The sequence below is a fragment of the Physcomitrium patens genome, chromosome 17 (genome assembly GCF_059467195.1).
Source record: "Physcomitrium patens ecotype Gransden chromosome 17, ASM5946719v1, whole genome shotgun sequence".
In the NCBI taxonomy this organism is placed as follows: Eukaryota; Viridiplantae; Streptophyta; class Bryopsida; order Funariales; family Funariaceae; genus Physcomitrium; species Physcomitrium patens.
In genome coordinates this window covers 914,538-1,057,191 of record NC_143426.1, presented here as the reverse complement: position 1 = coordinate 1,057,191, position 142,654 = coordinate 914,538, and the positions used below count along the sequence as shown (strand labels likewise).

Here is a 142,654-nt window from a genome sequence, read left to right as displayed (position 1 = left end):
GATAGGATCTTCATCAAAAATTATATAAGATTCTAAACATACAATTCTTATTATAGCTATACAACTTTATTTTCTGACACATTGTCTTCTTTGACAAATGTGTTCCTCATTTTGTAGTTTAGTTGCTTCTTTGAACAATGTTGGACAGTGTATTTAGGTTCTCAATAATATAAGCATAGTCCTTCTTGATGACGACGAGTCTTTTTTTGTTTGATAAGAAGTTTAAAATGTACCACATCAATTTTTATATCCTCTATTTTTGAATGTATGTGTGGAAGAGATGTTGGTGTTGCCATCAAATTATAATAATGTTGAGGCCCACTTATGTGACTCTCAAATCAAAATCCAAAAAGTTGATTGTTGCATTTCACAGCAAAGTCAATTGCTTGATTCAATGTTTGAAGATCAAGTAAGTTGAGCATTAATTTCTTTACTTCATATCGTAATCCATAGAAAAATTACCTAATAAATGCATCATCATCTTATTTGATATCAATTATAAGTTGTCAAAACTATGAAGCATATGATGTTACAAATCGATTGCCTTATCGTAAAATACAGATCTTGTTGGTTGCAACACAAGTTTGATCTTGTTCTTCATACATAGACCAAAATTCCACCAAAAATGCCTCTTCATTATCCAATATTAGATCTTATCATTCAAAAAAAGATGAAAACCACAATAGTAGTGATCCTGAAAGAAATGTACTAATGAATCTAACTTATGATCTTGGAATTAGATAGCTTTGAGGTTGAAGTTCAATTACAAGTTCTACTTCATTGATAAATCCTTGAAATTTGGATCTTGTTCTATCAAACTTCTTAAGCAGGATAACTCTTTGTTCTCTAACACTTAAAGGATGTTCCACGGTGGATGGAGGGACATGCTTTGGTGCAAATGTTGAAACAACTCTAATCATCTCTATATCCTCACTTTGTGCCATTCTTGTTGATCTTTTTGGTTGTAAGTTAAATTGATGCATTGCAAGTATCAACTTCCTAAATTGCTCTTGCATTTGTCCTATTGCACTTTTCATTTTAAGAAGCTCTCTTATAATAACACTCAAAAAAATATCTAATACTACTCAAGACAAGTAGAAGAAAGGACTTGAAGACAAAGAAAATACTAAGAACAATATTATTTTAGAAGAGTGTAATTTGTAACTTCTAATATTCTTATGATTTATCATGACAAAGAGGTAATGGACTCTTAATCAAGATAAGACAAAACTGTGATATAATAAGTGTACTCTTATCAATTTATCAAGGATATGAACTAAAAGATGATGCATAAATTAATGAAATCACTAAAAAAAGAATAACAAAATAAAAGTAAAGAAGTAAGTATATTAAAAAGAAAATAGAATGGCTTATTGTCAAAAGACAAAAAAACTTGAAATTCTAGAAACTAGACTAGAAGTAAGAAAGAAGTTGACAAGAGTGAAGAGGGCTACACTCTTGCTTCTATGTATACTAATAAACTAGGAGCTATGTGGCAATGTTCTATAAGATCTCTATTATGTGTTGACTTTAGAGGACACATGCCTTGATTTACAAGGTAAGTTTTTCTATGTGTAGGCCACAGAGTTAGCTTGTTCTTTAAGCTATTAATATATATGATACATAGTTAACTTGTTGACCAAGTTTTTAACCTAAAAGTCAACAATAGACAACTATAAAGTCAAAACAACGTCTATAAAGATTTTAAGAAGCTTCCTTAGAAGATATTATAGAATTAACTTACTTTTACCTACTTATACATGTAATTATTAACTTACATGTATATGTCTATGACAATTTGATGGAATAAGATCTAAATTTTTAAGATTTTTATAAGTCAAGCTCTATCTAAGATTATATTTTTTTCAATGCCTTGATGGATTTACTCAAGTTTGATTCATAGACACACTTCTATATTAAAATTCTATATCTTAGTTTGTTCTTTTGATTGAAAATAATTCATGATTCTTTTATGATTTGACTTTATTCCTAAAAGTGTTTACGACCGCATTTGAGAAAGTAATTGAGTAAGAATAATAGAGACTAAGCTCTTATTCTTATGCCAATGATTTCGATTAATCACCATATATGCTATTGAATTTTAAAACCTAGCTTAAGATATGGAGTAGAACAATAAAACCTTATCAATCAATTTTGATATGAATTGAAGGATAATATCAAAGATTTATTATTAATAATATCAAAAGTAGATTCTTTGAATCATTTTATTATTTAAATCATTATATATGTTAATCAATTATTTAAAAGATATTAAGAACAAAGATTTAGTTAAAAAAAAACAAGTCAAGTAATGATGCTAGTGTCAAGGACAAAGACTCGATGAGGAAAAATATACACCAAAAGGCTATCTCAATATAATAAGTCAAAATATAAACAAGTAGGTATATTAAAAGGAAACTGGAATGGCTATTGCCACAAGACAAGAAACTAAAGACTCTTGAACCTGGACTAGAAGCAAGAAAGGAGTTGACAAGAGTGAAGAAGCCTTCACTCTTGTCTGTATATATACTATCTAACTAGGGGCTACGTGGCGACGTTCTATAGGACCTCCAATATGTGTTGACTTTGTAGGACACATGCCTTGACTTACAAGGCAAGTTTTTCTACGTGTGGGCCACATAGTTAGCTTGATCTTCAAGCTAACAACATGTGTGGCACATGGCCAACTTGTTGACCACGTTTCTAATCCAAAAAGTCAATTAAAGACACCTATGAAGTCAAAGCAACGTCTAGGAAGTTTCTAGGAAGCTTCTATATTAAATATTATATAATTAACTTACTTTTATCTACTTTTACTTACTTCTACCTATTTCTATATGTAATTATTAGCTTACATGATTATGGCCATGACATTACCCCCCCTTCTAGAGACGAGTTCCACGAGGAGCGGTCATCATATGTTGAGGAAATCTATGATGCGACAAATTGTATTCGCCACATACTCTGATCTCTGTTCTCTTCGAAGATGATTGATAGGGCCTCTCAACCATCGGTAGTGTCCCATACCAGGGCGGGAAGACCACCCAGTTATTTGATCATTATTGAGGCCTTCATAACTTCCTTCGAATAGAATATTTGGAACACCATCAGGAGTTGTTCCTACCTCTAGCAAAATCACCAAACATCGGGAGTCCCTTCCCAAATCATGATACCAAACGCATTGTATCTCACCATCTGTTCGAGAAAGAACATGTCGTTCTTGAAGATCTTCATCTCGATTGCGTCGTCTTGAAGGTTGTGACAATCGTAATGTCTCGTCCGGCAGGTCAGCAAACGAAGGTTCTTGAGTTGAATCCGCTAGTTGTTGGCTCTCCATCTAATTAGCATCACAAATGTAAAGAAGTTACAAACAAGGATAGGAAATTGAATGTTATCTTGCCTCAATCTTGTCTCTTTTATAAGAGAGATTTTCATCTTGGTTTTAATGGATGTCGTTGATGAAAAACTTTGACTTTAGCTGATGCATTTGCTAGATTCCTGGATGGCTTCCATGTGCGTTCACTAATATCATATCCGCGCCAATAAACAAGATATTCCAGCTTATTTCGGCGCCGCCTTGAGTCTAATATCTCTTCCACCTCAAATTCTTCATTATTATCTACTTCTATAGGAGGCGATGGCATTTGTCTTCTTCCTTGTATATCCACTGTCTTATATGGTTCAAGAAGAGATACGTGGAATATAGGATGGATCTTCATTGACTCCGGTAGATGTAACCGATATGCAACTGGGTTGATCTGTTCAGAAACAGAAAAGGGGCCAAGCCTACGATAGTCCAACTTGTCACAAGGTCGAGTAGTCTTGATATTGCGACGAAGTAGCCATACCTTATCACCCACGTTGATTTGTGGTTGCTCCTTACGATATAGATCTGCGTTTAGTTTTTGTCGTTCTTGAGCTTCCTTCAATTGTATCTTCATTATTGCATGTAACTCTGACAACCGATTTGCCATATCTTCTGCTGCAGGATTATCAACTTTTCAAAAATCAAAAGTATCAAGTCGTGGATGATAGCCATAATTGGCTAAGAAAGGTGTTTGTTGCGTGGAAGAATGTACCGTATTATTATAAGCAAACTCTGCCAATGGCAGAAGGGTTGTCCAATCATCTTGTTGGTAGTTGATAGTACACCTTAAATATTGCTCCAAGACTTGGTTTACGCGCTCTGTTTGTCCATCAGTTTGAGGATGGAAAGCCGAAGATAGCTTTATGTCCACTTTTAAAATCTTGAAAAGGGTCCTCCAAAATCTTGACACAAATTGAGTTCTCCTATCCGATATGATATCTTTAGGTAATCTATGATAGCGATAGATATTATCAATGAAAAGCTTAGCTGTTTCTTCACTTGTGATAGATTTTGTACATGGCACAAAATGTGCCATCTTGGTGAAACGATCTACTATCACAAATATAGAATCATAAGATCTTGAGCTTGGAAGATCTGTGATGAAATCCATAGAAACAGAAGACCATGGTTGTTCTGGTATAGGTAATGGCTGAAGAAGTCCGTAAGGTCGATGACGAGGAATTTTTGATCTTGAACAAATATCACATGATTGTACAAAGTCTTTGACTGACTTCCACATTTGTGGCCACCAAAAATCTCTTGATATGAGTTCCAAAGTCTTATTATATCCAAAGTGCCCTGCTGCTGGAAAGTCATGACGTGCTTGAAGAACACGTAAACGTGCTTCTCCTTCTGGAACATATAGGCGTCCTTCAAAATATAATAGATTATTCTTGAACTCAAACTTAGAAGGATCATGAGACTTGGAAGAATTATTCTCGATATCATAAACAAGAGGGTCTGAGGACATACTGGACTGGATTTGCTTGAGAAAAGTTGAATCAACAGTCAATGTTGATTTCATTGCTCGGAGATGAAATTGCTCCGGTTTCAAGAGGACCGTTCTTTGTTGCTCAAAAGCTGCATCTCCTTCTTTTGGTGCAAAATAAGAACGTCTAGATAGGGCATCGGACAAACCTTGCTGTTTTCTCGGTCGATAAGTGATAATGAACTCGAATCTTGACAAAGACATACTCCAACAAGCTTGACGACGATTCAATACGCGTGCTGACATGAAATACTCGAGGTTCTTGTGATCTGTATACACAGTGACTGGACTAGAAGCGCCTTCTAGATAATGACGCCATTCTTGAAAGGAATCCACGATCGCAAGAAGTTCTTTATCGTGGATCTCATAATTGATCTCGGCTGCTGAGAATTTTCTTGAATGAAAAGCTATCGGATGGAGTTTGTCATCTGTTCCCATTTGTGATAAAACTGCACCCAAGGCAAAATCTGATGCATCTGTTTCCATAAAAAATGCCTTGGAAAAGTCAACACGATATAAGACTGGTGCAGAGACAAACGATGTCTTCAAGGCTTCAAATGCTGCTTCCGCTTCTTGATTCTATTGAAATTTATCTTTACTAGTCAAGCGTGTAAGTGGAGCTGCAACTCGTGAGAAATCTTTGATGAAGATCCGATAGTAATTGGCAAATCTCAAGAAACATTGGACATCTCTTACAGTCTTTGGAATCTTCCAATCCACGATTGTTTGGACTTTCTTAGAATCCATCATGAGACCATCATTTGAAATGATGTATCCTAAAAAGTCAACTTGAGTAGTGTGAAATACACACTTTTCCATCTTGGCGTACAATCCTGCATCTCTAAGTTTTTGTAATACTTGACGAACATGTATTTCATGTTCTTCGACGTTCTTGGAATAGATCAGGATATCGTCTAGATAGCAGACGATAAAATTGTCTAAGAATTCACGAAATATATCATTCATGAGATGTTGAAAAGCAGCTGGTGCATTCGTGAGTCCAAAGGGCATGACATTATATTCGAAATGTCCATACCTGGTTCGAAACGCAGTCTTCCATTCATCTCCTTCTTTGATCCGTACTAGATTATATGCTCCTCTTAGATCTATTTTTGTATAGATCTTAGCTTGATTCAACTGGTCAAGGAGTCCTGATATCAAAGGTAATGGATACCTGTTCTTGATTGTGATCTTGTTGAGTCCTCGATAATCAACACACATTCGTAAAGATCCATCTTTTTTCTTTACGAATAGAATTGGAGCTCCTGCTGGAGATTTTGAATGGCGTATGAAATTCTTCGCTAAATTCTCGTCAATATATGTCTTGAGTTCAGCCATCTCATCTTGCGATAAACTGTAAATTGGTCCAAATGGTGGCTGAGTTCCTTCCTTGAGGTCGATTGAACAATCATATGGGCGATGCTCAGGAAGAATATCTGCATTCTTTTTCTCAAAAACGTCTTGATACTCCTGATATTGACTTGGAATGCCACTTGAAGTCTTTACGTTTTCAGAAATAGGTGCAGCATAAATAGCAAAAGTTGATCCTTCTTTTGCTGCGTGTATAAATGCTTTTGCACCTATCAGTACGGGTTTTACTGTACTAGACTTATAATTTTTTACTTGGTTCGTAGAACTATTAATAACGCTTTTGGAAAAGTCAAGTTTACGTGAATTCCAATCTATTCGAGGGTTATATTTTTCTAGCCAAGATAAACCTAAAATAACTGGATTAGACGGGGATTTAATTATGTTAAAAGCTATATAGCTATCATGACCGTCTATTGTTACTTTTATAGGATGAGTTTCATGAGTGACATCTCCAGAAGACAAGGGACGACCATTTATGACTTCTACATGTACTGGTTTAGGTTTCTGTACAAAGGGTATTTTACGACTTTTAACAAATTGTTCATCTAAAAAACATGCTGAGGCTCCCGAATCTAATAAAGCAGAGGCTTTGTAATTCTTAGGTCCTAAATATAAGTCTATTATAAAACAAGGAGAGGGTTTTGAGGAGAGGATAGGACCTTCATTAGGAATTGTACAAGGTTCCAGCTGCACGGTCCCTATTGTAGCTGGACGAATCCGTTTTCCGACATGTTGTCTTCTTTGACCGTCGTATCCCTCATTTTATAGTTGCGTCGTTTCTTTGGACAATGTTGAGCAGTGTGCTTAGGTTCTCCACAATATAAACATAATCCTTCTTGACGACGACGAATCTTTTCTTGCTCAGTTAGAGGTTTAAAACGTACCGCGTCAATTTGCATGTCTTCTACTTCCGAATGTACGTTTGGCAAAGATGTTGATGTTGCCATTGAGTAATAATGTTGAGGTTCCCGTGAATGATTCTCAGATCGAAATTCAAAAAGTCGATTATCACATTTTACCGCAAAATCGATTGCTTGACTCAAAGTTTGAGGATCAGGTAAGTTGAGCATCAATTTCTTTACTTCGTATTGCAATCCATAAAGAAATTGACTAATGAGTGCAGCATCATCCCACTTGATGTCAATTGCAAGTTGTCGAAATTGTGAAGCATATACTGTTACTGAGCGATTTCCTTGTCGCAGAATTCGGATCTTATTTGTTGCAACACGAGTTGCATCGTGTTCACCATACATAGATCGAAACTCTGCCAAAAAAGCTTCCAAATTGTCCAATATTGGATTTCGTTGTTCAAGAAAAGACGAAAACCACGATAATGCAGAACCAAAAAGTAGAGTGCCAATAAACCTGACTTGTGATCCTGGAGTTGGATAGCTTTGCGGTTGAAGTTCAATTGCCAATTGTACTTGATTGATGAACCCTCGAAACTTTGATCTCGTACCATCAAATTTCTCAGGTAAGGTAATTCTTGGTTCTCTAGTGCTTATAGGGTGTTGTACAATTGGAGAAGGAACGTGATTTGTTGTAGATGTTGAAGTAGCTCCGATCATCTCTATATCTCCACTTTCTGCTATTCTTGTTCTTTCATGTGTTGGTGAATTGAGTTGATGCATCGCAAGCATTAACTCCCTCATTTGCTCTTGCATTTGTGCCATTGCACTCTTCATTTCAACAAGTTCTGCCATAATGACACTAAGAAGAAAAATTTGTTTGATATTGCTCAAGACAAAAGAAAAGAAAGACTTGATAACAAAGAAGATACTAAGAACAATATCAGTTTAGAAGTGGATAATCCGCAAACTTCTAATACGCTTATGTCTTGTCAAGAGAAAGGGGTAATCCACTCTTACTCAAGAAAAAACAAAGCTCTGATATTGTAAGTGTACTCTTGTCAATCTGTCAAGGACAAAGACTCGATGAGGAAAAATATACACCAAAAGGCTATCTCGATATAATAAGTCAAAATATAAACAAGTAGGTATATTAAAAGGAAACTGGAATGGCTATTGCCACAAGACAAGAAACTAAAGACTCTTGAACCTGGACTAGAAGCAAGAAAGGAGTTGACAAGAGTGAAGAAGCCTTCACTCTTGTCTCTATATATACTATCTAACTAGGGGCTACATGGCGACGTGCTATAGGACCTCCAATATGTGTTGACTTTGTAGGACACATGCCTTGACTTACAAGGCAAGTTTTTCTACGTGTGGGCCACATAGTTAGCTTGATCTTCAAGCTAACAACATGTGTGGCACATGGCCAACTTGTTGACCACGTTTCTAATCCAAAAAGTCAATTAAAGACACCTATGAAGTCAAAGCAACGTCTAGGAAGTTTCTAGGAAGCTTCTATATTAAATATTATATAATTAACTTACTTTTATCTACTTTTACTTACTTCTACCTATTTCTATATGTAATTATTAGCTTACATGATTATGGCCGTGACAGCTAGTTCCTCAGTTTTTATAAACTTATTTATCAAGAGGAGAATCAATGCAAAATAAAACATTATATTTTAAACATTTCACTGAATACAAAAAGACTTAACATCATCAAAAGGAATTATGCCTATATTATAGAAAAACTAAGCACACTACTCAATATTATCTAAAGAAACAACACAGTTACAAAATGAGGAGCATAATTGCCAAAGAAGATAATGTATCAAAAAACAAAATTCTCTACATACAATAAAGGTTAAACGACTAAAATCATATAGAACATTTAGTAAAGGTTCTATTTTCTTTAAATCCCTCACCTTATTTTTTAATAGATGTATATTTAGGATCTAAAAATCATAAAACCTTTGCTTTAAAAAGACTCAGATTGTTTTATAAATAAAATCTTTGTCAAAAAATAAGAAATATCATTAGTCAAGAAAATTAAGTCCATATATATAGAAATTATGGATAATTTTTTGTTATTTTTTAGAGATGTTATCAATGAAATTATTTTTTTAGATAAAATAATTAAAGATCATAATAGTATAGCAATATTAAATATAATAAGATCTCCTTGTAATCTAATTATTTTAAAATTATCATGGTTAAAAAAAATACAATCCTTACATAGATTAAATTTCTTATAATATTTATTTTTCTTGTATTTTAATCCAAAATTCCATTAGTCAAGTAAAAATACATAATTATAAAATATTCAAATCTTTATTAGTAGGTGCAAGAATATTTATGCATGCAACAAAAAAAGGGTCATCTTTTGTTATATATGCCATGTTTATTTTTTATTATAAAAAGATATTTAGTAGTATTCCTAATTAATATCAAGATTTTTAAATATTTTTTAAAAAAAATACAAATATTCTTCTAGAGCATTGAACCGATGATTGTTCAATTGATTTGCAAAAATGAACTCAAATACTATTTGGAGCAATCTACAACTTATTGCAAAATGAATTGGTTGTATTAAAAGAGTATATTGACAAACATGAAATTTATTTTTTTCTATGTATATATGTCGAGATGAAAAAGTGAGTATTATATACTATTTAAGTTGATTTCTTAAGATACATCATTTCTAGCAAAGAACTAGTATTAAATCTAAAAAAAAATAGATTTATTTCTAATTTAGATTGAAAGATTTCAAAAAAAGTAAAAAATATGTAATATTTTTTGTGCTTTGCCAATTATAATTGAATCTTCATCAAAAAAAAATTTCAAATTACAACTCTACTTTCATATTTGACTTGTAAAGACAAACTCAAGTGGAGTAAAAAAGCCAAATTACTTTTGCACCAATCTTGTATTACATTAACTTCTCTAAGATTTTTTTTTTTTTTTTTTTTTTTTTTTATGGAAATAGATGTATCAGACTTTGCTTTAAATGTAATAATATCATAAATAGGAATAGATGACAAATTCCATCCAATAATTTTTTATTTTAGGAAATTTTAAATAATAGAAATCAACTATAAAATCCATAATAAAGAACTTCTTGAAATTATAGATTTTTTTACAAATGATATTAATATCTAAAATATGCTTTTAATCTAATCACTATTTATACATATCATAAGAACCTTGATTATTTTATGATAACTTACATGTTAAATTATTCCTAAGCTCATTAAAGCATGTTATTTTCAAGATTTGATTTTAATATCACATATTGATTTAAAAAATAATAAGGTTTGTTGAACATACTTTCTAAACGTACTTATCTTATATCAAAAGAATGGAATGTAAATTTTTATTAATAAAAAATGGTCGTCTTAAAGCTTAAGTAATTTCATCTTTGAGCAATAAAATCAATAATGGCTGTTGATTTAACCTTCATCACACAAATTTAATCAAATATGTCATGTAATCTTCTTGTTTATGATATCAAAAATATTTCTTTTTAAGTTCCATCATACTTTCAAATTTAAGTTTAAAAATAATCTATTCTATTTCAAAAGTTGCCTATATATTCTTTAAAGAGAAGCACATTTATGTGTTCTTCAAATATGTCATGAATTTTTAATGGCAAGACATTTTGGATAAAACAAGACTTTGGAGTTTATATCAAGAGATTTTTGATGGTCCTCAATGTGGAAGGCTATGAAAGACTTTGTATAATCATGTAACATTTTTTTAAGATCAAAAATTCCTTGTCATGAACTCTATAGACTATTCAAACTATTGTCTAAACCAAAACAACTATATTCTTCTATTTCTATGGATTTTATTATCAATCTTTCAAGTTTAAGTTGATTTGACTTTATATTCATGATTGTAGATTGTTTCACCAAAATAGCACATTTTGTACCATATACAAAATCTATTTCAAATAAAAAAAATGGCTAAGATTTTTTTTTGATAATATCTATTGTTATTATGAATTATCAATGGATGTTATAACAGATACATGGATATAATTTATATCAAGATTTAAAAAAAAAAATCTTTAAAATATTGAAGGTGGATGTAAAATTTTATTTGACCTTTTATCCTCAAACTAATATACAAATAAAACAAGTGAATTAAGTTTTGGAGTAGTATTTGAGGTATACCATCAATTATCTTCAAGATAATTAGACAATTTTTTTGTCATTGGCAAAATTTGTATACAATAATTCAGTACATTCTTCTACTCAAAAAATACCTTTCTTGGTCAATTATGGTTATCATCTAAAATTTGATACTTTTTACTTTTTAAAATTTAATATTCTTACTATAGAAGATTTGGCAAATTATTTGTTAAAGCTAAATGCAACAATGATGGCATAGTTAAAAGAAGCTTAAGAATCACAAAAAATCAATATTGAATGTCTATTGCAAAGAACAAGCATAATTTAATGTAGGTGACAAGGTATAGTTACTTTGTTGCAATATTAAGACTACTCATTGTCGTGATGTAATACGACTATATAATGAAACTATAATCAAAATTAAAATTTTAATTAATATCTAATTATTTTGATTCAATGATAATTCAAGGTAACTAAACATGGCTTTTATAAAAGCCCATTAGTTTATTTTCTTATCTTAATAGTTAGTAGATTAAAAGTTGATTAGTATTTTTACCTTCTAGACTATAGAGATTTTTTTATTACCTTAGAAAGACCATAAATTAATAAAATTAAGTCAGAAGAAATAAATAATTAATATGGTTGATACTAGGATTAAGTTGAGGGTAGGGTTGGGCTAAAAAATCCTTAGGATAGGTTAAATTGATACCCGAGGATTGACCATTTATGAGACAAGGTCAAAATCAAACCTCTAGCTACTAAAACAATCGCCTAGGGCAAAATTCAGTTTCATTTGAAGATCAAAGATTAGGATTTCAAAGTTAGATTAGAGCTTATTTTAGAAACATAAGGCTGATTTTGGTAGGATTTTTTTGGACTTAGCAATTGTTGTTGAAAGTTAGGGTTTGTATTAGCAACTTGAAATTTATGCAATAAAATTAGTGGTAGTACTCTTGGCTAATTCAAAAAATTGGTGTCACATCTATAGTTCAAATTTTGATAGTATTTAGTTAATTAGGTGTTCTAAGTATATGTGAAATTTTGTAATAATTCAATAGTGCAATTGAAATATATCTGGGTTTTGATACAAGAATATATCAGAAGTTAGTAGTTGGGGTTGGGTAGGATTTCTATGATATCTGAAGATCTACTAGTTGGATCTAAATAAAATTTGACATAGTATTGGAGGACTTAAAGATCAAGCTACAAATCAATTTTGAATTGAAGTTAATAATTGGAGAAGGAGAATTCATTGCTAGAACTTTTACATCACCTTTCAAGTTGGCGGCCAAGTAACATTAGTGCAATTTTTTGGAGTTTTTTCACAATTTGTAAGTTGGATTAGGATAAAAAATTTTAAGTGTATAAAAGACTTACATTGACAATAGCATGCAAAATTTCACATTAAGTGGACAGTCAGATTAGAAGTTACAGCTTGTCAAAACTCACTCATCAAGATTAGGGCTTACAAGATAAATCTAAATTGCTTAAATATGAAAGTAACAAGGTAATTGGGATTTATATACAATTGAGGCTACTAAAAAGAGTATTTTTTAGTATTTTTGAATTGAAATTCAGATTATATACTTCTCATATAGACAAAACCTATTAAGGTTTCTTAAATACTTGTGAAATACAACCTCACCTTCCACAGCTAGGTGCTCAATGAATTCCCAAATAAGACAATACATAACATGACATTGTTCTTGTGACAAGTTGGACTATTGTAGGCTTGGATCTTTTTGTAATTGTAAACAATCCAATTTTGTTGCTCATTGATTACATCTATTAGAATCTATGAAGATCTATCTCGTATTCTATGTATCTTTTCTTAAGCCATATGAGGTAGTGAATATCTTGGGAAGAAGACAAGTGCCATATCTTTCTATAGAAGTGAATAATAATAAAAAAATTGAGATGAAATAAGTCTTAGATTCAAGAAGACATGAAAATTGATTAAAATATCTTATTCATTAGGATGGATATGATATTAGTGAAAGCACATAGAAACCAACAAAAAAATCTTTCAAATGCAGCAAAGAAGATTAATAGTTCTTATTGATGTCATCTGTCAAAACCAAGATGAAGAATAACAAATCTTTATTATAAAAAAATAAGATATATAGAAGATAGTATTTTTTTCTTTTATCTTTAATTGTAGTTTTTGTATATTTGTGGCACTAAAAAAATAAAAAAATCAACAACCAAAAAATTCCACTCAAAAGCTATTATTTGCTGATTTACCAAATGAAACATAAGGATTGTCACAATCTTGAAGATGATGTAATCGAGATAAAGATCCTCAAAAACAACATGTCCTTTCTCGAATAGATAGTAAGATATAATATGTTTGATATCACAACCTTAGAAGAGACTCCTAATATGTGGTAATTTTATTAGAAGTAAAAATAACTCTTCACAGTATTCTAAATATTTTTTTTTGAAAGAAATTATGAAGGTCTCAATAACAATCAAATAACATGGTGGTCTTTTTGTCGTAACATGAGACACTATCAAAGGTTGAGAGGACCTATCAACCATCTTTAAAGAGAATAAAGATCAAAGTATATATCAAATATAATTTACCTCATTTTGGATTCCTTCAACATATGCTGATTACTCTTTATAAAATTTATCCTTAAAAAAAGAAGTAATGCTACAAATTTATATATTTATTTTAATAATTACTTATATGATTAAGTAGAAGTAAATAAAAATAGATTAATATTATAATATTTTCTAAAGAAACTTCCTAGAAGCTTCATTGATGTTACTTTGATTTTACACATGTTTGTAATTAATTGATAGGTTAAAAACTTGAACAACAAGTTAGCTATGTATCACATATATTGGTAGCTTGTGGAACAAGCTAATTATTTTGTACATATATAAAAATATTACCTTACAAGTTAAAACATGTATTTAGCAAAGTCAACATGTATTGAAGGTCCTATAGAATATTATCACATAGCTCTTAGTTAGATAATATATATGGAGGCAAGAGTGAAGTCTTTTTTTCACTCTTATCAATTCTTTTCTTAGTTAGATAATATATATGGAGGCAAGAGTGAAGTCTTTTTTCACTCTTATCAATTCTTTTCTTGCTTCCAGTCTAGTTTCAAGGATCTCCAGTTTTCTTATCTTTTGGCAATAGTCATTCTAATTTCTCTTGAGTATACATATTTTCTTATTTCTATTTTGTCATCTTTCTTTGAAAAAAGTCTCACTTGTTTATTTGCCTTCATCAAGTTCTTATCTTTATCACTAAATCAATTAAAAGATTGATTTTTAATTGCTTAGCATGTTTAAAAATCACAATGTTATTTTGAAAACTACTGTTATAATGTTTTTTTTACTAAGATGAATATCTTCTATAAAATATATTTTTTATTTTAAAACATCACAGTAGTTACAATATATATTTTTGGGTGTAAAAATTATATTATATGTATAATTTGATATTAATTAAATTATAATAATTATTTATTAAAATTTTAGCTATATCTGAAGTAATTTTTTTTTTAAATTTTAGGTCTGTCATTTAAAATATTCTAATTCTGTTATTATCATTTACATATAGAGAGAGAATAAAATGGTTAAATTGGCCCCTATATTTACTAAATTGACCCATTCGTCATCATTACTTAAGGATTCAACCGTTTTTTCATTGCTTGGGTTAATTTGACAATTCCATTTGCATAAAACTCTGAATTTATTATACATTTTAATCCTAGTAAAAAGAACAATTGAATGAACGAGTTCGTTAGTTCAAACGATGTAAAAAAGCACGGATTTGGGTTTTTGTGGCCCCAAAGTGGCGTCATCAATAATTCTTGGACTTTAGTTGTTCGACGGAGCAAAGGATTCCTGCTTTGGCGGCATCGATGCTTGTGCGCCGCAATCCCGGAACGGATAATCTGGATCTCCCCGCTGGAATCTCCATTTACACAGAAAAGAGCAGGAGAGAGTGGCCATGATAATGTCCATGTCATCGACTTCGAATCATGATTCCTCGCGAGATCGGGGGATGGAGTTTGAGCCCTGTTTTAAAAACTCCACCAACACTGTCGCAGAGATTCGCAGTGCTTGAGCAGTGGCTCTCAGATTCACTGTCACCGTCGTTAAGCTTGGGAAGCGAAGAGGGTCAGAGCTTGCGAAGCGGTCAAAATCAGCGGTACTTGCGTTAATTGTATTCTGTGACACAGAAGTCCGCGGTGATTTTGACCTATTTTTGCTAATATGTTCGAGTAATATAGGGTCAGTTTCAATTTCGTTCAACCAAGGCTAACTTACAGAAATATGAAATGCATGCAATGTACAGTAGCTGCTGCATTGTTTTTACAGCAGCTAGTTGGCTTCAAATCATGTTCTGTGCTTTGTTGTCGAGAATAGTTTAACAATACTTTGGATTGTGATGTCGTAGTTCTGTGTTAAATGACGAGTCGAAATCTGTGTGAGCATGTTTTGAGACTATCATATTGTGATGTATCGTGAAAAGTTCTTTTGGAGTTGTCTGATGCTAGCACATGGTTTCCATCAGTTCCCTTTTTGATCTAGATTGAAGAGTTCTCGCAAGTCTTCTTTTCTGATGGTATGCATTTGGCGTGAGATCCCTTACGCACAAAGATTCGAACTCTTGCTTTCCACGGTCGGGAGGTAGTTGTCGAGATTGCCATTGGAAACGGATCAGAGGTTAAAGAAAGTTCAGGAGAAAATCCGTGAAGTAGTTACGCCACAAGGCTTTTGTAATTCTCCAATGTAGAATGAATTTTCCAATGGATACAATGCGTTTAGTCGTTAGTATATGGGATGCTTAAAACCTGATGGAACAAACGAAAATCAAGACCCCAAGTTGATAAGAAGTGATCTTTTACAGACTGTTCCCAGGATTGAATGCGTGATCATCTAACCTATCGTTAGGATGACATTGTGGGTTATCAACTAAATTATCAATTCAAATTTTCTGGCGGACTTCAATCGCCTTGGGAAACAAAGCCATGAATCTCCACCGTCATCTTCTCTAAGATGACAGGAGGATCGGCAACACGAGCAGGCTGAGGAATACTTTCAAGCTTAGGCTGGCCCTGCGGAGACGAGAGAAACTTTACTAGTTATGGTATAGATTTCAAAACAAAATCCGAGCCGACACAGTTCTCCATCCAAGTGTTAAATAACAATGCAAACTTCCCTTTATAAGGAGGAACCGAGGAATATACACAAGGACGGTGAAATTACCCTGTTTCTGCTGCTGGACCTGCTGAACTCGGGTACAAACGTGCACTCTTTCATCTCAATTCTCTGCCTCTCCTTCCGCATATCTTCTACCTTCTGTTTCCTCTTCTGGACATCTTGGAGTACGAACTTGTACCATTGATCACTTGTACTCAAGTGTAAGTGGGCACCAACATCCCAGTTAAGATCCGTATAATATAATCATGAATTGTAAAACAGATCTCAAGTCTATTTAAAAAAACATCGATTGTACCAGCTGTCAACCACTCTTTGCTCTAAGAAGGCCATTCAACTTTATTGTCATACACCACCGTCTTTATCAATAAAGAAATGTTAATATTCCTGCTTCTTTAGAGCCACAGGCATGAAGCGATTCATTTCCTTAACTTTCTACCACACTTGAAGATACGTAGCTACGGAAAAGGGATAGCTTTACAGTACCCGAAGTTACACAAAAATGACATGTCGGAGGAGAAACTTACGAGTACTTTCGTCTCCTGGCTGCAAGATCACTGGATACACCGTCAACCTTGTGCTGGAGGTTTAAATTACTCCTGTCTGCATGAGGAATGTGCCTAAGATTACCACGTACGGTAAAGCCTGGGTGATTCTTCTCCTGCAGACATGTTTGCGGAGGAATGGAAAAATCAAGAGGAGGCTGATGGTCTCACCATAGGCAGGGTTTCCATTACTGCTGAAAAATCACCAAGCATCCTTGTTCAAGCAAACAAGCAAACACCATGCATTGTATGCCTACTTACGTACCTCAACTTCTTGCATGAGTGCGACAAAAGAGTCGTATGATAGAAGCTCATTTCCTTTGCCCATTTTGATGAGGGTTTCAATATCTTCAGCTGCGCTCCAGCTTACTGTCTTCGCATCAACCTTACTTAGCTGAAGATATCCATCCTGATAGAAAAGACAAAAATACCAGTTACTTCTTGGGTTTTTCAGTGGAGAACATCTGCTCCAGAAACAGTCCATTCAGTTGAGATGTTTTCAGGAAATGCAGCACAGCAGCTTCGGCCTCGTAATTTACAACCAAAGCTCCTCCAAATTGGATCACAACATGTGCAACCGTTCAGCATGCCTGTAAAAAATGACACTAAGAATGACATCCCTGTCTGCATGAAAATGAGTGTCTTTACAGGCATAGGAAGAATTGAATGAGTTTTCCTCTCTCGGATTGTAGAGAAAACAGAGTTTCGGCTACAAGTTGGACAATGCAGCTCTCACATTGTCAGCATCAAGAGTATTAAAGATTTTTTTGAAAGCGCGCTGCTTCAGACGTGCTAAATACTTGTAGGATTTTGGATTAACAAAGTTGCACTTGGCTTTCTCTCTCGCTAACTTTTCTTCCTCCTTCAGCAATGCTTCTTTCTTCCCCGCTTGTGTTGCTTGCATCTCATACAGTAACACTCCTACTGGCAAATGCATAGGATTCCTCTGCAATTTATAAGAAAAATCCGAAAGTTCAAAACTCCCCTTAAATATAATAGACAGAGGGTTTGAAATATGTATGAAAAGCAGAGCATTGGCTAAAAGTTTCGGGCGTCAATATTCAATTTTGAGCAAGAACATCCAACTACTGTTTGTGACATATTAAGGAAATTAACCATGTAAAGACGAGAAAGTGCTAACGTCAGTATGCGGCTCTCGTCCGGTCATTGGCGTGAACAGCTTTCGACCGGTACTTTTATCTACTAATACAGAACAATTGCCGACATCCTTCTTCGATGCCTTCTTGTAGAGCATTTCCTTAGGAATCTGTGACAACCGATCAAACACTATCGGTCGACTTTTATCATCTGCATCGTTAGATCTTCTATTGATAACTGGTTGGAAGGTCAATCTGCAATTTACACATTATTTTTCTCGTAAAACTTGCTCTTGTGTAAAGTGATTCGATTTCAGATAGCGAATTACTAACAACTGCTCTGCAAAGTGCCGAGCCTAGAACAAGCGTATGGAACAGTCAGAGTTCTAAACAAGTAGAAACATCAGTGTATCTGACGCTTAGAATGATTATGCTGTGAGTGTTGTCATTTGCTATTAGAACACATCCAAAAATTCGAAGCTAAAGGACATTACATGAACACTCCAAGAGGACAACAGCATGAAGGAAGAGGTAAAAAAACGTTCCACTAACCCTTCAGGGTACCAATCCGAGTATTGGTTCTGACGTTGACGACGGCTTTCAAAATCAAAAAAGAGTTGGTCAAACCGTGAAACCGACTCATCCGTTTGTTCAAGGGCCTGTTGATGATGATTGATGTGTGGCATGAACGTGCATTCTGCCATTTTGGCTTCCATCACCTGTCAACAGCCCAACATCAATGACATTCAAATATTTCCAAACTAGAGAACCTGCTGCAAAATTTTAGAACTAGTCATCTAAAAAAAGAGAAGAAAAACATCCACTAAACCCTTAACCCTAAACCTCAGCAGCAGATTTTGATTGTTGTAGTTCGATCACATGAGGAGCTTATGGAATAGCTTGCTAACTGTTTCAGAGAGCAGATTCACCTCAAACCGAAGCTGCTCATGATCAAATTTCTCAGCAGCAAGCTTATCCCAGATATTTCCATCCCGCTGCAAATTCTTTGCTCGCTCGCTTTATATGCACGACTTCAAAATTAACAACTTAAGTTTTCCATGGAAAAAAATGCGCCACGGTAAATGCAATGAAATATTTCACTCTCCTGTGCTAATTGCTACAACATGTACCCAGGAAGACTCCTGACCGACGCTAGTTGTCCGTCACCACAGCAGACAATCAATTACACAACCAATACTTAAATATGACGGATTATAAGTACCATCATCTTCAAACAACCTAAGTCTAATCAAACGTAATCGGCTTTAAAGAACGACTTCCTCGCCGAACTCGTTGAAAACTGATGCAAACGTGCTTGTTTAGACATCAAACACACTTATTCACCGAAGGTAACTCAACCAACTTACCAGGATCAGCATTAGCATTCATTGAGGGTGAGAATACCTTATATGAGGCTTTCCACTGCAGCTTATCATCTCCCTGATTCTCTCTTGTCTTTTCTTCCGTTCGATTTCTTTCATGTATTTCTCCTTCATGAACATCCCTTCCGTGTACAATAGTTCACCATAATTTTCATATCTGCTAGCAATTTCCGATCGCCTTCTGTAGGTTTTCCAAGATTTCTATGTAACATACAAATCAGTACTTCACCAGTGTAAGGTACAATGAAAGCGGAATCGACGTTTTGCAAGTGAAAATATTGAGGAATGTACCGGCAAGTGCAAGTTGGAAGGCAATCATCAATCATCAATCATCACACAGAGAAACATGAGAAGCGACGAATCTGTTCTGAGTTTTGTATAAAACCTTGGGACTTTTAACCTTTGAACTGTTGACATTTTCTGCAAATAACTTCACGTGCTGTCTGCACATATCCAGATGTCGCTCCTTACGTGTAAAGGAGTCACTGTGCAGCCGTAAGCAAGCAGCCATCTGTTTGTCAGCCCCACAAAAATTCAAGAGATAAATAGATCATCTTATATTTCTCCTACATCATCTGTATGTGGAAGTTCTGTTAAGACAAGAATCAGAAAATCTATGATACATATTGTCTTCTTTTCATTTTCTTCTTTTCTGTAGGTATAAGCATTGAATACACACACTTCACAAGGACAAATTAGCCAGACTAAAAGGTAAGTAAAACGAGTAGACTTAACCTCAGTATCAGATAAACGACGCTTCCTGCGTTTCTTATCACGTTCGGGTCTGACAAATTTGTGGCTGCGTGAAAGAATTGCACATTGCCGCTGCTGCTCAGCAAAATTATTCCTCTTCTTCCGCACAGTCCTTGGTGGCAACACAGGCACCCTCCTACAAGGCCTGTTGATATTTTGAGATTCCGCGAATGGGGTTGCAGAACTTGAGTAGTGGTACTGGCGTTCACTTTCTCCTGCCGCATTCTTTTCAAAAGACGAGTCTCTATTCTCAAAATAGTCCTCTTTGTCCGCGTGGTTCAATCTGGCTTCATAAGCATGACGCTCTTCTTCAGAGCAGAAGAGGATATTCTCGTCTTTCTTGCTGCTCATGCCAAGTGAAAGAGATGTGAATGTTGTGACCAAACGCATCTCTCAGACCTAATCCTGGCAGAAACTTGTAACCTCACTATTCACATATTTCAATCCTCTTGTGGGAACAAAGAGCATTTTTGTTATCAAGTTATATTGGATGGGCTGTCAAGGCGAACAGACTTTCAGGCTTCAGTTGCAACGAAGAGATATCAGACAAACCTGATATCTATAATATTGTTGAGTATATGCTCCGTGAGAGGCGCAACGCAATCCCTGGGAAGGGAGTGGACATTGCAGAATTGTGTTGCCACTCCCTCTGCTGAATCGCCTTCCTTCATCTGAATGTGTTTACAGCTTCCATCCTCAATCTCCACAGTGATGAAGAGCAAGATTTTTCGGTTGCCATCATTTTCTGGGCACGTGCTGTGCGCCATGTTAGCTTCACTAAACAATAGCAACGTCGCTATTTCATCCACTGAGGGTTGTAACGAACACATATTGATTAACCTAGTCCTGACTGACAAGCCTCTTTCGTGATAGAAATGGTTCATAACTAAATCAAGTAGAAAAGCTAAGTTGTCCACAAATGACTCGGAATCGTCCTTAACTAGGACTTGTGAAAGACGAACAACAAAACCCTAATTGATCTACAAATTGTTCGTATATAAGTGGAATTTGAAGCTTACCTTTGTCACACAAAAGCTGGTTTGCAGGTTCCTCAGACGTTGATTTCTGCATCACCACGATACACAAAACTATGTGACACGACAAGGATACTAATTGCCTCCACACATTTACCTAGAAACAATCGAGTATCACCATAGAAGTTGTAAGGAAAGAGAAGAGAGGAAACCAGACATTTTGGCACCGCACCTGGTTTGTCAAATCTGAAAAGCTGCAGCCGGTCCTAGAAGTTCTGGGGTCGTCCCAACAGAAAGAAAAGCAACCGTTAGACGTTTTCGACATAGTTCCGGCTCTGAACATGCCAAAAAAACATTGTCCTAGTCATGGATATGGGTTCAAAACAGGGTACACAGTAGTACAACATGCAGTCCACTTTGAATGCCGTTCCCCTACTCAGCCATAAGACATGCACAGCCCAACTACTGTGAGAAATCAGTCTTGTTGAATACTCATTAGCCCCATTTATTCATCTGCAACGCAGTTCGGGATTATATCAATCACGCTAAAGCAATTCAATTTGAGTTCACATACCCACCTCGGCATTTTTGTTTTGCTTCACTTTTCCTTCTCGCTTCTGTCCTTTCCACAGCGAGCCCTATACTGTGCATACAAGGCGAAAAGTCTTCACGTATCGTTAACTGTGCTCCAAACCTTCAACATCTCTTGAGTCGCTCTGATCAGATCCACAACTCTTAATCAGTTCCTATCTTTTAATTCCTCAAGAAATAAATAGGATTCAAATTTCCCTCCCTTGTACATCCTTCGCATACCGACGGCTCTCTTAGACCTCTGAGATGCTGCCTCCTTCCATCTTCCAGCTTGGTTCCTGATTTCTTTGATAGAGACGTGATGCCGGCAAACTTTCTCCTCAATTAAAATGCACAGTGCTTGTGTGCACCGTGTTGAATCTCTTCAGTTCCGCAGCACCAACTGAAAGCAGTGTGCTCCAATTCTTGAGCACAGATCTTTTCCGAAGCTGCGCCATCAGAAGCCCGAGCAGCTACACACCACCAAACAAATCATGAGAATTCTTGGGAAAAGGGAAATGTCGTAAACTTTCTCACGCAAGAACGCACAAAGATACGAAATTCTCGGACATCCCGAGTTGTCAACATCAGTTCGCCATCAACAGGGGGTTGAGCTGGCTTACGTCGCGTAACAATGAAATCACTCAAAGGCAAAGAGCTCGCGAGCTCAACCTCATCACTCCACTGCGGAATGCAATTACCATCCACGACAATGACAGTCTCAAAACACAACGTTCGATGGAGCTTCTCTGATGAGGTGCGAAACCTGTAATGTGGGTTCCGTAGGAAAATGCAATTCACGGAAAACTCAGAGCTGGAGGTAAGGTGTCGCACACAGTATGTTCACCGAAACAGCTTTTCCACGATCTGGCTTCAATCTGAAAGAGACTTTTCCTGCGCTGGATGGTTTTACTGCAATGCAAGAAAAAAAACACGAGAACTTCAACTCTCCAGATTTAAAATAGAAGCAAGAAGGACTTGACGAAGAGGTGCAACTGTTAATAAAATTAAAAACAACACATGTGCTCCCAACTCTTGAGCAACCAGCTTGCCTTTCAACTCTGATTTTGAAAGGCAAAAAACTCGGACAAACACTCTAGATTTCAAGCGTGTCAACCTTACTCTCGTTATTGCGGCGGAACCACCGAGGCAAGCTTCCAGTCTCTGTATGTGTGTGTGTGTCTCTCTCTGTCGGCGTTATCCATTGCAGTAAATTTGTTGCTTCACACAAACTACAGTGATTGATGACAAGATGAACACACACACACAAATGTATGTATATGTATATGTATATATATATATATATCAAACAAGGATGAGTTTACCCATAAAGTTATAACGGAATGCTCGGAGAAGAAGCTCGCCAGAAGGATGAGGTCAGATAGCATGTGAAAGAAAAAGAAGAAAAAAATCGTGTTTTGATAAGCAATAGCTTTCAAAACAAAAGTTGAGGTGTCAAGTTTTTATGACTTGTAAAAGGATCTTATAACATGTAATAAATCTCATGTAGTGGTTGAGAAGTAGTTACAAGCTACTTTTATACTTGAATGTAAATGTAAGATGATTTGGAAAATATATATATATATATATATAGATAATTGAATGTGGAGCATATGTTAGAGAACCATATGTAGATGTTAATACATCTATAATACAAGACAATTTGGGTATAACACAAAGATAAAAAGAAATCTTCTGATTGCCATGAATAAGGGAACTTGTGAATAACTTGGGAACGATAGAACTCGGGAACATTGGAGATTGAATGAACAAGGAAATGGTTGGATGTGCTAGAGATTGCAGTACCTAATTTCACTAGTTTTTACTAGTATAAATAAATAAATAAATTCAATTTAAGAAATACTTATGTAAAAATAAGAAATACTGAATAAAGAATATAAAATAATCAAAAGCATGCAGAAACTACTTGCAAAGCTAATCACTAGTTATTGTACAAAAGGAATATTCCAAACTTATTTCTTTCACACAAGATAGTAACAATTTTAATAATTTTATCATTTTTTTTTTATAATTTTGAAATGTTGCTTAACATAACATATACAGTAATAGAAGCTTTTGTTTAAATGCAAAACAAAATTCAAAAATTTATTGATATGCAATGTGCTCAAAGAACATTTGAAATAAGAAAAGTCAATAAACGACCACACACTTGGTGTGCATTTTGTCTGCGTTTCCTGAATTTTTGAAGAGAACTATTTGCAACAATTTGTCCACTGTTTTTTCCAACCTTTCAAAACGTGCTAAAAATATTAGATTTTATTAACTTACCTTGTCTGCATGAAAATCAAAACTTTAACATTCTCTCTCTTCATCATCCCAATTTTAATGCTTGGTTAATTTTTCTATTCATCAAGGGGACCAGTCAAACATGTGCGTCGCGTCACCCAGGGCCTCTCCCACCCCCAACAAAAGCGCCAGTTTTGGCCCCGCGCAGTCGGAGCAACGTTGGAGCTGGGTACCCTGCAAAACCAACAGAACTGCCGGTTTTGGGGCATGGGAGGGTTGGATCGCAGTTGGGTACTCAGTAGTTCTTAGTTTTTTGAAAAAAAAATTGTTGTGTTAATTTGAGGTTGATGACAGTGTTGTGGGTTTTGCTTGAAGGGCTGAGGAAGTGGGTGAGTGAGTGAGGGAACGAGTCTCTGCCTCAACACGAGCGCGGGAACGAGGGCGTAACGCGAGGGCTTTGCTCGCACTAGGGTTAACAAGAGCGACTCTCTTTGTGTGTGCGTGTGTGAGTGAGAGAGAGAGCGAGAGCGAGAGAGAGATGTTGTTGTTCGTCGTTGTCGTCGTGCCATTGTCGTAGTTGCCGTTGTTGCGATCAATTGCGCTTCATCTCCAATGCCCACAAACAGATTCCCATTATCGACTCGGGCTTGCTTCGTTGTCGTCGTGGATAGATTCCGCAGGATTCGTTCCTGTTCTATTGCCTGCTGTTGCGAAGCTCAAGCCCTCGTCTACACCGGCGTTGCGACTGCATTGCTGTTGGAGTCTCGGCTGCAACCTGGGCACTAACTGGTAAGATTGCGATGCGGCCATCTCTGTACTTCTCTTGGAGTCAAGTTCTTGAATCGCATGGTGGCGATTCGTTTTAATACTTTAAAAAAAATTTGAAGTAGTTTTTTTTTTGCTTTAATTCTACATGGGGTGTGATTTCGGTGGTATGTGTAGATTTCGAGTGGGTTTTTTTTAGGTGTGGGTCGATGGGCTTTAGGAGTAGTGTTCAAACGATCGATGCAATGTGCTGTATGAAGGGCGTGCAAGCTTTGTTTTAATTTTCATCTTTGTGGAACATGTCAGATCGTGTGCTCATACATTTTGGCCATAGAACATCAATATTTGGATTTTATCAATGCTTATTTTTATTTTTATTCTGTTTCTTTTTTGGTTATGGTTTGGTGTTTTATCACGAGATTATTCCTGGAGGTACTGATAAAGCTGCCATACACTGTTCCACTACCCTCATGTAGGTTTCATGACATGTCTACACCAAGAAATTGTACCGTTGTGGCGGTTGGTTCTTGCGTTAGGACATGGATTTGATTGTTCGCTTGAGGGTGCTGTTGTCTTTACGGGATTTGACTTACACTCGTGCAAGTTCAAGTTTCTTTTTAGCATACATGCGGCTTTGGTCGTGACCTAGCAATCTTTCTTGGAGTATGAGGGTCTTAGGTCCTGGGTCGAGCAGAGCATCCGCAGCAGTTGCCTTACACAACGAGTGATTTAATATTTGTTTGGGTTTTCAGACTTATTGGAAGCATTTTAGTGGTCTGTTATTAAAGCTTAGGACTTTATCTGATGTTGACCTACAAACTGTGGAGTATTGGGTACGATTTGGTGTAAGAGCGAGTCTTCACTGTTAGCAGAGTGACTTATTTCGGGAGAAACGCAACTGTCGACGGACGTTTCCATTCACTTGGTTGCTTTCTTTGGGAAAGCCTTTGTTCTGTAGAATTATGTTGATTAGAGTTAGGAAGAAAGTGGTTGATGGTTTGCCTTTTTTGTCATATATATTTGCACCCTACTCATTCGACATGCGGTGTGTTTCTTTTGTGCATTTGTGGTGGCATCCTCTTTACTTGCATTAACTATTCTCAAGGCGGTTTCTGCACATAACTTCTTGAGGGCCTTAGTCGGCTAATTCCTTGTCTAGAACCTCCTCCTTATTACACAAAGCACTGTGTTTACATCTCATCTCTCGCGCATGGCCCTCACAGTGTTTCCTGCTAATTTCTCACACTCCACCTTGCGGTGGCCTTTCCAATGTCATCTATGGCCTTCTCTGCCTTTCCTCTCTGCCTCAATTTCTCCGCTTCAGTTTCTCTTCCTCAGCTGCACTTCAAGCTCCTATCTAGGTGATTATCTGCGGTTCTTGGAAGACTTTGGAGGTGAGCATGTCAGGCGCAAGTGGATCGTCAGAAGACCTACACGACGAAGAGCAGGTCGACATAGATGGGGCGGTAGATCTTGACGAAGAGGTCGACGATGCTAGTGCTGAGCATGAGGATGAAGAAGAGGTCGAAGAAGAGAAAGCTCAGGGGCTAGATTTGGACATAGACGTGGAAGCTCAAGAAGGAGACGATAGCCAGGAAGACCAAGATATTGATGTTCTTAATGGAGATCATGATCATGGGATTACAGAGGCCGATCTTGCTGCCGCGGAAGAGACTGACGCCCATGTTGGAGCTGACGTTGCGATAGTGGAAGACAAGGAAGAAAAAGACGCTGAGAAGAGCGGTGACCTTCTTAAGCGGCCTCCTCATGGCTCTGAAATATTCGTGGGGGGCATTACTCGGGATACAACTGAGGAAGATTTACGAACACTCTGCTCTAGTTGTGGTGACGTATACGAGGTAGAAAGCCTCAAAATTATTTCAACTTGAAACGCTCTTTTGAATGCTGCTCTCTGTTTTTCTCCGAAGGATATGACTTCGATGTGAAAGCCCTTCTAATGTCTTCTCATTAACTACCGTTTTCGGAGCAACTGTTTGTGTTGTTAGTAGAACTTTAAAATTGCTGATTTCTCTCAAACATGTTTTTTTTCAAGAAATGTCTTCGTAGTTAACTGGGGGCAGTGTTTTCTGTGTGAATCGACATTTGATTGGAATTTGTATTGCTGGCCAGGTTCGTCTTCTGAAGGACAAAGATACTGGTCAGAACAAGGGCTATGCTTTTGTCACATTTCTGAATGAGGAGTGTGCGGAAAAAGCTATTGAGACATTGAATGATTCAGAAGTCAAGGTAACATCACGTTTCAATTCTCTGTCTTAAAAGCTAGTATATCGAAGTGTACCATATTTTTGGTTCTTTTGAACTCTCCCTGGCCCCTGTGACTTAGTGCATTATGAGGAATGGTCTGCTAAAACTTGTCAAGACTTCCGACACTTGGATGTTGCTGTTCTGCAGGGACGAAAACTTAGATTCTCTCAATCGCAATCAAAGCACAGACTCTTTGTTGGGAATATTCCCAAGACGTGGGAAAAGGAGGAACTTGAAAGTGTACTGAGTGAGCAAGGACCAGGCATACAAAGTGTTGAACTTCTCAAGGTAGAGCCTTGTGTGGCGTTACGTAGGAGTTTTCGGTGTCTGTTGTACAGATGCCGTGACCTTCGTGCCTTACTTGAATGCCTCCTGTAATAGCAACATGTGGTGGAGAAAGTCGTACATCATTATTACGTGACCCTTGTATCTTTGATCATTTTTTTCTCAAAACCGTACTGAGCCAAATCACACGGCCTGCAGGATCCAAAGACTCCGGGAAGAAATCGTGGATTTGGTTTCGTAGAGTATTACAATCATGCTTGTGCTGAACATGCCAGACGTGAGATGTCTAAATCAAGTTTTCGACTAGGAACTAATGCTCCTACCATAAGCTGGGCTGATCCACGGAGTGGGCCTGATGTCTCTGCAATGTCCCAGGTGCTTTGAGTCTCAGCTTAAAGCCGTCGACTGTCATTTTGTTATCTTTTTTCGATCATCGATTAGCTAGGGTTACAAGACCTCTCATTTCATTACCCTTTTCTTTATTGATTTATCATTATCATTATCATTATTATTATTATCAATATTTTATTATGTTCTGTATTGCATTAATGTGGGCAGATCCTTGTTGAATATATGTTTTTAAGGCCCACTGAGGATTTTTGTGTTTTGAAGTAAAGGTAGTGGGGTTATTTTTGTGTTTCTAGCTTGCAAACACTAAAGTTTTTAAGTTGCTTAATTTTCAGGTCAAAGTTGTGTATGTGCGTAATTTGCCAGATAGTGTGACTGAGGAGCAGCTGCAGAAGTTGTTCGAACGCCATGGTGAAATCGTGAAGGTGGTCTTACCTGCAACTAAACCTGGGCAAGCAAAGCGTGATTTTGGATTTGTTCACTTCTCTGATCGAGCACAGGCTCTCAAGGCTATCGAGAAAACGGAAGTCTATGAATTGGAAGGTAAGTTATGCTCTTCGCTTTGTCGCTTTTCATTTGCTTGACGGATGCGTGTATGTGATAATGTGGATTGCTTTGGTCAGACCGTTTCTTGACTCTTTCATGGGCACTGCATTCTGTTCTTACCAGGTCGCATACTCGAGACATCTCTTGCAAAGCCTCCAGCGGAGAAAAGGGCTGCTGGTGGGGAGCCTGCCTATCCCCCACAGCGAGCTGGACTTCTGCCTCAGCATCAAAATAGAAGTGGCTACGGCTATGGTGGCGATGTATATAATAGTGTTGGTGGTGCCTACGGTCAACCCAGAGGTTATAATCAGGCATGTGCTTGCCTGACATCTAACGCATGCTTGGCATCTTTTAGTTCGTTTCTGTCTTTTTCCTTGATATCTTTTGGAACTCTTTCGAGATTTGATACTGTATTTCTCCCTCGTGTTGCTTAAATTGGGGTAGTAAATGTGCTCTGAAGCTGTTTCCTTGGATATCTCATGCAGCCGATAATTTATGGGCGTGGTCTAGCACCCGCAGGCATGACCATGGTACCGATGATGCTACCAGATGGTCGTGTTGGTTATGTCTTGTAAGTATCTTCTCACTTACTTGTTTGTCATGAGTAAATGAATGGGGTATAACAAGCCGGTTTCTTCAATGCGGTGACAAATTATGTTGGTTCAAACATGGATTGATATAGGCAACAACCAAGTGGAGGACAAGGAGGACCTGCTCCGTATCGTGGTGGTAGGGGCAGTCATGGGTTACTGCCATTTAGACACGGTGGAGGCAGTGGTGGCAGTGCTGCATCTGGAGCTGGAGGAGGCCGTCGTTACCGTCCATATTGAGATATGGTCATGTTTTTGAGATATAGATGTGACTTTATGATGAGGATTTCCTTTTACGTCAATTTGATAACTGGTACTTTGAAGTATGCTGGATTATCACCTTTGGCTCTCGTTGTTTGGGCTAACTCTCAAGGTGCCGCTTATGCAGAGGAGCTTTTGTGTGGCAGGATGCCCTGTTAGTCGTGTCAAGTGCCATTTCTTCTTTTGATTGTATGTAAAATGTGGCATTACGATTTAGTCTTAGTTCCGTGAATGCACCTGCTTACTACATAACTTTTACTCATCACCTAAACCTGAAATTATCATATAAATTGCAACTTAGCTCGTATTAGTCATGTGGGGTCCAACTATAATTGGCTTAATACTCGTTTTAGGTTGAGCATTTCTCATATTTCTTGAAGTGTGTGAGATGAGAGGTTGTGTGGTAGCGAGAGGCCAGTACTGCCAAGATTCCTACCCAGTTAATAGCAATGTAAGTTAGCAATCTGTAGAATTATCTTTATTTTCAACATAAAGTCAATGTTCATTCATATGGTTTAATAAATAATGTTTCTCTAGTATTTGTACTCCAATTACAAAGCATATAAATTTCAGAAGCAATCTAAAATAGTTATCCATATTCTTTTTAGTAGAAGCATTTGGATTTGAATAAGAATAAATAGTTTGTGGATAATTTTTGCCTCTTGATATTATTTGAGGTGATAAATTTTTCTATCATATATAAATAAGAGAATTTAATGAATATTAATAATTATAAGATAAAATTTATTTTTTCTTAAAGTTAAAAACTGATGTACAAATTGTCATGGACATACATATTTATTTTAATATTTATTTATATAATTAAGTAGAAATATTTAAATGTAGATTTATTTCAAAATATTTTTTACAAAACTTTTTTTAGAAGTTTCATAAATATTGCTTTGATTTTACATGTATTTGTAGTTGATTAAATAGGTTAGAAACTTGGTCAATAAGTTAATTGTGTATTAGTAATTTACGGAATAAGCTAACTATGTGGTGTACATATAAAAAACTTGCTTAGCAAATTAAGATACATGTCTTACCAAGTCAATATGTTTTGGAGGTCCTATAGGATATTGTCACGTAGTTTTTAGGTAAGAGTATATATGGATATAAGTGAGAAACCTTCTACACTCTTGCCAATGCCTTTCTAATCCTTAGCCTTGTTTCAAGACTTTTTAGTCTTTTTGTTTTTGGCAATAACCATTCTAGTTTAATACAATACCATTTTTAAGTGACTTTTAAGTTCTTTTGAGTGACATAAGAATATATTGAGTTTTTTTTTTTTTTTTTTTTTTTTTTTTTTTTTGAGATTTGTATCCTTGACAATTTGATAAGAGTGCTAACTATTTTTGTCTTATTTTAAAAGTGAGTGGATTACCTCCCTTCTTTTGTTGTATTTAAAAAGTTGCAAACTATCCACCTTTAAACAAATAATCTTGTTTTCTTATATTGATGTTTTTCTTAAAGAGAATAGATTATCCCTCTTTGTAGAAATTTTTATTTGATATTAGAAGTTGTGAATTACCTTCTTCTAATTTAACTTTTTGAATTTGTTTGAGATGTCTACAAAAGAAAAGATTATGGATGATATTCTTACCAGAAGTAAAAATAGATCTGCAAGCAGTTATTATAGATCTTTATGAGCTTGTTAATATTCTAAGAGTAGAAGTCTTACGTATTTTGAATGTTGAAAATACGTCATAGACATATTATTTTTATACTTATGGAAGAAGTTCAGAGTATCCATCAAGAAGTTGTGTAGTTAAAAGAAGCAAGTAGATCAACGTCACAACTAAATCCAAGAAGTTTTGCTTTTACAAGTAAGATAGAGATAACGATTGATATGCTTGAGAAATTTGATGAAACAAGATCAAAATTTTGAAGATTTTTGCAACGAATAAAGTATCTAAGGTTGTATCCCTTTTAATACTGTAATAGAATTACTTAAGTTGGATTTTTAAGCATACTTCTATAGGGAAGTGTTCTCTCTTAGTTTGCATCTTTAATGGAAAAGGATTTGTGACTCTTTTATGATTTGAATTTATTTCTAAAAGTATTTACTATGACATTTGGAATAAATGATCAAGAAAGAGTAGCACAGACCAAACTCTTATCTTTATAGCAAAGATCATGGTCAACCACCTATCATGGATATATACATATAAGCCAATAATTACTTATATAAATAGGTAGAAGTAAATAGAAGTATGTAAAAATAAGTTAATTCTATAATATCTTCTATAAAAGCTTCCTAGAAGCTTTATAGACCCTGCTTTGATTTTATATGTGTATATAATTGATTTCTTGGGTTAGAAAAGTGATCAAAAAGTTAGCTATGTGCCACACATGTTGTTAGCTTGAAGATCAAGCTAACTATATAGCCCACATGTAGAAAAACTTGCCTTATAAGTTAAGGCATGTGTCCTACAAAGTCAACACATATTGGAGATCCTATAGAACAATGCCACGTAGCTCCTAGTTAAATAGTATATATATATATATATATAGAGAAGAGTGAAGCTCTCTTCACTCTTATTAATTCCTTTTTTACTTCTAGTCTAGTTTCAAGAGTCTCAAGTTTCCTTGTCTTTTGACAACAAGTCATTTCAATTTTTTTTTAATATATGTACTTCCTTATTCCTATTTTATTACTCTTTCTTTGACATAGATTTCATTGATTTATGCATCATCTTTTAATTCATGTCCTTGACGGATTGACAAGAATACACTTACAATATCAAAGCTTTGTCTTGTTTTGGTTAAGAGTGGATTACCCCTTTCTCATGATAAGACATAAGCATATTACAAGTTGTGGATTACCCTCTTCTAAACTAATATTGTTCTTAGTATTTTTTCTATTCTCAAGACCTTTCTTCTACTTACCTTGAGTGGTATTGGATATTTTTTTGAGTATTATTATGGCTAAGCTTGTTAAAATGAAGAATGCAATGGCACAAATGTAAGAGCAATTGAGGGAGTTCATGCTTTCGATGCATCAACTTAACTTACCACCACAAGGATCAACAAGAATGGCAGGAAGTGAGGATATAGAGATGATTAGAGCTGTTTCAATATCTGTACCAAATCATGTCCGTCCACCTATGGTGGAACATCCTTCAAGTGTTAGAGAACCAAGAGTTGCTTTGCTCGAGAAGTTTGATGGTAGAAGATCCAAATTTTGAAAATTTATCAATGAAGTACAACTTGTGATTGAACTTCAATCTCAAAGCTATCTAATTCTAAGATCACAAGTTAGATTTATTGATACACTTCTTTTAGATTCAGCACTATCGTGGTTTTCATCTTTTCTTGAATGATGAGATCCAATATTGGATAATCTGGAGATATTTTTGATGGAATTTTGGTCCACATATGGAGAACATGATGCAACTCGTATTGCAACCAACATGATTCTTATTTTGCAACAAGGCAATCAATTTGTAACATTATATGCTTCACAGTTTTGAGAACTTGTAATTGATATCAAATAGGTTGATGCTGCATTTATTAGCCAATTTTTCTATGGGTTACAATATGAAGTAAAGAAATTGATGCTCAACTTATTTGATCCTCAAACATTGAGTCAAGCAATTGACTTTGCTATGAAATACAACAATGGATTTTTTAAATTTCAATCTAAGAGTCACACATATGGACCTCAATATTACTACAATTTGATGGCAACACCAACATCTCTTCAATACATACATTCAAAAGTAGAGGATATGCAAATTGATGTGATATGTTTTAAACCTCTTACAGAGCAAGAGAAGACTCATTGCCATTAAGAAGGATTGTGCTCATATTATGGAGAATCTAAACACACTGCTCAACATTGTCCAAAGAAGCAACGAAATCACTAAATGAGGAGCACACATGTCAAAGAAGACAATGTGTCGAAAAACAAATTTGTGTAATTACAATAGGGACAGAGCGGCTGGAATCTTGTACAATTTTTAATAAAGTTCCTATTCTTTCCTTAAAATCTTTTCTATGTTTTATAATAGATGTGCGTTTAGAACCTAATAATTATAAAGCCTCCACCTTGATAGATTCAGGAGCCTCAGCTTCTTGCTTAGACATAGAATTTGTTAAAAGTTATAAACTATCATTAGTACAAAAAACCAAACGTGTTCATGTAGAAGTCATAGATGGTTGTCTGTTGTTTTTTGGAGATGTTACTCATGAAACACTTTCCATAGATGTAGCAATAAATGGTCATGGTAGTTACATAATCTTTAATATAATTAGATCTTCTTCTAATTTAATCATTTTAGATTTATCATGATTAAAAAAATATAATCCTTGCATAGATTGGATTTCTCGTATCCCTGATTTCTCTAAAAGCATAATTAAGAGTGAAATTAATCGAGTAGAAAATCATAAGTTTAGCACAATAAAAACATGTATTTGTAGGTACAAGAGCTTTTTTGTATGCTGCAAAAGAAGAATCACCTTGTGTAAATGACAAAAGATGAAAGGTGTAAATGATGATGCTGCAAAAGATGAATCACCTTCCATCTTTGATATTGGAAGATTTCCAAAACGATAAGAGATGTCCAATACTTTTTAGACTTTGCCAACTATTATCAAATCTTCATCAAAGACTTCTCTTGATTTGTAGCTCCACTTACACGTTTGACTTGCAAAAACAAACTTGAGAGGAGCAAAGAAGTTGAAGTATTTTTTGAAACTTTGAAGTTAACTATTATTTTTGCACCAATCTTATATTGCATCAACTTTTCTAAGGCATTTTTAATGGAAACAGACACATCAAACTTTGCTTTGGGTGTCGTATTATCATAAATGGGAATAGATGATAAACTTGACCTAGTAGCTTTTCATTCTAGAAAATTTTGAACAGCTGAGATTAACTATGAAATTAATGATAAAGAATTTCTTACAATCATGGATTTATTTTAAGAATAGCATCATCATCTAGAAGGTACTTTTAATCATGTCACCATATATACAGATCACAAGAATCTTGAGTACTTCATGTCAACATGTGTTTTAAATGGCACTAAGCTTATTGGAACATGTCTTTATAAAGATTTGATTTTAAGATCACATATCGATGCAAAAAACAACAAGATTTATTAGACGTCCTTTCTAGTTGTTTTTATCTTGTCTCAAAAGAAGGAGATGCATCTTTTGATCAATAAAGAATAATTTTCTTGAAACTAAAGCATTTTCATCTTCGAGTAATGAAATCAACATTGATTGTTGTTTTGACTCTTGTGAAAAAAATCCAATCAAGTATGTCTTCTGATCCTCTTCTTCACATATCAAGAATCCTTCTTGTAAGTCCCAAGTTATTTCTAAGTTTGAATTCAAAAATAGCCTACACTGTTTTGAAGGTCAATTATATGTTCCAAAAAGAGAAGCATGATTATATGTTCTTCAAGCACGTCACGACTTTCTAGCAACAAGATATTTTGGATACAACAAGACTTTGGCACTTATATCTAGAGATTTTTGTTGGCTATAAATGTGGAAGGGTGTGAAAGACTTTGTTTAATCATACGACGTTTGTTCAAGATAAAAAACTCCTCGTCATCAACCTTATGGACTTTTCAACCATTACCTATTTCAGAACAACCATGGTCTTTTGTTTCTATAGATTTTATCATAGATCTTCCAATCTCACGTTCTTAAGATTCTATATTTGTGATAATAGATTATTTTACTAAGATGGCATATTTTGTACCATATACAAAATCTATCACAGGTTAAAAACTCTTTCTTGACAACATCTATCACTATCATGGATTACATAAGGATATTCTATTAGATAGGAGAACTCAATTTGTATCAAGATTTTGGTGAATTTTTTTTAAGATTCTAAGAATAGATATAAAACTATCTTTAGTATTCTATCTTCAAACTGATGGATAAACAAAGCATGTTAATCAAGTTTTGGAATAGTATTTAAGATATACCTTCAACTACCAACAAGATGATTGGACAATTGTTTTGCAATTGGCAAAGTTTGCTTATAATAATACAATACATTCTTCTACAAAAAAAACATCTTTCTTTGTAAATTATGGTTATCATCTATGACTTAATACTTTTGATTTTTCAAAAGCTCATAATTTTGCGACGGAAGATTTGGCAAATCATTTGTCAAAGCTACAAACAACAATGAAGGCACAATTAAAAGAAGCTCAAGAATAATAAAAGATCAATGCAAATGTCTATCAAAAGGAATAACCACTATTCCACATAGGTGATAAGTTATGATTACTTTGTTGTAATATCAAGACTACTTGTCTTTGTGACAAGTTGGACTATCATAGGCTTGAACCATTTTTTATTTCTACACAAATCAATCCAATTGTATATTGTTTACACCTACCGGAGTCAATAAAAATCCATCTAATATTCTATGTATCTCTTCTTAAACCATACAAGACAGTGGATATACCAAAAAGAAGACAAGCTCCACCTCTTCCTATAGAAGTGGACAATAATGAATAGTTTGAAGTAGAAGAAGTCCTAGATTCAAGGCAATGCTGAAATAAATTGGAATATCTTGTTCTTTGGTGTGGATATGATACTAGTGCATGTATATGGGAGCCAGTTAAAAATCTTTTAAATGCAGCAACGGCGATGGAGGCTTTTCATCGATAATATTCATCAAAATCAATATAAAAACCTTTCTTATAAAAGAAATAAGATCTTGGCAAGATAACATTCTACTTTCAATACTCTTTTGTAGCTTCTTTGTAGTTGTGATACTATGGAGATGAAAAACTAAGATCCACCAGATTTGACTGAAGAGCCTTCTTTTGCTGACTTGTTGGATGAGACATTACAATTGTCACAATCTTCAAGACGACATAATCGAGATGAAGATCCTCAAAAATAATATATTTTTCCTCGAATAGATGGTTAGAAACAACGCATTTGATATCACAACCTTGGAAGTGACTCTCAATGTTTGGTAATTTTATTGGAAGTAGGAACAACTCCTGACGGTGTTTCAAATATTTTATTTCACGAAAGTTATGAAGGCCTCAACAATGATCAAATAACAAGGTGGTCTTTCTGCCTTGATATGGAACATTATTAATAGTTGAGAGGTCCTATCAACCATCTTCGAAGAGAAGAAAGATCTGAGTATGTGGCGACTATAATTTGTTGCATCATAGATTTCATCAACATATGATAATTGCTCCTTCTTGAACTCGTCTCTAGAAGGGAGGGTAATATCATGGACATATACATGTAAGCTAGTATTTACTTGTATAAATAAGTAGAAGTAAATAGAAGTAGATAAAAGTAAGTTAATTCTATAATATCTTCTATGGAAGCTTTCTAGAAGCTTAATGGACACTGCTTTGACTTTATATGTATCTATAATTGATTTTTTGGGTTAGAAAACTAGTCAACAAGTTGGCCATGTGCCACACATGTTAACTTGAAGACCAAACTAACTATGTGGCTGTTAGGAACATAGTCCTTAGAACCTTCTAGAAGCAAGTCTCTGGAACCTTCTAGAAGCTTCCTAATTGATAGAAGTTGCTTGAGAAGCTTCTTAGTTGGTGGAAGTTGCTTGAGAAGCTTCTTAGTTGGTAGAAGTTGCTTGAGAAGCTTCTTAGTTGGTAGAAGTTGCTTGAGAAGCTTCTTAGTTGGTGGAAGTTGCTTGAGAAGCTTTTTAGTTGGTGGAAGTTGCTTGAGAAGCTTCCTAGTTGGTAGAAGTTGCTTGAAAAGCTTCCTAAATAGGAGTATATATTAAAATCGAGGCTGAAGAGTTCTTCAGTCTCGACAACACATCTCTTGGAGCTCTAGCTCACTTCTCTGGTGTTGTTCTTGTATTCATCTGATTAATCTACTTCTTGCTAATTCTTCTTGAACTTCTTGTTAGATCTTGAGTCTATATTTTTGTGTCCGTGATAGTTTGTAGAGATTGAACTCACCTCAGATATTAGAGCTAGTTTCTTCCTCGTTAGAGTGTAGATTACCCCTTTGTTTGAAGGTGTACTAGTGTTTTAGAAGTTGCCGATTATCCTCCTCTAAACTGATACTTCTTTTGTTAGAATATTGAAGTCTTATTCTTCTTGGAGAGAGTGGATTATCCCTTTTCTTGAAGCTCTTAAGGCGTTTTAGAGGTTGCGGAGTACCCTCTTCTAAACCAATATTGTCTTCTTGTAGAGTCATTTCTATCCTTCTCTTAGAATGGCTGGAAGCCAAGACATTAGTATGTCAGAAAGTTCGGAGTCTAAATTGGATGCTATCATGAATGCTCTTGCTACGTTATCGCAAAGAACTGCAGAAATTGAAGGAGTTGGGGCAAGGCTTCATAATGATGGAGCATCTAGGATGGCACAATCTAGGTTGCACCAGCCTCAAATTTCTACACTTGGAGAAACAACTTTGCCTCAGGTTCGACAAGCACCATTAGTTCTACAACATAAGAAGCCCCGAGTTAGCCTTCCGGATAAGTTCGATGGCACGCATTCCAAATTTCGAGGATTTGTCAATCAAATCAGGTTGATAACAATTTTACAGTCCGAATGCTATCCAACAGAGGAATCACGTGTTGGGCTTCTTGGAACCTTATTTACAAGGCAAGCTCTATCATAGTTTGCTCATTTGTTTGAGAAACGATCATCCATACTAAACAACTTTGAAACCTTTTTGGAGGCATTTGCAGAAACATTTGGTGAACACGACAAGGTTCGATGGGCTACAACAAAGATCCGATCACTACAACAAGGGATGCGCTCTACATCAGTCTATGCATTGGATTTCAGGCAACTAGCATGCGACATCAATTGGGATGAAGAAGCATTGATGACTCAATTCTATTGGAATTTAAGGGATGATGTGAAGGATTTGTTGCTAACTCTTTTTGATCCGCGAACGCTCAACGAAGCTATTAGCCAAGTTGTGAAGTGTGATAACCGCCTATTCCAACGTCGCCAAGACTAACGCTCAAGACAACATATGGTTCGTCACGCCTCAACTATGTTAGCAAGCAGTGTAAATTCACATTCAGAGGTAGAAGACATGCAAATTGATGCGGTACGTGTCAAATTCCTTACTCTAGAAGAAAAAAAGCGGCGTATAGAGGAAGGTCTATGCTTATATTGTGGTGAAGAAGGCGACAAAGTTGGAAACTGCCCCAAGAAGCAAAATCGATGCATTGTCAGGACCAGGGGCACGTTTGTTCAGGAAAACGAGGATGCCCAGTCACAATAGGAACCGTGCGACTGGACAGTGAAATATCGCAACAACAATCAGGTTCCTTTCTTTTTGCTCAACTTGCCCTTTGTTTTACAATCCCTTTATTTATTGGCCTCAAAAATTGAGAACCTTAGCATTATTAGATTCAAGAGCATCTGCTTGTTTCTTAGATGAAGAATTTGTGAAGCGTCATAAGATCCCTTTAGTACAAAAATCCAAACCTATTCACGTTGAGGTCATAGATAGACAACCTTTATTATCTGGTAGTATCACCCATGAATCAAAACCTATAGAAGTGACGTTTAAGGGCCATAGTAGCCATATTATTTTTAATATTATTAGAACTCCATCAAATCCTATTATTCTTGGTCTTTTTTGGTTGGAAAAGCATAATCCATCCATAGATTGGAGGTTGCGGAAGATGACCTTTATCACAAAATCATCCAAGCGCAAGCCTAGTAGAAAACCCCAAATAGAGAAATTCTTATTCATTGAAGCAAGAGCGTTTGTAAGATCATCCAAGGAAGACACACCATTTGTCATTTATACGGCTCCAACTACTGGAGAGAAGATCTCGACAGCAAGTATACCGGAGCAATATAAGGATTTTAAAGACGTGTTTCAAAAGAAGAATGCCAACATGCTATCGGAACACCGACCATATGATTGTGCCATAGACTTGCAGGAAGGAGTATAACCGCCTTTTGGCCCAATCTACAATCTATCGCAAATGGAGTTGGTGGAGTTACAAAAGTACATCGATGAGAATCTAGCCAAGAACTTCATCCGTCATTCAAAATCATCAGTTGGAGCATCCATCTTATTTGTGAAGAAGAAAGATGGCTCATTGCGGATGTGTGTGGACTATCGAGGCCTCAACAAGATAACAAAGAAGAATCGTTACTCGTTATCCTTGATTTTTGGTTTCTTAGAATAACTTGGACGTGCAAGGATCTTTACAAAAATTGATCTAAGAGGAGCTTACAACCTCGTACGAATCAAGGAAGGAGATGAGTGGAAGACAGCGTTCCGTACAAGGTATGGCCATTTTGAATATAATGTCATGCCCTTTTGTCTTACCAATGCTCCAGTAGTCTTCCAACATATGATGAATGATATTTTTCGGGAGCACCTTGACGATTTTGTTGTCATCTACTTGGATGATATTCTGATATTCTCCAAAAATGAGGAAGAGCATAAAAAGCATGTTCGTTTGGTCTTGGAGAAACTACGCAAGCGAGGACTATATGCCAAGTTAGAGAAATGTTTATTTCACCAAATGGAGATGGAGTTTTTGGGGTTCGTTGCGACTACGGAAGGCTTGAAGATGGACCCCAAGAAGGTGGAAGCAATCGTGTCCTAGGAGGTTCCAAAGATGGTTAGAGACGTACAATGCTTTCTTGGCTTTGCCAACTTCTATCAGATCTTCATCAAGAATTACTCTCAAGTTGCTGCTCCTCTCACTCGATTGACATGTAAGGATAAGCTGAAATGAGGACCTCTAGCGGAGAAGGCGTTTCAAGACCTGAAGACGACATTTACTATGACTCCGATCTTCGTACATCCAGACTTTACAAAGGCCTTTTATTTAGAAACTGATGCTTCGGATTTTGCTTTGGGAGCTATACTTTCACAAATGGGAGAAGACAAGAAGCTCCATCCGGTTCCATTCTATTCTCGAAAGTTCTTTGCTGCTGAAATCAATTATGAGATCCACGATAAAGAACTTCTTGCTATAATAGATTCTTTTGAAGAATGGCATCACTTTCTTGAAGGAGCTGCACACCCAGTGACCATATACACTGATCACAAGAATTTGGAATATTTCATGTCGGCTCGAGTTCTAAATCGACGTCAAGCTCGGTGGAGTATGTTACTATCTAGATTCGATTTTGTTATCACTTATCGACCTGGAAAGCAGCAAGGACTATCTGATGCCTTATCGAGGAGATCATATCTTTTACCAAAGGCTGGAGAAGCAGCATTTGATCAACAATGTACGACGTTGTTGAAGCCAGAGCAATTTCGGCTTTGCGCTACTATTGTGCCAATTAATGTTGACTTCCTGAACCAGATATGTGCCGTAACCATTGAAGATCCAGTAGCCATTGATATCAAGTAGCTTACCAATGACGACAAGTTCAAGGTGGAAGGAAATCTTTTATACTTTGAGGAGTGGTTGTATATTCAAAAAGGACTAACACAACTCCGAGTTCTTCAATCTTGCCACGATTTTCTAGCTGCGGGACATTTTGAATTCAACAAGACCTTGGAGCTTATTTCTCGAGATTTTTGGTGGCTCCAAATGTGGAAGGATGTGAAAGATTTTGTCCTCTGCTGCGATATTTGTTCAAGATCTAAGAATCCTCGACATTGCTCTTATGGACTTCTACAACCATTGCCGATTCCACGTCAACCATGGTCTTCAGTTTGCATGGACTTCATCACGGACCTACCATCATTGAACTCATTTGACAGCATCTTTGTCATGGTAGATCGGCTTACAAAGATGGCACACTTTGTTCCTTGCAAGAAGACATTGTCTAGTGAAGTCACAGTAAGGCTCTTTCTCGATAATGTGTATCGATATCATGGACTACTAGATGATATCGTATCAGATCGAGGAACTTAGTTCGTATCAAAGTTTTGGACATCTCTTTTTGAAATACTAAAGGTGGATATCAAGCTTTCTTCGGCTTTCCATCCTCAAACTGACGGCCAAATGGAACAGGTGAACCAAGTCTTGGAACAATACTTACGATGCAGCATCAACTATCAGCAAGACGATTGGACCACATATCTGTCGCTAGCCGAGTTTGTATATAACAAAACCCTCCATGCGTCGACTCAATACACACCATTCTTTGCTAACTATGGGTATCATCCGAAGCTTGATTTATTGAGTCCGTCAACAAATAACAATCCAACAGCTGAAGGACTTACGAAGCAACTATCAGAGCTTCAAACTACGTTGAAGCTTCAATTACAATCCGTTCAAGAATCCTACAAGGCGTCTGCAAATAGATTTCGGAATCAAGCACCTACTTTCAAAATTGGAGATAAAGCATGGCTTCTTCGACGGAATATCAAGACCAAGCGACTATGTGATAAGTTGGACTATCAAAGATTGGGACCATTTATCATCCAAAAGCAAATCAATTCAGTGGCGTACCGTCTAGAATTATTGGCTTCTATGAAGGTACATCCAGTCTTTCATGTTTCTCTGTTGGAGCCTTATCGAGAGTCATCCTTTCCAGGAAGAGTGCAATGTTTGCCACCTAGTATTGAGATCGAGAACCATGAGGAATACGAGGTCGAAAAGGTGTTGGATTCACGGTAAAGATGGAACAAGTTGGAGTATCTTGTTCATTGATGCGGCTACGACATTAATGAGCGAACGTGAGAACCAGCTGAAAATCTTACCAATGTGCGACAAAAGATACAGGAGTTTCATCAACAACATCCTCATAAACCTAAGCCGGTTTGACGATAGCTTCTTTCTGAAGCTTGCTCACTCAAGAATATAAGAAAGGGAGAGAGCACCACCAAAACTCGTAGTTGATAAAGTAGAATTTTTTCAATAGCCTTCTGATATGGATAGCCAAGAGATAGATACTATGCCAGTCAAATTATCTCAACCGATTAGCTCACGAAGGCGATCGCGAGATGAAGAACCGCATATACTACGACAACGACAGAGGATATCGAGTAACCGATCACTAGTGATTGTATTTGAGTTCGAGCCTGCTTACTATGGTCAGCCTGAAGGTGTGTTTGCAGGATAATTTCACAATGAGGACACGGAAGTTCATGCTTGGTCAAAAGTCGAAGGCGTGGGCCACTACCGTTGGCTTCAAGGGCCGATGAACTACTTGCCTCGTGAACAACAGTTGGAGTTCATAGTAGACGTTATGCAATAGATCTTCATTTTCTTGTGTTGGTACTGATTAACAATAATATTGCTTCTCAGAGACCTCGAAACTAAAGGAGGAGATGACATAGTCCTTAGAACCTTCTAGAAGCAAGTCTCTGGAACCTTCTAGAAGCTTCCTACTTAGTGGAAGTTACTTGAGAAGCTTCCTAGTTAGTAGAAGTTGCTTGAGAAGCTTCGTACTTGGTAGAAGTTGCTTGAGAAGCTTCTTAGTTGGTGGAAGTTGCTTGAGAAGCTTCTTAGTTGGTAGAAGTCGCTTGAGAAGCTTCTTAGTTGGTGGAAGTTGCTTGAGAAGCTTTCTAATTGGTGGAAGTCGCTTGAGAAGCTTCCTAGATGATAGAAGTTGCTTGAGAAGCTTCCTAAATAGGAGTATATATTGGAATTGAGGTTGAAGAGCTCTTCACTCTCGACAATACATCTCTTGGAGCTCTAGCTCACCTCTCTGGTGTTGTTCTTGTATTCATCTGATTAATCTAGTTCTTGCTAGTTCTTCTTGAACTTCTTGTTAGATCTCGAGCCTGTATTTCTATGTCCGTGACAGTGGCCCGCATATAAAAAAAATTGCCTTGTAAGCAAAAGCATGTGTCTTACAAAGTCAATACATATTGAAGGTCCTATAGAATAATGCCATATAAGTCCTAGTTAAATAGTATATTTATAGAGAGAAGAGTGAAGCCCTCTTCACTCTTGTCAATTCCTTTTTTGCTTCTATTCTAGTTTCAAGAGTCTCAAGTTTCCTTGTCTTTTGACAATTAGCCATTCCAATTTCTTTTTAATATATGTACTTCTTTATTTCTATTTTGTTACTCTTTTTTTGAGATAGATTTCATTGGTTTATGCATCTTCTTTTATTTCATGTCCTTAACACCACCATATATGCTATTGAATTCTAAAATCTTACTTTTGACGTGATTGAAATGACAAAGCCTTTATTAATCAATTTCAATATGAGTTGGAGGATAATGTCAAAGATTTGTTATTAATAATGTCAAAGACAAAATCTTTGGAATAATTTATTCTTTAAGCTATTGCATGCAAAAATTGATTATTTGAAAGACATCAAAAATAAAGACTTGGTTGGAGAAGAACAAATCAAATAATGATGGCAATTCCCAAGTTTTTAGATACTTATTCATTAATGCCATAACGAATGCAAATTGATATGGTGTATTTCAAATCCCTCACAAAGCAAGAAAAGACTAAACGACATTAAAATGGCTTATGCTTATATTGTGGAGAAATTAAAGATATTGATCAATATTATCTTAATAAATAATGCAACTTAAAAATAAGAAGTGTGGTTGCAAAAGAAGATGATGTATCAAAAAATAAGTTTTTTTAGCTATAACAATATTATGATATAATATGACTATATAATAAAATTATAATCAAAATTGAATTTCTAATTAATATCTAATTATCTTAGTTCAATTATAATTTGAAGTATCTAAACATGGCTTTAATAAAAGCCTCTTAGGTTATTTTCTTATCTTAATAGTTAGTAGGTTGAAGGTTAGTCAGTAATTTTACCTTCTAGGTTGTAGAGACTCTTCTACTACCTTAAAAAGGCCATAAATTGATAAAATCAGGTTAAAAGAGGTAATTAATTAGTATAGTTGGTACTAGGATTAAATTGAGAGTAGGATTGGACTAAAAATCCTTAGGATAGGATAGATTGATACTTGGGGGTCGACCATTTGTGAGACATGGTCGAAATCAAACCTCTGACCACTAAAACAATGGCCTAGGGCAAAATAGGATTTTATTTGAAGATCGGAGGTTAGGATTTGAGAGTTAGCTTGAAGTTCTTTTAAAGACATAAAGGTGGTTTTTGGAAGATTTTTGATGACTTAGCAATCATTATTTAAAGTTAGGGTTTATATTGGTGATTTGGATTTTATATAATATAATTAAGACTAGCAATTTTGGCTAGTTCGTGCAATTGGTGTAGTATCTACAATGCAAAATTTGATATTATTTGGATTATTGGATGTGCTAAGTGTATATAAAATTTTGTGATAATCTAATGGCATGGTTTAGAGATATCTAGTTTTTAGTACAAGAGGGTTTTAGAAGTTGGCAATTTGAGGTTGAGTAGGATTTCTATGATATCTAGATATCTACTAATTGGATCAAGCTAAAATTTGGCATGGTATTGAAGGACTTAAAGATCAAGCTACATGTTAATTTTGAGTCAAAGTTAATGGTTGGAGAAGGAGAAATCACTACTGGGATTTTTGCTTCACTTTTCAAGTTGGCGATTGAGTGACATCAATACAATTTTTGGAGATTTCCTCACAATCTATAAGTTGGATTGGGCTGAAAATTCTCAAGCATACAGAAGACTTATATTGATAATTACATGCAAATTTTGCATCAAGTGGACGATCAGATTAGATGTTACAGCTTGTTAAAGCTCACTGATTAGAATAGGGGCTTATAAGAAAAATCTAAATTACTTAAATATGAAAGTAACAAGGTAATTGGGATTTATGAATGATTAAGACTACTAAGAAGAGTTTTTTTTAGGACTTTTGGATTGAAATTCAAATTATATTCTTTTCATATGGATGAAACCTATTAGGATTTCTTAGATACTTGTAAAACACAATCTCACCTTCCACAGCTAGATACCCGGTGCATTCCTAAATATGACAACACGTAATACAACAATGAGGATCGTGTGATTAAAATCTTATATAATTTTTGGTAAAGGTCATATTCTTTCCTTAGATCTCTTATCTTATTTTACAATAAAAGTTTATTTAGGACTCAAAAAATCACAAAGTCTTAGCTTTATTAGATTCAAGAACCTCAACTTATTTTGGAGACAAAGATTTTATAAAAAAACAAGAGATATCATTAATTAAGAAAATTAAATCCAAACATATAGAAGTCATAGATGGAAGTTCATTATCTTTTGGAAATGTTACATATAAGACTATTATTTTAGATGTAGTAATTAAAGGTCATAATAGGATAGTAATATTTAATGTAATAAGATCTTCATCCAATCCAATTGTTTTAAGATTATCTTGATTAAAATAGTATAATCCTTAGATAGATTAGATTTCTTATAACCTTAAGTTTTTAGGTAGTTTAATCCAAAATCCCATTTGTCAAGTAGAAATACATAAGTTTAATATATCCAAAGCCTTACTAATAAGTACAAGAGCTTTCATGTATTTCGTAAAAAAAAGATCATCTTTTGCTATATATGCCATGCCTATTTTTAGTAGTCAAAAGTCATCAAGTAATATTCCTAGTCAATATCAAGATTTCTAAGATATTTTTGAAAAGAAGAATGCACATATTCTTTTAGAGCATTATTCTTATGATTGTTCCATCAATCTTCAAGAAAGAGCTCAATGACCATTTGGACCAATCTATAGCCTATTACAAAATAAATTGGCTATAATCAAGAAATATATTAATAAAAATTTGGCTAAGAATTTCATACTCCATTCTAAATCTCCAACTGGGACTCATATCTTATTTATAAAGAAAAAAGATAGATCTTTGCAAACATGTGTAGATTATTGAAAACTCAACAAGATCATCATCAAGAATAGGTATTCTCTATCTTTGATTTCAAGGCTTCTTGATAAATTCAATCAAGCAAAGATCTATATGAAAATAGATCTAAGAAGAGCATATAATCTAGTATACATTGAAGAAAGAAATAAATAGAAAATAGCTTTTCAAACTAGATATGGATATTTTGAATATAATGTCATATCTTATAGATTCGTGAATACACTAGCTACTTTTTAATATCTAATAAATGATGTCTTTCATAAATTTCTTGATGATTTTGTCAAATATTATTTGGATAATATATTAACCTACTCTAAGAACACAGAAGAGTATGAAGTTTATGTTTGTTATGTATTACAAAAATTTAGAGATGTCAAATTATATGCTAAGTTAGAAAAGTGTGTATTCTATACTATTCAAGTTAATTGCTTAGGATACATCATTTTCAATAAAAGACTAATGATGGATCTAAAGAAGGTTGAGTTTAGCATGGATTAGAAGATTTCAAGAATAATAAAAAATATGCAATACTTTTTGGACTTTGTCAATTATTATCAAATCTTCATCAAGAATTTTTCTTAAATTACAACTCTACCTACACGTTTGACTTATAAAGACAAACTTCACTGGAATAAAGAAACCAACACATTATTTGATGCTTTAAAAAAAGATTTTATTCTTACACCAATCTTATATTATGTTGACTTCTTCAAGACATTTTTCAAGGAAAAAATGCATCAATTTTTGCCTAAACTGTGGTATTATCACAAATGGGAATAGATAATAAATTCTATCTAATAGCTTTCCATTCTAAAAAAATTTTAGCAGCTAAGATTAACTATGAGATCCATAATAAAGAATTCTATATAATTGGAGATTCATTTCAAGAATAGCATCATTATCTAAAAGGCACCTCAAATCTAGTTATAGTATATATAAATCATAAGAACCTTGAGTACTTTATATTGGCATATATTTTGAATCATTATCAAGCTTGTTGGAGCATGTATTTATAAAGATTTAATTTCAAGATCACTTATTAATTTGGAAAACAACAAGGTTTGTTGGACATCCTTTTTAGACATTCTTATTTTATACCAAAAGAAAGAGATGCATCTTTTAATCAATAAAGAACAATTTTTTTAAAGCTATAGTGTAACAAGGTATGGATAAGATATTTATATTATTGACATATAGGAATAGATAATCAGAACAACAGAAGTTTTCAAAATTAGAATTATGTTAGTAAACTAGGTAGGATGCATTGTGAAAATTCTAGAAAGAATTTAGAGAATTTATTTAGATGGAACCCAGCATAAAACCTTCTAGAAAGAATTTAAAGCAATTATTTAAGTAGGATCAATCATCTAAGAACATTCTAGAAAGTCTACGGTATTAGAACAAAGTATAAATAAGACTACCTAAGGCCTTTTGGGGCATCTAATCAAGTATGGCTTTAGACTCTCTTTTTTAATACATTTGGATTTTGTATCTTTTTATTTTTTCTGTTGTGTTCTAATTCTAGTTGCTCAGTTTTGTATTTTGTATATCATTTTGTTTAGTTTTGTTCAATTTTATTCTATTCAAATTTGAGCCACTATCTGGGATTGATCTACTATATCTTTCATACTATAATTTCTCTATCAGATTCTACTATTATAATATCTTTTCACCTCCTAGCTAACTTTATAAGAATAGCTTATGGTAGCATCAACATAATATCTAATGAGACCATAATAGATGACCTTAGACTAAATGATGAATATCAACACACTATTAAAAAATATATATATTCTAACACTCACTTTGATACCAATGAAATAGGACCGCTCTATCTCAAGTATCTAAGATCTTTTTAATCCATAGTAATATAAAATCTCATCACAAGATAGGACAAATTTAAACATGAGTAAATAAAAGCCTCGAGGACAAGGGAGTGGACATTTGTTAGGTTCAAATTGAATAAGCTTAGTACATACTATGGGACTTCAAGACAAGAAGATATATATCAATGGCTCTTCAATATGCAATAATACTTCAAACTATCTAAGATAAATACCACTGAAGAAACTATATATGTAGCCACCTATTTAAGAAGTGTGGCAGCTATTTGGTGGTGACATCAAATTCAAAGCTATAAAGTTCAAGATGAATTTTGTTATTGGGAAGAGTTTGAGACTAAGTTTAGAAATCAATTTTGACCCATCAATGCAAAGAAGATAGCACGCGATCAATTGATAAATCTTATACAAACTAGGTATGTGCAAGATTATATCTCTTGATTTAAGTCCCTGTGTTTTCAAATTGATAATATTTTGAAGGCGGAAATAATGGATCGATTCCTATGATGTTTGAAACCTAAGGTCCAATGAAAGGTGGAGCAAAGAAATCCACAAACATTCAAAGATGTAATTTGGATTGCAAAAAGGGTCGATGCTATAGATTTCAAAAATTGTAGTATACAACCTATAATACAAAGTCCTATGCCACTGTCTAATACTATGGTACAATAACTAATGCCAATAGAGATTGATGCTCTAAAAAGATCATTCATACTACTAAGATAATAAATATTGATACAAAAGAGATTGTGTTTCTATTGTCAAAAGTCAGACCATCAGATCGAAGGTTGTACAAAACATCAAAATTCAAGCACCAAAAAAACAAGGTGGATTCACAATCTCCAGATTTATCAAGTTGATAATAAGACAAAGCAAGAAAATAAAGCTTTCTAGTAAAGACACTAAAGGCTAGTATTAGAGATAGCTACTATCTCTCACAGACAAATGACATGGCTTTGGACAACTATAAAAAGAATCGATTGGTACATTTAATGAGACTACTAAGAGGACAAGCATATCGAGTGCTTATAGATTGTGACTCTAAAAAAAATTGCATCTCAACTGAAATTGATGATCAAATTAGAATTAAAACTAATGCAATCAAAAGAAAAAGTATATACCTTGCAAATGATTGAGAGAATATATTGATAGGGATATGTGAAGAAGAAACCTTAAAGTTGATAGATACTTACATCTTAAGAAAAAAGTTCAAGGTGACAAAGCCAAGATATGATATTATCCTTGATATACCATAGTTAGAGATAAAAAATAAGCATGTTGATTGAGTAGGAAGGATAATCTCTATAAAAGATGGTAGATGCAAGGTGACTCTTCACACTTCCATATCAATTGAAGAAAAAAGAGAATTTGCAATCAAAGAATAACTCTTAGAGACGACTTTTATAAAGAAGAAAATATAGCATAATCAACTAATATATATATATATATATAGTGGTTTCAAATCTTTCATTAGTAGTAGAAAAGACAATTGAAGGAATAGAATGCGCAAATCAATCCATATGGGAATATCAAGATATCTTTCCAATCAACCTACCTAGTAGCATGCCCCCTGATTAAGGTGTCATCTTTCAAATAGAACTATTATTTAGAGCCAAATCAGTAAGTTGATCAATTTAATGCCTAGTACCAAAAAAACTTGAAAAGCTAGAGAAGATATTGGTATAACCATTTGTAGTAAATTGGATCTTTGGAGCAGCTATTAGCAGACATCTATTGTAGTAGAAGATGTAGAATGGAAGGAAGCTGTGTATCGAAATGCTTCTTTTGTAATGGTTAGTGATTGGATGAAGATAGGCAATATACAGTATCAAGATTACAATCTTAGTGATGGCTTGCTTTATTTCAAGAAGCATATTTATGTACTCAATAATACTATATTCCGAACATACATACTTCAAGAGGGACAACATCTCTATATCTAGATATCTAGTATAAAAAAAGATTCTAGAACAAATCTCAAGGACATTGTTTTGGACAAGTTTGGATTGTGATGTTTGAGTTTTTGTATACTCTTATGAATTATGTCAATACAATAAAGCATGTAATGTAGCATCGTTTGAACTATTGCAATCAATTTCGGTACTTACAGTATGTTGGGAGCATGTGACTATGGATCTAATTACGTATTTGCCGCAAACGCTTCATAATCATATTGCAATTGCCATCTTTGTGGATTGACTCTCGAAGCAACTTCAATTCACCATGGCACAGTCAAATATTGTTCCTTCAATGCTTATCTTCTTTGATACCATCTTTCGTATCTTCTTTGATATCATCTTTCATCACCATGTATATTCTTTGCTATTGTCTTTTGTCACCATTTATATTCTTTGTTAGTGTCTTTTGTCACTATAGATTATATCATGTCATTGTTTCAGATTGGAATTCATGCTTCACGAGAAGTTTTAAGCAAGTCTTATTTAAGCTACTAGGCATACGACTTGTCATGTTTACAGTCTTCTATTTTCAAACAGATGGACAAAAAGAACATATAAATGGGATCTTGAAAGATATGTTATGAGCATTTGTGGTGATTCATCATGATGATTGGGATGAATACTTCATGCTCTTAGAGTTTACTTACAAAGATAGTATTCAAGTAAGTACCAATCATTTACCATTTTTTCTTAACACCAGTTAGCATCTGATTACTCCGGCAACTCTCCATTGTCTCATCGATACCAATAATTCAACAATAGAGGAATTTATATAATGACTTATAATGGAGAATCAAGAACCAGCACATTCAACTCAAGAGCTTTCACTTGCTGACTTCCCAGATGAGATATTGCAATTGTTACAACCTTCAAGATAATATAATTAAGATGAAAATCTTCAAAAAAAAACATGTCTAGTCTTAAATAGATGGCAAAATTCAACATGTTTGGTATCACAACCTCAGAAGAGACTCTCATTATTTGGTGATTTTATTAGAGGTAGGAATAATTCCTAACGATGTTTCAAATGTTTTATTTAAAATGAAGTTATGTAGGCTTCAACAAAGACCAAATAATAGTAGGATCTTCTGACCCTGGTATGGAACATTATTAATGGTTGAGAGGACTTGTCAACCATTTTCAAAGAAAATAAAGATCAAAGTATGTGGCAAACACAATTTGCCTTATTTTAGATATCTTCAATATATGAAGATTGGTCTTTATAGAACTTGTTACTGAAAAAAGAGGTAATGTCATAGACATTATAATTGGATATAAATAAAATATTTATATAAGAATAGATAGTTAGAATCATGGAAGTTTCTAAAATTTAATTTGGATAATAGACTAAGTAGGATCTACAATGGAACATTCTAAAAAGAATTTAGGACGGTTGTTAAGGTGGGATCTACCATAAAATCTTCTACAAAAAGAGTTTAATGTAGTTATTTAAATAGGTCTACTACCTAAGAACATTTTAAGAAGCCTACGGTGGTAGAATAAGATATAAATATGATTGGTCATGGCCTTTGGAGGCATCTAGTCAAGTATGGCTTTGGACCCTTTTTCTTAGTGAAATTTTGCTTTGCATCTTTTTATTTTGTTTTATTTTGTTCTGTTTTTACTTTCTTAGTTTTGTCTTTTATGCCCTATTTTGTTAAAATTTGTTACGTTTTGTTTAGGTCTAATTTGTCTTGTCTTGTGATGAGTTTTTATGTTACTATGGATTAGAAAGATCTTAGACACTTGAAATAGACCGGTCCTATTTCATTTGTAGATTTTTTTTTTTTTTTTTTTTTTTAAATCTTTGCAGAGTTGGAAAAGAAAGAAAAATCTACATATAATCAAAATCTCCTCAAATTGAACAATAATTTTCAACATCAGTGATAATGGTGTATATGTATATAGACAAATACACATGCATATATCAACTATATTCATGTCTGTCCGTCAATCCTTGTTTGAATCATATTATTTCACCATAATAAATTGATGCTCTTCTCAAATTGCATCCTCTCACAACAGTTTTGAAAGGCACTTCATGTTGCAGCAGGTTTATGTCCTGAACTTAAATGCTTCATCCATTTTCAGTTTTTTTTTTATGATTATATATATATATATATATATATACATAAATACTTTATTAGCATGTTTAATTTGTATTGATGAAATCGAATTGAAACCATTGCACTTGACCTGCTGGGGTTTGAAAATAATTCAAAACAATAACATTAGTAATTTTTCTAAATGTGTTGATTAATATAATAAACATAATAAAATGTAATATTCAGGAATATAAATCAACTAATATCAAATTAATATAAATTTCAGATCCATTCTTCAAAACTTGGGTGTTTCAGAGTAAGTTTTTTACATTTATTTTTACTTCAGAATATCATACCACAAGGTTACTATTTGTTTGAAACAATGCCAACTGCAAAATGTTACATCTAGTGGATTCAAAAGTTTTGAAATATATATATATATATATATATAGATATAAAGAGAGAGAAAGGTATTGCTAATTCCATTTCAAATTTTGTTATTGCCACAACTCCCTATTCATCACGTGCCACCTTTGTTCAATACCTTTCAAACCATTTAATTGAACAGACTTTTTGATTAGACTAATAAAAATTAAAAATATATGTTCATTGTTGTGGCAATGGCGAAAATTGTGGTGGCATTAGCACCTTTATTAACTTATATTGACTGCACCGTTGAAGATTAAGTTTAAAAATCAAAGTACAATAAATTCAGACACTTCAGTTTCATTGTTTGGTTTAATTCATGAAAAACATACATCCCCACTGTATCATATATGATTTACCATACACACATTGGTTTATTAGTTCAGATGCTCGCACAGATTTGTAAAGAAAATCAAAAACAAAACAAAACAAAATTCGTAGGTATGTATGTGTGCAATCGCGTATTACTTTAATACACAATGTTACACAAAGTGTAATCTTGGTTATCTGTTCAATACAATTGTTTTTAGTCCGATTAAATCATCTTTATGCTGTCTTCATTTCTGTAGCAGAGCCACGTTTGCTGCCCTCACCCCCATTGAAAACAGCACAGATGCGCCCACATCACCGGATGCAACAAAAGTTGATCCCTAAAATGGAGGTCGACGTGGTTGGATTTGTGCGCCACATCGTCGAGCAAAATCTAGTCCTAGTCCTTGGGGGCGTTGCTGGTCGAATGTGTCACATATACATAACAATACAGCATCCCTTCAACGTTGTTGCTTTGGTATTAGAACTCTTCTCAGCTGGCAATCCTTCCCAAAGTGACCAGTATCCAATTGGACATAGGGTTGCTGATTACAGGATAAATGGTTCATCTCTCAAAAAGAAGAAAGGAATGTATCCTCCCCTCGAATCCCGTGATTCAGGAGCAATAATTTACAAATATCTAATTACATCAACTTCCCACGGTGCTGATTAGTTCAGACAAGTACTTCGTTAAAATAATGAAACGTACTTTCATGAAGTGAAGAACATGTACAAGAGTACTTCGTTCAGCAACATCCATTTGTTAGTCAATGATGCCAGGAGGACCCCAGGAAAAAAGCACACGTAAAACTCAAAGCTCTTCGTCCTCAAGACTTTACCAGTACTACGAGATCCAGGGCCAAAATGCACCTCAATTTTCCACATTACCATCATCAGCCAAAAAAGAACTAAGCCTCGTGTAACAATCTACAAGAGTAATCTTGTATCAATCACTGAGGAGAGGTATCGACAGTGCCAAATCCACCACCATACGCACACGCACCAGCTCATAGAAGATGATTATTGACCGGACCTGTGAGAAGAGACGCCACAGTGAAATACACTTGTCTCATCGACAAGTAGCCGTGGTTTACGTGGGCGGTTGAAGCTACTTCCGTAGCTACCCACGTATTCTTCGTGTTTTCAGTGAAGACATTAATCAGGAAAACCTCGTTTTGCAACTAGCGCCTCGAATCTCTGACAAGAAACGGACCGAAGCTCCGTGGTAGTTTCTTGCTCTGGTGCTGGGTAGTAGTCTCCTCGCAGCTGCACATCCCGGAGACATCGACATCCAGTAATCATGTTAAGGAAGTGTTCATGAGCGGTTCCATGCACAAACAGCTTCCGAAGCTTTGAGCAAAGTGACAAGAGCCCTGCTCCAGGTAGGGATATTGCTCTCCTGTTGACTTCCTTGTCTGATGGAGGCCAGTAGTCGAGTTCTGTGAGGAGCAACTCGTTTATGCCGACTAGATAGTGTCTTTCCCACGAGCTGAGGTCCGTGAAGCCCTTGGGAGCACTCAAAGAGAACCCGGTAACTTCACTAAGATCTAACTCAACTTTCTCCAGTTTTGGGTATCGGCCGAAAGAATTGATCCCCCAGCCTTGTGTGCTAGGTTTCCGCAAAAGCCGACCATCACCTTCAACTTTGAGTTTCAGTTCATGGAGGGCTGGGCATTCCTCAAGACCCATAGCAGCCAAGGGAGAGATTACCTCTCCCACAGGAATCCAAAGTGAGAGACTTTCAAGAGATTTCCACACTTTTCCTGATGAAGTCTGTATCTTCTTTGCACCAGGCACAGACAACTGTTGAGTTCCGCCTGGACCCATCGATCTAGCTGGAAAACCCTGGGCAGAGTTTAAATTACCACTTCCAAGGCCTGTGCCAGGTCTTTCTTTTAATAAAAAAGACGCGGATGATGATGCCTCACCTCCAAAAATCTGCAAGCTCATTGATGAATAGGCAGTCGCGCGGCGGATATCCATTCCTGAGTCTCCTCCATTCTCTGCTTTGTTTAGCTTGCGACGCTTTGTAACTAGTCTGTGCGGGGTCAGGAAACTATCAGTCTTGGCTCCAATCATTTCGTTCATAGCGTAAGCTTCGAGGGTTGAAGAGAAGCGTTGCGACCAAGCGCTCATCCCTCCCATACAGCCGATATCGATCGGAAGTCCAAAACCTGATTGCTCATGATTCAAAGAGTCCACTGTGCTTTGGGTCCTTGCTGCAGATGCCTCTTGAGCCAAAATGCCTTCATCCCAGACACAGTCTAGATGCAGATTCTTCACTGTTACCTGGATTGGCTCGAGTGCTTTCAATGTCATTGCTGTCGGAAGCAACTTACAACCAGCAATCTCAACATCCTTGAGAGTGTGCGACAAATTCTTCACACACGCATGAAGCCCCTCCTTGGTGATTGACTTGCACTGTCGCAATCCCAGCTTTGAAAGCTTAGGGCATCCAACTGAAATGGCCTTCAATGCGTCATCCGTCAGATCTCCGCAGTTCTTCAACCTCAGCTCCTGAAGCGCATGACACAGCGCAATCCCATCTGGATGGGGTCCACCACAAACACCAAGAAAATTGCTGAGTTTCAAAGAACGAAGCTTCTTGCAACTCGAAGCAAGGATCTCAAAGGGAGCGCCCGAGTCTCGCAAGTTCTGTGATAGGTAAAAAACCAAGTCTTCTAAGTGCGGAAGTGCCTTGAACATTGCCTCTAGACCCTGACGAGAGAGACTTGAATCTTCCGCTGCAAACGCATCTTGGTTGGGATCATCTGAAACTGCACTCCATTCATTATAATCGACAAGGTGAAGCACTTTCAAGAGTGGGCAATTCGTGGCAATGGAAAGCAGGGCCTCATCACCAACAGAGTCTAGTAAGCGGTGGTCGAAATCACATAGGATGTAAAATTCCTCAAGATTAAAGCAGGAGCTGGTGATTGCTCCAACCTCCTGCGCTTTAAATCCATTAGGAGAAAGTTTCAGCAGGTTCAGTACTCGTAAATTCGCAGCAGTGGAAGCTCCTGCCCGTAACGCTGGGGGTATGTCTTCTGTCCAACAGTAGAACTTCGAGAGATCGAGGGACTTCAACCTCTTGCAAGCGCTCAACAGCCCTTCGATTTCGTTACCTAAGTCATCCGCCTCCGAACTCTCCATGGCTCGCGGATGCCACCGCACCAACTTAACAATCTCGAGATCTGGCCAAATCCAGGCAACCATCTGGATGTCCAAGGCATCGCGGACATATACCGTAAGGTTTACCACATTAGGAAACCCAATTCTCAAGCAATTTCCGATCTCCTCGCCGTTCTGAGTGGACTGAAAAAGAGAAGAACCCCACGGAGAGCACTGTGAAAGATCTAAGGTACAAATCTGTTGGAAGCAAGTTGGCAGTTCATGCATGACACAAATGTTGCCACGCAAGGAAAGCTCCGTCCGTGTCTGTCTCTCAATGAAATACCAGTCCCTGCAAGCAAGTGAAATGCAGTTCCGAACCCTTGGATTTGATACATAAGCGATGATGTTAGTGAGTATAACACTTGGCAAGTCGCTGATATGCGTCCCAGCAGGAGCCGCCTCTGGGGAAGATTGCATTGACTGACGATCAGATTCTGAATGCACGAACAGAGATGGCCACTGCACTGCTTCCATGTCTTGCCTCTGCTACACCACCCGAGACAGATGCTCATGACTCGAGACTAGGCATAATGTCGAAGAAGGCCCCTCCAACCAACAAAATGTGTAACCTAAAGAAGCAGTACTCCTCAGGTACAATGAGGACGCAGCAAGATGTCTTTGATTGCTTCAAAAAATATGTATGTGCGTGTATATGTATATATATACAAAACTGGAGGTGACCTCATGAGCCAGAAACTGAAGCAGATACGATGAAAACTCTGCGCTCCCTTTCACTGTAAGCAATCTAATCTAAATCTCAGCTCCCGAACATGAGGAAGAGAAGACGTTCGCACGCTCCGACACAATCCATGTACACATGGCACGTAACATGATAGAAAGACACAACTCCAGCTCAATAAGCGGTCACCACATTACAGACAGCTGTACAAGGGGCAGCAGAAGTATGTGCTTCAGATGTCCAAAAGTTGGTGGTCTCGCATCTCTCAAACAACCATGTCAGACTTGACAAAACCTAATCCCACAAGACTAGCTTGGGGGTCGACGACATCTATATCTAGGTGGGCCACTTGATAAGAGTCAGATGCTTAGATGAATAACTTTAGAACAACGTGTTGGCGAACAAGGCAACGGCCATGATCGTGCAACAGCAATCGGAAACCCGAAGTCCGGGGACTTCGCGTTACACGATGAAGCAACACGCGAGGTTCCCAATTCAAAAAACATTGACCTAATTGGGCCAAGAACTAGTTATTCTAAGACAGACTAGATAATTCGTGAATAAACGAATTAGCGGGAACTTCGTGTGAATATTTGAAAACATTGAGACCCATGTCTCCGAGCAGATCATATAGAGCTAGTCTCGGGAAAAGAAAAAAAAGGAAAAATAAAATAAAAAAATAAAAAACGAAAATGGAAAGTAAAAAAATATTCCTTACAAACAAAATCTCCAGGGCATAAAGAATGTCTCGCAAAACACGCCGCCGTGGAGTCGAAGCAAAATCACACCACTAAAGAAAGGCAAAATCACAACGTTAGAGAAAGCAAAACATTCGCGCGGAAGGCAGAAATGCAACCCACCAAAGATCAGTAGGCTGTAATCACATGCAGCAACTCACAAGGCCACGTTATGAACAGTACCCGAGCAGACTAAAAACCATCAAAAGCTACAAACCGAAGCTCCCCACAGTCGGGGGGGGGGGGGGGGACCACAAACAAACAAACAAACACACACACACACACGGAAAACGGAGCAAACCACCAGCTCACAATCGGAACCACCCGAAGCGTACTGCCCTTCCGAACTCAAGAATCCAAGAGACCCTCAAGAAGCCAAAACCTACGAGCCCCAACAGACTCAGCCCCGCTGCACATCCAACGCAACCAAGGAAAACACGACGATCAAGGGACGATGCAGCGCAGGCGACCTAGGTGCCACCCACCCAACAACAGAAGAAGAAGAAGAAGAAGAAGAAGAAGAGAACCATGCATGCATGCATGAGTGGGCCGGGCCAGAAAGAGGCACAAAATCACACATGCGAAGAAGCAGTGGGTACCCACATCACACAACAGAGGAGAAGGGATGTGAAGGGAGGGGCAGCAGCAGGAGCAGCACGGGTAGGGATGGGGGAGAGGGAGTCGAGCAGAGCAGAGCAGCGAGGGAAGAGAAGATGACGATGATGCAAAGATGGAAGGGAAGCAAGGAATACAATCTCTCTATCTCTCTCTCTCCGGGGTGAGCTGAACGAGGCGAAGGAAGGACGAGAAGGAGAAGGAGAAGGGAATGGGGAAAGGGCATGGGACTCTGTTTGTCTGACACACCTCTCTCTCCCCCACTCCCTTCTCTTCCCTTCCCACTTGCGCACATCCGGCATGGGAATCTATCCAAGTTATTGTAAAATAGGCATCTAAACAGCAGGTTCGGGAGGAGTAAGGAGTGAAGGGTGGGAGTCTTCTTCTCGGTAACCGAAAGCCTCATCCTACCCTTCTCTCTCTCTCACTCACTCACTCACAATGGTATTTCGTCTCTTGCTATTTTGCCATTAACATTGTTATTCACAAGCGCAATTCGTTGTTATTCTTCTTAATGTTGTTTGTATATCATTGTTTGTGAATTTAGTTTAAATGAGGATTCAAATGTATCTGGGAGAACATCTTGAAGAGAATCAATTTGAGTTGCATAGAAACAAATAACTATATTCATGGTAAAATATTATTCTGGAAGATTAATTTATCCAGTATGAAAATGAACGGATCTGTCACACAAAAACCGCATAATAATATTTTATATATTTTATATATTTTACTTATTTTTATATTTATTTATTTATTGTCTTTGTAAAACGTTCATTTTTACTCATGATTTTAGATAGAAAAACAACAAAAGATTTCTTAATGTATAAATAAAAATGTCATATCTAAGTATCGGGTATAATTTTACCGTGGTGTATGATTTTTAATCTTATAAATTTTGTAGTTTTGAGTAAACATTTCTAATGAAGGAAAATACGCTTCAGAAAATACTATATTATTTAGAGTGTAAGTTTTTTGGTCTATAAAAACTCTGTAAATAAAATGGCTAAAACTTGTTTCTGCTAGATACAACATTTCGGAAGATATCACTGCATGAAATTAAAAAAACAACAGTAAAAAAGAGATAAGTAAATAATTACTTTGATTTGCAAGAGAAGAATGAATACGTTTATCATAAACAGCAGAACACAATTGAAAAATATATTACAAAAAAAAAAAAAAAAAAAAAAAAAAAACGATTAAAACTTCATGAAAGAGGAGTTACCTGAATAGTTTAGAAGTTTTACACTGTCACGTTTTCAGTTAGATTTTCGCAATACATAAAATCATGATCTTTGGAAGGGATTGATAAATAATGGCGATAATGTAAAATTATATTCAGGGTTCATCCAAAGTGGAGAGGAGTGAGCACGTGTTAAACTTTGTCCCTTGGTAAATTTCGATGTAATTTTGCAAATAGTGAAGTGGATAGAATTACATTTCTCTTTTTGTATTAAATCATGTAAAAATGTTCAATTGGGGTACAGTAAAAGGAGACAAAATAAAGGAAGGGGCGGGGGTGCGGGGACCAGACAAGTCACTTCAGTACTTGTCACAACCCTTTACAACCATATTTTGATTTTCCAGGGTCTTCAAGACGGAAGCTTAATGTTCCCTCAATCAAGCCTGGTTGCTGCTTGAGTTGTAAGAACCTACAAAAGACTACAATAACCTTTTAATCGATTCACTGCAAGGTTCTCGCTAGAAGATGCGTTGGCACTTCCGTAGTCACCTGCATATGATAACAAGAAAAATTACTTCGCTTCAAAGAGATTATGGTACGAAGCTAAACAGCTGCTTAATCCTCATCGCTGTGGAAAACTACCAAATCAAATTATACATGGACCGATTGGTTAACACAAGACAATATTACGCAGGGTAGGGAAATACTTACAGAAACCCATGAAATGTTACTTGGGATATGATACATGATCAAGCCCGCCCAGCACAATGTTCGACATGCCTTAAATTTGCAGTCTTGTATTAAGTTTATCCACTACACCTCCGTTTTTCTTTGTACAAATGACGGAGTACCTTGAAGGAAAATTCAGTTTCTGATTCGCTTCTTGGCATCTTGTTCGGATGGTCGGAGAGGTTCCTTGGCAAGGTTGCCAGGCTTTCTCCCACCTCTGGAGGGCCGTCCAACGGCTAGAGAACTGATGTCATGAGAATTGAGTACCCCACGAGCAGTTGTTGCAGCTCTTGACTTTGGTACAGGCTTTGTCTCGTCTTTCTGAGTTCCTCTAACCTGTTTCCCTCGAACCTTGTCTTTTTCTGGTTCTCTAATTCTAGCGGTTTCTGAATTAGCCTTTAGTTTCCCTTCCGCTGTTCCCTTCAAAGGTACTGTTGGCCTGTTTGGAGTTGGTTCCTCTTCTTTCACCTCGCTCAACTTTGGCCTACCCAGACCCTTATTGGCTGCAGTTTTCAAAAGAATGCCCTCCAGTAACTCCTCTCGGGGTGCTTTGCCCCTGCTGTTAGAGCCACTTCCTTTCTGTGACTTCTGCCTGTCTTCCAACCCGCCATTAACCTCCTGATCGTTCTCTTGAAATGTCTCTGCATCGTCAGCACGACTTGAACTTCGACCACCTGCAACGTGAACACTTCCGCTCCGTGCTGCTCCACCCTCTGATTGAGAGTTGGTGGGTGTTTCAACCAATCTCAATCGAGAACTTGTTCTTTTCCTACTGCCACTACCAGGCAGACTTGTGAGTGGTGAACTGGAACTAGCAAATTTAGCTGCAGAACCTCCATCATTTGATGGTGCCACAACCTTTGCAGGCGCTACTCGTTTCTTAACCTCCCTTGTCCGAATGGCAGTTGTATCCTGCTTCATTAGAGCTTCTGCTTGAAAGATTCTGTGCATCTCTTTTGTTGCTTCAGCCAAGAGCACTTTTGCGGCTTGAAACTCAATCGATGTCCGAGGGTAAAATACCATCGCATTGTTGAATATCAGTAGTAGGTCACGAAAAAACTCACTACTGACTGAATATGCACCTTCCTTCAACCGTGCACGTACAATTGTCAGATCCAAATGTCTTCGAATCAACGAACTATACCTAGAATCCTGCACATACGTACGACACTGGGACTTGAGAACAGAACACGAAGCCCCTTGTTAAAAACTCCTAACAAGAGCGACAAATACACAAAATGAATATTCTTAGGATCCTTTTCTAAAATGGGGAATTTCTAGCCTCCAAGAATTCATCGTTGAATCCATGGTTGAATCTTCGCCATTGAGAGAGACTTGGCAAGGAAGCGAATTCCATGAATTTAGTGCATAGGTTCAAAACTAAATTTATGAAAGTTTGAAACCATCTGATGAATCGTGCTGCGATATTGGTGCTCTAAAACAAGGAACACTGAACCATATTGTTTGAGTAACTCTCTGACCTCTTGCCTCCCTTTGAAATGTACAGCTGACTTGTGATTGAAGAATTTGCGAAGAACATCAAGAAGGGGCAAAAGCTTTTCAGAAACACGAGGTTCCTTCCGAGAACGTCTGCTGGATGGAGACATTTGATCATCTCCATTTACAGGAGATGCAGCCTCACTTTTCTCCACATCGCTATCCACACATTCCCGAATTCCACGAGTTCGTTCTCTCTTACGACCACCACCTCCGTCCTTGTCTTGGTCTTGAACACTGCCGCTTCCTTCACGACTGGAAGGAACCTTTGTGTCTAAACCGCCTGCAAGGGATTCCACTGGGCTGTTGGGTTCAGCATCTGAATCCACCCCTGAGAGTTCCTCCTTTGTGTATTCCAACCCCATGTCTACAATTATCTTGGGCACTTTGGGAGTGCTTTCAAGAGAGGGGTCGTAAGGGTCTGTAGCATCTTGGCCGATGTTGACAGTAAGCTCTAGATCAGGTTTCGCGATCGCTAAGTTTTCAGGTTCAGAGATTGAAGGCATAGGGCACTTATCCACCTCCATAGAGCTGTCACTGGATTGATGACCTACAACTTCAGCTACATGAGATACAGATTGTGCTTGTTCAAGCATTAGACCCGAAGGGATTTGCAAATCCGTGTTGCCAGTAACATCACGTCTCTCGCTGGATTGCACATGCATTTCCGCACTGGTATTCATAAGAATGTCCTGATCCGCAACTGACGCAACGTCCTTTGAGGCTTCTATATCATCACTTGCTGCAGATTCTAAAGAGGATTGTACCAAGACTCGCTTGAGATGGCTTTCTGAGTTGCTTAGCTGCATGTCATTACCAGTTGCAGTTCCTTCCGTCATCTCAGTATCAATGTCCAGTTTAAGACCAGGGGCCTGACTACCCGCAGGTTTACCTTTGGGAGTCTCCGATAACACAGATGTGCTCGTTGCCACGTCAGAAGTGTGAACCATTTCTATACCCAATAATGTAGATTCAGAAGCATTTTCCTGTCCTATTTCGTGATTTCTCTCCAGCGAGCCCGTTGCGTTCGCAGGTGACTCATGGGCCCCCTCCCCTTCCATCAGCTCACGGCTGCCGATATCACTACTGTGTCGCGCAGAGGTATTGTGCTGCTCTTCCACGCCAGAGGCTTCTAAAACATCGACTACATCTGATCTAATTTGTACAATCGTTGGACACGTCTCTTCAACTCCAGCGCTACGAGGAATACCAGAGGCACTTTTGGGGCTAGAAACTGTCTCATCTGGACCATCCAGGGCAATAACTATTTGTCCTTCGACAATCGGACTTTCTTTACCCTCCTCAGCTACAGACAAGAGTCCAGAATTTTCACGAGTAGATCCCTTTGAGTTCTGTTTCACGAAGATGGTAATTGCACCACCTTTACTACTTTCAGACTTTACAGTAGATACAATTGGAACCACTGAGGAAACATCTAATTTTTCTGACTCCTTCGGCGAAGTAACGCTATACATCAATTTACTGTCAGAAGACTGACCAAGGTCTCTATTCTCAGCACCCAAGGTTTCAGACTTCTTCACTGCGTGCGGAGTGGAACTAACTTCCACGGAATCACACACTTCAGGATAGAGGTGCTTCTGCTGGCAAGGGACAAGCTCAACGAGTGTAGTTGAAGCCCCACCCTTGTTCAGTCCCTCTGGAACCGTAGCAACGATTAAGGTTGAATCGATAGCTTCGTCAACTGACTGTACAGCAGGAGGAGTAACATTATCAGAACGCTCCAGTCGTGCTCTACGCTTAGCATAGGCAAAACTTACTGGCTTGTCGACGCCTATTCCTAGAATTGGGGTGTGATCCTTCTCGGCAATTAGGGTTTGGTCCCCTTCCAGTACATCAGAGTCTTGCTCTTTGTTTAACTGGAAGTCGTGGTCTCCACCTTCAACAGGCATCCCTTGCCGATCTCCAGAATTTTCAATCTTTCCTGAAGGTTCAGCCTGCTGACTGGACAGGTCGGTGAACAAATCCACAGAGTCTCTTCTTACGTGGGTTACCCCTTCGTCACATTCCAAACTATTGTTTTTGTTGGTTTCCGTGCGCAGTACTGAATCGTCATTTGTCACTAAGACTTCATCTAATCGGCTGTGACCAGAATCAGCTTGAAACGTATCAACTCCACCATCCACCACAACTATTTCCACTGGTTTTTCTTGATAGCCTACCTGCTCAACCAGGTTACTTGCGTTGATTACGTCAATATCTTGACCATGTAACTCAACATCCGCTACTTCACAAGTGATCGAGACATCCGTCGACAAGTCCATCGATTGATCTCCACAAGGACGATTAACAAATTCTGGGAGATCACACTCCGTAGAGGTTTTTACCTTGTCTGCTATCACTTCCTGCAAAACATTTGCTGCTGCAGTCCCTGATACAGCAGGGATTTCGCCATGTTCAGTTTCAGATGGAGAATGGACAGCGTCAAACATCCTATCGTCTTCTTCATCAATGCTACCTTGTTCAATGCTATTTAGAGGAGAAGTATTTGTTACACGAGTACTAGCCGCCACATCCACGCATGCCGGAGAGCTATCTGGGAGATCTTGGGTAGCATTTGGTCGTCGCTCATCCTCCCCAGAGAGCTGATGATGCAAACTGGAAGCTGTTTGAGATGTACGTTTCTGTGAAACTCTTTCTGATTCCCGAACGACAGGATTGCTATGTAACTGTTTGCGTTCAACTTCGGAGCTTCCGTCATCCAATGTCTGAAGTCCCGTTTCACAAGTTAAACCTCCATATACATAATTAATGACTTGAGAACTCGGGAGACTTTTTCTAAGCTGCTTGCTTACAGATGTATCGCGTGCCTTTTCAGCCTTTAATCTCTTTATCTTAACCTGAAGTGTCCTGCATGTCAATCATAGTGGGAAAACTTTGATCAACCAAAGTGGGAGAATTTGTAAATATTTACCTGATCACCAACGAAAAGTACACGTTTTTCAACTAGAAATTAACGTGGCCTGCCACACTGACATACCCTTTCCTCACAACTAACTAAACAAACAAATCATTTTCAGCCCTAAACAAAATCACTGCATACATTAAATCGAGAAAAATTGTGCGGAGATGACATACCCGATCGACCCATCATACTGTTCAAGCTCCCGTTTCAAGTGGGCAACTCTCAACTTGCGCAACTCTTCAAACCAATACATGTCGTTTTCAAGGTCTCCTTTCCTGTTGTAAAGAAACGCGTAAGAAATTACTGCCCAAAAAATTTTGCAAACAAATTTGTCGCAACTTAGGATCAAAAATATTAACTTTGGCGACTAGACTGCGCAGACTTCAAGAATAAATTCCGTGAGCAATGCTAATCAGGAGCTGTAGTGGATACAAGTAGTGGGGATAAGACAGCATACCGACTCATGCTGGAACTGCTGGAACATGCATACCGTCCTCTCAGAATCGCATACTTCTGTTTACAAGCCTATCAAACAGCAATTAGAAACACAAATATAACTAAATAAATAAGTAAAAGGAAGGCAAACCATTCCATTGGACAAAAAACATTCGCAGACAGACCACAAATAATCGCAGTAAAATATAGAATGAACAACGTAAACCACGTTATCATCTTAAAAAAAAATGGAGGGAGCCAATGTGAGCAAGATAAACCGAAAGGATGGTCACATGCGGGACGGTAGGCATTCACAGAAGCTCGGTACAGCTGATGTCAACTTGCCATTTTATGTGTTCAGAGCACAAAAATGGGGCACCACTGGGAGGATGACTAAAAGGTGACGGATAAACATTAAACTAGGGTCTAATTAAAAACGAACCAACAGTCACCCCACGCTACACATCATCGTCTCTCAATATTCAAGATCTCTTCTGGGTACCGATCAATGAGCTAAATTAGTAATTCGTCCTACAGTGCACCCTCGAGACGTAATGGAAAAAACTCAAGCAACTTACTGCTTCAGAGAAGTACAGCGGGCTGACATTAAGGGATATAGCACGGGCCTTCAGCTCTTCGGAGATTAAGTTCCAGTTGTTGACACCATGGCGTTTAATAGCACTAACAAGCAGCAATTCTTCACAAGTTCCCCAGCCAGCCCCAGCACCAGTCCCAGAAGTTTCTGGCTGCTCTTGGGGCGTGGCAGCAACATCATGCCCCTCCATTATTAATCTATTGAAGATTCCTACTTCATGTCCTGCATCTGAATCACGCATGAACCATTCCTTTTATCAATATTAAATCCATGTTTGAAACGTAAACGATCGCTTCTTCTCTATGCTTGTACAAATCCAACAACAACTGCATGTCCTGTGAAACCCTGAGCAGTCATCTTAGCTCCAAAAATCAGAAATTTGATCCCAAGTATCACTGAAACATAGGAGAGCATCAGCACACTCCCTCCATGAAGTTTCTGGACGCAGCTAGACTTCACATCGTTCAATCTTCCACAAGGCCTTCATTAATAAATCATCCGAACGTTCTACATTAAACCAAGAGTACTTGCCTAACAAGCGGTTGTGTGGCTCGTTCGTCAACACCTCAGAAACCTAAACCATAATCCAGAACCTAGTACCAGATATCTGGGAAATGGTTGAGGTTTAGGGCTTCAACACACCATTGGATACAAAGTGTCAAGTACAACTGCTGCTCAGAAAGTCTAAGAAGCGCATTTACGGGAAAGAAATGGGGCTCTCACTTCAGTAACTAATGGAATCCTTGTTCCTCTTGAAGGAATTTACTCCAGTACCCCTTTTTGAAGCCGGTGTGAAGTGCGTCCAAGTACGAGGCCTCTACGTGCAGACACAAGCAGTATGTACAAACATGATAATAAATAAATAAATAAATAAACTGTACACACACCTTCTGTTTGCACACAACACCACCACCAAAACCAATCAGGTTACTTGCTATATTTTCCACCTCTCGTATCAGACAAATTGCAGGTAATGTATCTCTAGCATTCCATTGAGTGCAACAGCACTTGATTATACTGTATCGCCGACTGATACAAGCTCCCCCTTAGGGCAAAAAGCTTACTAGAACAACATTCTATACTTGCCAGGTACCTACAAGCATGAAAATTTCCACTGAACAGCTACGTGCAGCATTACCAGCCTTGCACATTTTAGACGGAACCACGCTCGGAATCTCGACCACATCTCCAAGTCGGTCGACGAAACACTGCCTCGGCTTCCATAACCTGAACCTCAGTTTCTGTGATTGCTGGCCAGCAACGAAGACATATATACATATATGTGGGCACACCCGTAGACAGGGGAGACTTGAGTGGATCTAGACGGGTTTGAAAATATCCCAATAATAGCATCCAGGCACTGATTTGCCCCATGAGTTTGAAAACCAAATCTTACTACCGACAGGATCCCACACCCAACCCCCCACCCCCTCCCCTCCCCCGACCCTGTTCTCCTTCTCATATTCCTTATACCCGGGACGATGCCCACACTCACCATACATGACATCAAACCAACGCATCACATGACACCAGTACATTTCGACCTAATCCCGCAACCACGACGAGTGAGGGATTCCAGAACCAGGGTCCCGCCCCAGGCAGAGAGAGAGAGAGAGAGAGAGAGAGAGAGAGATCACATACTTACAAGATGGGATCCGCGTAGGGCTAGAAGAAGCTCTCAGCGTCGGGGCGCAGTGGAGGAGAGGAGTTGGAGGATCGAGCACAGAGCCAAGAGGAAACCCACCAGCAGCACTAGCAGGAGCAGGGATAGGTTGGCAAAGCAAGCAAACAAACAAGCAAGCAACGAAGCAACGAAGGAGAGCCCCCTTCCCCGCACGAGACGACAAGCGCATCCGCGAGGGAGATGGCGCGCGATACCAGGAGGCACGAAGTAAGAGAAAGTGATCCGAGTGAGAGGGGGGGGGGGGTGGGGTTGGAGGAGATCCTGTACAAGCGTGACGAAGGAGGAGCAATCGTCACTGCGTCAGGCAATGCAAGCAAGCAAGAGAGGAAGCAAGCGACAGCACATGGCAATCAATGAATCCGCAGCAGGGAAGGGATGTGATTTGCTTGTTTTTTTGTTTGCTTTGTTTGCTTGCACGCACTCCCACGCTAACTCGCTTGTTTGCTTGCTTAACCCTAAAAATAACCCCCCTCCTCCTCCTGGGCCAGTGACGAAGAAGCTTCTGAGAGGCGTCCCACAAGGGGGGCATACATAAGGAAAGGTTGTGTTTTGAGGAATGTTTGTTTACTACGCACTTGTTGAATGAATGAAGGAAGGAATGGTAGTGTTGTTATTAGGACAATGTAGTGGTTTGTTTACCAAGATGTTTGCTTTTTTGGGTGATGTTTTAAGGTGTTTATTGTGTTTCTGTGGTTGTGGCTTGGATTGGGATCGTTCTTGATTGGTGGTTGAATTTGTTGTCGTTCATGTGTGAATGTGTGTGTGCACATGGTTTGATTTTCAGTGTCTAGTGACCAAGGTTTGATTTTGCTGAGTATGTATGTGCATTTGTTTTGATTTGGTGTTAAGTAGTTAATGCTCGTACTTTTGAGAGTGTATGTACAATTGTGTGAACTAGTACTTGTTTGCACAAGTTTTGCTGGCTAATTTTGTATTTTCTATTTTTATATCTAATGGTAGAATTTTTTTAAAAATGCAACATACATAATACATAATAGAATTAAATATATTTATATATTTTACAATACAACAAAATATTTAATTTAAGTATTAATAATAATAGTAATAATAGTACTTTTTAGTGGTTTTCAATTCCTTGTTTATTTGTATTTTTACAATAACATTTGACTTATTTTTATTTTGAAATTAAAAAAAATTTGATGATTTATGTCATATCATGTAGATATTGAAATTTGTCTTGGAAGTAACTCAAATAAAAGGAGCTATCATAAAAATATTTTGCAACTTATATACTTGTGAAATAAAATATTTTAAATACTTCTCAAGCCATATATTCTAAAAACTAAATTGTGTGATATATTCAATTCTAGTAATACACAAGTCTTTTATCAAAAATCAAAAGGATTTTGAATATATAATCATTTTATAATTGAGATGCTCCATAAGATGTATGTATGTATGTATGTAGCGAGAGAGATCTGGAAATGGATACAAAGTCAAAAAGATGAATTTGGGTTGCTTTAAATAAAATTTCAAATTTAATTTACAACCTGCAAAATTTTAGCATGTAAACATGTTTGAATTACTACTATTAATGCATTTTGTAAAACAAAGTTAAATAGCATACTTCATATGACTTTAATGATTTAAAAAAAAAAAAAAAAAAAAAAAAGCGTGAATTTACTGACATAAGTGTTTACTGTTGTGCTTTAGAATTTTACTTAAATACTTACAATAAGTCATGAATGTCAAGTTTGAAAATTGTACTTTGTTAAGTACTTTACAATTAATTCTAATAATTTTTAAAAATAAGAAAATTATTGTAGATACTTGTGAATTTTATTGTTAGATGGGGAACAGCATATATCAAGGTTAAATTCCAATAATGTAGTATAATGTTAAAACCAAATCAATTTCAGAATTTTTAATTAATGAACAGAATTTGAGTGTTTGAAAAAAAGAATATAATTTATAGCATTAATACTAAAATTCGGTAATACTGGTGGGCATTTGGAAAACAATTAGCCAACTTAAACAAATAGACATCTATATGTTACATGGATTTTTTTATTTTATTTATATTTTATACCCGCATAAAGATAATTATAATCAATCACAAATATTAGTCATTTAAGTTATTGAAAGAGCAAAGTAAACTAACATGCAAGTTGGTTAGATAGGCATTAATGTATTTCAAAATATAATTTTTAAACTATGGACAGGATTTAGCTAATTAATAGATGTGCATATGGTAAAATAAGAATCAATAATATACCTGTATAGATCCAAGAAGAGATAAGTAGCATCTAAATAAAAATGGAAATTACCAAATTAAGTATAAGGATATAACACTATATATATATATATATATATATATTTGTATATAATCAATTAGTTAAAGAAACCATACTTTGAAAGGTTTGCAAGTAATGTAGGCTGTTTTGGTCTATATTACCATCTGAATTATTTTGAATGTGTTCTCGAATCAAAATTAAATTTCAATATTATGTTGACGTGACTATTGAATATAAATACTGTCAGATACAAAAGGATCTATAATGAACCCCCAATTTTTACTATATATATGTATTTTGTTTTCTTTTTTCTTTTTCTTTTTCTGTTTCGTAAAGTAAATATATCATGAAACTCAAAAACTATAGTTCCAATAAATAATTTTGATGGTATCGTCTCTACTTACAAATACATTCGTGAAATTTGCACAACTTTATGGCATTGGATGGAAATGTTTATATCAAATAACCTCTAGAAAAAATCACTGTACATTTTTGTGAATTTTTTTAATAAGCACATGCCAAAACACTGCTTTTGAATACTTTTTTTATTTTTTATTTTTTAACTTCAATATCAGTTGTATATTGAAGTTAAAAAACTAACATTGTAGATTGTACAGAAAGGTGGTTATTGTTTTAAAATTAACGCACAGTAATTATAAGAGAATTTGGTTTTATTGGTTAATTTAAATACCCTCATTGAAAAAGCTAATAAACGTAGTAATATTTTTTTTCGATTTATATATATATATATGTATATATTTGTTCTGTGGAAAGGATTTGAAGTTTTATTTTCTCTGTTTTTTTTGGCATAGTTATACATGTGTATGTATGTATGTATGTATGTATCTATGTAGGTGGTAAGAACAAAGAAATTTGATATAAGCTAAGTCTGTAAGTTTTTAATTACATTGCATTAATAAGTAACACCAACAACATTTGATAATCATATGTAATCAAGCCTTCAAAAAGCATTGTGATGTACAAGATATTATAAATGATAATCACAAGGAGAATACTCTTGAGTAAAGTGTTTTTGAAGAAATACTTTAATAATTTAGATGTGAGTATAAAACTTAAGTAATCTTACACATATTTTTATTTTAAAAATAACTTTGATTGGTTAAATAATGCATTGTTTAATATTGTTGTGAGACAAACTTGTTTATAGCAAATCGATATAATTATAATACTAAAAGCATCATTCAGATGAAATTTGATTCATAAATTGAATCACCAACATTCATACAGAAATTTGAAATTATAAATAACAAAAAAACAGATGCTGTTGAGAGAATAACAAAATAATGTTGAATTGGCTATGATTTTATTCTCTCGGTACATTTTCACTGTTTGTATTTGTTTGTATATACACACAAATTAATTAAACACGTTTTTTTGTTTTTTGTTTTGTATGACCCAATTTGTAATGTTTATCCTCACACATGCTTTTAGAAGAGGTATTGATTCAATGCTCAAGTAGGACCATCTTTGATTTTTTTAAGAAATTAGTGGTTGAAATCACTACAATGAAAACATTAAAGAACTTTATGTACATTTTCTAATCTATGTCGTGTTTATTCAAAAAAGTAAATAAAAATAAAAATAGTTCACAATATTGTATATACATATGTTGCTATGATAATAGCTTGCACAACTGAAAGAGAATGGTTCATCAGCAATAATATGTTGTATAGAATTTACTTCACAGCAAAACACATATTTATTTAAAACATGTTTACAAAATGTATATAAATATAAAGTTTAGCATTTGTAACCAAATAATTCAAATCACTGGTTGACTTGGTTTAAATAATTAGCAGAGTACCATGCTTACCTTATGTTTCATTGCAGGTCTATAAATTTATGGTATAAACAGATGTTTGTTTAGAAAAACATTCCTCACTTCTCTACCTCATTTTTTCATGAATTTTGGAGTGCTTTTGACACTATTGTTGAAATTTTCAATAGAACACTAAAGCATACATATATGCATAGTTTTCCCAATGATTATACTCTACATTACAATAGCACAAGAATTACAGCACCATGAATCTTCCATGCATGAATACAAAGACAAGTCAACTTCCAAATCATACATCAGTCAATTTGTTAGTGTATCATCTCTACTATGAGAGGATAATTTTACAAACTGTATCAAATTCAAGTTTTGCTGTCATTATTCTCATACAACTTAGATAAAACTACATATCCACATACACATATCATAGAAATTTTCACACAAAACTACATACCCACAACCAAAGGCAACAATTTTGCCGATGACAACCAGTTGTGAGGGAACATTGTTTTTTATAGATAGATAGATAGCTAGAGTAATATGACATACAAAGCAAGCACATAGTCTACATTTAGAGGACATGTCCATACATAGACAAATGGAGGATGATGTGGCATTGAAGTAACGAGGATGGTAGGGACCAGATGGCGTTAGGATATGGCAAGGGTGGGCGCCAATAATAGGGAGCCATGTCAGCAGGGGATGGGTAACGGGGACCGGTGGGTTTTATTACCCGATATGGGGGAGGGGGGAGCCCGTGCCGCCGAGCACCACACTCCACCCGCACTTGTCGGCATTGGGCCCACACGGCCCGACACCCGACCCGGCCCGGCCCGGCACTGGTGGACCAAGACCAGTGCAGGGCGTGGGGTGGGGTGCGTGGGGGGCATGAAGCTCTAGAGCTTCTCGTCGCAGGGGATGCAATTTTTTGCTTTTTTCCTTTTTTCCAGTGGTTGGTTGTAGTTGTGCTGCTGGTCGCTCGCCGCGGGGCGTCGTCATTGTTGTTGCTATATCGTGCATTGTACTGACGTTGTTATTGTCGTTGTAGAGTTTGTTTCTTATTTCGCATTTGTGTGTTGTGTTGTGTTGTTTATTTATTATTTTTTTTTAGGTGTGTGTGTTTTTGTGGGTTTTGGTTGGGGGGTCGTATTGCGCGTGAGGTGAGGGGGAGGAGATGGAAACAGGAGGGGGAATGGAAATGTGGATGACGTGGGGGATGTTTTGGGGCGCGATGGGTGCGTTGGGAGCGGGAGCGTATTATGTGTTGGTGTTAGCGGGAGCCGCAGAGAGGAAAGGGAAGCGGGCGGTGGATTTGGGGGGAGGGAGTATTACTCGGGAGCAAGTGAGGAGTAGCTACCAGAAGTATGCATCGTTCTTCGAGAAGCCGAAGCAGATCGAGGCGAAGGACAATGTGCCGAACTTCGTGGACACTTTCTACAATCTGGTGACGGACATCTACGAGTGGGGGTGGGGGCAGAGTTTCCACTTCTCCCCCGCCGTGCCTGGGAAGTCGCACAAGGAGTCGACGCGATTGCATGAGGAGCGGGTGGTAGATCTGCTAGGCGTGAAGCCCGGCCAGAAGGTGTTGGATGTGGGCTGCGGTGTGGGTGGACCCATGCGGGCAATCGCAGCGTACTCGCAGGCGCATGTCACTGGTATCACCATCAACGACTACCAGGTGGCGCGCGCGAGGAGCCACAACAAGAAGGCCGGGCTAGACAATCTGTGCGAGGTCGTGTGCGGGAACTTCCTGTTCATGCCCTTCGAAAACAATAGCTTTGACGGAGCGTATTCCATCGAAGCGACGTGCCACGCACCGGAGCTGAAGGATGTGTACGCCGAGGTTTTCCGGGTGCTGAAGCCTGGGCATCTGTACGTGACGTACGAGTGGGTGACCACCCCGCTGTTCAGGGCAGACAATGCCGAGCATGTGGAGTGCATTCACGGCATTGAGCACGGGGACGCGCTTCCCGGCCTAAGGAGTTACAAGCAGGTGGGCGAGATCGCGAAGGAGGTGGGGTTCAAGGTACTAGAGGACAGGGACCTAGCATTGCCACCGGCAAAGCCTTGGTGGATTCGTCTTAAGATGGGGCGTTTGGCATATTACCGGAACCATCTTGTGATTGCCTTGTTATCGTTCCTGGGAATCGCCCCGAAAGGCGTGGTGGATGTGCACGAGATGCTCTTCAAAACAGCCGATCATTTGACGCGCGGAGGAGAGACGGGAATTTTCAGTCCCATGCACCTGCTGGTGTTGCAGAAGCCGGAGGAAGGTTTGTGAGCGCAGGTCGTGAAGGATTGCTGCGCTCACTCCCGCGGCGATTTTTTTTTTTTTTTTTTTTTTTTTTTTTTTTTCTCTTTCTTTTCTTTTTCCCCTCATTTTCTGGGTCTTGATCTCTCCTTCTTTGTTGCCCCCCGGCCACAGCAAGTGTGAGGAGGGGAGGCTTGCGAGTTGGGCGTGAGTATGATTAGGTGGGCCGCCATCGGTTCCACCAAAGCCGCGTGGGAGCGAGGCAGACTAGGTGTCAAACACATCCAATTGCGAGTCCATTGCTCGAGATTGGTGTAGGTGGGAGGAGACTCTCCTGGATACTTCGGGGTCGGGGGGGATCTTAGGTTCAGATTGATTGATTCGTGCAGTGCAGGGTAGACAAAATGCGAGACGTGCAACATAATTGCTCCAGGCTAGGCTAGGCTGCCGTGGATGTAGAGATGAGCGGCATGCAGCGGGGCTTGGAAGAGTTATTGAGTGCGCGAGAGGCATAGAAAATTGCTCAATATTGACCGATGAATCATTCTTCAGAGGGTGAGTAGGACCCCAGTGTATATCTGGCGCGGCCTTTCAGATGGCATTGGCATTTATTGATTTGTTGTAGTGTGTGGTGATTGCTGGCAGTGTAGAGTAGTCGATTATCCACCGCAGGGGCATTTCCAGCAGTAGTTGCTAGCTAGCAAAGGATGCTAAAATCTCTTTTGAAATTGAAAATACCATGTCATTGTTTAATAGAGCGTGTTGATGGCATGTCGCCAAGCTTTTTTCTCTTTCGTCTATCTTCTGTTTTTCCCCCTTGCATGTGGTGAGTGATAAGCGTACATGTAATTGAGCTGGGTCTTATCGTTTTTGAATTATTTGTACTGATCATGCGAGAGAAAATTATCATAGCTTTAGTACAAGAGTCGGAACAGTGTGTACATGAACGTGAAACACTTGAAACCCAAACCGTGGCTCAAACTCTATAGTGATCCATCAACTGCAATCAGGTTTGCAGATCATGCCTCTCAACTCAGATTTGCAAGCTGTGCATGAACAACGGATGTGTTGATCTTGCTAAACTATAAACCCAGTTTAGCTTTCAACCTGAATTCTTTTTGCTTTGCTTGAAGTTTCTTTAGTCTAGATTGCCGGGAAGAATTGTGCTGGTCAGGGAACTGTTTTATGCTTATTAAGAAATCTGAATTTCTATCACTGTTTCCTTCTGCAGCGTACTGTCCTCTCTCCCTTGCTTCCTACAAGAATGTTCTTTTAGGACTCGTAATACACGTTTCATACTAAAATTACTGTTGTGTTCAATGACGTTAAAAGTAGTTCTATATATTATACTTATTAAATTTTAATCGAAAACAAAATAAATTTTCTTATCGAAGGTAATGGGTAGAATTCAGATCCTTTTGAATCTTAAAAAGAATTCGAGTAGTGATTATGTTACAGTACATAGCAAAATATTAATTGCCCAGGAAATGCTACATTTCTAAAAAGATTTACCTCTTGGTCATCAACAACATTCTAAAATCGATGAAGTAATTGACTTTAAGGGTGTAATTTTTTATTTTTATTTTTATTTTTTTTTTGAAGTTATTAAAGTGACTATTCTATATCCGATTGAAATGTATTTTTACAGAATACTATTTTTTGTATTTAACATATTCCTTATTCACATGATGAACAATTTTGAAGAGCACATACATTTATAATCGACAAACAACTAACAGTGAAAAAAATAGATGATTGACATGTGAGTGTATGTATAATTATGTGTTATAAATAAATTATGTTCATTTCATAGTTGTGACTGTTGGATTAATTTTTTAATATTAATAGTACTAGCAAACATCAAATATACAAGGCAAGAAATGCATGCAAACCAGTCTCAAGAGTGGATGAAAGACCTCAGCACATTGAAAATATGTGTACCACTAAAATAGCAAGGCTAAAACACATGAAGACTCAGAATCTACAAAATGAAGAAATTTACAAAAAACCAGAATTAATAAAATTGTAGATTGTTTCCACCTGCAAGATTGGAAGGAATTCTCTATGAAAACTCCTTGTTTAAGCTTTAAATAAATAACTATTGGAATAATGTTGGGACATTTTGAGATGATTTAAACAATGTTCTAAGTTCTTAGATGATTCCATATGAATTTTAGAAGTTTAAAGACAAGTAAGAGAAACAATTGTGTTGATCCTTTAAAATATATAAGTATACATGCAATAATCCCTTTGTAATTTAATATCCAATAATTCAATAACCTCTATTATATTTTGCTTCTGCCAAGTTCGTTCTATAGCGGTAATTTAACATTTTTATTACCTAATGTTTAATATTATTCTCATAATTCACCAAGTTGTAGAGGTTCATTGTAGCCAACAATCACTGATACATATACAAGAATTAGTGGTGGAAGAGTTCCATGCAAAGGTTACGCTACACTATAATACTATTGTATCTTAATCCAAAATCTCAAGATACACTACACTATAATATAATTGTACTTTAATCCTAAACCCCAAGATATGCTACACTACAATAGAATTGTACCTTAATGTCAAGGACATGAATCTCAAAGAAAATAAAACTTAATACACTCTTGTGTCACTTGAAAAGACTAAGAAATGACTCAAAGATGGTAACATATTGAACTAGAATGGCTATTGCCAAAGACAAGAAGATTAAAAAGGCTTGAAACAAGACTAAGGACTAGAAAAGTATTGACAAGAGTGAAGATGGCTTCATTCTTGCTTCCATATATACTATCTAACTAGGAGCTACATAGCGATGTTCTATAAGTCCTCCAACACATGTTGACTTTACAAGATATATGTCTTAACTTGCAAGACAAGTTTTCTATATATGCACCACAAAGTTAGCTTGTTCCACAAGCTACCAACATGTGTACTACATGGTTAACTTATTGACCAAGTTTCAAACCTATCAATCAATTATAAACACATGTAAAGTCAAAATTGCATCTATGAGGCTTTTTTGGAAGATATTATGAAATTAATCTACTTTTATCTACTTCTACGTAATTATATATGTAATTATTGGAATAAATATATATGTCCATGATACTTAATTCTAAACCCCAAGATATGCTACACAACAATACTATTGTACTTTAATCCAAAATCCTAAGCATTCAATCTAGTAATAGAATAGCCTCTGTTAGGTAATAATATTTGTGTCTACCAAACATATTGAATTACAAAGGGACCATTATATATATATATATATATATATTCATATATTTACATAGAATAATATAAAGCATAATATAAGGGAAGAAAAAATCAAAAAGTTTGTAAAGATTAGAAGTTTATTATGTAAAAGACTTAATATGTGTCTAAATAAAATTTGTGTGGTAATTTGTAAAGTTTGTTTCAAAGCATCATAAAAAAAATCTAATTTTTTAATATGTAATATTAGTATTGGTATTGGTTTTTTAATTGATAATTTTAGTATTATCATTTAAAAAGAAGTATCAAATTTGCCTTTCTATAAAAATTTAGCATTAGTAAATTTTTTTAAAAAAGATGAAATACACAACATTAAAACTATTAGCTATGGAATGAATTGAAATTTAACCATCAAGTTTTGGAGGATTGTTGAAAGCTACAAGGTTCAAAGGAGAAGAATCTGTATTTGTATTGCTAAAATCTTTCAAAAATATTTATGCTGAAATTTAAATTTTAAGTTTCGTGATATTAAAGAATGGAGGAAATGAATAGCAACAGGTAAGGACTTAATTTTTTTTACAAAATCATGTACATTTATGTACATTTTTGTATGGAAATTTACTGATGTCAAAGCATATTAAACATAATAAGTAAATTGAACATTGTTACAAAAATGTTTTGAAAATACTTTGCATGATTTTATTCAATACATACATAATAAAAGTATTGATTATTCACACAATTTACTAGAATTTTCTTATTTGTATATGTACATACATACACAATTTACAAGACTCCAAATATTTTACCTTTTTTTTGTTTTTTTTTTGTTTTAAATGAAGTTCTCTTCATTGTGGGGTGCCTCAAAACTAAATTCTTTTGTAGGTTCTATATTAGTATCAAGAAGCTCTGGATATTCTTCTAAAATCCTCTTCTTAGTTTTGGTGCTCATGGTGTTAACCAATCGAACTTTGATAGGTAGATTATTGGGCACACTTTTATGATCAAGTTTAACATCTTCATGAGTTTGTATGGGTAATTCCATAGTTGTGGTGGGTGGTGTTGTGCTTTCCCAAATAGCATAATTTTCTCCAGATGTTGCTAGCTTCCAAAATCTTTCATTAGGCAACAATAATCCCATGTCCATTCTGTAATACAATACAACACATTTTTGGGTTAAAAAAAAAAATTAGTATAATTTTACATGAAAAATAAACAATGAAGTTTCAATATTCATGTTAATTAGATACATATGATAATACAAGTTACATAATTAATTTTTTTGATATAATTTAAAGACATCACAAAAAAAATTCCTACTATTACAAACTTCAGTATTTATGAATATTTGTGAGTGCATCTATCTATCTATCTATCTATATGTTTAATAAACATACACTTATTTAAGAGAGAGAAATGGGCACTTGCCGAGGGCCAAGCTTTACAAGCACACGATCGGCAATACTGGCCACATATATATCAGCTTCCGCAATTTTAATACTGACTTTACTTTCAGTATTTATATGGTTGCGCAAGCGAACTTGGACAAGCTCTTTGATTTGAAATTTCAAATGTGTATTAAAATAGTGATCATAAAACTATGCATGCATGAAATAAACAATAGAAGTTTTAAAATATAAAAAAAATCACAGCTGATAATTTTAAATTCAGGATTAATATTGCAAGCATAATATGGTAATAGAACTCTTTTGAAATTAATTAACTCAACGAAAAAAAAGGATGCATTTTTTTCTATTGTAAAGAATTGTATGATCTAAATCATGTTATTATAAAAATTTTCATAACAAAAAAAATTAATGCAAATTTTATTATAGAAATTACAACATGTGATTGAATTTTGGGTTACAAATGGCATTGAATCATACATGAATATATACATACATGTATATAAATATATATATATATATATATATATAACCTTAATATTTTATCAACTACACAACTGTTGTATTTGACATCACCAAAATGTGTTTAGTTGAATAACAATAAATTTAGCATTTTTTTCTACCAATAAACTTTACTGCGAAATTAATTTGTCACACGTGATGTAAGGTATGAATAATTCACGTTATTTAAATTTTTTGGCTTAAAAACCAATTAGTTATAAATTTAGCAAGAATTCACTTTGAGTAAATCCATTAGATATTTTAGGATACACAACAAGTTAAAAAATTCACGAAATTTAAACTTTTTTGTGCTAAATTTATTTTCATAATTGCATCATTCTTTAATCTAAATCTGCTATATTTTCAAATCATGCTGTGTTCTATACAAGCCTATACATTATTATTAAGCACCATACGTTTATTCTATGTATAAATCCTTCTGTAAACATAGAACTTGAATTATTAGGACTTAAAACAAATTACCTAATTTTAGTTAAATAATCCTTAAAAAATATTAAATAATGAATGATTTTAAAAAAAAGTGAATGTGTATATATTTATATAATTTACCAACGCATATCTTAATTATAAAAACTTAAGTTAAAAACAAAAAAAACTTCAAATGCATTGTCTTATTAAAAAATGAAAAAAATAATTAATGCTTATAATGCAATAGATCAAGATTAAAATATTTAGTCACAACACACCCTTCAAATCACACTTGCACATTTAAAAAGTACTGTTCAACATATCTGATTATTAAGTTTTTGACAATAAAAATTCTACTCTAGCTTATTCTGTATATTATTTGGAGCTAGAAAACCACAAACAGGCATAATTATGGACATCCACTCAACATTTGAAATGAAATGCTCTGTAGTTTTTCTAACAAATAAATCATCTATCTTTTAATCTAGTTATTTTACAAAATGATCCTATCATATACAAAGTATCCTTGGTGCATGCTTGAGGATATAAATATTTGAATGCGATCTCATATTCATTCATATATATATATATATATATATATAATACTTCACTAATTAATATTAGTTGTAGAAAAGTGGAAGAGTAAAGAAAGAAGTGGATGGTGGGTATGATTACATACAATGCAAGGAATGCCGGGGTGGGTGAGAATGTAGGCATAGCCCATGGCAATCTTATCGTCCGGAAAACTCCAATGTCGTTGTGTGGACCCCGTATCATGGTTGTCAACAAATGTTACTGCTTTTTGCGGCCACCATCCTTTCAACCCACAAAAAGAAATAAAACAACATTAGTTCTAAGAATGGAACTATTAATTCAATGGAAAAATCACTTTTAACTGCATGATTCTGAATTCCAAAACTTATGCTTATAGTTTTACAATAATGGTGATGTTCTTGTGCTACTCTCTATCAAGTGCCATATAGAAATCACTGCTGAGATTATAATTGACAACATCTTTGGTGCAAATTGCAATTTTGTTTTGGTACAGCATTTTAGTGTTTTGGACCCAACAAAAATTATTTTACAAATTTAGTAAAAACATTCTTATAATATACTGAAATTCCAAATTCAAGTTAGAATGAGTGCAGGTTAGCTAGTGAATGTGAGTATATATGTACAAATATATATATATATATATATATACATACCAATAAGGCCTGGCGGTTTTCCAAAGGAGTCTTGTAGACGCCAGAGTTGGCCTTCAACAGCAGTTTGGAGGATGCCTTTGGTGGTGAAATCAAAGGCACACACTCTCCCTCCCGTTCCATCGATCCAATCACATAGTTTTTGCCGGTGTGCATCTAAAATAATAATAATAATAGTATGCAATTGAATAGAATTATACTCACTCAAAAATCTATTAATATTTAACATTAAAAATAAATAAGAAAAGAAAAGAAAAGAATTATATAGCAAAAAGAATGGAAAAGATAGATTTTTTTTGAAAACAAGAACACACATTATGATGTAAGAATATATAATGGTTGAATTGATTGTGATGTTGCACCATAATTTTATGAGAAATTCACAAGAATTAAAATCATGCAAAAATTACCTTGATCTGCAAGAAGTGATGAATCTTTATATGACATGGAGGTCCAAATCTCTCCCACTGCAAATGATGGACATGTACGCTCACAATACCTGCTTTCAAAACCACTTTTTTCATTAACAATGTTTTTACCTCCACAAGTTTTGATGTAAGATTGACTTGTATCTGAGTTTTTGTAATTTTTGTTTTGTTTTGTTTATTTTTTATAAAAAAATATTTCAATGAAAATATCAACAATGTTTAGAGCATTGAATTCATAAAAATGTAAGCATTATAGCTTTCACTAAGCTTAGTAGGGAGAATTGTTTTAAGAAATTATTTTGCTTCAGGATAAGGCAAGAACGAACACAAAGTACAGTAGATAAAATTACAATACTTCTTGCTAGCCAATTATTAATACATTCAAATGATAGCAAGTAAGAAAAATGAAAAATTTAAAATCAGCGCTTTAAAATAAAAATCATGAGTTCAACTTGTATAAGCCTCATAGAAAACGAACTTTGAAGGAGAAAAAAAAAAAAAAAAAAAAAAAAAAAATTGGCATAGCTAGAAGAATTGTAGTTTTATTACTTTAGTTTCTTTTTTTTAGACCTCATATGAATTAGGGTATGCATGAGTTTATTATTATTATTATTATTATTATTTTCTTTCTAAAAATCATGACAATTTGGGAGAAATTGGAAGAAATAAGGAAATTTTAGTTTTTAGTTTTTATTTTATTTATGATTGTTAGAAAATCTGAGAGAGAGAGAATTTGCAATTAGTGTGGATTACGTGGCACTCACAAACCACAATATTGAGGACCATAACCTTTGGCAAAATCAAACCTCCAACCATCGAATCCCACCTCAGCTCTCAACCAATTCATCCAATCAGTGAGTTCATCTTGCACTCGTTTGCTTGTGTGGTCTAAGTCCGGAGCGGCCCCATAACTCTCCCCCGTGTCATGCTTCCCTTTCCCTCCACTATTGTATACATCATTGTCCACCACCTAAATAAGACACATGCCAAAAACATCATACATTATACTCACTCACAAAATAACATATATTTTATAGAATTACTGAACTAAATCAAAGAATATATATATATATATATATACACATATCTAAATAGCGTAAGGATTTATTTTTAGGATATTTACTAATATTATTATTATTATTATTTTGTTTTAACCAATAATCTTCTTGAGCATGTTTATTAATATTAAATGTGTAAATCTTGTTTTTGAAATTCATTTACTTGTTTCATTATTTTACTTACAAACTTGAACGCTTACATGCAGATAAAAATAGGTCTTTCAAACTGAAAGTGTTATTAAAGCAAAGAGCATGTCTACATGAGTTTCCACTGAATCCAAAATCAATAGTCTTAATCCTTATAACAATCCAAAAGATACACCCATGAATCGAAGTAATTAAAACCACAAAAAAATCAGCCACATGGGTAAATGGATCAGTTAGAAGAAGTGACTTTGTTATACCAGAAAGTCGTTTCATTTGCTCTCACGAGGTTTTAATATCACATTGTTCATACCTCCGTCAAAAACTCATCAGACGCATCTTATGCACAGTCTCTCAAACAGTCAACAAATCGAGGACAGCTCACATGGACAACAACAACAACTACTACTAAATCGATTACACACAATTTTACACAAGAAGGAGCAATCACAAGAGTCAATAGCAGAGTCCAGTGTCCAGCATGCAAATTATCTATATATATATATATATATGCACCTGTGCAATTGTGTGTAGTTAGTTGTGGATACATGTGGAGAATGGATATGGAAGTATAGCAGGTGGGGGAGAGAGCGAGCGAGAGAGAGAGAGAGCAGGAGCCCTACAGCCCAAGCGCCCCAAGCGAGACGCTTATCGGGGACGCCGCCGTCGAAGATGTTCCAGTGGCCCTGCTTATCCTGTGTGCCCGCCGTGCGGTGGTTGATCACAATGTCCGCAATCCCACACATCCCGTGCATATGCAGCACGTCCAGCAGGTTGCGCAGCTCGATGCCTTTCCCGTACCTAGACGAATCTAGATTGTACAGCTGACCCGGCAGATACCCTTTCCTCCCCACAGCAAACACCGAAGAATCACGTGCGTCACACACACATCACACACGCACACACCCTTCGACGATAATGAATCATGCACTCAAGCAGGTCAATCGAGCAAGCCAACCAGCAACGCGAGACCGACTGCAGGTTGTCGATAATGCATATACCATGCTTGTCGACGGATTGAGAAGCTGGAGGGAGCCAGACGTCGGTGATGCCCAGCTCGAACAAATCCTCTATCTTAGACTGGAAGTGGATCCACCAGCTTGGGTTGTGATTGTGTGACTCCCAGTCGAACCCCTGCGAAAAAACACCGCGTGTTCCGATCAGACCGCCTCACATTTTTCCGGCGATTTCACCGATATCGGCTTCGTTCCAGATGGAATCAAGCGTATAGCGCGATTGTGATCGAGGGGACGAAATTGGCACACAACCTGAAACAGGATGATGTTGGAATTGTCCACAGGGACTGGACGTGCGGGCCGCATTCGTCCACCGCGGTGATACTCAAACTGCCGCTTATGCAGCTCTTTGTTGTAGAACCGCTCCTGTCCGTCGCTGGTGAACAGCGACGCAACGGCTCCCGACCGAGTTCCGCTCCGGCGGCTGCAGATGATTCTTCCCGGAGACACGGAGCGATTCCAACCTGGACCAGGCATGGTTCTCGCGGGTTGCTTCTTCTGCTGAAGCACCCCGGTCCATCGTTCCGCGCCGTGCTTGCTCCACAGCGATGAGCATTGTGCGCCGATGCAGCAGCTCACGCTGAGGAAGCTCATCTTTCTATCGATTCTGGCAGCGTCACCGATGCGCTTCTTCGCATCGGGATTCCGGCACGCACGCATTCATTGTCAGAAACCTGCAGATTCATCGACCAGCATCTGATTCTTCACGCGCCGCGCCGGATTCTCTTACTTCTCCTCGTGCTTCCTGTGCACAACCTGCAGCAGCTTCATATTTAGGGTTTGTTTTGTTTTGTTTTGTTTGTGGGTTGTTTTGCTTTTTGTACTAATCTGTTGGTAGGATAGGAACTGAAAGGTGCGGAGTTTGGAGCTTTGTTTAGATTATGGGGAATCTTAGGGTTGTTGAGCTTGGTGTGTCAGTGCTTTAACTGAACTTAATGGAAAAAAACATACATGTATCATACATTGAGTTTTGTGGTCTGGCTTTGTGATTGTAACACGTATTGCTTTGAAAATCGTTATGTTTGAAACGTTGAAAACAGGTTCAACAACCTAATTTGAAAGAACGAAAAAGGTGAAGGATGATTTGTATCTACACATAATTTGTTGGTCTTTAGAATTTGCTAACATTGGAGGCCCTTGCTTTGTCTTGGGAATAATATGATAAATCAAGTTAATGGATTATTTTTAATATAAATTACAATCTACACAAATATATAGTATTTATGCCTAGGAATAATAATCAAAATAATGAAAAGAAAAAATAGACACGTGAAAAAATTTACACATTCAACTTGAATTTATAAATTGAAAAAGTGTGAGTTTAAATAAAAAAGAGAAAATAGAGGAAGTATGATATACAAAAACATAAATCTAATGGTTTCAGTTGTTGATATGTTTTTGAATTTTATACACATATATGTGGAATAAAGTTTCATTGGTTTTTGATAAATTTAGTGACTTAAAATTATAAAATTCATTACAAGAAGTCAATGTCTTATTACTAAAATATAGTTTTTTATTTAAGATTTTATAACTATATTTTATTCTTTAAAAAATGACAATGCTTTTAGATGTATTTTAACACTATCTTAATATTAAAACAAAAAAAATCAAAAATAATATAACATCATTTACTATTATAAGTATGATATTAAGTTTATATTATAAAAAATACAAAAGTAAGAATAATATATATATATATATATATATATATATATATATAAAACAAATTTGAACCTAACAATAGATTCTTCACTAGCTACACTCATTGAGGTCCTATACTTGCCTCTCTTTGCATCCACTATTGCTCTCCATTCTTACAAGATCTCTCACCCTCTCACAAGATCTTTCACCTTCTTACCATCACCATTACTTTGTTACAAGATCTAAAGCCATCTTTGCATAGCCATGAAATTATATTAGTTGTACAAAGTGCAAGATTTGGGGTGATTATTATGGATTAGACAATAGGTGTTACTAATCAGAAGTCAGGTGGTGATGATTGACAAATGCTTATGTACTTCAAGAGTATAATGCAATCTTGTCTTTCTCCCATCAACTACAAATTTGGTGGTACAATTTCCTATTTATTTATTTATTTATTTGATAGAAGATTTTAGAGATGCATCAATTCAAGGGCTTTCAAGCTACAACCATTTTTATTATTTTTATTTTTTTTCTTAATTGAAAAGATAATATATTTTTACATGTTTCTATATGAGGTGATGTTGATAGGGTTTCATTTATTCAATCCACATCTTCTTAATCTACTTTGATTGTAGAGTCTATCTATTTGAGTCTTTTACATTATAAGTTCCACTCTTCCAAGTGTTGCTATTTTGTTTTGCTTGGATTTGTCTATATCCAACAATTGCCTAAGCTTAGGAGTTATGACTAATCAAGGCAAATGTAGAATTATTTTAGATTTCTTTTAGAACAAACTACAAAGTGTTATTTGAGATTTTATTCTCCTATGCTAAGAAAGATTTAGATTTTATATGGTATTGGTTGATATATAGAATTATTGCTTGGCCTTACATCCATCCAATTGTTTTGAAGGAAATTAATATTACTATATATGACAAGAAGCATAATAAGATAGATTTATTAAACCGAAATCTTAGGTATGTGTGTTCTATTTATTATTTCAGATTTCGTATTTATTTATTGATTTATTGATTTATTTTTATTTTTTCTTTATTTCTGTTTCTTTTTGCCTGCTTTGTTGATCCATGTGATTGTCATTGCTGCCAATAAGGTTTATCTTCATTGTCTTGTAGCTTCCATTGTTCAAATCGGTTTTTATGTGCAAATATTCTGTTGTTTTGTCGCTTTAGATGAGTTTTCATGTGCAAATTAGTGATCAAATCAATTTCTAAGTAGTTTCTTGCAAAAATCTTCTATTCTAGTCATTATCATTAGAAGCTCTAATCCTCTAAGTGTCATTATTCCACTCCATCCAACAATGCCAAGGCTTTGGATGAGTGACTGATTTTAAAAAAAAAAAAAAAAAAAAAAAAACATGGAATCATTTTGGAGGGCTATAGAATCAATCTGCCTACTGTTATTTAAGATTTTAGAATTGGAGGATGTATAAGGATGTGAAATTGCAAGTAGAAAATGCATTTGTAGCATGTAGTTGGAATATATAATGAATAAGAACACAAATGAGTGCATATGTTATGTATAGTGCAGATATAGGATATAGGCCACTCATTTTGGTACTAAAAATTCACCATTATTTTGGAACCAATATTGGTCTATTGGACCTTACATAATAAATTTATATGGTGTTTAATTAAAAAAACACGTGCATTGTAATCAAAAAACATTACATGATCATATCTATCTTAAATAAGCATATATAACATTTGAGACATTGTTCATAAACCAATGTTTGATTTTAGAAATATTTTTGAGACATATTCTCATATATTCTTTTTTATTATTTATAATCAAAGGGCATAAATTTTATTATATTATAAAGATGGTTTATTTTGTTGTTGTGATTTATATTGAAAAGATCCGTTGTTGTTATTAAATAACTACTTCATTGATAAGATTAATAAATCAAGGAATTTTGGAAGACTATTTGATAATACAATGCCACACATGCATTTAAATCTCTTAATGCAAGAATTAACAATAATATCTTGTAAGGATATAGTCCATTTAGCTTTGGCATACTTAAAGAGCATTGTCATCAAATGGACATTCTTTTACCAGAACAAGGTATAGAGGCAAGTTATATGCAACTTTATATTTACAATATCAATATTTCACATGAAGCAAGGATGGCATGTAACTCCAATTTTTTAACCTAGACAATGTAAGAGATTTAAGACTATTTAAAAAAACATCACATATTTCTTCTGCTTTGTCAATAAGTTCATAAAATATTTTCTAAAGCAAACAAAAGATGAGAGAGAGAGATGATGATATACATGTATATCTTTACTTTAGTATAGATGTCAACAAAAGACATTGTAATCTTCCAACTTTTAATGAGGTTGTTGTTGTTGTTGTTGTTGTTATGTCAAATAATAGAAAAAGACAAAAGGAATAGAAAATATAATTGTCCAATAGAGAAGAGGTATATTGCAAAACATTTATGAAGGATATTTTATATACTTGCCCCTTCACTATATTATTCTTTTTCCATGCAAAGAACATGGATGGCATAATCAAATAAGACATAGCAATATGAATGTCAATAAAGATGGGATACAAATATAAAAAATTTGTGTATTATTCAAATAGAGTTTTATTTGTATTGATTGTTTCTACAATATAAAAAATAGTCAAAGTTATATTACAAATAAGTTATCTTACAAAGTTATCTTATAAAGTTAATATATAAAATCTAAGGAAGAGGATAATTCTTTTAATGACTTATTTTAGATATATATGAAACTTATTTGAGATTTTTCAAGATTCTATGGCCATTATTTCTATTTGTTAATATCCAAATATATTTGGTACAATGATTTCAAATTTTTAGTGGCTAAAAATTCAAAGTGTAATTTTTTTAGATCAAAGACCTAATGATCATTCCAACTTGGTAATAAGAGTATTAAAACTCAAGTGTTATGCATTGATTGAAGATATTTAAAAGCATCACATTTTAAGACATATTCTTGCAATAGTGCATATTATTGAGTTTAAAAAAAAAAGTTTTTTGTACATGCACTTCTTACTATTTTTTGAAGAAAACTATAAATTAAAAAATTTGACCAATGTTGATAGGATTGTTTGTGTGGAATAACAATGTATTAAGAAAAAAGATCCATTGTTATTAGAGATAATTATCACTTGCATGGTTCATAGTCTATGTTGACCTCAAAATATACAAGCTTCATACATAATGGATAGAATATGTCAAAAGAGATATCCAAAAGAATACCAAGAAATAGTATTATCATTAACAACAATGGATAGTAATGCCTATTTTCAATATCATAGATAAAATGATGGAAGTATGATCAATGTTGTCAATCATATTATAAAAAATTAAGATATTTTTTCAAAAATTCTTACTTTTAGCAAAAAATATAATGGATATATGCACATTGAGGTTTGAGATTCAGTTTATATTGTAGAAAATATTCATAAGTATATCTATAAATGATATAGTTGCACAACAATGCAAATTGAAAATGAGAAAGATAAGGTTAAGTAATATATTGATGCATAATATATTCTAGCTCAAAAAGTAGTATGGCATTTGTTTGGGATGAAAATGCATGAAGAAATTCCAAATCTGCTTTGATCGATATTGCATCTTTTTAAAATGTATTAAGTAATTTTTATCCAAATGATGATGCAATTGAAGTTTTAGTCTATAGAAAATGGCAAAAAATAACTTTGAGTGCATTTTTGAAATATATAAATCTATAGAGATTTCCATGCAATATAAGTACCAAAAGATTCTACAATATTTTGTGTAGAACAAGATCTCAAAGAAATAGACAATAAGATAATATGGATTTGTAATTATCAGGTTAAATTTTGATGATCCTATTATAGGAGAAAAATTCTATCTAAGACTTCTTCCAATAAAGGTATATGGGCCATGCTCATTTGAAGATTTATATACTATACATAAAATACTCAAACCAAATTTTAAGATTATATTCTTAGAAATGGAATTATTGCAAGATGACAAAGAATGGAATCAAACTTAGGAGAAATCCTTTGTAACAAAAAAAAAAAAAAAAAAAAAAAAAAAAAAAAAACTACTAAAAGTATTGTTTGCTATTATTCTTGTTCACTGTTCACTTGCATATCCAAAAGAGCTATGGGATAAGTTTAAAGATTTTTTTTTGTGATGATGTAACTTACTATTTGGCTCAAAATTATAGAATTGAGAGGCCAACAAAAAGCCAAATATTAGATTACTAACAATATCTTCTTCATGAAATTCTTTAAGAATTAAGCAAAATAATTATTAATTTTTTATTGATGCTATTGTCAAAAATGAATTGGAATAAAAATGCTACAAATTAAATATTTATAAAGCATATGATATGAGAGTGTGATGAGCTAAAAACAAATAGTAGAAGAATGTATGCTAAAATTGAATAATGAATAATACATCATATATTTTATTATCCTTGCTTCTATGGATAATAATCTAGGAAACTTGAACTTTTTTAAAAAGACAAAAAGAAGTGAAAAAATATTTATTTACAATACAACAGCAATAAAATTTCAAAGTGATGGAAATATTGTTTTGTGTGTTGTTTTTTCTAAAATTGCACTTAATATTGATAATGATTTGTTTTATAATATTGCAAAGAACTCACTCTATACAAATGTGCTAAGAAAGACAATTCTTATTATTTGAAATGAGGTACTAATGCAATATCACTATTGTCTTGAGATAGTTCATAAAACTTTTTAGGACATGAATAGCACTAACAAGTTATTTGGTGGAATTATTATAGTCTTTACTAGAATGTTTTAGCAAATTCTTCATGTTGTTATTAAAGGCTCAAGAAAAGAAATTATTAATGCTTTTTTACAATGATCAAATTTTGGTTTCATATTAAAGTATGTTACTTGACCAAAAATATGTCTTTAGAAGATATATTTGATGAGAATCAATTATTTTCTAAAAAACTCTTGAAAGTATGCATTACATAAGACCATTCCTTATAAAAGTTATTTTCTATGATATAATGTTTATGTTTAATATATCAGGGAATAGTTCCTATTTGTAGATTGGAAATGGATCAACAATTATAGATCTATTAAGAAGTACGGCAATTCTTCTAAAACTTATGAAAGTAGATTCAACATCAAATGATTTGATTTAAGTTACATATTTGAGACTGGATGAGGATGGAATACTTGGAGATGAATTTTTCATTGACAAGTCTATTTTATTTGCACAAAATTTTAATGTTGATGATCTAAACAAATGTGCTATAGAGAGATTTTTTTAGAGTTTCACATATTTATCTTATTGAATATATAACAGTTATAAAAGATGGTGCCAACAATAGTAATTGTTATTCAATTGAATATTTGAATAGCTTATGTTTATCCAGATTGTTTATTTAATTTAGAGCTAAAGGTTGGATATCCTATTATATTGTTGCAAAACATTGCTTTATATCAAGGACTTTGGAATAGATTACAGTTAGTCATTATGTAGCTCATTGATCAAATTATAGATGTAAGACTTTTATCTGAAGACTACAAGAGAGAATTGGCTTTTCTTCAAAAGTTTACATTATATCCATCATCTACAAAGATTTTGTTCAAGTTGTAGTGAAGGCAATTTCTAATAAAGATGGAATTTACATTGACTATTAACAAATCTCAAAGACAATTATTGAAGATCATAGGAATAGATCTTAGAACCCCCATATTTATATATGAATAATTATATGTTGCATTTTTACAATGCACTTCTTTGAATATGATCAAGATCAAGATCCTATATCCTAAAAATAATGAAGATGAAAACACAATAGTACATAAAATTTATTCCAAAGTTCTTTTAATTTAGCTATTTCAATTTTCGTAATAAATAAAAATTACATTTGTCAATTACAATGAAGAAACATAAATGATTCTATTATTATGCATACATTCTTTTCTTTTTTTTTTCTTTTTTTTTTCTTTTTATTTTTGATTAACAATTCTTTAGGAGTAGTCAATTTTTAACTTAGCAACCACAAATTAAAGTTTCAAACCTTTTTTGTGGCCAAAGTCGTAGGTTTCCACTAATATATAATAAAGTAGCTCATAATGAAAAAGTACAACGAAAGATGTTCATAATTAGGACCATTGTGTGGACAATTTAGCAAAAATGCTCATACTATTGTTAAGCACCAAGAGTTAACAGCCATAACCACATCTATCAAAGCTCAATCAGATCAATACAAGTAGACATTGTTGCTCATGTCCCAAAGTCCGCCATTTTTGTAATTGTTTTTATTTATCAAAAGTTTATGGAAAGACATCTGAGGGAGTTGTGGATAGTGGATATGCAATTCAAGCAGAAATGACATTGATATTTTCAAGTAAAAATAACCTAATTTTGAATTTACAAACATTGATATTTAAACATGCAACAAACAAATAATTATACATACATATATAGACATACACACATTAGTAATTAGCCAATCTATTTGAATTAACAATAGATGCTGATGTAAAGTAGTATGAAAGTATTAAAAAGTTATATTATGATAGATTGTTGTTGAAACATGGATAAGTTGAATAGATTTTTCTTTTTGACTTTGTCCTTTTTGTTGGGAAGGACAAGAACAATAAAAAAAATAAACAAAAAGACTGCATTAGTTAATATAAATATAAATATTTACTTGTACATGACTAGCTCACTAAACTAATTATACACTAGAAAATTGGCAAATGTTAAAGAATGTAACAGTGGGGTAATGGTTCAAATTCTAGAGACATGCTCAAGATTTTTAAAAAAAAAGAGAAGAAAAAGCAGCATGATGTTCAGAAACTGATACTACTCATGATGGGCCAATTTAGACAATAGTCAAATAAATATGCACTGTTTTTTTTCAATACATATTTATAAAATCATTAAATTCAGTTTTCCTTGTAATTGATATTTCAGATTTCAAAATTTTTGATGAAATGATAATAATTTTGTTATGATAAAATCTGAGAGATTTGGAACACATCACTGCAGTTCCTCACATCCACTTTAAGAAATGTCATTATTCAAGAAATAGAAGGATTCAGACGACTATGGTTATCTTTAGTACAGATCTGTTATAGAAACATGGACCTGTTATTTACAGTTTGAATAACTGATACATAGCATTGACAGACACATCAACAAATGTCTTCTATGAGGTTCAAAGGAATTTATCCGAATTCCAATGAACAGTCATGTTTTCTACAAATTAGTCAAGCGCATGTCAAATAGTTTACAAATGTAACGATCACCGCAAAGGTAAGTCGCAGATAAACAGCACAAAAATTCGTATGTGCAGCATGCCATGGGGAAGGCTTTTCCCAGTGTGTTCAGCAGTCTTCGGGTCACAGCCAAAGAAAACAATTTAGACTAATTATCAGCGTTTCAGCCACCATTTGGCAACTGCGAAGAGTTGTCCATAGGGTTTTACACTGCATGTTTCGCACAGTCGCTTTGGCCTCGAACTTATCACGAAGATATTGTAATATTGGCATATGTAGTGACTACCACCCGATCGTAAGTACCGTGATGAGATGCTAAAATATCCACAACGTTTTCTAAATTGTGTCAGAAGGTAATGCTGAATGTACTTCCATTCAAACGGGCGTCACATCCTCTCGGCAGAGTGCTCAAGCAATAATCTATGCCAGGAGATTTGAAGGGATAGAGTTCACCTTCATAAGCAGAGGTTCATTCGATGTCACATTCCCCACCTAATTGCAGTGAATTAGTCAGACCAATCTGTTTGAATGACAACCAGTGGGATTTTTGCTACAATTGTTGAACTAGTAATCAGTCAAAACTGTTTCACCCCACAGTGCCGTATGAAAAGGTGACTAGTCCACACAAAGATGCACACCGCAATAATTTTAAGTAAAAGACTATTCAAGTGTTACACTGGAAAATGTTGCACACAATGAGTGGCCGGTTTATGAGCTGAATCCCATTAATTGCGATAGTACAAAACGGATGTGTGAGTCGTTGTAATCCAACAATATACCCCTACTACTGCATCCGAGCTACAATTCTTCGGAAAAGTGTTGTCAGCGAATATTTTCCTTAACATAACTCTTGTTGTCCTCCTAGCAAGAAATACAAAGAAACTCTCAATTAGTCAAAAGGCCACCTCTTCTCTAATTTAATCCCAGCGAGTAATTCCTCCAACAATGTATCGCGAGAGTTCTATTTGAGGTGATATTGGCAGCGGTATCGCCTGAACTACAAACGCGAACACACAATCGAGTCTTACTACCAAACGACCTCACAGGGGTTGCACAGGGGATGCAAAATCGATAAACCGATTGGAGAAAAGGCATTGAGGACAAATCAAAGCAGTCTAATTCGTCAAGGATTAGATGACAAAGCATTGAAAGAAAAAGGGATAAAAGATTGAAATAAAGAAGGCAACATTTTCAGGAAGAGGTCCAATGAGAAAGAAACAACACCATCAGGATGGTCGAATGAATACACATACATGAGGGAGCCGAAAGCTACGACCCACAAAAAACCTGACAAACTCACCATCGGTGGAGCAAGGCATCATACTCTATCGAAACCAAAGACTGCATGTTCACTTCTTCCCGAAGAGGTTGAACCCGCTCTTCTTGGGGGCGGGGGCGGGGGCGGCAGCGCCCTTGTTGGCGCCGACGGCAGGTCTGCCATTGCTCTTGCCGCTGTCCACCTTGTTGAGCACATCGTCCGTCTCGCGCAACGCATCCTTGTCGAGCGCATCACGGAACCAATCCAGAAACCCCTGCTTCTCGCCTTTGTTGACGGCCGAGGCACGCAACGAAATCATGGGGCTAGGTGCAGCGGTGACTGCCAAAGAGGTCACGCCCATCGTCATCGCCATGGCTGCTGCTGGGGGAAGGGAACAGTAGAAGCGATGGGAACAAGTGAGTGGGGAAGGGCGAGGTGGGGGAATGGGATTCCGGGGCAAGGTCGGGCGGGGGACACACTCGGTGAAGGAAGATAAGCGAGGAGAATGGGATGAAGTAGAGAGAGGGAGCAGGAACGCAGCATTCGTGCAACGGGGGGTTGTGCTTTCGGATGAGAGACGTGTGGGGGCCTGGCTCTCACCACACACTCCCCACCCTCGCGCAGCCATGGCCTCATCCTCCGCGGCCCCACCACGGATAAGCCCCCCCCCCACCCCCTTTTTGCGAAACCCCACACACACACCTACAGACACAGACACACGCACTCAGGCTGCGACGTCGCGGCGACCCCGCCACCGCAACGGTCGTCCATTTAGTGAACGATAGTCTATATGTGTGACGATAATCCGTCGCTTGTTTGACGGTCGCCGGCGTTTGAGACGATAGCTGATGCCGGTAACGAGAATGCGTCGCATGGAAAACGATCGCCTGAAGGAGTGACGATAGCGCAAGTAAGTGACGATAACTGACTGTTTGGATGACGATGGTTCATAGTGGTGACGATAAGCCATATTCTTCGTCCATTTCAACGCCTCCGTCCATTGATATTGCTCCTGCTGCTGCCACTGTTTTCATCTTCTTCTTCTCTCATTTTTTTTTTCTTTTTTTTCTTTTAAAAAAAAATTATGAATAAGTCATGAAATGTAGGGGATGCTTGAAAACTTGTGTTGTGTTTGAGTTGGGGAGTTGTTTCTTTTTTATATGTATTTATTTTATTTTATTTAGTCTTTTTTTGGTGTGTGTATTTTGACTGATTTTTACTTATTTTTATTTTTATTCTTTTATTTATATTTTTTATGATGTTATTGTGTTTCTGAGTGGGTGTTGGTTGGTAAGGCAAATGAGAATGTTTGATGTATTAATCCACAAACTTCTGACTAAACTATTGTACTTCCAAAACTGCAACATAATCTTAAATTATATATTTCTCAACCCACAAACAAATTTCAATACCAAACACTTTACTTCTCCGAATTATCAACTTTAATTGGCAATGTAACTAAGAGCTGCTGTTTCTTTTTATCCCATTTTGCGTTACTTTGAAAATTATCTACCTTGTATTTCAAATCCACCTACAAATAAATCACACATTATAAAAAAGAATAGTTTGTTAGTTGTTTTTCTATTATATTTTTAAGTATACATGTGTACATAGATATGAAAATTTGAGAACAAAAATATTTCAAATTATGTTCCAACATTTTGATAATTTTAATCATGAACATTTATTTTGTAATTAAGATGAATGTAACAAACAAATGATGTCAGTGGCAATATAAAAACTCAGATGTGAATATGAATTGGTGAATTACCTTGAGTCTATACTTCCCGGGAACTCTTAGAAATACTTGGTCTTTTTCAAGGTCCAATTGCACATCATGGACACTAGTCTGACATTGTATGTCTTCTTAAATACCATAGGAAATATAAATATAAATATATATATATATATATATATATATATATCTGAATTATGGCTTATTTAAACTGATATATATATATATATATATATATATATAGTAATTTGTTACATCATTTATAATTGTGTTTTGTATTACAATATAAACGTGATTTTGAAAAAATGGATTGCGTTTTTCTTTAAACCTCAAAGTTAGAATTTTCACTTACAACATCTTTTAAATGGACACGCAATACAATCCATGTTGGACTTGAATTCTCATTGTTCAATTTGGTGTCTTCCCTGCCAGATCAAATTACAACAATTATACTCTTGTGTTTAATTGCTGACCAGATAATTAAATGCAATGAAACTTTATGATCCTTTGGAATTGTTTGAAGTGTGAATCCTTTTGTTCTGTTGGATGAATTGAATATGTTGTAAATTTCTTTACAATACAATTTAATTTATGATCACGTTAAACTTATTAATACTGTATGATATAAATATATATATATATATATATATATATAATATGTTGAAATCAGATAATGGATTAGAAAAATTGTATATTAACTTTTGAAATTGTCGGTATTTACTGAACCGATAAATCATGTAAATCATGTATCATATTAACAAAAAAAAACAAAAAAAAAAACAAAACAAAAAACTGGTTGTTTAAATTTAATTTTTCTATTCATGTACGATCAATTGTGCCAAAAAACATACTTACTACACTAATCAAAACAATAACATACAATTTCTATGCATCAGTTTAGAAGTAATTCATGTAACAAGTAGGATCATAAGTTAGACATTCCCGATTTTAAAGCAGGGATCAGTACACAAAATATCAAATTTCAATTTCAAAAATTAGATTTGTAATGTGTTTTGAATTAAAGATTGAATATAAATCATTTCATTAAAATTTTGAATGGAAGTGTCACGTTAGTTTTAAGTCAGGATTGAGATTGATAATAACAATTCAATACAAGACTGAAATTTATGTAATTCAATTTTAATATTAATCTTTCATGCAAGATTGAAATGTTCCTTATTATTTTCTCTAATTAGTATTACTTCTTTTTGGAGAGCTAATAAAAATCACTTAAAATATGCTCTGCACAAAGCTTTATAATTAACAGTATTAAAATTTTCTTGTGGATCTTTTTTGCAATGCTTTGCAAAGATATATATATATGGACTGATTTGAAAGTTTCAATAGATATATATATATAGAGAGAGAGAGAGAGAAAGATAGATATATTTATTCACACACACACAGTTAAAGAAAAAAGATTGTACTTAACATTCTTTTCATTTTCACTGCCAGAATGAAATTGAAGAACACTACAACTTCATTTACTAATCATTTACTAATCATTTACTTAGTTCTAAGCTAATAACTAAACAATTGAACAATCTCTCAAAAAAGAAGAGTGAATAATAATAATAATAATAATAATAATGATGATAATAATAATAATAATAAACAATACAAGTTATGAAAATTTGTCCAAAGTATGTTCAAAGCAAAACAACAATGTGACAACTATAATTGACTATAAGAGCAAATCCTTGACAACATTAAAAAAGAATTATGATTTAGAATACTATGGTTCTACTACGAGAAGGTTCTACAATTAAGGTTTTGAATTAGGGTTTATGAATTAGGGTTTTGGATTAGGATTTATGAATTAGGGTTTTGGATTAGGGTTTTGAATTAGGATTTGTGGGTATGTGGGTACCAGTAGTGGGAGTAGTCCACAGTGCTGCGGTGGAGCACCTCAAACATGGGCTCCGTCTCCGACCTCCACTCAGCCAGTGCCCTGCTCTCCATGGCCGACCCTGTCTCCCCTGCAGCATGACCGCAACTTGGCAATGCTCCTCCCTTATCTGCCCGTCTCCTCACATTCCCATCACAACCCAATTCTATGGGGCTCGGCCTTTTAGGGTTTTTGCCATCCTTCGTCTCCAATGCCATTTGGGGTGTCAATGACGCATCATCATCAGCCTTGCCTTGTGCATTGCTCCCTGTGTTTTTGGGTTCCTTGGGGATGGTGAACACACGCGGCTCTTTGGCTCCGTTTTTTCCTTTGTAGCTCATCAATGGCAGGGCAAAATCTGAACCATCACTGCTGCTGCTTTTAAAATCAGTGTAACAATCTCACATTGAGTAATACAAATGTGAAAGTTGGGTGTTACATGGTTTTGTAAACAAAAAATTTGTTGAACAACTTCATAGAGTAAATAAAAATGGTTACGTGATCCAGGTACCTTTGCTTAATTCAATTGATTTTTGCTTTTCAATGGCTTCAATAGCAGTCAGAATGAGGAATTGCTTGAATGGTTTGTGATCTTTTGCATTTTCATGAGTCTTCACACCAACAATGAAATCAAAGACAATGCATTCTTTCCCCACTGAAACACATCATGGACAAATAAATTTATTCTCATGATTTTATTATTAAAATTCACAGAATTATTGAAATTTATACAAGTGAATATAATTTAAAGTAAAAATAGACACATCCCTTTTGCAATAATAATACTATACAACTAAATATTGAGTAAAACAACCTTTGATAAACGGTTGTTAACTTTTAATTATGTAACTAGTAAGAGATAAAATCTAAAATTTTAATGAGTTTTAATTAGTAGTTTATTTATGATAAGAACTATCTGCTTGTGCAAAAATGTAAGTATTATCAACCCTAAACCCTTTAATAAATCAACCAAAGTAATAAACATTAATGTTTGAATTGGATAACAAATATAACAGTAAAAATGTTCTTCTGAGAAATCCCCATAGCAATTTATACAGCTATTTCTTCTTAATTTTTAACAATAACAAACAATAAAAAATTATGAAAATAACCTAAAATTTATGCCAATTAATGCATGACTTCATAAATGTTTGCAACCAATAACTCTTTTTTTAGCCAAAAAAATTAAAAATCATTTTTTAAAAAATTATCTTCTAAAGTGGAAATAATAATATACTTTAAAAAAATTAAAAAAAACTTTCTATGGTACAAAATATTAATTTAATGCTACAGTAAACTGCAGTAAATTATAAAATTATAATTTTAATAATATACTTTAAGTAAAATCTTTCTATGGTAAAAAATATTAATTTAAGTTGTTAATTTATAAAATAATGGATTTTGAATTTTTTAATTTTTTTTTGAATATTTTCTTATTATCATTAAAAGGAATAAATTTATCCAAAAGAATTCTACAACTTAAAAAAAATTATGATGAAAGTATGAAGTATTTTTGAGGATTTTGCAAGTATTTCAGACACAATTGCTGGCACTTACCTTTATCAATATCTAACGAAGGGCCTCCCAATGAATATGGTATCTCCCAATGAGTGCCTTTTTGAATGGAATCATCATAAGCTTTAGAATTTTTAATTTTCTCACAATAACAAATATTGATGAAAACCTAGTCAATTGGATGTACCACAAAAAACACACACACACACACACACAATTTGATAATTAGAAATAAATACCTAACAAGGGCATTACAATTCATAAACAAATAATGTTTTAAAAAGCTTGTATTTTATTGCATTAAAGTATCTAAAACTTGTGGGTTGGGCTTTGGAAATTTTTTTCATGGTTTAAGCAATTTATTATTCCTTGGAATTAGTTAAAATTAAATTAATAGAGATTTAAACTAGCTGTTTAGGATACTGAAAATTACTGTTTGTCTATATTTACGACATGTCATTAGATGTGAAATATGATTATTCAGAACAATATAATTATTGAAAAAAAGGTATTATGATATAAAGATCAAAATCTTAATTTAATGGAAATATAAAAGTTCAACTGTGATTTCATAGATATACATAAAGTGATTTCATTTAATTTTATTATCGATCCTCTATTGTTGAAGTCCAAAATCTTACATTCAAAAAAACATACAATAATGATAACAATAACATAAATACAATGTATTTAGAGTTTTGCAATCTATTGAGAAAATATGCTTGTGACATCAAAACCTTGGTTATGCTACTATTGTGAAGACCTTTTGTTTGGTCTTGAGATTATGAGTTTTGACGCAAAAGTCTTTGAGTGGAAGTAGCAAAATCTTGCCCTCCATACAAAACCCTCCATTTGGGGAGTTTTGGCCTCGCTCACATTGCTTAATGTGTCTCTCCATTGCCTACACAAAAATCCAATTCCAAAAACAACCCAATTATTCAAAATCATCTTATATCTTCATAGAAACAAATCATGATAGTCTTCAATATATATATATATATATATATATATATATTTCATGCTACATGTAAATGTTGTTTACTAGATACCTCTTTTTCATCACAATTGGAGATTTCTTTGATATAGTCCATAAATAATTCTTTAAACTTGGGGTCTTTCATAGCCGTTGCAAATTGACCCACTTCCTATGGCACAATAAAAGACAAAGAAGAAGAAGAAGAAGAAGAAGAAGAAGGCCATCATCTTTTATGTCGTAGATTGTACATTGAACTCTTTGAGGAATTGACTTCAAGAGGTGGTGCAAGGAATGACACAATAGTTCTTCCACTTTTTAAAAGCAATTTTCACACAAATTAGGGTTTTAAGAGCTTACTTCGTTACTCATGTTGAGACTCTTAAGATGCTCCATCATTTCAGCAGCTTGACAATCAGAACCCATATGTTTTTTAAAATTCTTCCTTTCTCACAATGTTCTTTTGTTTTCTTGGTTGTGTGAGTGTACACTCAAGTATATAAATGTATGAATTTTTTAAAATTTGATTAATCTGCAAAGCCTCATGGATGCTCTCATTGAGACTCTCTCCCAAAATCTGTGAAGAAATTGCAAAAATCTGTCTGAGGACCTAAAGTGGTAGTAGTGAAAAAAACACTTTGATAGCATTTAGTATTCTAATTTATTATTCTAAACCTTGTGTTAAGTCTAAATTTTGAATTGTGAAGAATTTCGATGTGTGATGTGGATTTATGTGGTCATTTAAAGTAAACTATTCCATCTGTTTTGACACTTTTTCCTTTTTTTATGTGTTATTGTTAATGAAGTAGATTTTTCTTTAGAGAATCAATACTACAAATTTTTAGAACCTTTTGTGATATCTATATATATATATATATATATAAACATATTAACAAGTGAGAGTATTTGGGATCTGCATTTGTTGTTGAGTAATTATTTTAATCCAACAGAACCACAAAATAATTTGGATGTTTTATATTTACATTGTGTATACTTTTATATATTGCAAATAAGCTGTACCTGTCATAAAAATAATTATGGTATGAATAAATATAAAACTAATAATTATATTTCTTCAAAATTATATATATATATATATATATATATATATATCAATGATGTTTGTCAAAAAGAAAAAAGAAAGGTTTTGTATTAAGAACATAATTATATTGTTGTGCTTATCATTTTTTAATGTGATTATTAAGTTTTATTTTCTAATTGCTAAATGATATCAAGGAATTTGATTAATTAAAATCTGATATTTTATAAGTTATATATTGGTTAATGTTGATTAACAAGTTTTTTAATGGTTGGATTTATCAGAACATCATAAACATATGAATTTGGTGATAATATCGATTAAAATAAAAATTGACTTGTAGCTATGAGAAGTTAACTTTTTGAAGAATAAAGTTTGATTTACAATAAGTTTAAAAAAATTGATTGTATCAATTGTCAACATTAGAATAGAATTTTAACCATAAGTAGGTTTAAGTAGTAATAATTGGTTAAATCAATCCATGGCTTAAAAGTTTACAAAGTTATCATTATAATGAAAACCTTAAAATGTTAAGGTGATTCATTAGAATTTATTTCTAAAAATCAGCATATTAACAAATTTTGACTATCCTTATTCCGTGTTAAAATTTGTATGCTCACTGTTATGTGTGTATTGTTTAATCTGTGTGACCATAATATTATTTCAAAAACTCAGAAATCATTCAACTCTTTAAAAGCTGTGTTAAAATTACACACATTAAAAATTTACAGTTTAATTATACAATGTCTAAATTAGTATTGTTTTGTATTAGATTATTTTCAGTAATTGAACCCTTACTTTCATAATTGTGTTAAAAAAATTTACTATTGTTACATATGAATACATATATATATACATATATATATATATATATATATATATATATGTGTGTGTGTGTGTGTGTGTATATTTGTTTATTTATTAGTGGTAACATAATATTCAGAACTACATTGATTTCTTTTCTAAAACATTGTACATTAGTTGTACTTTTGAGACAGCCTTTGCCTAAAATATTAATATACAAACAGACAAAGTCTAATTTTTAAAACAGATGTTATCACACATTTAATGTAAAATTTAAATCAAGCAACGATACTCCATAGGTTAGTAAATAAATAAAAATTGTATTGGCCAGGGAATGAAAACTGTGTTTGAAAATACAATATTATATTAACTGTATGTTTCCCATTGACACGAGAGGTTCAACTTCGAAGAAACAGAACCACCCAGACCAGCTCACAAGATCAAAGAATTGATTCACATAGTGTGCATTTACAAATTCAGGTACAAGATAAGAGGCGATTTAAGAGTTGTGAAGTATTGCAACCAACCGCAATGCGGTTGGTTCCATAAACAACCCATAAAACAAGGCATTCTATTGCCGTGTTATGTACCCTGACTATGAAAACAAGGCAGTTTCTCCGAGAGACGAAGTAAAAAAAGAAGGCCCGCTGCTACAAACTTGGCTCTCCAAAGTAAAATACGATCAGTCCTGCTGTTTACCGAGTCACCATAAAACAAGAGAGTGCTGGCCCACATCAGTATCAAGACTGAGGCCGATTTCTGTGCAAAATTTGACTGCAGAGTGTGATGTTGAATGGATTGGGCTAAAAACGCGTGACCCTAATAGTTAGTGCTATGCATACCTAGCTAATGACCCATTGGGTAGCCCTTTCTATACTCCTTATTCCAGAATAGGCTCTGGCGTGCGCACACAAAAAGGGAAATAAATACATACAAGGAAAAAAACGAGATAATATCCAGATTCCACCAGGTTCGGACTGCAGGGAATGGGACCTTGGATTACAAGATCCAGGAGCGCTGGGGAGGAGCCACAGATTTAGAGCATAAGCTTGGCGAAGTATTCATCGAAGTCTCGATCTATCGTGGGTGCTACTGCATCATCTTGCACAGCTGCACAATGAACAGACAATTAAGTTTTAAGATGCTGACCGTTTCAATTCTAGTCAAAAATAAATGTGCCACATCTAGTGTGAGAGAAACACTGAGTAGAGTAAATGCGATGAATTCTCTAAATGCCTACGAAGTAAGATTCTCTCAAGACAAGACTGTACGGAACCTGTGAAACCACGGCTCAACGATAGCACACCATGCAATTCAGTGTCCTGAGCAGTGAGTCAATTCAACGCTCGAAGGTCAGTTCCATTGAAAGATCAAAATTCCGCAAACTGACGCTTCAGAATGGTCGTTGAGCATGTCACCGACGATTTATAGTCTTAACATACAGAATTGTACAAACGGACATACCTTCAACTTGGCTTTGTCGGCCTGATGAAAGCACAAACGTATGCTGCAGTTCTTTACTCCGCAACTTGTGCGCCTCTTTCTCCAATCGATACGACGAAAACGATGAGCGCCCAAGCTCTCGTCTGGTGTCGAGTGAATAAAGTCGCTCTTCGGATTCACTAGCCACAATACTCTCTAAGTTTTTTGAGCCTTCTTCTCCATTCTTGAGGAAATCGCAATTATCCACTCTCTTGTTCCTAACAGATGGCAAGGGCATTGAGCTCGAATCGCTAGAATGTAATACTGCTCCGTAAGATCGAATCTGACTACTCCCGGCGAATGACCTACTGGCTCCTGAGATACCAGACAACAAGCCACTACTTCTTGTTGATCGTCCATTATGCATTCCTGTAACGGGCTCCATATTTGTATAACCACGTAAATAGGCAGAGAGTACGTGCTCACTCAAGTCACAACTCCCCTCCTCATACTCGGACTCCAGCTTTTGCCTCTCTTTCTGGATGTAGGAACCAAGTTGTATTTGCAGTAGGTTGCTGCCTCCGGTCCACAAGTCGTCCCTTTGCTTCCTAGATTTATCTGACGAAGACTTGTCCCGTTTGGCAAGGCCAAAAAAGTCATGGCACTGGAGGTTTTGCTCACTACAACCTTCTTCACTGGAGTTGAAAGTGCTAGTGGCACCCCTGCTATCCTCATCATCGCCGGCAGTGTAGTTATCTGTACTCCAATTGCTGGTGTCTAATACTGTAGCCCCCAACGCCGCTGCAGAAGTACCGCGTTCTAAACCGCGTTGGCTTGGACAAGATGATACAACACAGTGACTCGGCGTAGCGTGAGGCTTCACAAAGTCCGAATTGCAGTTGGATGAATCCACATTATACTCCGTAAATTCGTGCCTGTTCCGCTTGTTTGGATCATGCTTTATAGTAACGTCTGTTTCACCACTTGGTAAACTGAAAACACCAACATTGCAATGAATTTCGCCAAAAATTAGTCTCACCGAAGTCAACGTCTGGATGTATCAAACCCAGAATTTCACCTCCCACGGATAACAAGACGTGTGCCACAATGAAAAACTATTCAAGACCTAAGATCTCCCGATCACGAAAAATGTGATGTTCAGATCATTGGTTTTGTAAAAGCGTAGGATGCAAAAATGCGTACATTTAATCAGAAAACTCATCTCGAAAAATAACGAAGAAAATGAGCGAAAGAAGGTGCACATATCCACAAACAAACCCACTGAACCCTTACTTAAGAAAATCTGCATGGTGCAGAGTAACAAAGGATGTTCAAATCCTACTTCCAACTTCACAGTTGAAACCGCCTCTACCCAACCAAGAGCAAAAATAAAGATACAATGCCCGAATTCCGCGACGTTAACGCATACGAGAGGACTTCGATGCTAATGGCTGAGGCACCGTCACAAGATGCTTCGATACGAGAACACAAGGCAAACCCAGTAAGAACCTACACCCTGTGCTGCGGCTGAAATGGTGTTCAAACACACGAAATGAACTTGCAAACCGACCTCAACGAAACCTCGGCCGACCCAGCAATTGACACCTAAAAAGACGTGCCTGTGCGTTCAGACTGAACAAACTCACCCTAGGGAACAATACAACGTACAGACTGCACGAACGAACTAGCGCACGAGAAAGCTAAGTAGTGCTCAAGAGGACTCACGTTTTGCGCTTCCGAGTTTCTAGGTTGTTGACAGTGAGGCCTGCGTTTTCACAGGCATCCGAGACGGGTTCAGCAACACCAAACTCACAAGGATCCGTAAGCATGGCCACCAACCCCACCCGGTCACGCCATATTCTCACACTAGACGCCGTCCCTCCCACACCATCCACCTTCCCCGTCGTCATCGGTTTGATCCCGTCAGCTGATACGCCCTCCGCCTTCCGCACTACGCACCCAATTTCTCATGCTATGTAAAATTCCACCCCTTAACCCCACTGATACCCTCCTCTTCTCTCGATTCTCACCCCAATAACATCTCTCATCCCCGTCCTACTCCACAAATTAAGACGATCAAGCCACGAATTCCAGTCGCAGTCTACCAAATTCCACTCCAACATCCAACCCCTTCCCTGTCATAAAACAACACCACGCTCTCGCTCACGGGCCAAATTTCCATCCAACGGCAAAACCCCGAATAGCCTCAGCTCTTCTTCTTCTTCTTCTTCTTCTTCTTCCTCCGCCTCCTCCTCCTCCTCGCTAGCTACACGGATAGCTCACTCGGTGCTCTCTTCAACCAACCCACTTCACGTTCCATCGGCCGCCCGGCGCGCTACCTCACCCTCGCCACAACTCTCCCCCCTACGTTCTGCCCGAGACAAATGTGATCCTGACCCAGAAAAACTCTCGCTGTGAGTCCGAATGCTCCAAAAGCGAAACAGCAGTAGCAGCAGCAGCACTTTCACCCAACGCCCTAATCGCGAAAACCAGAAATCGAGTGTTGACATTACCCTGCTACGACTAAAAACTACTGCTAGAACCCCCGAGCAGAGTGGCGATGGGGTTGTTAGTAGCCCCTCCATCCCCTCCCTCCTAAGCGACGCGGTCCCCCCACATTACCCAAACCCACACAGCCCTAAAATCGTCGCCTTGGCTTAAAGCGGAATTTGGACCCATCCCGGACGGATGTTCATCCGCGTCTGCCTGCCTATCCCAGATTGCTTTTGTGCGTTTCTTCGTCGATCTGGGGCCTGTTGTGTCTCGTTCATCCCGCTGTGCATCCTGTCGTGAAATTGGGTGGAGCCCTTGGAGGATGACTCTTATCGGCACTTTTTCGTTGGATCTCCGACGAGATGTTTGCCTGCCACACGCTCGCGGAGGATGATAGTTGCCACGGCAGCATCTAGAGAATTGGGTGTTTTAACAAATGTGTGCATCCTCCATCACAATGATTGTAACTTATTCTTACTGAATAAATAAATCATGTGTTTCTTTTCTTCTTTTTTTCAAGTTTTTGGTGTGTTTATATTGTTTAAACTTATGTTCAAAACGCTATCTCTTCGTCAAAGTAAAAGACAGATACTGTTTGTTGATTAAATCAGTGACCCGTTGTTGTGATTCGATAAAATCTTAATCCAAAAGTTTACACTGGAGCACCAGGAAAAAAAACACTCTTTGCTTTTTCATGTTAAAAGTACGATTTTCAGTTTATACTCGTTCATGCCAATCTCTCTTTGTGTCTTTTTCAGTATATAAATGGCAAGTTGTCTTGGTTTGTTGCAACAGATCTCCGCTTTTGTCACCCACCTTGGATCCCACCTCCAGCTTGCAGACCCAGTTGGCGCCAACTTGGCCTCATTATCATCGCACCAGTTGCCGCTATCAAGACGGGATCAGCACAGAACAGCACAGCGCATCGCATCCCCTCGAAGGAAGGACAACACGGCTTCCTCTACTGCCGCTGCTGCTGCTGCCGCAGATCTTCGGTACGTTGATACCGAAGCCTGCGGCATCTGGACGACATACAATCTGCCGCCTCCATTAGTTTCCAAGTGTCCTCTCCCGCACCTGCCGGTTCCACCTGGGCTAAGCGTCTTGGAGACCTAAACAAATCGAGGCGTGGACAGTTGGTGTTTTTGTTTTTAAATATGAACAGGATCTTTGTTCGGTTGGAAAGAGAGACACCGGAATCGCCTCGCCAACCGCTGGCGGAATTCAACGCTGCTGAGTTCTACATCTATTTTTTTTTTCAAATCTGTTGCGTGCAACAACGTCGGCGAAAAAGATGCTAGAACTTGGTTCTTCGTAGCCACGCGAGTCGTGCATCATAGGTAGATGGCAGGGAGTTAATGATCAAACGAGGCTCTGTTGGGCAAACAACCTAGCAACTTGACAGAACAGAACATAACGCCACTAGGCTAGAAATAATACAAAAACATGGAGCATCGCGGCAGATGTTTCGCAGACTGCATGGGGAGGCTAATCAGCGACACACTGCGATGTGCAGCGTGAAGTGGCACACTTCGGAACTCATCCACACATGGCTATAAATCCGCAGGATGGCCACGTTAGAGATAGGAACCAGTGGCAAGAGGGAGTGGGGAGCGGCGGTGTGATGCAGTGCAGGGCTGTGGTGAGGTGAGGTGCGGTGCAGTGCAGTGAATTAAATGCGAATGGCGATGATGTATCTGGTCGTGGATACGATAGTCGAAAGCGGCGCGGAGCCACGTGAAAATGCTTCCAAACCTGGCGATGGAGCCTGACATCGCTCCGCCTCCGCCATAGCCTCCGCGCACACTCACACACACTCCCCCGACGGACGGACAGACCCCGGGTGGACTGAGGGGCCACACATCACCTCTGTTGCCATCCCACGTTCATCACACCCTCATCCATTTGTTTTCATTGATGTATTTCATTCGTTTTACTTTTATCCATTTGCTTTATTTCACACGCGGCATGGTAGCAACTTCTCACCTTGTGCGTCTTCGAATGTTGCAAATTAGTGTGGGTTTGTTTGAGCTTTAATGGGTGGCAACGAAAAGTGTGATTACACTTATTGAAAGGTATTATCCATTATGCTTTTAACATAAAATTTGTTGTACACATATTAAATTGGATTTGCATTTGGAATATTAATATTTTAAAATAACATGAAATAAAATCATCAACTTTTGTTATACATACTGCACCAACTAATAAAATGAATCCATTTATTAAGTTTTGAATGTGGAAAGACGCTTGATCCTGAAAAATACATATCAAACATTTAAATGTGTATATGTGCAAGTATTTTTACATCTTTATTTTGTTTTGTGCTTTATTATATGAGATATTTACTAAAATATGGTTATAAATACACGAAAGTATATATACATAATAATCTTATTTTTAAAATGGTATTAATTTGGACTATATTATAAATCAAAATAAATCCTCAATTACTATTTAAAAATAGTCATAATAAGTATATATTTACACAAATACATTTGGATTTATATCCTGTAAATTACTTCAAAGTAGAACTAAATAGTTCGTACTTTAATATGATGCATTGATAATTTTAGAATTAAAATAACAAGTTTATAGGATTTAGATTTTAGAATGTAAAATTTGGTATTAACCACTGTTCACCCGAAGTCTGTCAATGAAGTGCAAACTATACAAGATTATTTTCACAAACACGTGAAGTTTGTGTTGAGAACAATAATAATAAAATGTTATATATGAATATAATTTATTAAGTTTTGATTTTTTATGAAAAAACCTTAAATAAATAAGATTGTATACTGGCTTTATGTATAGTTTTTGAAGAAGCATTTTAGCTTCACAGACGTGCATAATAGTTTTATTTTTCTTTAAAAAAATTTGGAAACCAAATGATTCAATAGAAAAGGAATCAGTTTTGAAAAGAGGCATGTATTGCAGAGGAACATAATTCTTTCTATCATCCTTGTCAATTGACAATATCAAAGTTAAATATAGTTCATGTTATGAAAATATTTAGCTTACACTTTTCATACATTTAAAAAAAAAAGAAAAAGAAAAAAAAGTTACTCTTTAAATTTTATATTTTACGTTACAATTTAACTACTAATAATGAGGGCTTGTGTTTTAAAAAAATCGAATCAAAATAATATACCACAAAACACCAACGCATCATGACATTACCTTGAAATTGTCATTTTTGAAGCTTTTTTTTTTATTAAAAAAATTAAAAATTAAAAAGCTCGTTCAGACGCTGTTGGAAATACTAGACAGCATTTCGGCAAACATCTTGATCCCAAAAATAACCTCCAAAATCGTACAGAACAATCAAGTCTGTCATCTTACAAAGTATTCTGAAACAAGTGTACATTCAACAACAGGAAAAATGATTACGAGATATAACATTCTCCACAAACTTAGTACATTTATAATGTTATCTCTCTCTCTCTCTCTCTCTCTCTCTCCCCCTCTCTCTCACTCTATATATAAGGGCACCTTTCACAACAACAATCTAAACCCCATCAACCGAAATTCACACATTTATTTATTTATTTATTTATCATTGTTCACTAATCACATCCACTTTGCTTCACAAAATCGTGTAGAAGACTGGATAATTCTCATCGTTTGTCAAGGGTCTAGCAACTGGGTCACAATCTCATCCATCCTCTGAACATACACTCAAACGTCGAAACCAACCAACCAAACAATGGCGAAGCAAAACATGGGTGTGACTGACTACTCGGGATGCACAGAGAAGCACAAGCCGAGCTATGGAAGAGTAACAGCCCCAGCCATCAGTCACGGTGGTGGCGGTGGTGAAGTCGGTGGTGTCGGTGGTGAATCGAAGTGACTGACTGACTGAGTGGCGATGGTGAGGGAGGGAGATCCGCCCATAAAGTGAAGAAGGAAAGTCGGGAGAGAGAGCAAGAGAGAGTGAGGGAGAGGAGGGAGCGGGCACATCGGGGGAGTTTGCAGGGACTCCTCTCATAACTGCTTCTTCATCAGTTGTAACAGTCCGCCGCCACTGCAGTAAGAACAGATCAGGACAGAACAGGACGGGAGAAACAGAGGGGCCTCAAGGAAAAGAAAAATGGAAAAGGAAAGGATGTGGAGGAGGAGGAGGGGATCATGGGTGCTGCTGCTGCTGCAGCGAGGGGTATTTGCAGGAGGAGGAGGAGGTGGAGGAGGATTGGATGATCAAGCGAGGAGGAGGGTGGAGGGGAGCAGTGGCATTGGCAAGCTCCTGCTGCTGTTGTGGTCATTTCATCTCGTGGCGTCCAGCTTCCCTCTACAGCTTCTCGCATCTGGGTCCACCACAGACGCAGCGCATGCTCGCAATCTCGCCACCCCGCTCGCGTCGCCACCCCAGCGCAGACGAGGTTCAACTCACACAACTCCCATTCTCAGTCCATTGTGGGTCTTGCATCCTCAGCTTCATGAGCGTCATGACTTTCATGAGTCTGTGAACTCACCGTGGGATATAGTGACACACGTTGTTGTTGTTGTTGTTGTTGTTGTGTGTACGTGTCCGCAGTGGGTAGGTTTGCTCTTGAAGCGAGGCGGGCGTCGACGAGCGCGCGGCGGCTGTCGGCGCCCTATGTGTGTCGATGGAATCAGGAGATTTGCAAGCAGGAGGCGATCGCCGTGCTGCTAGGACCGGACTGCTGCGGGTCCGTGTGCACCGACCTGAAAAACGACATCTTCAACTGCGGCTCCTGCGGGCACATCTGCTTCTACGGGAGTGTGTGCTGCAACGGCGATTGCGTGGATGTGTTCAGCAATCATCGGCACTGCGGGGTGTGTCACAACACCTGCCCTTTCGGCGCCTTGTGCCAGTTCGGTTTGTGTGAGTACACATGACGGCTCCACTACCACCAGAAATGCACTGCAATCCCGCGCAATTGCTCACCCGCGGCACTGATTCTGATTCCGCTTGTGTTCACTGTCTGAAGCGCAACGGTGCGTCATTCTGGTTGCCGCTGCCGCCGCCGCCGCTGCTGTTGCTCCCTATCTTTTGTTTTGTTTTGGTTTTAATTTTTAATTTTCTTTTTAGTGTTGCTATTTTTAGTGTTTCTTCTTTGGCCATTGCAGAAATGGGTCTCATGCGATCAATTGGGTTGCATCGCCTCCCAATTGTGGATGTGACCATCATTCATGACTGGAAAGGGAGAGTGAGAGAGCGATGAAGCGACACGACTAGTTGGGAATGGAGCCTTTGTACAACCATTCATTCCCCTTGTTCATACATTCCATTGTGAGGGTGTGTGTACATGTGTGTATGTAAATAAATAAATAAATGTGTATATATACACACAAGAAGGTCATGGATTCTTACATTTCCATCTGTGCACTGTAGATTTTTTTTTCTTCATAACTTTTCAATAGGAAAAAATTCATGTAGGTGTACCTTCATTTTTTGCAGATTTAAGAAAAAGGGAACTCTTGTTTGTTTGTTTTTTATGTTCTTTGCTTAATTCCTCTGGTGTTGATTGTAAAAATAATTATGTTACAGCACGTGAATAATGCTTTATTTCAAGTGAAATTAAAGGATGCAATTAGAAGTAGCAATTTACTAAGTTTCCAAAAGGTTTTTAGCTGAAAAAAGTGGTGAAACCTATTGTACATATTTTGCAAATTAAAAACTAAAATACTGAGTAAAAATGAAAATACTATGCTGCATGTAGGCTATCCTTAGTAGAGGATTAGGACGCTCTTTTGTTTGAAACCAAAAATTTCATTTCAAAGGTCTGTTCAGTTTTATCAAAAAACCTATTTTATCAAATCCAAATTAAATTTGAAAAGTGACATGAAGGGAATGTATTCTGCTAAGATTTATATTAAAATTCGGTACAACTTTGTTATTATATAGAAAATGAAATTAAAAAAAAAAAAAAAAAAAAAAACAATATGTGTCTGATATTAACCTCAAAAATGGTCTGAGTGAAGGTGAACAGTTTTGGCTACACTCTCATGGTGATGCACATTCCTCACTTGACTGTTAAGAAATAGTCCAAAACTTGATTTTATTTTATTTTATTTTATTTTTCTTTAATTTGAAAAAAAAATATTTAAGTTTTGATTATCATGGATTTACAATATACAAAATCAAATTCCATTTCTATTAAATGTTTGTATCATGTTTTTGGAGTTTGAACAATGAATTCATATAAGTTTGCATCAACATGTATTTTCTTAGGCAATAACATTCAAATGTATTATTATAGAATACAAATTTGGTACATTATGTGCTGCATATTCCATTCAATGCACATAACAATAATAAAAGCAGGTTTACAAAAATTGTAACGTCACATGAAATACTAAAAATTACAACATGAGTTATATTTTATTATTATTTACATTTACTGATCTTTTCATACTTCTTGAGGCTGTATAAAGATCAATTTGTATTGATAGGATCTTACAAATTTTAAATGTGGTGCAACTTGAATATATGCTACATTCAAACATAAAAACTCATTCGAAATTCATTCTTAAAGTAATATAATATGTGTCTAAATTTAAAACAAGAGAATTATTCTTTCTAGTACTACTATTTCATCATTTTAAAATTTAATGAGCATAGAAATACTAACAACAACTAGCAACAAAATAGAATCATGAAATGCATCAGCATAAATCTTATGGTTGTAGACTGTTTTGACCTCTTTTTACATCAAAAGAAAGAAAGATAATATTTTTAAATAAGACTAACAAACAAAGAATCACTGCTTTCAATATAGAAGAGAAAGTAATGATTTTAGAAACTATTATTTTTATTTTATTTTTAATTCCTTACAATGATTTTTTTAAAAAAAGTCTAATGTTTTCAATACTTTTCAAAATAATATTGATGCTATCAAATTATATATAAATTTATTCATATAGAAAATATGTACATGTACATATATAGTACTTTATTGATACTTGGTAACATTAAAATGCTTGTAATTCTACATAAAATACCATTGTATTAATATTTCAAAAATAAATTATAAATATTAATGAAATGTTTGATGCTTGTGCAATATTATTATTTTCTAAAATATCATTAATTCTACTCTAAAACCCACAAATATTCATCCTTAAAAAAGATGATGTCCTGTAATAGTACTGATGAAAAGTTGGTAATCTAAAAAGAATTTAGAGTTATTTTTTTTTGTAAGTTTTAGATTTCTACAAACCCTAAACCCTTCAAATTCAAGATTTAATTTGTATTTATACATCCTTTCCACAACCATACACTTATCACATTTTTATTTGAACATGGAGAATGATGCATCTGGGTGCTGCTGATCAAAAAACAAAGTTTAGAAATAAAAATCATTCATTGTTTTAAACAAAACGGTATCTGAATCACACTGAGTGACACATTTCAAAATCATTTCAAGAGTTGTAAAATAGTTTGGAACTATTGATATGTTTCATTCTGAAAGACCTGATTACAAAATAAAAAAAATCTCAAATCAGCAAATTATTCTCAACAACTTTAAGAGCCAAGTGCAACACAATAGTAGCATTTTCTATGACATTATCTTTTAGATTCTATTTTTTTATGTTTATTTTTTAGGTGTGACACTTGAAACCAGTTTAGGAAATTGTTGTGTGAAACCCTAAATCTTGGTTTTGTGTGGGTGCTACAGATATTATTATCCAAGGAGTTGCATATTTAGATAGATAAATTCTATGCATCCTTGAAGAAAGAGAGATGTTTGTGAAAAAATAATTTCGAGTTCCCCTCAAATTTGGTAAATCCATTGAAAGGATCAAATCATATGCACCCTTTGGAACATATAAGAATTGAATTTGACAATTATGATAAAAAAATTTAAAAAAGAACACTAGTATCATGTATATTATAATTTGACAAAACCTAATCAACGAAAAAGAAAAGAAAAGAAAAGAAAAAAAAAATACATACATACATTTTTCTAACACCTAGTAAAAAAGAAGAATGAATCTATAACTTAAACACACAAAAAGAAAGATATATTTATATAAATAAAAAAATAAAAAGAATGGCAATGAAAATAATCTTGCGCATCAAAAATTCTCACTATCTTAAAATAGAATGCTGTTGCTACAACCATGAACGCAATGAAATTTACACGGGTTCTCAAGATTGCCTTATTAAGGTTTTTTTTTACAAATGCTACAACTCTTTGAAGATTCCATTCTATTCTATTCTCTCTCTCTCTCTCTCTCTCTTTCTATATATTTATATATATATATATATATATATATATATATTCTTAGCAGGATAAAGATTTTATTTTATTTTATTTTATTTTTAAGGCATGGGACATGGAATCCGGGCGGCAACTACGTTTGCAACAGTCCCACTCCAATTGGGTAATGGGGTTGATATATGTGCCCAATCCTGTGAAAATGCTCTTCTCATGTTCTCTTGATGCCACCATTCTCACTTGGAATGACACTGGACGGCTCCTTCAGGTAAGCTGCAAATTATATTATATTATATTATGTCACTATTCCTGTGTGGGTTTAGGGCATGCATTATAATGAGCTAGAAAAATAAAACAATAAATAATGAACACAGATCTTCACTTTGTGTGAACTTATGTTTCTCATCCGTGTTTTTTTAATTTTTAATTTTTTTTCAAACTACATAATGGAGTTGTTCGTACCAAACATTGCTTATTCAAGTAAAGTTCAGGGCACAGGGAGAAGAAGGTCTTTACTTTCTTTAATTTTAATTTTATTTCTTTTCCTTTTGTTGTTTTTGAAACAGGTTATAGAGTATGGTGGTCCAGTCTACTGCTTAGCATGGGATTCAAAACAAAGGCAGTTGTTTGCTGGAGGTCGTGGTGTTGTACAAATTTTTAAAGTGTTGCGCCCTTCAAAAAACTACATGCAAATGGATTCTGAAAAAAAAGCATCCAACTATGTATGGAAAATAAATAAATAAATAAATAAATACATGTTGAATTATATGTGTGTATAGTTCTGAAATAATGAATATAAATGACATACAAAATTTGTGCGTGTGTGTATTTATTTTGGTGAAGCTTACAATATAATCAATTGATGCAACCAATTTCATACTTTGTAAGACACACACAAGTATATGTTTTTCTTTTTATTGATAGGATCCATTGTAGGTCAAATTTTTGGAATTTGTATACTGTGTCCTAGCCCATGAAGATATAGTTCAAGCTATTTGTTGCTCCCGAAAAGGAAAAGTATTCACCACTGGGTGTGAACACAGACTCCTTCATTCTTCCTTCCCTTTTATTTATCTATGGATGTGTATATATATATATATATATGTGTGTGTGTGTGTGTGTGTTTGTTGTTTTTAATATTTTTTACATAGTGGATGTGAATCGAGTCTTAAATTCATGTGAACTTATTTTAAATTTTTAATTTAAATTTAATTTTTTTTGCAGCGTAGACAGAACCATATGCATGTTTGAGAGTGACAGACCAGAGGAAACAGTCAGAAAAGTTAATTGTGCCCATGAGGTACACAACATTTCTCTTTTTCTACCCAATTCCAACTTTTGACAAAACAAATCCACAACCATTGTTCACATTAATCTCTGCCTAAACCCCAGTCCTCCAAACAAATTATATATATATATATATATATATATATAAAACAATTAAAGCAATTGCATTACTTAATAATTCTCTCGGCAAATCCATTGCCTATTAATTTACACAGGTGTACTTGGTGATGTATGTTGGGAGTCCAGGGGGGAGTGACAGCCGCAGCATTTGATATGGATGCAAATTTATTGGTGACAGGAGGGTACGATGGGTCCCTTAACATTTGGAGCCCCGAGGGCCATCGCCTTGACTCATTCCCAAACCTCACCAACCTCATCACCTCCATTGCCTACCTCCCTTCCACTCACACCTACTGGGTTTGTGGCAAACACAGGTCCCTAAACCTACCTACCTACTTACCCACCTACAAAAATGTGTGTTGTGTGTTGTGTCTAAATATGAAACCACAACATCAAACCCCAAATCCTAAAACCCTAAAACCTAAGTCTTAAACATTAAACTCTTAAATCCCAAAACCCTAAAACCTTAATCTTCAACCCTAAACTCTTAAATTCTAAAACTCTTAAATCCTAAACCCTATAACCCCAAATTCTACACCTCTAAACCATGATGTGTGTTTGGGAGGGTAAGGTAGGTCGGTAGTGGTGATTGACCCTGTTGCTCCCGCCATTATCACTCAATGGGTGGCTGACACGTCACAACTCCATGACCTCCTCCTTCACAAGGTAAATAAATAAAATAAAAACAAAATTAGACGCCAACTCAGCAAACGGAACCCAGTTTTGTTGCAGGAGTGAGCTTTAAACGGAAATATATATAAAATAGTAAAAAACATAATTCATTTATCGCTTCATCCCCTCGTGTTTCATCTACGGAATGAGCACGTGATCTGCCAGGTGTACCACGTGGAGGGGAAAGACATGGTGATAGGTCTCTCGGAGGTGGAGCACGAAGTAATCGTGTGGAGGTACGACTGCCTCATCCCCCACCGCGTCCTCCACGGTCACGCCAACTGGATCCAGGCCCTGGTAGTCGCCCACCGGAGGCCGCTCACGGAGCGGCTCCTGCGCCGGGACCTGTCCAATGTGCAACCGGGGAAAGCGCTGAAGCCCGCGCCCGCGGACCCCCGGGAACGGGAAATCCGCTTCAATGCGAAGGGGCTGCGAGAGGACGGGTCGGGGAAACCCGTGCTGGTGCCTAATCCCGCGGAGGCAGAGCTGGAAGTGTATAGCGGGTCCAGTGATGGGTCCATCCTGCGCTGGATCCCTGAAGCCGAGCCGCACAAGGACCTATGGACGCAGGAGGAACTTACTCGGAAGCCCTCCTGTGCTATAGTCTGCATTCTCTACCACCCTGAGCTCGATCTCCTCCTCACAGGTACATGCTGCATTGGCTCACCATGAACTTTCACTTTTTCTGATGATTTTTTTAATGGGTTTTTGTGGGTTTTTTCGGGGGAGATATTGGGTTACTTTTTAATTTGGTGATACTGTGGCTAACAGGGTCAACAGATCCGTTGATTCGTGTGTGGAGTATGGATTCCCAGCAAAACATTCCACCATGGAGAGGTGGGGATATGTGTGCCAAAGGACCTGATCTTATGAAAGGGCATACAGACATGGTTGTGGGCTTGGCTGCTTGCAAGAAACTGGTACCCCCCCAAATTACCCAACCCACCTTCATAATTGTTCAATTCCTGATATACTGCAAGATCTCAAAACCCTAACTTTTGAAAACCCTAAACGTGTAAAAAAGAAAGAAAGAAAATGAACCTTTTTCAGTTCCTAGAATCTACTTTTTATGTTCTTAATTGGGCAGAGTGGTTAATTTGGAATTTGTGACATTGTTGTGTTGGTTTCATGACTGAAGAGACATTTACCCCCTCAAACTGGTTAAATTGTTATAAAGGGAAAGAAAGAAAAAGAGAGAGAGCAAGGTGTTTCCATGTGGAATGACCATGATGATTGTGAGGCAGGTGGTAGTTTCTGCATCAGCAGATAAGACATTGAAGTGGTGGAATATGTGCACGCGCTTGGTGATAGACACAGTTCAATTTGGTTCTGAGTTCCCGTTCCAGGTGTGTAAATTGTTTAATTTATTTTTATATATTACATTTTGAAATGTTAACCACTATCATATGAGTTTATTTTGTAATAGTGTATATACAAATATACAACATTTCAAAAATCAAAATTTACATGTAACACAATAATCCTTAAGTTTTGGGAGGTATTGAATGCTACATTTGATCGCAACAAGAAACTCTATACATTTATAAATATTAGTACTTTTAACTTTTTTATTTGTTTGTGTTTTACTCAGTAATGTGGATTTAGAATATTTGCATAACATGCTTATAATTGATACTGGTGTTCCAGTTTATTTATTTAATTGTTATTGTATATACATATGTAGGACATGGCATATAGTGATTCAAGGGAAGAATTGGCAACATGTGGTGGGAGCAATATTGTCAAAGTGTGGAATGAATTTACTAAACAAACCAAGTACCTCCTGCACGGGGAATTACCAGAAGAAATAGTTATGGTTTGTGTTCATATATATATTTATATATATATACACTCATGCAAACATTTACATGTGTGTATGTATAAGATTCACTGTGATTATTATTAATTCTTTCTGCTTTAATTTTTTATGTAATGACTTGAATTTTTTTATATAAAAAGGTTATTTATTCATTTATTAAGAACATTTATAAAAGAACCAAATTACGTACTTTTGAGTGCATAATTGTATTTAATTGTTTGGATTTGAATACTTTGATTTTCTACATTAATACAAATTAGTTCTTTTATATGATTTTTACTATAAATTTTTGTAAATTTTTATTTAAATTTTTTTACTTCAATAATAAATCCTTGAAGAATTAAAAATTATAAATAACAATGTGTTTGATATGTTCTAGTTGAATTATCATTTATGTGTTAAAATAATTATGGCTTGACTTATCATTGATTTTGTTTTTTTTCACTCTCTGTTTTAAGTCTACATTTATTTTCTTTCATTTTATTTGCACTCAATTAATCATTCTCAAATCTCTTCAGTGCATTAGAGTAAGAAAATAAATCACAATGAAAGTTACTGTTTTTACACTTGAAAGACAGTTCACATATCACACATGATTTTCAGTAGTCATTTTGTAATGTGATATTTACAGAATTGATTACTTACAAATAGTTTCAATATTGTGTGGCCAATGAGTAATTGTGGTAGAACATAGAGATATTACATGAGTTAGCAAAACAATCGTTCATGGGTTACTTAGCACTTACTTGAATAATCATGTTTTCTCATATTTTTATCATAAAAATGAGAAATAATTTTTCGGTTCAAGATTGAATTCATTTACTTATCCGTCTTCAGGTTATCTAACAGTCATTGAGTAAATTTTCTGCTTTTTTATTCAATAACATATGCATCAAAGTATGATTTTGAATTGTCAATATATATATATATATATATATAATTTACTTGGCCTTCAAATAATACAGCACACCTCAAATCTTGAGATTGGCTGGGTGATCACAAACTTTTGCGCAGTTAAGAGTCTGACTGAAATCCATCGAACAGACAACACTACAGTGAACATTACTGATACATCCACTGCATCCTCCTGCACAACTGCTTTCTTATTAATCAACTTCCTTCATCATCGTTTATCTTTCTATATATATCTCTCTCTCTCTCTCTCTCTCTCTCTCTCTATATATATATATATGTATGTATTTGTGTGTGTGTGTCATTAAAAAGAACATTAAGAGTATCGTCCATGCACAGACTTGTTCCATCCGACTTCTGAATCCGCATTGTGAATCCACCGACAGTGGCAAACAGTAAGAACACGCACTGTCGATAAGAAGTGCGGCGTGGCTCTGTATATGCAAGTTCACCAGTGTCGGCGAGAATCACTGACTGGGTGTTGTTGTTGACGGTGTTGCTGGTCGCGTTTGGCCAGGTGAAATGGTGCAGGTCGAATGAGGGACTGTGGGTCACGGGCGGAAGCGCCGGAACCGTGAGCACCTGGAACCCGGAAACGGCGGCCCCTATGAACACCTTAAACTACCGCAACCAGGCGATCACGTCGCTGCTGGTGGACGAGCACAACGACGCGCTGCTGCTGTGCACGCTGCACGACGCCTCCATCCACATGTTCAGCCTGGCCTCATTCCAGGAGCTGGTCTCCTTCTCCGGCCACCAGGACCAGGTCCACGCCATGGTGCACATCAGCACGCGCAATCAGTACTTGTCTAGCTCCTGGGACTTGACACTCTGCGTGTGGCTCATCCCCGACGCAGCCTCTCTCGCCACCGCAACCTCCTCCTCCTCCATCTCCTCTTCAGGTAGGAACAAGCCCCAGATCCATGATAAAGAGGAAAGCAACGGGGTCGCGGCCACCACCCCAGCGGAGGAGGCGATCAACTGGGGCGACGACGCCAAGCCTTACATGAGCCAATACGAGAGGGACCATCCCGCAGTGATGCCGAAAGTACTCCAAGCGCACTTGCAGCAGACGAAGTCAGGGATTGTGACGCACCGATTCCACAGCTCCTCCTCGCATGATCCCGAGCTCAAGCAGCATCAGTCGGTGCTGCATCCGTCGTCGTCGTCGCTGTCGGTGACGCTGAAGGCTGCCCACCTCGGTTCCTCGCTGTTGTCGAAGATCGACCTCCTGGAAGCCCAACTGAAACCCAAGTGATTATGTTTTTTCATACTTCGGGATGTTTGTTTGTTTGCTAGTCGTGATACAATGACTTGAAACCATGTTTGTCTTTTTTACAGTTTGTGTTGCAAGCGTTCGGAGGTTGGTTTGTGATGCAGTTGGCTTGTTGATATCTGATCTTCTTCTTCAGCTGATTGGCAGACCTTGCGTTGAAAACAGTGGCCTCATTGTTGAGGTTCATTTCATTCCAAAACAAGTGTTGAATGATTTCGTGCACTACTGTCGATTTGAATGTGAGGAACGTGACAGAAGGTTTCTTCGGAATGTTGTTTTAGAGTTCAAGTGTTGTTGTAACTTTTGCATCGTAAATCACACGTTTATCTATATTTGGTTTGGAACTGATTTGAGTAATTGATTTAGAGTTTGATGGATTCTGGATTTTGCGTCCCACAGTAGTTCAGAATTTGTGCATCGATGCGATTGTTTTCCAACACTTCACCCTATCTTTTGCATTTTTTTGATGGAAAATGACACTCATGACTCACTTTCAAAGAAAATAAAATAGTGTGAAGATCAGTGTGATAATTAGCTTTCTTCAGATACAAAAACATGTAGCACAAATTCCACATTGGTGATAGGGTTAATCACTTAGAACTTTTGATTTGTTTACTCTGACTTTATTTAATCAGACCAGTGTTAGCAAAACATTTCTAAATGAGTTATTTTGTAATTTTTATAATAATAATTTGAAACATTTGTAGCACATGCAAAGTCATGGAAATAAGAGCAATTTTGGCAATCATTCTTTCTGCAATTCCAACCCAAGTTCACTCTTTTTAAACTGAAATCAAAGCCAAATTTTTATTATTTTATTAGTTTATAAGAAATAAAAAACCAACACATGTATATTAATTTCTACATAAACACGTATTTACTAAAATTTTATTTTAAAAATTTATCTCAAAATATCCAACTATTTGATTCTATGATATAAAATTATAAGTTTAAAAAACAAAAATAAAAAGAAAAATCATACTGGTTTAACACTTGTAAAACACACAAGATTAATATAAAAGGAGAAAAGATGACTACTTCTCCATTTGTACACGAAAGGATAAAAATTCAGACATAAGTACATTGTGCAGGATCATATATTACTGTATTTAAAAAGGATTACTGTAACTATTTGGAAATATGTTTTTTTTTATTTTTTTTTATTTTTTTATTTCAACATTGCTTCATCCATGCAATCTCTGTATTTTAGCATACTTTTACTTGTTGGTAGGTTGACATAATCAGAGAATTCGAATGAAATTAAATATACAGAATTAAAATTTGGAATATTAAAATAAATTCAAACTTCAAGTGTGTCTCTTTAAGGATAAGATGTAGTTCAATGCGAAGTAATAAACCATAAGACCCAATAAGTTTAATCTTGTACATGAAAGATTGAATATGGTTATTCTAAATTGTTATTTCATAAATAGAAATTATCATTCCATCAAACAGAATGGGATAATTCTATTGATGCATTAAAAAAATAAAAAAATAAAAAAATAAAAAATCTAGTTTGATTTCAATTCTGATTTAATAAATTTCACAATGAAATATTAGTTTACTTTTGCATTGATTGAATTGGAATAATCACAATTAAATCAAAAAATTAAAATTGAGAGAATACAAAAGATTTGAAAGAAACTGATGAAAATTGTCAGAATATTTTAATATGCATTCTGAAACGAGAGCACTTATTTCTTATAACGTTTGTGAAGATGTTTACTTAGTACATAATTTAAAAGATCAGCATAGAAATTATAGCATATGAATATTAAATAATACACATTGTGGTTAATAAGCTGTACGTGATGGAAAGGATTTTGTCAAAGTTCAAATATTTTCGTTGAATAATGAATTTGGAAATTTTTTGTTAAGCTTCGTTTGATTGAATTTGAAAACTTGTAGAAAATTTTGTGTTTTTAACCTAATTTTCAAAATATTGTGATTGAGAGCAATTATTCTGATTAACACATTTACAGCAAAAAAATTCCTCTGCCTTCTGATTATAAATGTCATTTCAAAGATGGTGTTCAAAAATTCATATTGTGAAAGATATTGTGAAAGAAAATTCAGGATGAAGAATGAATTGTGACTTGAAATAGAAAATCCTTGTAATATCAGTTTTAAAAAAAATTAAAGATCTTGAATCATTAGAGTTTTTCAAATGTTTATGCTGTGTAAAATGTGGAGATGGAAGAAATAAACAATAATAAAAACCATAGAGTGACATGTACAATGATTTTTCTTCAATGGTATTTTACTTCAATTTATAAAAAAAGAATTACAATGTTAGCTATTCCAATATCATGAAAAAAAAAAGAAGAAGTGATATTTAGTTATTGATTTTACATTATGGCGGAGATTGAAAAAGAACCAATAGATGCTCCTCCTCAACCTACTTTGGAATCATGGATCTTTGATTCCTTAGAACGCGACTTTCAAGAGGTAATATTCAAAACACCTCCATTGAAGATTCACTACAATTTCAATGATAAAATAATAATTTAATGTCTATATATATATATATATATATATATATATAGAGTCAATGAAGAGTCTTTTTGCTTATAGATTAAAATGCATAATTTATGATTGTATCAACTTCATAGTTGAATTCTAAACAAGCACTCAAATCATCTCTAGGTATTGACGGAGCTTGAGGGGGATAGAAGTTTTGATAGATTTCGCGAAGAATATGAGAAAATTCATCGTGCCTTGAGAAAATCACATGGTATAACAAACAATAAAAATTCAACAAATAAATCCTTTTTCACAAAACAGTTTTTGAAAGCTGTTTATTGCTTTTGGAAATTTCTAATGCAAAAGATTTATAAATATATCTTTTTTATTTATAGAAATTAACCTTCATTCAATACATAATTATTTTAATGTATATAGTAAATGTGCTAACAACACATATATTTTCATTTAACAGAGAGTGAGAAGAGGTTAGTAAAGAAATGTCGCGAATTGAATGGAGAAATTCAAAAGAATGCAAAAAAAGTAACAAGTTCATTAAAGTTGAATGAAGAAGATGCAAAGACAATAAGCAAATTGAAGGTTGAACTTGATAAAGCATGGCAGATGGTCGTTGAATCCCAAGACAAAGAAGCAAAAGCCAAAGAACACATTCAGTGAAGCATTTTAACAAAACCCTAAAACTCCCCTTTTTCTTATTTGTTATTTGACAATTCAGTAGTTCATTGCATATGAATTGTGAAGAATGTCCCATGATCTATTTTTTTTTTTTTTATATATATATATATATATATATATATATATATATCGTTTTTGAACATAAATATTATTGATCAATGTTGTGCAAATATTGTAGCATTGGAATCTCATTAAATTCAGAGTTTTCTCTTGATTATTATACACATTTTATAATTTTGATGTGAATCTATTAGAGTTCATTTTTCAAAATCTTGAATCTCAGAACAACAATGTATTAAAATTATGAACAGTTTAATTTGTTCATGTATCAATTTTTACGATATTATAACATTGAGAATGAACGTAATTTAAAAATTATTTGCTTGGATTCATGAGATTCGTAAGAATTGCATACAAAAAAATAAAAATAAAAGAAAAAGAAATAAAACTCTATAATAATAAACAATAAAAATTTAATAGACTGATGGATTCTTTTGTTACATTTATATTCTTATTCTTATATAATTCTTATTTTTAAATTTTCTTTCTTACCAATTATTTGCAAAAATTTTCAAATTTTTATTACAATTTTTTTTTTCCAACTTTCAAATTGATGAGTTGGAAATATTAACCTCAGAGGAAAAAAAAAAAAAAAAAAAAAAAAAAAAACTTAACTTTATTTAATAAAAATGACAAGATAAGCATTCTAAAACACGTGAAGACCAAACAACTCAAACTTTTCTACTTGGATGTTGTCTTTAAAAGTGCATCCAAAAGTATTCATTTGCTTTTAGAGAAGGATTGAGGATAAGTTCAAGTTTATTTCTTATTTTATTAGTATTATTATTATCATTGTTCAGAATAGTGACAGCCTGGATATTCTGACAGGGCATTGAAAAAGCAACTTGCTGATCTGGGCGATGACGTGGTGGATCGCGGCGCTGCTGCGTCAGCACGTCCTAATTCCGAGGTGATCCATAACCGTGTCCCCCTTTTACATATATTTTTATTTTTTATTTATTTTTATTAATGAAATCAGATTACTTATGATTTTTTCAGACTTTTTAAAACTTTATAGATTTTTTAAATAATAATAATAATATTAATTAATGTTGTAAAACACTGTGTACTTTTTTCAATATTTTTTTGAACCCCACTGTTATTGTAGCTTTTAATTCTTAGTCCAATATAATTTTCCCCAAACCAAAAAGTTTCACCTACTTTTTGGAATTCGTTTCTTTGGAAAGTAGAATTCAACTTTATTTTTATACCTAAAAATTGTTTTGTTTCCCATTCACATGGTTTGAGTGTAAGTATAAATAATTACATTCAAACTTTTCATATCTTGCATATCAAAGGGATTCAAAATGTTTTGATGGAAACCTTGAAAAATTTCATGGATATATATATATATATATGGAAATCTTATTTATATATGAATAAGATTTGGTTACTAATTCCAAGCTTGGTTCATTAATTTCATATTCATGCCACCTCATTTTTATTTTCCTATTTAAGTTTAAAAAGTGTAATAATTATATCATTTTTTTGATTTTAAGAAAACCATCTATTCCATTAAAAAGAATAATAGAAATGATTCTAATGTAGTTCTAACTTATATATATATATATATATATATATATATGTATATCACAACTTAACTAATACCCATTATTTAGCCTCTCAAGGTTTTGGAACCGGATGAGGAGAAGGAGAAGACAATGCGCCAAATTGAAGCTTTAAAAGGATATATTGAAACCCTAAAAAAAGAAATTGATGGTTTGCAAGAAAAAACCACCCTAGCCAAAACAAGAGTCTCCGAGCTTGAGTATGAGTTGGGTAGTACCAAAGAATTGCTAGCTTCCAAAACATCCGAATATGAGAGGTAATACTACGTTCTCACTTATAACCATTCTATTCCTATTGTTCAAAAAACATGTTTATATGCAAACATGTTATCTAAATTATAATGCCATCATACAAAAGAAGAAGACGAAGAAGATGTGAATGTATATTTTATAGTGTGAACAAATTGGATCAACATTGTACATTACATTCATTATGTTTCTATTTATATTATCATTGAAACCACTACATGTGTTGATATTGAAAATTTCAGTTCATCATGCATGGTATTATTTATTTACTTACTTACTATTTATTTTCCTTGTACTTTTCCTTTTTGAATTAATTTCAAGGGAAGGCTGTCTTATTTGCTAGTAGCATATCCAAATGAATTTGAAATTGTAGACAATATTGTATGTGTTAAAACCAACATGGCTGCACATGATAACAACTTAATAATTTGGAATCTGAACCTATTAAGTTGATAGTGAGAGAATTGGTACAATGTATTAAATTCTCTGAAATCAAGTTAAGTAATAAAAGATTAAAAAAAAGCCGTGTTAATAAAAATATTCTATTGCACTACACATACCTCTGTGACATTTTTGTTTTATGTTATCACAAATACATTCTATATATATATATATATATATATAATACTGTTACATTCTGCATACATATTCATATTAAATTTATAAATTTTCCTAAAATATCAATGAGTTAACATATTATTAAAAGATGATAAGTTCTACCCATAGTTATTGACAAATAAGCACCACAAGTTTTCCAGTACCATAAAAATAGATAGTTTTCTTTCTTTAATATTTAAGTATAATACAGTTTTTACTCTATTTCTATGAATACATAAATTTATTTTGCCTGAATTTCATAAAATATGTATTAGTCATTTTAGTGAGAAATTATATTTACAGAAGTCTTAACCATGTGATTATTCAACAATAGAATTCATGGAATTATTGTGAGTTATGAATTACAATATATTCTGTCTTTGGAAAACTATTTAGTTTTTTTCATGCTTATCATTAAAATTATATTTTATAATGAGTGTGTGCAAATCTATATATATATATATATATATTTGGAGAATGCAGGAATCTATTCTGTCACATGTATCATTACATAATGGAACTATATAAAATAAAGTGAAGATAACAAACATATAAAAAAAATAGGTCGAATTTTCATTTCAGAATTAAAGATGCATATTCAAAAAATTACATTTTTTTAAACAATTCAGCAAGATTTGTAGTTGATAATTATTTGATGTTAACTCTTTATTTATTTATTTTATTTGGTATCTTTTATTTTATTTTATTTATTGCTCAAGTCTAAATTTTAAAACATTGTACTAGGAATTTTAGTTTCTATTATTGTATTAGAGTTAAACCATGTATTTTATAGATTCTGAAGTTATTATGCATTATAAAATATATATATATATATATATATATATATATATATGTGTTTATAAAACATTTGCAATGATGAATTAAACTTGTAATTACGTTTGAGAATTTATTACAGTATATATATTCACTTATTTATTTATTTATTACTGTGATGTGTATGTACATATGTGCACAAAAATGTTGTAGTTTAAAAATGATTATTTATCTCATTTATTATTTTATAATAGTCATTGTATACTATTTTGAATTGCAGTTGATTAACATTTTTGAGAACTCTTAATCTGCAATCATATGTTTCAGTTAAACTAATTTTCTTAAGAGCAATGTGTATTTTTCTTTAATAATGATTAAATTTTAAAATTAGTCAATCTAGCCACAAACTATAGAGAGATCCAAATCCAAAAAGCTGAATTCTTTTAAAGATTTATTATTTCACAAAAATAGAAAGAAAGAAAATTAGAACAAATTTTTTCATATTTTAAAATTTGTAGTTTACATGGTGGCTATTCAAGCATATGTGTGTGTGTTTATACAAATATACACATATATATATATATATATATATATATATCTACGCACATATACACATGAAGAAATTATGACACAGAAAAGCACAAACAAACCAAATTAGTAGATTAAATGTTTATACAAAATAGAAATAAACTATCCTTTATAGTTATTGTAGAAAGAGTCAAATTTTACTGAAGACTCATGTAAATTTTCAGTTCATGTAGAAAATGATGTAATTTCATGAAAGTAATAATATTATTCCATTTCTAAATTATGATCTTTTTGGATTACAATGTAAATATTAAGTTTTATGAAAACGCATGTCAAATGAAAAAGTATTATGTTTTTTTTTTATAAAATTATGATAGAGAATTAAAAAAGAAAGAAAGGATTGCTAAACAACTAAAGACTCATATTGCTGAATTGACTTTTAAAGACAACGAGATAAAAAATCAAATTAGCTTATATGACTCAAGTCGACTCCAAGGAGTTCATCTCAGCGATGCTTTAAAAGAAGCCAAAGTTGTTGCTGAAAAGGCAACTAAAGACTTACAACTTTTGAACCTCCGGGTTTGTTTTTCTATTTTCTTATATATATGAAAAAGAAATTAGTCTACATTAAAATTATTGTGTGCAAGCTATTAAATATTTTAGTTGTTTGAGGAAAGTACCTTCAACATGAACATGTATATATATATATATATATATATATGTATACCTATACATACAATGAAGATTTTCAATTTCAACATTGTGGTTATATTATCATGTTAATTGAATTGTTTTTTGAGACTTTGAAAAATAAAAAAGTATTGTTGAATTAGAGCTTAAATTATTGCATCATATTTTAAGATTTAAAAATAATATGTTTAGATGTCAAATACGTTGATGTTTCAAAAAAAAAATTTTGGGTGCAATTTTAATTAATTTGAATCACACATTACAGATGGAAAAATTAAATGCTGAGATGGAGGAGCAAATTAGTGCTAACACGCAGTTGTTAGCTGATAATAGTCAGAAACAAGTTGAATTGAAGTTAAAAGAAGAAGACATTGAAAATCTAAAAGAAGAACTTGTTTCTGTCAACAAGGTACCTTTGAAAGTTGATTCAATAAATTCAACTAATAAAAATATAACACAATGATCAAAATACTGTAAAAAATTGAACAGATTTTATTAGTCTGAAATAAAGTTTGATTATTAAATACATGATATATGTATATACGTATATATATATATATATATATATATCATTGTTAAGAAGACATGACAAAGTATATTAGAAAATGCCAATAATCGGGTATTCAATGTTGTGGTTTGATCATTACATGGAATAGTTACAAGATGTGGCGTTGAACAAAATCAAATCCATGGAATATGCACATGAAGATTTAGATAATAAGCTTCGTTCCCTAGTGGACCAAAAGAATAAAATTGAGAGAGATTTGGATAATCAAACAAAAGTTGTTGAACAACAAAAAAGACGTATTGAGGAAATTGTTAGAGAAAAAGATATCATCAAAAAATTAAAAACCCAAGTGAGCCTAGTATCCTTCTTTAAATGATACTTGTAATGATAAACTATAATTTTTTTGAAAAAATTAGTAAATTTTCTTTGTTAATCTTATCATTCAGGGCATTTAATTTATTACATAAATGTTATATATATATATATATATATATATATATGTAATCTTATCTTTTCAAATAATGATTAATATTAACAGATGTTTTGTGTGCTTGAAGGCTGATGAAGAAACTATTAAACAAATGAGTCTTGTAAAAGTTGAGCATATTGCATTGAAAAATATTGAATGTGAACTAAATTTGTACAAGACTGCTAGCATCAAGCAAAATGCAAATATCAAAGCTTTGGAGGATCAAAAGCAGAAGGTTGCAATTGAATTAGCCGCAGAATTATCAAATTATAAACATGTAATTCTTCAAGCTGCCTACCTACTCATGTAAATGCCAACACTAATTATGAATGAATATATATATATATATATATATATAGAAAGTGTTTTTTTTAATAATACATATGAAAATAAATCACATATTTGTAGAATAAAAAAATAAAAAAACATTGTTATGATATTTTTAATGAGAAAAATTTCATACCCATAATCAAAACAACATACAATCTATATCGTTTTTAACTTTGATATGTATACGAAAATAGGGTGTAAATAACTAAAGATGTAAACTGTAAAAGATTTAATATAAATCACACTAAATGAAACATTTTTATTGTTACCATCGACACAGGCTCAAGAACTCATACAAGATCGAGAGTCTCAAATTTTAGATTTTCATAAAAAAATTGAGGAACTGAACATAAGTCTTAAGCAACAACAAAACAACAATGAAGCAATACGTAGCGAAAGAAACATTTATAGCAAAAATTTGGTGTCTGCTCAAGATGAAATAAAAGAAATGAAACGCAAATTCAAAGTCATGAATCATTTAGTGGAACAACTTAAGGAGGGCTTAAATTCAAAAGATGCTGCTATTATTAAAGAGCGTTTTGAATTGTTAAAGGTTTATAAACTTAACACATTGATTTAAAAAAAAATAAAAATGTAATAAATATTTACATTATACAACCTCTATCATTGTATGTAAATTACCCAAATCGTTTTGATAAATAAATGATTTTATTTATTGAAATCTAAACAATCAACACAATAATTGTTTTTATTATAAAAAAAACAAAAATAAATATATGTTTAATTGTTATATCTCTAAATGTCAGTATTTGAAATTATGATGAATGCCAATTATTTTGAATAATAAATAAATAGTTTTTATTTTTTATTTTTTGTAAACATGTAACATAAAATATAAAAGAACTTTAAATTTATGATCCAAATTGGTCGCAGAGAGAGTGAGAGAGAATATAAAATATAATATGTTCTGAACTTTATTTGTCTCTTAAAACCTAAAATTATTAGCATATATATATATATATATATATACATAAGTAAACTGAACACAATATTGAGATTATTCAATTTTTGTAACTATTTATTTCGTAATTAATGAGAATTATATTTTGAAAATAAATTACCACTATAGGTGGAGAAAGAAAGGGAAGTTCTTAAAAGAGAAATTAGCAAAGTGATGATCAGAGCACAAGCGGCAGAAGCATCAATAGTGGAACAATTAAGTGAAATAAGGCAACTTAACCAAACTTTAACACAAAATCAAAGCAACATTATTTCAATCCAAAAAGACCTTGAAGCTTATAAAAATGATAGAGACACTCTTGGAATTCAGGTACATTTTGAATATTCTTTGTTAATTTTTCAAATAAAATTATTAAAATGAAAATCTGAAAAAGAAGTCCATATATGAATATATATATATATATATAGATGCATTCATACATTCATTGCTTATTATATATGGATTTAGACTGTTTAAAATTAGACTTACCAATTTAGTTTTACATAACTAACTGTTCTATAGTATTGTTTTGTTCAAATTCACTTATTAACAATCTTGTGGGTATTCAAATAACTCATGAATTCAATATGTTTTTTTTGCTAATAAAAAATAAATTGACAGTTGGTAAAGAAAAACCAAGAAATAAAATTGATATATGAAAAGATGAAAATTCAGACTCTCACGCTTAGCAAAGGTCAAGCACAATATAAAGATCGAGTTCAAGAAATTCAGATCTTAAAGATTAAAATCACTAACCTTAAACGAGATCAAATAATATTTTCTCGTAGTGTGAAAAACATGTCTGTTCTCAAAAAGAATATATTCAATCTTTCTAAAGAACTTAATGCTGAAAAAACAAAGGTTCTTTCTTTTCTTTTTCTCAATTTTCAATTTTTTATTATTATGTTTTTAGGTTGGGTATTAAAATAATATCACATAACTTACAACCACATCTGAACTATATTTCTTATATGCATTGTCAAATCCAATATTATGGCAAAAATTACAAAAATTGTTAACTTTATTGAATCTCTCATGTATTGTTTGTTGACCTAAATAATGTATGATATAATTTTTTTTTTGCTTTTGTTGAGTTCAAACATGGAAATGAGAGTCAATATGAAATAATAAGCTCACAAAATTAAATGGGTAGATTACTTATATTGCCAATTAATATTTCCAAACGTGATGAAATGTAAAGTGAGCATCGAAACACGTTAAAGTTATTTTATTCTATTTAAAATTGAATGGTTGTATTAAATTACAACATAGGTAAGGGCATTATCAGAAGAACTAGAAAACCCATTAAATGTGCATAGGTGGCGCAAACTAGAAGGATCAGACCCTCAAGCTTATGAGATGATAATGAAGATCCAAACATTACAAAAAAGACTCATTCTTAAATCAGAAGAAGTGAGCCTTCATTTTTAAAATCTTATTGTTTTTAGTGAAAATTATTCACGATATATTAATAATATTTTTGTGAAATTTTTATAGAATTTGATGATTTTTTTTTTTTTAAAATACATGTGGTTGCATTTAAATGTACGATGCAACTATAAAACACAATCCTTTATGAAATTTACTTCATGTAATTTTTGATATTCATAAATACATAAATTCAAATACAAATAAAAAGAAAAAATGGGTGAAAGTGACACCGGAGTATTATACTTCTTTCAAAATACAGTTTGAAATATTCAAAATCAAAAGAGAATGCAATGTGTGGTCTTTTATTTTTTAATTTTTTTTGTGCAATTTTTCTGTTCGCTTAGAAATCTATGAAGACAATCACATAATTATAAACAATGAATCACTTGTTTTAATCCCTAGGAGAAGTCAATTATGTTTATAACACCTCAAATGCAAATGCAAGTAGTTTTAATTTTGAACCATCTAACTTCTTACTTCATACACATAATTATTATTACGATTTTTTTTTTTTTTTAAGAAATATATAATCAAATATATATATAAATATATATCAATCATTCACAGGTGGTGGAAAAAGATTTGTTGATACAAGACAAAGAGAAGCTGTATGCGGAGCTATGTGGTGTTTTGGCCAAACAACCCGGTCCCGAAATATTTGATCAAATCGTGTCATATGCCCGAAGTTTAAATCAAAAGTCTCAGCAAATAAAAGCAATGGCTTCTGAATTAAATATGTTCCAGGTTGGTAGAATCCCACATTTATATACAAAAAGAATAATACTCCTTTTGCTTAAAAACTATGCATGTATGTGTGCAAGTCTTAGTTGATATATGATATAACTAAAAAAAGATTGATTTGAAAAAAAAATTGGTCATTTTTTTATTATAATTATTACGACTTCAATTATTTCATGGTTTTTTAGAATTTGGTGACAATGTTCGTGTCTTTCAGCTGCTACACAACCCAACAAATCATTTAATTGTTATTTTTTTTCTAGATATTTTAGTAATTGAATTGCCATAAAAATCTTATGGTTTTTGGTGCTTGACTATATTTCAAAATATTGGGTTTCTAAATTATAAAGCTGAAAAGTAATACTAGATAAAATACAAAGTTTTTGGTGTTTTTTCTAAAATTAAAACCACCAAAATGCAACGAATATTAAAATTTATTTGTGCCAATCTACTTTGAAATTCAATAATGTTAAAACAAAGGAAGAAAATGGTTATTTTTAAGTAGAGACCTGCCTTTCCTTTACTACACCAACAACATACCATTGCTACAAGTTTTTAAACAACTTGGACACTAATGAGACTAAAAAGTATATTAAAAAAAACAATATCAATCCACATAGATACCCCTTTTTACACATTGTCTTGTTTGTTTTAATTAGCTATTGTTTTATGCTGCTAATGTTCCTATGTCGTATGTTGTTGTTGTGTTTTTCTATTATTTTAAAATCTTTTAGACTCATTAATGTTTTGACTTTTTGAAAAACTTGTAATACTAGTGTATTGTTGGTGTGGCATGGGAAGATGTTCATGAAATAAAACAAGAGTGTCCATAGAATAAAAGTGAAGTGTCTATCTTTTTTTTTTTTTTTTTTTTTATTTTAATGTGTATAATTGAGAATAGTTTTGACCAAAAACAATAAAAAAAAAATAAAAAATAAAAAAAATACACTAATACCCCAATGCATTGAAGTTTATACAATCAACATTATTCGTATCTTAATACTTTCTTTAAAGAATTGTTTTTCAAAATATTAGAGGTCTCATACCATCAACATTATTTTAATGAATTAGGGGTTAATATTTTAACTATTTTAGAATTCAAAAGTGTGTCTTAAACTACTTATTTGCATTCCATTTTTTATAAGATTTCAAATTCAGATTTATTGAAAGCCAATAATAATATTGTAAAAATTTGTTTTAATATCAAACATAGTTATGGATTGAAATCAAGGATTTTATCAAATTTTTTTTCTCATTATTATTTTCTGATTTCTAACTTTTAATTCCAAATAACTTTAAAAATCAAAACATACATTGTAATTGTAAAAACAGTCGTGTGTTTCCAATATGATTCTTGGATTTTGAAGTTCAAAATACGAAAGGAATTGATCAAATGACTTGTTTGTAACAATTTTTTCATAATAAACATAAATATTATTTGTAGCAATGTTTATACCTGAATATTAAAAATCTACGATGTCAAGTTCCGGGTGTGCTATAACAAATTATAATATTTGAATACTCAGACTTATAAATTAGACAGTTACACTTTTCAGTATATATATATATATATATATATATATGTATATTACATTAAAATTAAACATTTTAATTTTTTTCGATAAAAACATGGATAACTTTCTTCCTCTTGTTACTATTTTGTTCATTTTTTGAACTCTATCATATTCATTAATTTCACAAAACTCACCAATTAGGATTCAGTTGCTTTCATCCATAAACTAATGCGGTTTGTCAATTCCTTTGGAAATTAAAAGGCCCATGTAAATATGCTATTGCCAAATAAATGGATAAATATAATTAAATGAATGTTTGTGGCAGGTTCACATCGCCAAATACAAACTTGAGGTGGAACGATCACATAATGAAATTGATTCATTAAAAAAACAATTACATACAAGTAAACAACAAAGAGAATCTACTAATAACATCAAAGATAAAAGATAATATATTTTTGTAGAAAAGGTGCACAGGATCAATACATTAAGTAAAATTCATGGAAGTTGTAAACTAGATCTTGCAATTGAAAGGATATTTCTTAACACCTAAAGACGATTTTATTAAGCCATTATTCATCTTTCATATTGTTCAATAGTTAATTTTGAAATATTAAAAAAAACCCAATTTTTTGGTTACACTTAAATTTTATCTTTGGAATATTATTATTGGATAATAATGAATTTTTATTTGATTGACTGATTGATTATGGCAACTTAATGTTTTGAGTTTCAATGTGTGTATCATGGATTGAATTGGAAGTAAAAGAAATAAATGTAGAATAGTCTATTATTTTCATAGTTTGAAGAAATTGATTTACGTCCTTCAAGTAAAATCTATTGATTAAAATTGAAACATTGAAATAATCGAATCATGAAATAAAGTAGTCAAGTAAATACTAAAAAGTGTTCTATGGTGTATTATCTTCATTTGTTTTTCATAATACAACAATATTGATTCTTTTTCAAAAACAACTATACTTATTTTAGGTTTGATTTCAGAATGCCAACATTTGCTGATCATAATTTGAGGATGCAACTACTTTATTGAACACTTTAAATGCTAAACTTGTATGCAATTTCCGTTTGGTGTAAGTAAGAGTTTGAGTTAAACATACTCTGAATTTGCAATCTACATTTGCATTTGAAAATAGTAAATTGACATCTTGTTATAAGTTCATGTTTAACACAAGAATACACACAATTTTTTAAAAAATACAGCACAATATATTAATTGTAGCTTTTGTGTATATTTAGGTAATGAAATATTAGTTCTACAACTAATGATGACAAAGGAAAAATAAATAAAAAAATATAAGGGTTTTTTCAAATAGATTTTTTAGTTATTTTCTTCACTTTTGTTTGTCTTGTGCTTGTGAGACTTTTTTCTTTCTTTTGTTGCACTTCTATTATCATATTACAATTTAGTCAGAGTTTTTACTCTTATATCTCAATTTGATTGCATTCATGAATATTAACATATTGTGTTCTTGGAAATTGATCAAATAAATATAAATATAAATATATATATCAATTATTACTATTGTAATTCGAACCAATAGAATAGACTGTAAAAGTTATTCTTTGGATAAATTGACAAACAATTATCAAAAAACAAATGCCAATATTAGCTTATAATAGGATTGAACTCATTTAGGATTTTAAAGACATTAACTTCATAATCTATAGTGAAATATATATATATATATATATATATATATACATGTATATAGATACACAAACTATTATTTGGGGCACTTTACTTTGCTTCAAGAATAATGTGTTGGTTTGCTATTCTATTTTTTAAAATTAATTTTTCTAGGTAATATTACCTTTAAAATTAAAAATACGATTTAAAAAGTAAAATAATTTTGCATATTTATAAAAATTTATAAATCTAATTTTTTTATGGATATGTTGTATTGTTTTAAAGTTTAGTTTTATAAATATAGAAAGTTATATATATATATATATATATTAAATGTATCTTTTAATATAAAATATAATATATATTATTTTTAAGTATTTAATTACATATCATTTACAGATAAATCTTGAAGCCATACAAATTTGTATTTTTTATTTTATTATTTTTATACAATATTAATTTTATAAGAGAATAATATCCTGTTTCAAACATCATAGTATCATTCTAAATGCATTTTGTTTATACATAACGTATACAACCTTGTGCACATTCTAGACACTTTTAGTGCAATAAATAATAGCTCAAAAGGCTATTGATCTCAACATCATGGATTCCATATCTCACAACCCAACAAGGACCTTTAATTGCCAATGTCTTAAGCTCTTCTAGTTGTGTTTTCTCCACATTATTAGGATTATGTAAGATTTGTTATGTCTCAACAAGGATATATTTTTTTATAATTAAACATTATTGAAAAGTTTCTTGAGAAAATCAAATAAATTTCATGAAAATATTTACTCCAATCTTATTTTATAAAACAATCCACATGTTCCAAATCACAACCTTTTTTTTTATTAAAAGAAGAAGAAGAAGAAAAAAGAAAGAAAAAAATCACTATAACCTTTAACATCACATAATACACATTGTAATCACATAACTCATAAAAATAATGTTTGCCATATTATTATTAATATAATTTACATGCAGATTAATTCATTTCAACTTTTGATATGCATGTAGATTCATACAATATTTCTCAAATACTCAAGAAAAAAATGATTAACTAGACATTGCAAGACATGATAATAGAATACTAAACGTATTTATTACACACTCAAACCTTGAATTTTATTAAAATATTTAATTTGACATCCAATTTCCATCCATCTACGAGAATTCGTTTCCAATATCGAGGGCAAAATATCCCGATTACCTTTTACATTTTTTCCCTCTACCCTTTTTTTTTTTTTTTTTTTTTTTTTGTGGTTCATCATTTACTTTTACAGAAAAAGCGAGCCAAATTTGGGCGCCCTGGAAATTAGGGTTTGAAATTCAAATCTTGCCTTCCTCGCATGTACGCATGCATGCATGCGAAGAGCTTCGTCAAGGTCACTAAGAACGTCGCGGAGACGATGACGACGACGACGACGACGACGAGCCAAAGGAAGGATAGAAGAAGCGAAGGAATCGAAGAAGTAGGAGCAGGAGGAGGAGAAGAATAAGTTGAGAAGTTGAGAATGTGGATGTTAGAGTAGTTGCGGAGTTGCTGATCAGTTTTAGGGGCCACGAGAAGTTGAGGAGAGCGCAATGAAAGGATGGGAAGCAAGCGGCGTGGAATCGAGCATTGAGGGTGAAGGTCGAGAAACGGAGAGGGACAGCCGCAACAGTGGTGGCAGCCACGTGACGCACTTGTTTTGCATCGGGATCAATGTGCGCAGCTTCAAAGCCGCACAGCATTTGCCGCTGCGTTCGGTGAACGCGTTTGTTCGTGTGTTTTTGCCGCCGGAGATCGTGCGGCCCGCACTGGAGGTCTGCAAGCTGCCCTCGAGGGTTACCGCGCCGCTTCGGACTCATCCCCCTGTGTTTGTTGAGCGCGGTACTGAAGTCACTTTTACGAACGGGTAAGCTTCTGTAGTGTTCCTGTTTCTTCTATTGTTGGTGTGTCCACAGTTGTTTTTATGCCGCTCCGTTTCGCGTTAAATCACAAGTATTTGTCCGCGCCCTCGGTCCTAGTTTCCGTGGAGGAGCAATTGGCGCTCTGCATTAAATTGAGGCAATTTCATGACATTCATCAGGTCGAAGCTGTTTTACCTGATGCGAATGGCTGGAATAGCACAAATTATGTTCATTTCAGGGTTCAAGGCTTATGGTATAGTATCTCTGGATTGGATTTGACAGAGATTTCAAAGCGAAATTCAAAAATCATTGGCTGATGGATAATGGTTGGGTGTTGGATTTTCTGTTGAAATGATGAATAATTTTTTTATCTGTCTTTACAGCTATGTTGCATTGGATGTTCCTGCGTCTCCAACTGGCATGGCATCTATACTTGCATTACAGCCCAAATTGGTAGCTCATGTTCTACACCGTGACAAGTAAGCTTGCGATTAATTTTTCTCTTAACTTCGTCTTCATTCTGCTGTCTGGATTGAAACAACATTTGTTATATATATATATATATATATATATATATATATATATATGTGTGTGTGTGTGTGTGTATGTATGTGTGTATGTGTGTTCCCTGACGATTAAATGGTTTCTGTCATTCTGTTGCAATTGTAGATACGAATCAGACAGTGTACTTGGCGTGGCTACTGTACCCATGACGCGGCTAATGGAGCAACCAGTGGTGGATAGTTATGCTCAAGTTCGGGGTCCCTCTATTGTTCGAGGGATGATTGAAGACGTGAGCACAATGATCCCACTGTTGACGATTCTCTCATTTCAATAGTTCACTCATCTTGCCTCAAACTGTTGTTCCCAAGTCTAGCAGCACCAACTTCTGCATGTGACTAGATGTGGATCGTGCATTGTGTCCACCGTATGCACGGTGACGGTCCTGTTCGATGACGTATTATTTTTGTTGAGAGTATCGATACGAAGGCTCTTCAGGACTCTTCCAATTCCAATGCAGTACCCTCCTGCGAGCGACGAGTTTCCTGACCTTGACTACAGACCACGTCCTGCAATTGTGGAATGCGATGTGTAAGGTAAGCCTTCTGTCCGAGGGCTTTCTGTAACGAAATCCAAGCCCAAGTACTAGAGTTTAACCTAGCCTGGCTTCAAGTCACCGATATTTTTGATAAATTGGGAGCCTTTCTGTGCAAGGAGTACTAATTCTAGAATAGAAGCCCATGCACTGGTGGCAGCAGTGTTCCACAAAACTTTCTGATCTCGAGTTCGGGTTGATTTGTTCAGTCATGTGGACACAAATCGGTTATTCTTTGATATTAGATTTTAAACCTTTCCTTCTAATTTTGATAGTAAATCTAAGATTCATTATGTCCAGTCGTTGTGATGAGCTCGAAATGGTATGCCCCCAAAATGGTGAGTTTGTGAAAAAATTTACATCACTTGAATTGAGAGGTTCCGAGAGAAGGAAAAAAAAATCGTTTACTGGACTTTTTCTTATGTTTCTTAGTTGCATATACAAAAATCGTAAGAACAGTTATGCGCCAGATCTTTGAGATCTGTACTATTCAAGAGTTCAGTGACGCGCTCAAAGGAAGAATGGTATTCAAGTAGGGCTGCCCGGTTGCACAGTGTGTCTATCGTTCAGAACATCGCTGCTGGAGCGCCTTGGGGCTTCATTTTTAGTTCATTTACCCCTCAATGTAATTTCTGCTATTTTCACTTCTTTGCGGCTCATTCTTAAGATGTTTGAGATTCTCCACCTGGAGCTTAGCAAAATTTTGAATTGCAGGTCAAAATTGGATCACTACGAGTTGTACTTGCTATTGATGACATGGGTATTATGGGCACTTCTGACAGTGTAAATCTGAGGACTGGAGCATGTCCTAGCTTCATGAACCAACTTCAATCAGATGATCTTTCTATTGCGAAGCTCGACGATCGTATTCCTGCTGGGCTGAACCATGTGGAACGAGGGATGGAACCAGTCCATAATGTGAGCGAGGCAGAGCTACCTGGAAAGCTGGTGGAAAAACTGCATGTCGCACGTGAAGCTCCTGGTTACAAAACAAGGAAGAGTTCGTGTCGTAATGGCAAATCCACATCCTCGAATGGGAGTCTGTTAGGTGATAGTAAGGATGGGAATATGAAATCTGAAACTGGAAACGACGAGGAAGTTGTTCGAAAGCGACCAGAATATGAGATGGCTTGGGAGTTCGAGATTTGGCGAAGATCTGAAGAAATTAAGTGGTTAGCGGATTTGAAGCAGCAAGAAGCCATCAGGATGAAGGCGCTTGAGGAGGAATGGAGAAAGAAAGAGAAATTATGTATTGCAGACATGCGGAACTTCCAAGCCGAGCAAGATGAATTGGAGGCAAAATTACGGTATACTTTTCAACCATATTCACCTTTTTTGGTATAACTGGATGGGGTAAAACTGAAAAAATGAAGTGAGAATGGAGCCAAATGTTAATTTCTAAGTGTTATTTTTGCCCATCCATCAATAGTGAATGTTTTTAATGGAATAGGGCAAAGCTTCTTCAACTAGAGAAAAGAGAGAGGACTTTAAATATGGCAGAAGAAGATCTTGTGCGTCGGAAGGAAGAATTGGAACGATCATATTCAAATCGCACATCTGAGGCGCAGGTTCTACACTAGTAATGCATCATATTGAGCTCAACTTACTGGTTCCACATTAGAAGTCTAAGTTGGTTCGATAAATTTGGCACCTAAATCTGAATCATAATCTGAAGCGCATCTTGAGTACCAATATATACCAAGTCATTTCTTTCATGTTTATTCCTACCTCGAAATTGCGTTGTGTAGAGTTTTTTGTGTAAAATTTTAACAATTTCTTGTTTACACTTAGTACTCCTTTTTTTAATCAAGCCATACAAATAAGTAGTCATCCGTTTAAAGCATTTTCTTTTTCGTCAATCGGTGGAGTAAATTCTGCCTACTGTATTTTCTGGCCCCATTCCTGCTGCATGTTGATGATTGTGCACGATCTGTATGCTTGGTAAGTGCTAAATTATATATTTAATGTCAACGCATACTTAATTTCTGTTTCAAATGGGTCACTTAATACATATAAGTAAAGAACTGTTGCGTTGTTATTACCAGGTTGCAATTATGAGGCTTCAATCCGAATGTGAACATCGAGTTGAGCTTGAGCGTAGCAAGTTCACTGCTTTGCAACAGCAGTATGACATTCTTGAACAGAGATTATCAACTTCTAATAGTTCTTTTGCAAATTTGGAGGAGCAATTTCGTGAGTACCAATCAGCTCAAAGAAATACCGTGGAGGCTGACCTCTTGATGCAGATAATTGCCTTGGAACAGCAATGTAACAATCTGCAACGGAAAATGAAGTCAGTTCTCAAATCCAGAAATGATTATAAATCACAGGTATGTTCAGAGTGCTAAGAATCTAAAGTTGTGTTGGTACGATGTTATGTCCCGGTAACCACTTTTAATAGATCACTAGTGCAGCAGTGAGATTAGTTTACTTTAAAATGATTCGATAGGTGGAGTGTCCAAATTGCAGAATTGAAACGTGGTTGAGTGGTTCTTATAACTTCCGGTCCACCAATCTCAAGTCTTGCCACATGTACTGCTCTTTGAACACGAATCATTACTAGTTTGGTTCAATTTTACATGATGGGTCGAAACTTCGATAAATTTTAGATTTCATGTCGATAGTTTATTTCAAAAAAGAATGTGATTATCATTGAGGTGACGACCACACATTGCTGAGTTCGTTATTTGATTAGTTTCATTTGTACTAGCTGTGACCTTTGGATTGCCCCTCCCGCTTGTTAGGGTTGTGGTTTCGAAAAGAAGCTTTGTTTAAGACTTGAGTTCCACAACTTACTTGCCGTGCGATTTTCTCATAGCCTACTGTGAAATCATGTTTATTAACACGGCCTGAGATTTTTTGTGTGAAGGTATTGAGTATGGCTAAGGAACTGGGAAAGTTGCATCGCATGCGGGAGTTTCAGAGACCCGATAGTGACGCGAATCGTCATGTATTTAAGACTCAATCCGCAATTGAATCTCAGTGTCGAAAGGCAAGAGAGGATAGGTTGGAGCTGCAACGTCTTGAGGAACAGCTCACTTTGCTACAGCTACAGGAGCAAGAACCATCCAACAATCAGAAAGAGTTTCAGCATTCTCCAAAGCAAGTGGATTCTAAATCTATCGGACAAGAAACCCACCTTGTGAGTAAGAATAGACTGCCTAAGCTTATTCTAGCTAAAGCCAAGGAATGCAAGAATGGTACAGATTCATTTTGTTTAAGTATATCAGAGGTTTGTTGTGTTTCTTAGTCTTGTCGTCACTAAACACCTATTGTCCACGTTTTCGATTAAAAACTGAACATTTGCATTCCTCATAGCTTAATCGTATGTCCCATAAATTGTCTTCAACTCTGAACAGGTAGGTGCCATGTCATGTTACGTCCTCCATCTGTTAGTGAAAATGACATCTTTGTGGATCCCAATGTTCGTCTTTGACGATGGTTTTCAATTTCTCTTGCAGAATGCTCCTGAAAAGAAAGCAGATAAAAGCGATACTGAGCACCTTCTCAATCAGAGGGCGTATTTGCTTGGAACTGGTGTTTACAGTGTGAAGGATCGCATTATTCAAGGTTTAGATAAAGCATGCACAAGCTAAACTTCGTTGATCCTCACAGTATACATTTGTACGAGTGCTCACAATTGGTTGTGAAAGTAGTTAAGCATCAAACCTTGTAGCTAGCGAACTTGGTTGCTGTGTGAATATTCAATTCTTGCAGAGATGTTTTGTGCCTGGATGAGGCAGCTTCCAGTTTTTATCAAGTGACAGAAGTGGGTCCATTTCTGGACTGTCACCGAAGCCTTTGCAGATGAAGCTTAGTGTAGAATATGTTGTATATGAATATGTAGCAATTACGTTACAATAGTTTGTGTCGTCAGAAGCAACTGAGATTTTGATGTATGTGAACATTACATGAAGTTGGGTAATTTCCAAAACTTTTACGAAACCCTAGTCCAAAGACTGATAGAAAGCTTCATATACACATGGAAGAAACGTATAGTGAAGGTTCAATGGACGGTGTTGCATAATTTCAAATTTCATTGATTTAATTAGTAACTGGCTTAAATAGTAGTAAAATAAAGGTTTAGTATATCAGCGACTTTACACAGCAAAAATGGATTTTTTTACCGAACTATTTTTGAAATGACATATTTATATATATATTGCCATATCAAATCCTTGTTTATGTTTGTTTTTTTTTGTTTTCTTTTTTATTGATAAAACACAATCAAAGTTTTTAGAATCAAACAAACAAGTCTGACTTAATGAAGTTCAGTTACATATCTATTCAAATCAAGCAAATCAAGCAATATAAGTTGCACTCATTGGAATTAATTTGAATAAAAAAAATTAATATAATAATTTTTGTTAGTTTTACAACAATGTGATAAATTTAGGATAATGTTAAATATATCCATGCTTTCACTAAATAGACTCAACCTTGATGAAGAATGTCGTTGGTCTTTATTGGTTGCAAATCCAATAGTATAAAAATGAATATAGAGTCATTTTTTTTCCTTTTTTTTCTTTTTTCATGATGGTTAGGATGGATAGATTGATTTAGTAAAAACTTGGGTCTATTTAACATGCTTCTAAATTTAAATTTATTCTTTAATTTTTTTTCATAGCTTTAAATTTATGTGTTGATAATACCTTATAATTTATTCTATAACCAAAAGAATTTATTCCCTACAAAAATATCAAATATTAACTGATTGTCTTTCATTTATAATTCTTAAAAATGATTATTTTCATCAAGTAGGATGATTTTATAATTTTAATAAATTGTCTAAAAATACCTAATAAACCAAAAAAAAAGTTTATGAATAATTAAAATATTACAATACATCAACTTAAATAATATATGTACATTGGATTCTAATTTTTAAAATCTCATTGATATATTTCAACAATGACATTTGTGAAAATAAATAGTAAAAATTTAAACTTCAAACCATATAGAAACCAACTAATGTTCTAATAAAAGTATTAATAAATTTAAAATAAAATTAGAAGTATAAAACATAATAATTTTTTTTTCTAGCAAAAATAAATATCATCCAAGCTAACTCTTCACAAAATAATTTTAGCCATTGTAGCAAGAATAAAGAATATTAAATAAAAAATAAAAACCGAAAAAATTCAAGCAAAAATAACTAAGTAACTATATAAATTGGTTTAAATTTGAGATGATTTATAAGCTAAGATTAAAATGAAAAATAATTTGGAATTGCTTCAAATATTCCACCATCTAACTTGAACATACAATCAAAGGCTTATTAATTAAACTTGTAGTAACTTGGTATATTATCAGTTATCATAAAAAAATTTAAAAATCTTGTAACAAATGTTTTCTAAGTCTTTCATGTATATATGAATGAATATATATATATATATATATATATATATACATATGTATTTTGAAATATTTTCTTTAAAAATATGAGAAAAAATATTAAAAATATTGTGTATCTTTTGAATGATTATATATATATATATATATATATATATATATACATATAACAATTAGATTGAATGGTTGTCTAAGACTGTAAAATATATTAGTTTCTATGTATATGCTTTTAAAGACAATTTAATGGAAGCATGTTCCTATAGAGTTTTTTAAAGAAAGTTGCTCAAAAAAGAATGCTTAATTTAAAATTGTTATCTTAAATACCCAGATTTTTTTTAAAAGATGTACATATTTTTTTTATTTAGAACTCTTTCAATCATCTTTTGTTATTTTAAAGGTATGAATTGAGTAAGTTAAAGCACTTTTTTAAAGCTTATAAAGTAAAATCATACCATAATACTTGCCAAATATTGGTGTTAATAGTCTCAATTATTATCTACTAATATATTTACATAAAAAATATATTACAATTGTATATATTTAGACAAATAC

General features: G+C 34.6%; 12 protein-coding genes across 59 annotated transcripts; 5 read left to right on the top strand and 7 right to left on the bottom strand.

Moving 5' to 3' along the window:
- Nucleotides 1-16,039: 16,039 nt before the first annotated feature.
- On the bottom strand, nt 16,040-22,957 carry LOC112294164 (uncharacterized). 10 transcript variants are annotated; one of them, XM_024544369.3, is made up of 18 exons: nt 22,844-22,957; nt 22,488-22,633; nt 21,965-22,194; nt 21,726-21,867; nt 21,384-21,426; nt 21,197-21,242; nt 20,730-20,922; nt 20,160-20,520; nt 19,810-19,935; nt 19,447-19,625; nt 18,951-19,059; nt 18,595-18,761; nt 18,087-18,297; nt 17,682-17,891; nt 17,211-17,354; nt 16,928-17,061; nt 16,449-16,590; nt 16,040-16,297 (listed from the first exon to the last, which is right to left on the bottom strand). In XM_024544369.3, exons 4-18 carry the CDS (start codon nt 21,800-21,802, stop codon nt 16,187-16,189), a joined length of 2,253 nt encoding a protein of 750 aa, XP_024400137.1. In that variant the 5' UTR covers nt 21,803-21,867; nt 21,965-22,194; nt 22,488-22,633; nt 22,844-22,957; the 3' UTR covers nt 16,040-16,186. The 10 variants fall into 10 exon arrangements, with proteins under 10 accessions (XP_024400137.1, XP_024400140.1, XP_024400136.1 ...); XM_024544372.3 differs by having other exon boundaries at nt 22,556-22,633; XM_024544368.3 differs by having other exon boundaries at nt 22,839-22,945.
- A 1,232-nt stretch (nt 22,958-24,189) lies between these two features.
- LOC112294590 (heterogeneous nuclear ribonucleoprotein Q) lies at nt 24,190-29,093 on the top strand. 5 transcript variants are annotated; one of them, XM_024545222.3, is made up of 9 exons: nt 24,190-24,757; nt 26,058-26,592; nt 26,864-26,980; nt 27,146-27,286; nt 27,482-27,658; nt 27,967-28,174; nt 28,301-28,488; nt 28,663-28,748; nt 28,860-29,093. In XM_024545222.3, the coding sequence occupies exons 2-9, from the start codon at nt 26,134-26,136 to the stop codon at nt 29,005-29,007; spliced, it is 1,524 nt and encodes a 507-aa protein (XP_024400990.1). In that variant the 5' UTR covers nt 24,190-24,757; nt 26,058-26,133; the 3' UTR covers nt 29,008-29,093. The 5 variants fall into 5 exon arrangements, with proteins under 5 accessions (XP_024400990.1, XP_024400992.1, XP_090100120.1 ...); XM_024545224.3 differs by having other exon boundaries at nt 24,191-24,757; nt 26,095-26,592; XM_090243994.1 differs by having other exon boundaries at nt 24,191-24,757; nt 25,957-26,592.
- A 23,869-nt stretch (nt 29,094-52,962) lies between these two features.
- Nucleotides 52,963-57,785, bottom strand: LOC112294488 (F-box protein MAX2 homolog A). The gene has a single exon (XM_024544978.3). It carries the CDS (start codon nt 55,922-55,924, stop codon nt 53,432-53,434), a length of 2,493 nt encoding a protein of 830 aa, XP_024400746.1. The 5' UTR covers nt 55,925-57,785; the 3' UTR covers nt 52,963-53,431.
- Nucleotides 57,786-58,906: 1,121 nt separating this feature from the next.
- Nucleotides 58,907-66,870, bottom strand: LOC112294487 (uncharacterized). Of its 15 annotated transcripts, none has more exons than XM_024544965.3 (8): nt 66,489-66,870; nt 65,567-65,660; nt 64,827-65,071; nt 64,271-64,338; nt 63,987-64,088; nt 60,875-63,758; nt 59,376-60,545; nt 58,907-59,213 (listed from the first exon to the last, which is right to left on the bottom strand). In XM_024544965.3, the coding sequence occupies exons 3-7, from the start codon at nt 65,031-65,033 to the stop codon at nt 59,529-59,531; spliced, it is 4,278 nt and encodes a 1,425-aa protein (XP_024400733.1). In that variant the 5' UTR covers nt 65,034-65,071; nt 65,567-65,660; nt 66,489-66,870; the 3' UTR covers nt 58,907-59,213; nt 59,376-59,528. The 15 variants fall into 15 exon arrangements, with proteins under 15 accessions (XP_024400733.1, XP_024400734.1, XP_090100115.1 ...); XM_024544966.3 differs by having other exon boundaries at nt 66,485-66,612; XM_090243989.1 differs by having other exon boundaries at nt 64,271-64,326; nt 66,485-66,612.
- Nucleotides 66,871-71,506: 4,636 nt separating this feature from the next.
- LOC112294107 (24-methylenesterol C-methyltransferase 2) lies at nt 71,507-73,584 on the top strand. The gene has a single exon (XM_024544277.3). It carries the CDS (start codon nt 71,755-71,757, stop codon nt 72,859-72,861), a length of 1,107 nt encoding a protein of 368 aa, XP_024400045.1. The 5' UTR covers nt 71,507-71,754; the 3' UTR covers nt 72,862-73,584.
- A 3,130-nt stretch (nt 73,585-76,714) lies between these two features.
- Nucleotides 76,715-83,487, bottom strand: LOC112294364 (alpha-amylase type B isozyme). Of its 5 annotated transcripts, none has more exons than XM_090243986.1 (10): nt 83,177-83,487; nt 82,478-82,981; nt 82,211-82,343; nt 81,833-82,050; nt 80,772-80,977; nt 79,990-80,078; nt 79,583-79,735; nt 79,054-79,190; nt 77,467-77,636; nt 76,715-77,186 (listed from the first exon to the last, which is right to left on the bottom strand). In XM_090243986.1, exons 2-10 carry the CDS (start codon nt 82,883-82,885, stop codon nt 76,871-76,873), a joined length of 1,830 nt encoding a protein of 609 aa, XP_090100112.1. In that variant the 5' UTR covers nt 82,886-82,981; nt 83,177-83,487; the 3' UTR covers nt 76,715-76,870. The 5 variants fall into 5 exon arrangements, 4 of the variants coding, with proteins under 4 accessions (XP_090100112.1, XP_073396262.1, XP_024400457.1 ...); XM_073540161.2 differs by having other exon boundaries at nt 83,188-83,487; XM_024544689.3 differs by lacking the exon at nt 83,177-83,487 and having other exon boundaries at nt 82,478-83,165.
- An 8,319-nt stretch (nt 83,488-91,806) lies between these two features.
- LOC112293990 (uncharacterized) lies at nt 91,807-93,036 on the bottom strand. Of its 2 annotated transcripts, none has more exons than XM_024544033.3 (2): nt 92,436-93,036; nt 91,807-92,132 (listed from the first exon to the last, which is right to left on the bottom strand). In XM_024544033.3, exon 1 carries the CDS (start codon nt 93,019-93,021, stop codon nt 92,485-92,487), a length of 537 nt encoding a protein of 178 aa, XP_024399801.1. In that variant the 5' UTR covers nt 93,022-93,036; the 3' UTR covers nt 91,807-92,132; nt 92,436-92,484. The 2 variants fall into 2 exon arrangements, with proteins under 2 accessions (XP_024399801.1, XP_024399800.1); XM_024544032.2 differs by having other exon boundaries at nt 91,807-91,996.
- A 665-nt stretch (nt 93,037-93,701) lies between these two features.
- On the bottom strand, nt 93,702-99,543 carry LOC112294380 (uncharacterized). 4 transcript variants are annotated; one of them, XM_073539948.2, is made up of 10 exons: nt 99,525-99,543; nt 98,865-99,081; nt 98,581-98,676; nt 98,295-98,432; nt 97,574-97,700; nt 96,528-96,671; nt 95,999-96,374; nt 94,481-94,553; nt 94,165-94,242; nt 93,702-93,924 (listed from the first exon to the last, which is right to left on the bottom strand). In XM_073539948.2, exons 2-10 carry the CDS (start codon nt 98,928-98,930, stop codon nt 93,814-93,816), a joined length of 1,209 nt encoding a protein of 402 aa, XP_073396049.1. In that variant the 5' UTR covers nt 98,931-99,081; nt 99,525-99,543; the 3' UTR covers nt 93,702-93,813. The 4 variants fall into 4 exon arrangements, 3 of the variants coding, with proteins under 3 accessions (XP_073396049.1, XP_073396048.1, XP_024400479.1); XM_073539947.2 differs by having other exon boundaries at nt 99,488-99,526; XM_024544711.3 differs by lacking the exon at nt 99,525-99,543 and having other exon boundaries at nt 98,865-99,407.
- Nucleotides 99,544-100,787: 1,244 nt separating this feature from the next.
- Nucleotides 100,788-104,381, bottom strand: LOC112294685 (uncharacterized). The gene is made up of 3 exons (XM_024545424.3): nt 103,495-104,381; nt 101,812-102,761; nt 100,788-101,457 (listed from the first exon to the last, which is right to left on the bottom strand). The coding sequence occupies exons 1-3, from the start codon at nt 103,677-103,679 to the stop codon at nt 101,384-101,386; spliced, it is 1,209 nt and encodes a 402-aa protein (XP_024401192.1). The 5' UTR covers nt 103,680-104,381; the 3' UTR covers nt 100,788-101,383.
- A 4,739-nt stretch (nt 104,382-109,120) lies between these two features.
- On the top strand, nt 109,121-119,814 carry LOC112294227 (uncharacterized). Of its 8 annotated transcripts, none has more exons than XM_073539989.2 (14): nt 109,121-111,423; nt 111,906-112,010; nt 112,333-112,397; nt 112,558-112,716; nt 113,015-113,170; nt 113,385-113,479; nt 113,673-113,748; nt 113,982-114,169; nt 114,431-114,521; nt 114,693-115,173; nt 115,299-115,447; nt 115,772-115,873; nt 116,212-116,343; nt 117,776-119,814. In XM_073539989.2, the coding sequence occupies exons 4-14, from the start codon at nt 112,567-112,569 to the stop codon at nt 118,514-118,516; spliced, it is 2,361 nt and encodes a 786-aa protein (XP_073396090.1). In that variant the 5' UTR covers nt 109,121-111,423; nt 111,906-112,010; nt 112,333-112,397; nt 112,558-112,566; the 3' UTR covers nt 118,517-119,814. The 8 variants fall into 8 exon arrangements, with proteins under 8 accessions (XP_073396090.1, XP_073396091.1, XP_073396088.1 ...); XM_073539990.2 differs by lacking the exon at nt 109,121-111,423 and adding an exon at nt 111,430-111,609; XM_073539987.2 differs by lacking the exon at nt 109,121-111,423 and adding an exon at nt 111,430-111,775.
- Nucleotides 119,815-120,842: 1,028 nt separating this feature from the next.
- LOC112294226 (uncharacterized) lies at nt 120,843-132,821 on the top strand. Of its 5 annotated transcripts, XR_012219315.2 has the most exons (16): nt 120,843-120,982; nt 121,181-121,268; nt 121,473-121,671; nt 122,582-122,663; nt 123,373-123,578; nt 125,847-126,048; nt 126,425-126,568; nt 126,816-127,016; nt 127,225-127,413; nt 127,747-128,019; nt 128,557-128,757; nt 129,049-129,288; nt 129,700-129,840; nt 130,426-130,602; nt 130,860-131,183; nt 132,436-132,821. XR_012219315.2 is itself a non-coding variant. In XM_024544490.3 (15 exons), exons 1-15 carry the CDS (start codon nt 120,890-120,892, stop codon nt 132,559-132,561), a joined length of 2,553 nt encoding a protein of 850 aa, XP_024400258.1. In that variant the 5' UTR covers nt 120,843-120,889; the 3' UTR covers nt 132,562-132,821. The 5 variants fall into 5 exon arrangements, 3 of the variants coding, with proteins under 3 accessions (XP_024400258.1, XP_024400257.1, XP_090100110.1); XM_024544490.3 differs by lacking the exon at nt 130,860-131,183 and having other exon boundaries at nt 123,382-123,578; XM_024544489.3 differs by lacking the exon at nt 130,860-131,183.
- Nucleotides 132,822-134,195: 1,374 nt separating this feature from the next.
- Nucleotides 134,196-140,695, top strand: LOC112294323 (uncharacterized). Of its 2 annotated transcripts, none has more exons than XM_073540108.2 (8): nt 134,196-135,659; nt 136,038-136,133; nt 136,324-136,447; nt 137,465-138,057; nt 138,201-138,318; nt 138,796-139,080; nt 139,620-139,896; nt 140,212-140,352. In XM_073540108.2, exons 1-8 carry the CDS (start codon nt 135,346-135,348, stop codon nt 140,220-140,222), a joined length of 1,818 nt encoding a protein of 605 aa, XP_073396209.1. In that variant the 5' UTR covers nt 134,196-135,345; the 3' UTR covers nt 140,223-140,352. The 2 variants fall into 2 exon arrangements, with proteins under 2 accessions (XP_073396209.1, XP_024400391.1); XM_024544623.3 differs by having other exon boundaries at nt 134,200-135,659; nt 139,620-139,892; nt 140,212-140,695.
- Nucleotides 140,696-142,654: the final 1,959 nt, after the last annotated feature.

What these genes read in the sequence shown, in the direction of transcription:
- LOC112294323 (XM_024544623.3), top strand. Translation starts at nt 135,346, where the DNA reads ATGAAAGGATGGGAAGCAAGCGGCGTGGAATCGAGCATTGAGGGTGAA. An exon ending in GAAGTCACTTTTACGAACGG is followed by an intron (nt 135,660 to 136,037) that starts GTAAGCTTCTGT and finishes CTGTCTTTACAG; the next exon opens with CTATGTTGCATTGGATGTTC. An exon ending in TTCGAGGGATGATTGAAGAC is followed by an intron (nt 136,448 to 137,464) that starts GTGAGCACAATG and finishes TTTGAATTGCAG; the next exon opens with GTCAAAATTGGATCACTACG.
- LOC112294364 (XM_090243986.1), bottom strand. Translation starts at nt 82,885, where the DNA reads ATGCGTGCGTGCCGGAATCCCGATGCGAAGAAGCGCATCGGTGACGCT. An exon ending in CCAACATCATCCTGTTTCAG is followed by an intron (nt 82,344 to 82,477) that starts GTTGTGTGCCAA and finishes GTTTTTTCGCAG; the next exon opens with GGGTTCGACTGGGAGTCACA. An exon ending in AAAACCGCCAGGCCTTATTG is followed by an intron (nt 79,191 to 79,582) that starts GTATGTATATAT and finishes GTGGGTTGAAAG; the next exon opens with GATGGTGGCCGCAAAAAGCA.
- LOC112294488 (XM_024544978.3), bottom strand. Translation starts at nt 55,924, where the DNA reads ATGGAAGCAGTGCAGTGGCCATCTCTGTTCGTGCATTCAGAATCTGAT.
- LOC112294227 (XM_073539989.2), top strand. Translation starts at nt 112,567, where the DNA reads ATGGAATCCGGGCGGCAACTACGTTTGCAACAGTCCCACTCCAATTGG. An exon ending in AAGTTAATTGTGCCCATGAG is followed by an intron (nt 113,749 to 113,981) that starts GTACACAACATT and finishes TTGGGAGTCCAG; the next exon opens with GGGGGAGTGACAGCCGCAGC. An exon ending in GTTCTGAGTTCCCGTTCCAG is followed by an intron (nt 115,874 to 116,211) that starts GTGTGTAAATTG and finishes ATACATATGTAG; the next exon opens with GACATGGCATATAGTGATTC.
- LOC112294380 (XM_073539948.2), bottom strand. Translation starts at nt 98,930, where the DNA reads ATGGGTTCTGATTGTCAAGCTGCTGAAATGATGGAGCATCTTAAGAGT. An exon ending in ATCAATTGAATTAAGCAAAG is followed by an intron (nt 96,375 to 96,527) that starts GTACCTGGATCA and finishes GTGATGGTTCAG; the next exon opens with ATTTTGCCCTGCCATTGATG. An exon ending in GTGTCCATTTAAAAGATGTT is followed by an intron (nt 94,243 to 94,480) that starts GTAAGTGAAAAT and finishes ATACAATGTCAG; the next exon opens with ACTAGTGTCCATGATGTGCA.
- LOC112294164 (XM_024544369.3), bottom strand. Translation starts at nt 21,802, where the DNA reads ATGCACAGTATAGGGCTCGCTGTGGAAAGGACAGAAGCGAGAAGGAAA. An exon ending in CCAGCTTTTGTGTGACAAAG is followed by an intron (nt 20,923 to 21,196) that starts GTAAGCTTCAAA and finishes GCACGTGCCCAG; the next exon opens with AAAATGATGGCAACCGAAAA. An exon ending in CACTCATGCAAGAAGTTGAG is followed by an intron (nt 17,062 to 17,210) that starts GTACGTAAGTAG and finishes ACATGTCTGCAG; the next exon opens with GAGAAGAATCACCCAGGCTT.
- LOC112294226 (XM_024544489.3), top strand. Translation starts at nt 120,890, where the DNA reads ATGGCGGAGATTGAAAAAGAACCAATAGATGCTCCTCCTCAACCTACT. An exon ending in TGCCTTGAGAAAATCACATG is followed by an intron (nt 121,269 to 121,472) that starts GTATAACAAACA and finishes TTCATTTAACAG; the next exon opens with AGAGTGAGAAGAGGTTAGTA. An exon ending in AAAACATCCGAATATGAGAG is followed by an intron (nt 123,579 to 125,846) that starts GTAATACTACGT and finishes AAATTATGATAG; the next exon opens with AGAATTAAAAAAGAAAGAAA.
- LOC112294685 (XM_024545424.3), bottom strand. Translation starts at nt 103,679, where the DNA reads ATGACGACGGGGAAGGTGGATGGTGTGGGAGGGACGGCGTCTAGTGTG. An exon ending in GAAACTCGGAAGCGCAAAAC is followed by an intron (nt 102,762 to 103,494) that starts GTGAGTCCTCTT and finishes TGGTGTTTTCAG; the next exon opens with TTTACCAAGTGGTGAAACAG. An exon ending in CCGACAAAGCCAAGTTGAAG is followed by an intron (nt 101,458 to 101,811) that starts GTATGTCCGTTT and finishes TTCATTGTGCAG; the next exon opens with CTGTGCAAGATGATGCAGTA.
- LOC112293990 (XM_024544033.3), bottom strand. Translation starts at nt 93,021, where the DNA reads ATGGCTGCGCGAGGGTGGGGAGTGTGTGGTGAGAGCCAGGCCCCCACA.
- LOC112294487 (XM_024544963.3), bottom strand. Translation starts at nt 66,696, where the DNA reads ATGCGCTTGTCGTCTCGTGCGGGGAAGGGGGCTCTCCTTCGTTGCTTC. An exon ending in CCCTACGCGGATCCCATCTT is followed by an intron (nt 65,072 to 66,488) that starts GTAAGTATGTGA and finishes TGCGTGATTCAG; the next exon opens with ATGCAGGACATGAAGTAGGA. An exon ending in ATTTCAAAGGGAGGCAAGAG is followed by an intron (nt 60,546 to 60,874) that starts GTCAGAGAGTTA and finishes ACGTATGTGCAG; the next exon opens with GATTCTAGGTATAGTTCGTT.
- LOC112294107 (XM_024544277.3), top strand. Translation starts at nt 71,755, where the DNA reads ATGGAAACAGGAGGGGGAATGGAAATGTGGATGACGTGGGGGATGTTT.
- LOC112294590 (XM_024545222.3), top strand. Translation starts at nt 26,134, where the DNA reads ATGTCAGGCGCAAGTGGATCGTCAGAAGACCTACACGACGAAGAGCAG. An exon ending in TGAATGATTCAGAAGTCAAG is followed by an intron (nt 26,981 to 27,145) that starts GTAACATCACGT and finishes GCTGTTCTGCAG; the next exon opens with GGACGAAAACTTAGATTCTC. An exon ending in ATGTCTCTGCAATGTCCCAG is followed by an intron (nt 27,659 to 27,966) that starts GTGCTTTGAGTC and finishes CTTAATTTTCAG; the next exon opens with GTCAAAGTTGTGTATGTGCG.